The 130,142-nt window shown below is 44.7% G+C and overlaps 3 protein-coding genes across 10 annotated transcripts; all 3 read left to right on the top strand.

The window, feature by feature from the left end:
* Positions 1-244: 244 nt before the first annotated feature.
* Positions 245-44,997, top strand: TTC12 (tetratricopeptide repeat domain 12). Of its 8 annotated transcripts, none has more exons than XM_083588590.1 (22): positions 245-499; positions 1,996-2,080; positions 8,168-8,319; positions 9,611-9,644; positions 10,550-10,627; positions 11,994-12,115; positions 15,768-15,827; positions 25,202-25,273; positions 25,841-25,901; positions 26,143-26,331; positions 26,574-26,643; positions 27,894-27,982; positions 28,995-29,163; positions 32,213-32,305; positions 33,015-33,078; positions 33,994-34,128; positions 35,787-35,891; positions 36,773-36,841; positions 37,629-37,730; positions 39,829-39,928; positions 42,185-42,410; positions 44,823-44,997. In XM_083588590.1, the coding sequence occupies exons 2-22, from the start codon at positions 2,020-2,022 to the stop codon at positions 44,896-44,898; spliced, it is 2,127 nt and encodes a 708-aa protein (XP_083444716.1). In that variant the 5' UTR covers positions 245-499; positions 1,996-2,019; the 3' UTR covers positions 44,899-44,997. The 8 variants fall into 8 exon arrangements, with proteins under 8 accessions (XP_083444716.1, XP_083444721.1, XP_083444719.1 ...); XM_083588592.1 differs by having other exon boundaries at positions 363-488; XM_083588591.1 differs by having other exon boundaries at positions 393-571.
* A 37-nt stretch (positions 44,998-45,034) lies between these two features.
* Positions 45,035-77,752, top strand: LOC310750662 (uromodulin-like). Its single transcript, XM_083589140.1, has 5 exons — positions 45,035-45,116; positions 62,560-62,784; positions 65,240-65,396; positions 73,155-73,275; positions 76,263-77,752. The coding sequence occupies exons 2-5, from the start codon at positions 62,612-62,614 to the stop codon at positions 76,412-76,414; spliced, it is 603 nt and encodes a 200-aa protein (XP_083445266.1). The 5' UTR covers positions 45,035-45,116; positions 62,560-62,611; the 3' UTR covers positions 76,415-77,752.
* Positions 77,753-79,181: 1,429 nt separating this feature from the next.
* On the top strand, positions 79,182-94,405 carry ANKK1 (ankyrin repeat and kinase domain containing 1). The gene is made up of 8 exons (XM_083587231.1): positions 79,182-79,540; positions 85,419-85,713; positions 86,610-86,761; positions 87,593-87,642; positions 89,065-89,220; positions 90,034-90,152; positions 90,744-90,792; positions 92,026-94,405. The coding sequence occupies exons 1-8, from the start codon at positions 79,197-79,199 to the stop codon at positions 93,312-93,314; spliced, it is 2,454 nt and encodes an 817-aa protein (XP_083443357.1). The 5' UTR covers positions 79,182-79,196; the 3' UTR covers positions 93,315-94,405.
* The last annotated feature ends 35,737 nt before the right edge of the window (positions 94,406-130,142 follow it).

Consider the following 130,142-nt stretch of genomic DNA (forward strand, 5'->3'; position numbering starts at 1 on the left):
TGCTGCCAGCGTTTTCAGCTGTACATAATTATTTCCCATATATTCAATAAACGTTTTCCAATCTTTCTATGTCAGTGTTTCCTATTACAGGGACTACACGGAAGCTTAAAACCTCCTTGCTTGGCTATAAACTTCTATAGGTGAAATGCCGTCCGACGTTGTGGACGTTCTACTAGCAGTCTCAGCTGCAAGAGCGTGAGCCTTAGGAGGAGAACGTGAGCAACCCGTGTTTAGACGTCACAGCGCTGAGGTACAAACAGGCGGGAGAGACTTGTCTCCGCCCACAGGCGCGCGGCTCTTCCCTCGCCTCCTCTGAGGCGCCAATGACTTCTCCTTTTCCCTTGGGCTCTTTTGCATAGCCACGCCCCTCCGCTCTCGGGGCTGCGCGCTGGGCCGCCATCTTGGACTCCTCGGCGGGGGCAGCGCGGTTACCACGGAGACCGCCGGGACGCGGCGCGGCCTGTGAAGGAACCCAAAGCCCGACTCAAGTCCGTCCCTGGTATTTGCTCCTAATTTCAAGACTTTCATCACTTTTCCTAACCGAAAATAGTAATTCCCGAGTCCTCCCCAAGTATTCTGGGGAAATAGGGACTTGACTTCGGTCCATCTAGCTCAGTATGGTCCGCACTGACTGGCAGCGGCTCTCCAGGATTTCAAGGCAGCTCTAAGGGGAGATGTCGGAGCCTGTCCTCAGATCTGTGTACAGGATTTTTGACGGGGGGGGGAGGTGGTTGGGCAAAAAGTTTTTGAGCTTTTTTTGTGGGTGGGTGGGGAGAGATCGCACCAAAAATTGAGTTTTTGGGGAGATCCCAGATCATGAACATTTTCTTTTAAATGTAAAGAAAAATAAAAATAAACCCAGTGGTCAGTCATCTGTTTGAGGGGCAGGCTTTTGTTAGGGGGGGGCAGAACCTCAGTTTCAAGATTTATACACAATTTATACACTGTGTGTGTGTATATAGTCAGTGCTTATTTTCTGGGGGGACGCAGGGGTACGCATACTCCCTAAACATTTTGTGAATCTTTGTACTTTTGTCCATTTACTGTATTTATCTTTCCCGATTTGAACTATAAAATGCTGATTTTCTTAAGTCAAAATGAGAGTACCCCTAAACATTTTTATAGGAAAAAAGCACTGTATATAGTAATTTATACACTATGGAGTGTGTGGCCAGAATCCGGCTGGTGCAGCTTAAGCTCCCACCACCCTAGTGGAAGTATGGATATATATAAAAAAACTTTCCCTGTTGCTCTTCTGCTTGCCATGCAGCAAGCAGGTAAAAGCAACAGATGCCAACAACAGAGGGGGGGTCCCACCTGTTCTGCCCCCACAAGCGCAGGTTTATTTAGTGATAGCAAGTCTGTGTATTAGTATTAGGTAGAAGGAATAACCATGCTAACCCCTTTAAGAAAAAATAGTGCTCCCCCTTTTAGATATCTCCCACCTCCCAGTTTGTCTGCAGCAATGGGAAAGGCAAGGCCCTAGAAAGTGACTTCTTCTTTCTCATCCTTGGCACTGCCTTGTAAATAGCATCTCTCCCCCCCCCCTTCCCTGAAACTACACCCATTCTTGGATGCTCTCCGCAGCTTCTTTGTCTTCTTCCCTCCAGCTGCTCCTACTGTTCCAGCTTTGCCCTGGATTGGCTTTGGAACACCAGAAATTAGACTCCCCCATCCACCCCTTTTTTGCAATGCTAAAAGAGTTTCTTCTACAAGGGCCTTTAGTAGACCGGTTTTACACTATTGGGACATACCGGTACATAGTTTTGTTAGATAGTAATACTGAGGATTAGTGAGCTCTAGCCCTGCCTCAGAAGTGTCCCAGTAAAAGCCTTGGTAGTAAATTTGCTTTGCATGTCTGCAGCATAGGCAGAACTCAAATTACTGTTAGCCATTTCTAATGAACCCATGAAACAACCACAAGGTGGCAAGCTTTAGACATTATGAAATAGTTTGAGATGTTTTATAATTTTTCCTCTTCTTCTTTTCATACAGATTGTTTCAGTATTTGGGATCAAGATGTCTAAAGAGCAGGAAGAACAGGATTTGCAGAAATTCCTTAGAGATGTGGATGAAGTTAGTAAGTCAACCATAAGTTTGTTTGAACAGTACCTTGCATGAGCTGAGCAGGTCCCAGCCAGTCAGCAGCACCTGATTTTTCACTACAGCATCCTTTGGTGCAATTATAGGGAGGTTCTCCTTCTTTCCTAGAGAAGTACCCCGCTCAGCTAAAGCAGGAGAAATTACTGCTGAGCCAATTTTTCTTGAGCTCCACAGTAAACATACTTACACTGCCTTTTTAAACAACCCCCAAGTGTTTGAGAGTGGTTTGACCCTCTTAACTTCGCCTTTCAGCTTCCTTTTTACCAATCCCCTCATTTTGGGGAAGTTGCCTCTTTTGAAATCAAATGTGATTGTGTTTGATTTTCTTGGCAATTGGCCCTGTGCATGTGGTTGCTTTACCTTTCTTTCTGTGAAACAATAATAAATGGCCCATTAGTGTTCTACACCTGAGGCAGCTGATGGCAAGAAGAAATGACTTTTACTACACAGGGATTTCAACCTGGATTTTATAAGAGGAATACAGGAAGCTGCCTTGTATCAGGTCTGACTGCCCATCTAAGTCCAACATTCTCTACTCTGACTCTCCAGTGCCTCAGAAAGAAAGAATTCCCATTAACTAACTGATTATTTAGATCGGAGTTGCCAGAGATTGAGCCTGGGTCATTGTGCAGGCAATACGTGTTCTCTAGCATTCTGCTGTGATCCTTTCTTAAACTCAGTATTTTATCCTCTTTGCTGTACTGACTGATTTGCTGAATTACACCTACAATGAAATGAAGCGTTTATACCACACCTTTCATCTGTGGTACAGCACACAGAGTTCTCAGTGGGTCTCTATGCTGGGACTGACCAGCCCCAGAATTGCTTAACTTTGATGAGGTTGCTGCTACATGTGCTTTCAGATCATGCCCTGAGTAATGAATCCAGTGCCACCTTTTAGAATAACATCTGTCAGGAAATGAAAATTCTGTGTCACTTAACGGGCTAACATTGTTGGTCCCTTTGAAATTAGTCACCTGTGATGAAGCTGCAGCTCCTCTTGACCACTGGACAGCACCAGAACCATCAGCTTGCATGGATTTTAAAATCAAGAGTTGTAAAACACTTTATTTAGACAACACTTTTCCAGCCATTATCTGACCATTCAAGTAGTACCGTATTTTTCGCCCTAGAGGACACACCGTCCCATAAGGCGCACCTAGTTTTTTGGGGGGAAATAAAGGGGAAAAAAATTATTTCCAGGCGCGGGGCTGGGGCAGGGGAGGCCCGAGCTTCCCCTGACCCCAGCCCCCAAACAGGCAGCTCTCTGCAAGCCGTGGGAGCCCAGCGCTGGCTCCCGCTGCTTGCTGAGAGGTCCGCGAAGCCTGGACGCGCTGAGCTCAGCGCGCGCAGGCTTCGGCATGCAGGCAACTCTCCGCAAGCAGCGGGAGCGCTCCCGCTGCTTGCAGAGAGGTCCGCGAAGCCTGGAGAGCGAGAGGGGGTCGGTGCCCACCGACCGCTCTCGCTCTCCAGGCTTCAGCGAAAGCCTGCATTCGCCCCATAGGACGCACACACATTTCCCCTTCATTTTTGGAGGTTGAAAAAGTGCGTCCTATAGGGCGAAAAATACGGTATGTTGCCACTTGCCCTGAACACCTTCCTAAAAGAATTAAGAAGCATAGGAAAGACATCTTGAAAGCACCAAGATAGTGAAAGAAGCGGATGATTTATTACAACAACTCTTTCTAGTAATAGTGTTCAGAGATGCAAATATTTGATCACCAGACTACACAGCATTACAGCTATATCTGACAAGTTCTGCTGTCGGTAATCCTTTGATTTACTTGTTCTCTGTGTTGCAGAAATTGCCTTAAAAATTTATGCTAGCAACTGCTCTCATGACAATCAATAATTTAAAAGCCTCCTAGTTTGGCTTTTTTTTTTTTAATGCTTATGAGACTATGAGCTTGACAGCTCATTCCATACAATAATTTTGGTAACTCTTTGTAAACATTTTATTTACACAGTTTCAAAATCTTTTTGAGTTAGATAATATGAACCCTGAGATTTGGAAAAAGAGCACAGAGCCTTATAGAAATATGCATAGCAAATAGTATTTGGTGACAAGCAATGCGGTACGACAATAAATAACCCACCTTCCCGCATGGAAGGGGAAGGATGACTAATGCAAAACACTCCTACCCTCATTTGAAAAACTGTGTATCAGTATTATAAAAATGAGATTCTTTGAATGTTATTTATATCCTGTCTCAGTTGCTAAAATGCTGTTCACTTTGGCTAGCCTTTGCTTTATTGTACCTAGCACACTATCACATAAAATCTTTAGCTCTGTGATACAAAAACTGCCCTATTCTGCTTCTTCTTTTCTTCCTCTTTTCCTTGTCTTGTCCTAAGGGAACTACTACTTAATACAGGTTTTATATTTCCAAAAGAAATGTTTTTCTCCCCAGTTTTTCCCCATGGTGGTATCAGTATCGAAAAATCTGAAGCCTTATCAGAGTGACACATCTGTAATCTAATTAATTTTCTGCTCCAGCTTCTCCCCACACACTTTTAAACAAAATGAGGGAGAAGATAAAGGTACAAATACAGTGATTATGCCACCATTTTGTAATGAAAAGATTACTGAAAGCTGTTCAAGGATATAATATGGAAATAAAAAACCTATATTCATCATTTATGTAGCCCACTAGTATATAGTGATTCTCACATAACTTTCCACTCCAAACATCAGACTGAAATATATTTACAATTTCATAAACTGCTACACATGGATGGTTCACTGGGTGACTTTGTTAAGATTCAAATACGTATTATTTTAAGAAATGACTTTGTAAAAGCAGAAAGGAGTTGTCAGTCATTGTGATGTATTTATTGTTCTAATATTGTTTAACCCGTATCTAATCAGCTTCAAATTTTGTCTGAATGTTTCTTTGCTGTTTCATGCAGCATAAGCTAAATTGTTAAAAATTGCCAATCCCATAATTTGCTGTACAATTCTCTATAAGTCCTAGGTATTTGATTTATTTCCCAGTGCTTTGGAGAAACAATTCTAGTTGTTACAATCATATACAGTGGTACCTCGGGTTAAGTACTTAATTTGTTCCGGAGGTCCGTTCTTAACCTGAAACGGTTCTTAACCTGAAGCACCACTTTAGCTAATGGGGCCTCCTGCTGCCGCCGCAGAACGATTTCTGTTCTCATCCTGAAACAAAGTTCTTAACCTGAGGTACTATTTCTGGGTTAGCGGAGTCTGTAATCTGAAGCGTATGTAACCTGAAGCGTATGTAACCCGAGGTACCACTGTAAAAGAGGAGAATCGCCTTATCCTTTGTCATCTGTCCTTTACTGTATGACTGCATCCTGTGCACTCCCATGGCTGGTTTGTAAAGCTGTGTACACACCATGTTAGCCCCAGTCCACATCTATCCTGTACTTTTTTTGAGGTACTATGCATTTTCATCCTTTTCTCCCCAAATCAACTCCAATGTTTCAATTTGAAACTTAAGCCACGTGAAGACATCCATACCCCCTCTCTGCCCACTGGTGTGGACAGACAGCAGGTGACATGGAATCACATGTACACATCGTACTGATGTGTACAATGATGTGTAAATGTGATTTACACAGCAGGGAATAAATGGCCTTGCTGCATTTTAAGCCAGTAATGCACAGCCTGTGCTGGAAAGAAAACTTTAGGGAAGCCTTTTCCAACCAGGTGTCCTTCAGATGTTTTGAATGCCAACTTCCATCAGCCCCGCGTCATAAGGTAAAGCTGGGCAAGGGCTGATGGGAACTGTAGTCTAAAGCATCTGAAAGGCAGCAGGCTGAGGAAGACTGCCTTAGTATCAGCATAGAGTTTAGAATTTATTGCTTCTTGAATTTCTTTCCTGAATTTCTTTGTTTGTAGTGCGGCATCTTTTAATTTCCTCTGCTGTCTGCTTTACTTGCAAGGTACAGACAAGGGGTTGTACAGGTCATCTGAGAAGATGGGAAGATGATGTTTGTTCTTTGTTTTGGTTTTGCTTTCTGCAGTATCCCCAACTCATCTCGCCTCTACCCCCTCAGTGAATTAGAACTGGCTTTCCAATTCATGACTTGGAGAAATCTCAATTATTGCTTGGATCATCCATTTTCATATAAACATGAGTGTAACAAAGCCAGAACTTCAAGGAGAGCAGGCATCCAGAACAGCCAATCTGTTCTGCAGAGATAAAATGCTGACTTCAGAATTAAATCTTGGCCTAGTTGCACTGCTTTGCAAAAACATTTCTCTTTTTATATCTTTCTCAGTGTTTTGAAAGTGGTGTACATCATGCCAGCTTCTGAGAAAGCCCCCAAATTAAATCTGAGCTGAGCAATTTGTTCAGCATTGAGTCTACATCAAAATGTTACTTTGCCAGAGGGCAGCACCTGGTTTGCATATTTACAGTATTTATTTATTTTTTAAAAAAACATTGTTTGCATATTTGAGTCGTAGGAAGTTAACATAAAATATTCCTTTCTTGAGCATGTTGACTACCACTCTATGCAAGTGATGGGTGAGTATCACTTGACTTCTAAGTTCTTGAAAGTTAAAAATAAATGACAGAGAAATAAATATTTCTAAGGGTCTTTTTAAAACAAACAAACAAAAAACCCAATATTACAGTTTTCCTTTTGCCATTCCAATTTAAAACACATCTGTGCAACCATGAGGGATAGAAGATTTGTTTTCCTACAAATATCAGATTTGTAGGATTCTAGCTAGAACATCACATTTACAACAAAAATCATATTATATGATTAACAAATCAGCGTGGCCTTTATAATCTATAAAACAATATTAACAGCACTAACAAAATAGCAACTAGAAGCTAAGTACTGTTAAGTTCATCCACATGTTCTCCATGTCCCCAAATACTATGGTCTTTGTTCATTAAAATACACATAAAATAAACATAATGCCCACTGTTAAGCCAGCTCATCCAGATACTGTACTGGCTGGGGTCCTTGGGTAGTGGGCCATTGTGGAGATGATGGGGTTCTTGGGCCTACCACTAATGGTAAGGTGGATGCTGACTCTGGGTAGCCTGCCCCGTGGCCCCTTTGATGAGGAAGTTTTAAGCTTAGTTATTATTAATCTCAGGGTTGTGGGCTTGAGCACCATTTGGGCACAAGATTCCTACATTGCAGAGGGTTGGACTCGATGACCCATGTGGTCCCTTCCAGCTCTATGACTCTATGATTCTGTATGTTGCTCTGGATAATCAGGAAGTCCCTTCCCCCTTGAGGATGTCAGAGACAAACCTGTCCCTCTAGAGTACTGAGTTGTGGCTGCCCTTGGTGTAGAAGCCGACCAAGATGTCCAGCAGTGCCTGCATGCTCATGATGCTCTTGCTGGGTGGTGGCCCATCCACCAGCAGGTGCTCCAGCTTCTGCCACACCTTGATGGCAGCAGAGGAGGCTGCTGCTGAGGGCAGGCAAATTTCTATTTGGCTTAGCTTTTCTCTGGTTGGTGTGGTTTGTTATGCTCTTATACTTTGTATTACCCTGTGGCTTTTATTGATTTGTTTGTTGTCCTCCTTATTTGTCCTTTACTTGCTCGTTGCCCTGGAAGCCGTGTGCAGAAGCAGTGGGATGTAAATTTCTGAAGCCTATTACTCAGGGCAGGAGTGAACTCCTTATTTGTCTGACAGCTTTTCTATTCCACACTTACCGTATTTTTCGCCCTATAGGACACACTTTTCCCCCTCCAAAAATGAAGGGGAAATGTGTGTGCGTGTCTTCCCGCTGTCCCTGGACCTTGTCTGCAGGCGGGCGGCGGGGAGAAGAGCGCTTCTCCCCGCTGCCTGCCCCACAAGCTCTGGGGACAGCTGGGAGGCGCAGCACGTCTTCCCGCTGTCCCCGGACCTGTTCTGCAGGCGGGCGGTGGGGAGAAGAGCGCTTCTCCCCGCTGCCTGCCCCGCAAGCTCCGGGGACAGCCGGCCCCACAAGCGCCTGGGGGGGAAATAATTCCCCCCCCCTTTATTTCCCCCCAAAAAAACTTGGTGCGTCCTATGGGCCAGTGCGTCCTATGGGGCGAAAAATACGGTAATTGTTTCGTTTTTCTTCCCGTTTCCAGCCAACCTGATTCAAGGCCTGAATTCCACAGACCCTTCTATCCAGGAGAAAGCCATTGCAGACACAGAGAAAAGATTAAACTCCACTGCTGTCAAATGTGAGGATAAGCAGAAGCCCACAGTGGACAGAACATGCATCAATACACGAGCCCCGGTAAAGCTACGCTAATCCCCGTACCCTGATGGTACACGGGACTTTGAACAATTACATATTGTACTTTTAAGCTATTATATAGCAAACCAGGTGAGACTTCTGTTTACAGGATGCCACTTTTGCCTTTTGTCGAGTTTCTTTTCTTGGAAGAACTATTTAAGGTTTCTCTGTATGCTGCTAATTGCTGTATCATTTCCCAACGTTGCTTAAATGTACATAATATTAAAACAAAATGCCACTGTTATCTGAGAACAGTGTGTGTCAATATTAGGAGAAATAATATCCCTTTTATAGCCCTTTCCTGCTGTTTCCTTGCTTTGATTGTTTGTCTCTGAATATTGTGTTTGCCCATTCTCATTGACAGTTCAGACTGTACTTGGGTGTAGCTGACTGAGGCCTGCATCCACGTTGGCAGCACAGTTAGATGTTAGTAGATTGGCCTATGCCACTTCTGACTGCAATTGAGGGCTGCCATTTTTTACCTTAAAAAAACCCTTCAAGTTGAAAATAGCATTCTAGCCCAGCCTTCTTCTTCTTGTGCTAATTTTCTAAGGGTTTTTTTTTAATGGCATTCCCTAATTTGTAGCCTGCAGTGCAACAGACCATTCTGCCATTTTTGGGACCCTGTAATATCACCCTATTTTGCAATCTAAAGACAGTCTGACCATTCTATCACTATGGGAATCTGTCATCTCATTCCACCCCATTGTTCTGCATGTTTAGATACAGACGGACTAACTTCCTCAATCAGCTGTAGCAAAATTAAACTGGCTCCAATTATGAAACTCACATACTTTTTTATTCCGGGCTAGTAGAAGCTTGACAACCCCCCCCCCCCTGCAAAAAATAAATAAATCACTGAAAGCAGGGGTTTTCCTCAAACTGGGACGTTAATTATGAAATGTACAACAGCATGCCATTATTGCTGTTTTAAAGTGTCAGTCCACAATGGCAATTTACCCTATTGAAGTGTCTGCAAAATCCTTCTCCAAATTGATTTTAGTTTCCTAAGCCCCGAATTACTGGGTGGGAGGGAGTTTGTTTTGTTTCCTTCCCGTGGCTTTTAATGCTCCTGACGGAATTAATTTTGACAGCTGTTGAAAATGTTCTTCTTTTTGAGGTTATTATAGGTTATTATTATTTTTTAAGTGGCTTTGAAAAATGAGCCTCATTTTCTTTTCATGCAGCAGGTACCATTAAACCCCCCCCCACAGCCAAGCAGTATGTTGCAGCATGCTCTTTTTTCCTCCGAACTTGCAACTAACTTTTTGCTTTGATGCACCTCTTTTAGGATTTGCCAGATCAGCAGGAAACAATGAATCCAGGTAAGCGGCTCAATACGTTGCTCCAGTGTATTTTAAACTGGGAGTACTACAGGAATCTCTGTGATATGCAGGTTAAACAAAGGATGCATACATGTATTGTAAGCAAACTCTAGCCCAGGTTCTACATTTGCCCATGTATGGGTGGGTCTTGAAAGAAAGCCATATCCCAAGAGAGTCCTCTGCTGTTTTCATTTGTGGGGACGCATGGAATGAAAAGGAACAGATCCTGTTTCACAGATTGGCTGCCCATCTATTGTCAACCTATAGACCGGCTACCCCATCAAATACATACACCTCTGTGAGGACGGAGTGTCATGGTAGTAGCAATTCTGATGTTCTTTGTCAGAGCCCTACGATTAATTGCACATGAGTTAAGGGGTGGGCAGTGTTGACATGTCCTCAGACTCTTTCCCCTTTGCCTTGATTGGCTCCTTGTTCCCTGTATCTAGTTGAGGGACTGGAATGGCAGTTATCTCTACTAATCCTGAGACATCTTATACCATTAAAGCCACTTTTTCTTTTAAATTCCCAAGTCAGAACTGGTTTCATTCATCTACATAACAAGCCCAGATGGCTTGCATCTTCAGTGTGTGAAGAAGTGCTTTTCAGTATCTTTTAATCACTTCATTATCCAGAAACTAGAAAGACCCTGTCGCCTAGAAATGTGGGTTTTTTCAAATGTAGGGATTAAAATCACTATCGGCGCTATGGGTCCCTGTTTAAATGGAAGCTTATTACCCCTGTTCTGATTTGATGTCACATTAATGAAACAGCCTTTTTCAATTTCCATTTCACATCTCAGATATGGCTTTGCTCTTCAATTTTACCTTCATCTTTCCCCTTTCCAAAGCGATCAAGCTCTTTTTGTTTGATTGAACTTGCATCTCCACTTTCTTGGCTTTTAGAGAGTTTCATGGCCGTTTTAGAAAAGGATGCCAAAGAGCGAGCAAGGAAAAGGAAGCACAATGAAGCCTTAGCAAACGGTAACAGTTTGGTTTTGACATGTCAGGGGAAGGGGTGGGAGCTGTCTAGAAAGAAACCTTGGTTTTAACCCAAGTGATGAAGCTGTTCTGTTTTATTTATTATTTATTTTACAGATTTATAAACCACTGTGCCAAAGCTATTGAAGTGCTGCTGAAGAAATACAACCTGTGCCGTTAATAATGATTGTGCAACCCGTACAGCACATAGGCGACAATTATTCACACAATTAATATTCTTGTTCACCATTTATCAGATTTGTGAGAATAAGACAACTACTTACAAAATCCCCTGAAAACTTATAAGCTATGTAAAATAAAGTGAACTTGCAGTATCAGATTTTACTAAGTTCTTACAACTTCTTGACTCAATTTTTATTTTTTCTTGCTTCTTAGGTAAGTTCAAGAAGAAGGTAGGTAAATGACAGGGCCAATTGGGGTTGGCTGATAGTCCACTCCCTGAGCACAGTTTTCTGGGCTTCCTCAGTAGTCTTAAGCTATTCAGTTCTTTATGCTTAAGCCAAGAAATTGTTTCTATAACTACATTTAGCACTAATAGACACATTAATGGCTCAAAACTACTGAGGACGAAATAGCAGCTCTTCAACTTTATGGATTGCTAGGGCGAAACGGGGATAGAACGCTGGCACCCTGTCTTTCATCTGCACTTCACAGCTACCGGGAACATAGGTGAACTTACCTACCTTTTTCTTGAACTTACCCAAAAAACAAAAATTGAGTCAAGAAGTTGTAAGAACTTAGTAAAATCTGATACTGCAAGTTCACTTTATTTTAGATAGCTTATAAGTTTTCATGGCATTTTATAAGTAGTTGTCTTATTCTCACAAATCTGATAAATGGTGAAAAACTGTTTTTGAACAAGAATATTAATTTTGTGAATAATTGTCGCCTATGTGCTGTACGGGTTGCACAAAGCTATTGAAGTAGCATACCATGAGATAAAATAGAAAAGATAATAAAAACCAGTGCTACAGTTGTACACATAAGATTTCATGAAATGTCTGGGTCACACCTCAGGCTACAGAAGGAGGGTCCTGCCGCCACAGATTCTGTGAACAGCACTGATAAGGCATAGTCAAAGAATAATTGATCATTTGACTGCTCATGTATCTTCAAGTATAGTTTACGGTGGTCAAATATTTAATAACATCAGGTTATTACAGCTCAGCAACATCAACGGGACTTGATGAAAGTTTTAACCGGATATGAGAATCTTGCAACTCAAGTCCTAGTTGTTTATTGTGAATCAGGATGTTGGTTCATACCCCCCACCGCACCCACTTTCCAACCAGCATTCTGGGTTTTACCTAACAAAGGCTTTTTATGCATCCGGTTATCATTTCCACAGCACTGAAAGAAAAAGGGAACGATGCTTTCAGCAAAGGGGACTATGCACTGGCTATTCAGAAGTACACTGAAGGCCTCAAGAAGCAAAAGGATATGCAGGTTCTGTACACCAATAGAGCACAGGTCAGTGTGGGGCAAGAACAACAAATGATGACCACTTTATCCCTACAACAGGTAGTTGATTTGGTGATCTAATCTCAGTCTGAATATAACCAGTCTAAAGATAAAGCCATAGATTCATGGTTGCAATTGAAACAGACCACCTGGAGTGCTCTAGTCCATGGGGTCACGAAGAGTCGGACACGACTAAGCAACAACAGTTTATTGGTAAACGATGCTTTATCTGGAAAATAATATTTTCACATTGGAAGATATGAACTTGGAAGGAAAACATGGCAATGTTATTCTAGTCATTTGTAACATTGGGTCACCAACTCCTTCCAGATATCCTGCATTAGAAATGCATTCATTTTCTTAATGCATTGCATGATTCCCAGGACTGTATGGCCTTGGCTTAGTATTGCCCTTCTAGTACCCACCTATCCGCCAACGCATTGCCTGCTTCTCTCATGAGAATTGCACAGCTGAGTATCAGTGATGCACGTTTTCAGGCAAATTTTGACTTTGGGAATTGGCATAGGGACATTTTCCATTTCCATCACAACATTTTCTGGTGCCCCACAGAGTTATTCTAAATTAGCATCTTTATTTAGCAAACAGTGCTAACCACTAAACTTTCAGGCTTGCCAAATATTGTATTTGCGATTTCAAATGACGTCCAATCATGTGCAGTAGTCGGAAGCATCTTCTTATACAATCTGGGACCTGGATATTCGAAGGGTTTCCTCTGCTTATGTGAAACCATCCCAATGCCCTTTAAAAATGTGTTGGGGGCTTATTGGTTGTTTTTATTTTGATTATGTATTTTGTGGTTTTATATTCTGATTTTATTCTGGGAAATGACCTGAGACCTGTGGGTATAGGGCAGTATATAAATTCAATAAATTAATGATGATGATGATGATAATAATAATAATAATATCATCCAAGGCTGCCATTTCAGGTCCCCCACCCCATGCCCTGCAAAAAAGAAATCAGACTCTCTGGGCTTGTGCCAGAGATAGGGCCTTCTCCATCCTGGCACTAAGATTTTGGAATTCCCTCCCCAGGGATATCCAACAAGCCACCTCTTTGTCTATTTTTACATGGACTTTAAAAACATCATTGTCCCTAAATATTTTTTTTATATGCTTGTTTGTTAATGGTTACTTTCTTTTTATGCTGTGCTGCTTTATTAATTGTGAGGTTTTGTTGCTTTTATTATTTTAATTGTAAATTGTCATTCAGCAAATCTGTTCTTAAAAGGTGGGATATGCATATGTAAAGTAAAGAAATCAATAAATTGTGCTAGTTCTTATGGATACATAAGAAGGATGCATATATAAGAGGCATGACAGGTTCAAAAGAAAAGTATAGATTGGTGGGATTACCGGTAGTATAGCACAGTGGGTTTTAAAAAGGGGTGGTATTCAGCTAAGTTTTGAATACACTGTTGTTTACATTAGTCTGTCTCGAGAGATAATGGAGCGCACCTCTGGGGGTGAAGTCAAACCACTGTGTTAGCAACACCAACATGACCTCCCTGGAGTGCAAGCCTAGGCAGTGTGTCTTCTTCTTTCTTCTTCTTCTTCTTCTTCTTCTTCTTCTTCTTCTTCTTCTTCTTCTTCTTCTTCTGCGATCACTCGTAGTCGAGTAAGATTGTCTTCCATAAACACGATTTTAACAATGAGTCTGAGAGTGACTGTGGAGGCCAGTTGTGTGTATGGAGGTCCTGGTCTACCCAGATGACAAGGCCCTCATCTTGGCCTCGCTGATGTGGTCCAAAGGGGAAAAAAGAGCAATACGTTTGGCACCAGCTTGACTGCAGGAGTTGACAGAAGGAGGCGTACAAGGCACCATGCATCTGTCTTGGGAGATTCCACTCCAGATTTGTGTAGAGTTTACTTCTTAGCCTTTTCTTCTCCCAAAGATCTCCCGTAGCATAGCAGTGGTTTAGGATCAGTGTTTCCTTCTCCTACCTTCCCAGGTTAATGAGCCCCATCTGCCCCTTTCTTCCCTCTGCACACAATAGGCAGTAGCTGCCTTTTTAACAGTTTGACCTACTATTAGTTTCATCTGCTCAGTCTGCCAGAGTCTGTCTTCGTATGCAGGGGAAGTCCCTAACTAACCAAGGGTTTGAGACCCATCAGCTACCCTCACCTGGTTGACCAGTCGAAGTCGTATCCCAGAGTGTGGCCTCTGTTATATGCTGACAGCTTCTAGGTGCCACAGGTGATAGCTGAGTGCAGGATGGAGACCAAAGGTAAAACTCAAAGTGTTTGTCCTATTTCCAACCAATACCCCTTTGGAAGCACAAATAATTCAGCTAAATGTGCATTACAGTTGCTCCTTTGAAATGTAGCCAGACCTTCAGCACCTTCTAATGAGAACATAGGCATAGTCTTTGTGGGCCTTTCTAGCGTCTAAGCATGTTCAAAATGAGCTATAAGCAGCTCTGTGCAATTCTTGCGTCACCTTTCACATTCCTTATAATAGGATTTGATGTGCTTCATTTCTTGCCATGTTCTCAAGAATGAATATTAATAGGATATCTAGGAGAAAATACGGTCGAAAGTTACTGGCAGAATATTGCAGACTCTGCTCTTTGACAAAGCTCATTCAATTCCACTTATCCTGCATTCTGCTCTATTAAAGGGGATGCAACTCAGGCATGCTACATGGCTACTGCTGACATCCTGAAAGATGCTAAAAAATGAAGCCAAATTCTCTGGTACAAAAGTGGTGTAAGACAGTGTGCATCTGTGGCTCCTTGGGGGCTCTTAAAATATCAGAGTCCTTAGATATTTTTGTGTGTATATGTGTGTGTGTGTGTGTTCCGGAGTATCCATTAGCAGGTGAACCAAGCTTTCCTGGTCCCAACATGTCATAGGGTTGGGGAGCTGACAGGCTTTACACACTGGAAAGCATGGGGTGTGTCGGGGCAAGTTGCTTCCCTTCCCTTGGGGTATATCCTGGTCACCAGGTTGTCCACTACAGTGCCTAACTGGCAGCATAAAAACTCCAGGACACATTATTTGAAAGCTCGCAAAGTGCCGCTGCTCATCCTTCATAAAGAACTCTATGCACTTCACATCATGAGTGGAACTCTCCAGATCTGTACTGTCATTTTGTCAAGCATTTTAAGAGGCTATTACATCATGTGGTTGGTCACGAACTCTTAGATTCATCTCTCACAGGACAGCCAACTGATGCAAAACACATCTGTAATATTGTAGTTTTGACCTGCAGCTTTTTGAAGAGTCAGATTCCTCTGATTTAGGACCTTAACTCTTAAATGCCTTTGTAGGAGGAACAGCTTCTGTTCTAATTAATGGTGCTTTTGACAATAATTGAAACAGGACTGTAATTCATTGCCTTAAACCCAGAGGCATAGAGGACCCTTTCTGATCATGGGTTCAATGCTTTTTGACCTCTCCCTGTTTTCTCTGGTTTAATTTAATTGAAGACTCTGTGAAGGTGTGCCTGGGAGAGTAAGGAGCATCTCTCAAGGGTTACTTTTTGTAGCCTTTCCAGAGTGTGTGCAGGTTTTATCACTTTAATTGAGTTTAATTAATTAGCTGAGATCAGTTGAAGGAAAGACTCACAAAAATGACCTGGCCTTTAGTTAGCAACTGTACTTCAACTTATAGTCCTCTGTTGATCCATTTTGTTTCAGGCCTACATCAAGTTGCAAGACTATGAAAAAGCTATCAGTGACTGTGACTGGGCTTTAAGGGTAAGAGACCCCCTACATTTCTCAGCTGGCCACTGCTGAAGAGGGAAAGTGTTGGGTACATTCAGCCTAGTGATGTGTGAATGAGACAGTACAGGTGATGGAGGGACTGGGTAGATCCATCTTCCAAGCTATTAAATACAAACCAACCATTAAAAGAAAAAAGCACCCCAAGGAAAGTTTAGGCAGCCAGATGAGCCACTTTTCATGGCACAGGGAGGTAGTAGGTATTCTATTTTTTTTTTATAATATATTTATTGAAGTTTTCAAATAAAGCATATATTAGATAAGCACAACTTATCATTGTCCATTTAACATCTCTCAATTGTTACATGGGACTCCCCCACACCTCCCGCATACACTTACATCATTATTAAATTAATTTCAAACAAATTATCATTTAACTCATCTTAATTAATAATCTTAATTTGGTTTGACATATAATTCAGCCTTAAATCTAATTTAATGGTAGACAATTGTCTGCACTGGCATCCAATTCAACACTCAGCCAAATTACAATATTTTTGTAAATAAATCTTAAATTTCCTCCAGTCTTCTTCCATCCTTTCTTCTCCCTGGTCTCGAATTCTGCCGGTCATCTCGGCTAATTGCATATAGTCCATCAGTTGCATCTGCCATTCTTCCACAGTGGGTAGCTCCTGAGTTTTCCAATTCTTGGCAATTAATATTCTTGCTGCTGTTGTTGCGTACAAAAAGAATGTTCTGTCCTTTTTTAACACACTCTGGCCGACAATACCCAGGAGAAAGGCCTCTGGTTTCTTAGTAAAGGTGTATTTAAACACCTTTTTTAATTCATTATATATCTTCTCCCAAAAGGCCTTCACTCTAGGGCAGGTCCACCAGAGGTGAAAAAATGTTCCTTCATTTTCCTTACATTTCCAACATTTGCTATCAGACGAATGGTATATTTTAGCCAGTTTAACAGGGGTCATGTACCATCTATACATCATTTTCATCACATTTTCCTTCAACGCATTACATGCAGTGAAGTTCAGCCCAGAGGTCCACAACCTTTCCCAATCTTCAAACATAATATTATACCCAATATCCTGCGCCCATTTTATCATTGTTGATTTTACCATTTCGTCATGTGTGTTCCATTTCAGCAGCAAGTTATACATTCTTGAAAGTACCTTAGTCTTAGGTTCTAACAGTTCAGTTTCTAACTTTGACTTTTCCACTTGGAATCCTAACTTTTTGTCATTTTTAAACACTTCTTTAATCTGAGCATAGTGTAACCAGTCTCGCACTTTGTCTCTCATCTTTTCTAAACTCTGCAATTTCCAGTTGTCACCATCCTTTTCTATTATCTCCCAATATTTTGGCCAGTTGGCCTCCATATTGGCTCTTTTCCGAGCCTTAGCCTCCAGGGGTGACAGCCACCTCGGAGTTTTATTCTCCAGTAAGCCTTTATATTTTGTCCAGACATTAAAAACTGATTTTCTGACAATATGGTTCTTGAAGGCCTTATTTATCTTAGCTTTATCATACCATAAATATGCATGCCATCCAAACGCATTATTAAAACCTTCCAAATCCAAGACATCCGTATCTTCAAGAAGTAACCAATCTTTTAACCAGCAGAAAGCTGCAGCTTCATAATACAACTTTAAATCTGGCAGGGCAAAGCCCCCTCTTTCTTTCGCATCTGTTAATATTTTAAATTTGATTCTGGGCTTTTTGCCCTGCCAGACAAATTTAGAAATATCTTTCTGCCACTTCCGGAAACACTCTGTCTTGTCTACAATCTGCAGTGTCTGAAACAAAAATAACATTTTTGGCAATACATTCATCTTGATGGCAGCTATTCGGCCTAACAAAGAAAGTTTTAGTCTTGACCAACTATCCAAGTCTCTCTTAATCTCTGACCAACATTTTTCATAATTATCTTTAAATAAACTCAGATTTTTTGCTGTTATGTTTACCCCTAGGTATTTAACTTTTTTAACCACATTTAGTTCTGTCTCTTTCTGAAGCTGTTCCAACTCAATATCTGTCACGTTTTTCCCCAAAACTTTAGTTTTTTGCTTATTTAACTTAAATCCTGCCACTCGACCAAAGTTTTGAATCAGTTGTAGTACTCTTTTCAAACTAGACTCCGGCTCCTGTAATGTCAAAACTAGGTCATCTGCAAAAGCTTTAAGTTTATATTGTTTCGCTCCGACCTGAATCCCTTCCACCAACCGGTCCCCCCTAATCATATTCAGGAGCACTTCCAGAACCGAAATAAACAGTAATGGGGAAATCGGGCAGCCTTGTCGTGTACCTTTTTCAATTTTAAACTCTTCTGTAACCACATTGTTAACTATCAGTTTAGCCTTTTGTTCTGAATATATTGCCTCAATCCCGTTCTCAAACCCCCGTCCCACTCCCATTTCTTTTAAATTCCCCTTCATAAATTTCCAAGATATGTTGTCAAAGGCTTTCTCCGCGTCTATAAAAATTAAAACTGCTTTAGTGTTTATGTTTGTTTGTAAAAGTTCCAATATGTCTATGATGTTCCTTGTGTTAGTAAACATATGTCTGCCCGGGAGAAAGCCTGCCTGGTCTTTATGGATTATCTCACTTAAAACTTTCTTAAATCTTCGTGCCAAAACATCTGCAAATATTTTGTAATCCACATTTAAAAGGGAGATGGGACGGTAATTCTTGAGTTGTGTCTTTTCAGTTTCTGACTTTGGAATCAATGTGATAAATGCTTCTTTCCACGATTCAGGCGCCTTCTTCCCCTCCATTATTTCATTACTGACCTCCAACAAAGGTTGTATCAAATAATCCTTCAATGTCTTATAGTAGTTAGAGGTCAGTCCATCTGGCCCTGGTGATTTGCCCTGTTTCAGACTCAGGATGGCCTGTTCAATCTCTTGTCGTGTTATTTTGCCATTTAAAATTGTTCTATTTTCTTCTGACAGCTTTGCTAATCCATTTCTCTCCAAAAATTGTGTAATCTCTATTTCATCTTGTGGCCCTTGAGTATATAACTTTTTAAAATACCTCTGGAAGCACTTTCTAATCTCTCCCGGGTTCTGAATGTTCCTTCCTTCAACCTCTAAGTTTGTTACTGTATTTAATCTTTGTCTCCTTTTCAACTGCCAAGCTAGCAGTTTCCCACATTTATTTGCCGATTCAAAAGTTTTTTGTTTCATTGTTTTAATCTTCCATTCTATTTCCTGATTTATCAGCTTGGAATATTGCGCCTGATAAAGTTTAATTTCTCTCAGAATCGGTTGGGACTTCGGGTTAGATCTTAACTTCTTCTCCAACTCTTTGATACTTTCCAGAATTTTATCTTTCTTTTCGTTTTGCAGTCTTTTCTTTAAGGAATTCTGTTGAATCAAGAACCCTCTCATCACAGCTTTACTTGCATCCCAGATAGTTCTTTTTTCCACCGTAGTGTTCAAATTAATCTCAAAATAATCCTTTAAGGTTTTTTGGGCCTTCTTTACAATTCTTTGGTCTCTAAACAGGCCATCATTCATCTTCCATCTAAAGGAGCCGATTGGGATCAATGTCATATCCATTCTCAAGGCGTTATGGTCGGAGCATGTTTTGGGGCAGATTTCCACCTTCCTCACCTTAGGTGCCAGACTTCTAGTTATCCATATTTGGTCGATTCGTGTCCAAGTCAGTTGAGCTTCAGAAAAGAATGTTCCTTCTCTTCCCAGGGGGTTTCTAACTCTCCAGATGTCAACCCAGTCCATATTGTCAGTCATTTCAAAAAAGGTCTTAGGTAGTCTTCCCTCTTTAGTAATGTTCTGGTTCTGTGACTTATCCATATTTGTTGATACGACCCCGTTCATGTCCCCCATCATGATGACGTTGTTGTAATCCAGATAATCCAGCATGGTCTCGTGCAACTTCTTATAAAAATCCGATTTTCCTTCATTTGGAGCATAAATTCCTAATATCAAAATTTTTTCTCCTTGATACTGTACTTCTATTGCGAGGATTCTTCCACTTTCATCTTTAAAGAGAAATTTTGGTGAAAGGCTCTCTTTTGCATAGATCACTACACCTCTCTTTTTAACTGTATCCGATGATATAAATTCTTGACCAAGCCTTTTATTTATTAACACCTTTCTATGGAGCCTAATCACATGTGTTTCTTGTAAGCATATAATGTCCAATCGTTCCTTTTTTAAAATATGAAAAATTTTAGACCTTTTTTCGGGACTGTTACAGCCATTTATGTTCCAGCTCAAAAGCTGCAGAGACATCCTGGATAGGTCTGGTTATTCTTTCTGGGGTGGTACCTTGTTCTCCGGTCCTTGAGGATCCGAGGGGGCGGGCTCCTCTGGAAGTTCTGGCGCTGGCAATCCAAGTCCTTTGTGGAGGTCTTCTCCGTGTGCTCCCAAAAACTTGTCTCTATCTTCCACTGTTTTGATTTTGATCTTTCTCCCTCTGTAGGTAAAGGATAATCCTTGTGGAAACTCCCACCTGAAGATAATTGCGTTGCTTCTCAACAGTCTTGCCAATTCCGTGTAGTTAGATCTAAGGTCCAGCAACTGCTTAGGAATGTCCTTGTAGATTTCAATTCTCTTGCCCAAAATGTCTAGTGACTTTTCGTAGTGCAGGCCCAAAATCTTGTCCCTTTCCTCCTTTGATCTCAGTGTTATCAAACAATCTCTGGGCTTCTCTGTCCTTCTGACTCTGCCAAGCCTGAAAGCAGATACAATTTTAAAGTCTTTTTCCTCTAACTTCCAAAACTTGGCAAATTCCTTAGTTAGAAATTCAATAAAATTATCTTCTTCCACCTCTGGTATTGACCGTATCCTCAAGTTGGTCTCCCTGTTTCGCAGTTCTGTCATCAAAAAGTAAATCTGATGTTCTCCAACTTGTTTGCTGAGTGGTCTTACTTCTTTCTCAAGTTCTTCCAATCTTTGACTAGTATCTTCAGCCAGTTTACGATTTTCACCTACAGCCTCCTTTAATTCTCCAATAGACTGGGCATTCTGTGCAACTTGTCCAGTCAGCTTATTCAAGCTTTCTGTGTTCTGTTCAATTTTAGCTGTATGCAAATCAGCCTTCTTGTCCAGAGCCTCCAGTTTCTCCAAAATTTTCTCCAAGACAGAGCTACTTGTCCCTGAAGCCATATCTCCCAGGTGCAGCTCCTCTGTCTCACCCTCCCCTGCCTGTATTAGGGAGGCCGCCTCTATGTCTGGAGGCAAAGTGGAAGGCAAGGCCGGCACAGAAGATCTACGCTGTGAGGCTGCAGATAAAGTTAGAGTTGTTTGTTTAGTCCTTCCTCTTCTCCTTGCGCCACTCATTCCAAAGTTATCTGTAATCCAAGGTCAATCCAAGTTGTTCCCATGAGAAAGCAGAGTCCCAGATACAATAGTCAAACAGAGGCCGGGAAAGGGAAAGTAAAACAAAGTCACTGCTGTAAGTCCAAAATCCTCTAGAGGGAGCTTAATACGTCTTCAGGGAAAAGATCAAATCCAAGTTAAACTTATAAATTATCCATGTCCATCGCCTCCACAATGTATTATTTTTAGCAGAGTAAAACTTAAAGCAAAACAGTGTTTCTTACAGTGCCTTGACTGCAACAGTTTCAAAGTATCCAGTTCCAACTCAGAATGTTTCAAAACCTGAATTCAATGTATCCAAAGTTGCAAACTGGTGCTCATCCAGGCAGCTCCAGCACCAGAGATTCTTATTTATTTTATAATCCACTGGTGCCACAGAAGAAGGATATCAATGCACCCCAAATATGACCAGCAAAAGTCAATAGCTCAAAGTCTTTCACTCAGAAAACTGCTTTAACAGGGTGCCAGCATTTAGTTAACGCATAACTTTTTGTCTCCACTCCTCCTGCTCTTTGCTTAAAGTTCAGTATAGCGGGAGATGGGCTTCCTGCTTATCCTCACTCCGTTTTCAGCCAGATTTCAACTTTTTTAAAAAAGTTTTAAAAGTTTCATAAAGTTCTCAAAAAGTTTCAGAAAGTTGACAAAAGTTTCAGAAAGTTTTCAATGTCCAAATTTACTCACGGATTGTAGTTTCCAAAGTTCAGAAAAGTTGCAGGAAGAAAGGACAGCGCTGACCGGCAACAGCAACGCGGCTTCACTTCGCTGTTTGCGCAACGACCCACAGCGCCGCTACCCCCTCCGCGATCCGGAGCCCCTTACGGGGTCCCTTCAGCGTTTTGGGGGCTGCTTCTGGCGCCCGCCGGGTCCCGAGACCACAGGCTTCTGCCACCTGTGGTTTTCCTGAATGGGTCTCCGCTTCGCCGTAGCGGACGACCCGTTTACAGCGGAGCTCCCTTCTCCTTACTCGGAGAAGGCAGCCATTACCGGTCGCGCCGCCTCCGGAAGTCGGTAGTAGGTATTCTAGAGCATCATGAGAAAACTGTCATGCTTTTCCAAACCACTATGCTTCACGACCCTGTGTTGCCATGAACCTCTCTCTTGCTTTGTGATGGCACTTGCAGATGATAGTCAGGCCAGGTAGATGAAGATCCTCACTTGGATCAAGGGGTCCTTGCTGTTAGGCAACCCAATCACTCTCTCAAACCATATTTCTGGTAGTAAAATGGCTATCATGACTAGGCTACTAGTCTTGAATATATTACCTCCCTTACTGGTTGCTGGCTATCACAAATGGGGAGAGTGCCATTACTCTCATATCTTACTGGTGGGCTTCCCAGAGGTATTTGGATGACCTCTGAGAACAGGATTCTAGACTAGATGCACCATCTAGTCCAGTAGAGTTCTTATGTTCACGAGCCTGTTCCATATAATGGAAATCTCAGGAGGTCAAAATGTGTTAAAGATTCCAAAATTATTTGCAATTAAAGAAAGGTGTTGCATTGGTTATGATTACTGGATTAAAATTAAGTCCTATGCTTCCTTAAGAGACACTGAGTTGTCTTCCTGGACACAGTTTCTGACTTTTCATTAAAAACCTAAATGAGATGCTAGATGTCCCAGAGCAGAGAAGTTTTAACATTTATATCTCTCCTTTATGGAACAAATCTCCCAATTTCTCATTTGTTTAAATTCAAATATTTAATTAAAGACTGATGTAATTCATGATAAATTAATTATCTTGTGACACTTTTTAAAAAGATACATGTAAAACTTGAAGATTAATATTCTTGTTCAGTTCCCCGAGCATATGTGACATTGACATATTCACTTGACACCCGGAACAAGGAAGAGCTGAACGATGATGCATTTTAAGTGATTTTTTTAAAATCCTGATTTCCATTAAGCAGTGCACTGCTGACAAAGCTCAATTGTGTCACCTCAGATATATTAAGGTATTCATGAGTTTGTGGCATTCACTTAAGGCAGAAGAGACCAGCTGATCCGCTGCCATTTGAAATCTGATTTTCTTGGTTCTTTAAAAAGCCCACAAAACTTATACTGGAGTACAGGAAGTCAGAATACTGTTCCAGCTAGCTCAGTATTGTCTACACTGTCATTTGCTTTCGGGGTTTCAGGCAGCGGGTGTTCCCAGCCCTCCCTAGAGATGGAACCGCAGACCTTCTGCATGCAAAACAGATGCTGTTCTGTGAGCTGGGGCTCTTTCCTCCAATCAGCAAGGGCCTGTTTCCACTCTCATCAGTATTTATGCAGTTACCCTGTGAGATTCACTCAGCCATAGGCTCCTGTATGACCACCTGGAGTGATTCCTCAGGCATTTTTGCTCCTTGGCCTGCCAAGGTGGCACCCTGTGTTTTGCCTGGAGGATCCCTATGCTAGGGTTCCATAGAATGTCTTACAGCTTGTCCCTCCACAGAGCTGGAAGAAGAGTTATGCCAGGGTGACTCTTTCCTGGATTGCCTGGGAAATGCACTCCAGCTGCTACTTCCCATGTAGTCAGCTTGCTTATTAGTTGCAGATTAAAGTGCTCTTCCAAGAGGTCCTCTATGTTGTATGTGGGTGGGAGTGATGTTGCTGTTTTTGGCTGAGAATCTGCAGTTTCACAGCTGTAGGGTTAATCTGGTTGTGCATTTCCCCAACTCAGTTCCTTTCTCTTTGTCCTTTCTCGATGAATAATTTCTGTTTATTTTGTCAGGGTTCCAAGGGTATAGCCCTACATCCTGATCTGACTAGGATTTTTTATCTCCCGCCAGTCTTTACTGGCTTTTGACATTCTGTGTTTGGGGCTGTTCACTCCCCAAAGCCAGAAGGCACATTAATGCCACTTCTTGCAGCCCTGCCTGTCAGTGGATGTTGAGTGAATGTTGTCCTTGGCTGTGATCCTGTAAGTACCTGCAGCCAAAAGCTCCTTTGTCTTCCAATGTTGGTGTTGCTGTCCCAGTCATTTGCCTTTAAGATGAGAAGAAAGACTAATGTCCACTTAGGATTTGAAGCCTTGAAAGCTTTCTGAAAGATTGTTTTTCCTGCCACTTGTAATATCATAAGTGATGTTGATTTAGCGGGGTGAGGGTGGAAGCACTAGACAGCAGGCCAGCAAAGGTGCAGCAAAACAGCTGCTTTCCCCAAAAGTCTGGTGAGTATCTGTCAGTATAAGCGATGACCACATTTCAGTATAATTTCCTGCCAGGGTGGCTGAACAGCGTTTTAGATGTCCTGATAGCAGACACCTTTAAGAATTAGATCAATCTATTTGATTTCACTTCTTGGGCCCCAAGAGAAGCATCACTGCCTTCTAATTACAACATACCTGCTGCACAGGTTCACCGTTCTGTGCTCAGGGCTTGAAAAAGAAACACGACAACACACCATTACCAGCTCTTCAACTGTCAGTCCATGGTTTCCCAAACTTGGGTCTCCTGCTCTCTTTGGACTACAACTCCCATCATCCCTAGTTAGCAGGACCAGTGGTCAGAGATGATGGGAATTGTAGTTCAAAAACTGTTGGAGACCCACGTTTGGGAAACCCTGTTTCAGTCAATCTGGAGACATTTTCAAGTGGCTAGAATGTGGTTTCTTAAAAACTTTGTTGTTTTGAATCATGCCAAAGTCCAGGCTCCTTAGCATCCTGCAGTGGCATTCCATCTAAGGGTGGTAGGCAGTTGGTTAGCATGGCATTTCCCTATGAGTCTGGGAAAAGCTGGAACTCAAGGGCAAAGCACATACCTTGCATAGATGAGGTCCCAGGTTCAATCCCTAACAGCATCACAATATAGGGCTAAGAATGTCCCTTGCCTGAAACCCTACCAGTCAGTGTGGCTGGGTGGGCCAATAGTCTGACATGGTATAAGGCAGCTTCCTGTGTCCCTGGACTTTGTCCTGGCTCGGTGGGACACTTTGTTATAAGATAGTACTCTAAAGGTACGGAACAACTGTCAGTTTGTAGTAGTTGACTGTTGCCGTTATTGTGTAGTGCCAGGTCAATAGTGGAGACCGATAGCTGAAGGCTTGACTGAATAATTCTGTTCAATACAGTGTGATGAAAAATGCATCAAAGCTCTCTTCCACATGGGGAAAGCATATTTGGCCCAGAAGCAGTACAGTAAGGTAAGACCTGTTGACTTTTAGGCATTCATATCTGTTCTATTCCAGTTTAAACATTCATTTAGACAGTTATCCAGAATTCTCTCGGTTTTCACACGGCTGACTTCTGTTTGTTCTTACATGCTTATATGTTTTTAGAAAGAAAGGCGAGCGCCAAAAAGAAGGTATGCTAAGCAGCCTGGTCCTGATGAAATCATGTTCAAAATGTGTAGGTTTGCTGCTTTTGCAGTTAACTTGCTGACGAAAATGTTGCAAAGCTTTTTTATGGGTTTTATTTTAAATCACTGGCTGCCTCTATTCTAAGGGAGGAAAAGCAAAGGAGTTGATCCATGTCTGGGTTGGAGATACCCAGGAGAAAAAGTAGAATTTCCTTTCTAGTGCCTGTCTACAGGAATGTTTGATAATGAATAGTTTCAGAGCAGGCATGGAGGGGGAAATGTAACCCTTTGTTGCCCTTCTTTAAATTTAACCTATTTCCTCTGAAGTCAGTATTTGCATTGGGAGAAAATCCCCCATTGATGGATCTCCTGTAATTGTCCCTCCTGTAAAATCTTGACCTTTTTCTTTCAGTCCAGAGAATGCTACCTGAAGATTTTAGACATTGATCCTGGAAAAGAGAAGCTGTGCAAAGGTAAGGAGTATAAAGAGCCTTTCACTTTCCTGCTGCTGCCATCCTGCTGTCGACTTTAAACTAGCTTCCTGTATTTTGAAACACGATGTTTGTACTTCTGGCTTGCTGCTACTTAAGCACCAGGACCCGACACTTAATTGGAACACCGTGCTTTACGCTCACTGAATTCCGTTCCATTAGTTTTTGCTATAGGTTATGTGTCCTGTTTAGGTCTACATCCCCCCCCCCTTTGGACTTTCAGACTACATACACCAAGTAGACCTGGAGGAGAAAAGGCAGCACGAGGAGGAGAGGGCCATGGAGGAGCTTGAATCTGGAAAACACACAGCTGTGTCAGTGAAGGAGTTGCTCCAGAAGCTCCGCATCCCTGATGAGAACATTCTGTACTATGCGGATGGAATTAGGCTTTTGACTGCATTGATGCAAGACTGTGAGTACCCCCAGGATGTGCATATAAGTAGCAGGCCTCATGTTTGAGAAGTGCTCAGCACTTGTGACCTGAAATGCTGCTTACTGAAAGCCTCGAAGAAGACTGTTTTGAGTGGTTTGTGCTATGCTGCTTGCTGCTCCCTCTGTCAGCCCTGACTTTAGTGAACTTGTTTCTTATCTCTAGGTATTGGGTGAGCATGTCATGATACTTCTCTGACATGATTATCTTTGAATTTGTTACAGGCACTGAGCAAGCCTTATTTAGGACAAACAATGGCTTCAGTATCATCAATGACAACGCAGTCGTACAACGGTAAGGTCTCTCAGGTGAAGAGAACAGAAGGGTGTTACAGGCCAGAGCAATAGCAAGTCTATTTCCAAGAAACACAATCGCCCGTATGAAATTCAGATGGGCTGATCAGCCGATAATGTGGCAGCCAGTTGCAAAGTTTTACTGACTTCTAGGTGACCCTTTGCACACACAAAAAAATCTGCTCTTTTGGATGTGTAAAGGAAAATTGACTTTGGTGCATCCTCCATGCTCCTTCTGAAGGCTTAGTCTTTTTAATTTGTCAAGCCTGAGGGTAAGTGTAGGTTAGGAAAGCATAACATAAAAGGGTATCAGATCTAGGAGTTCTAAAGCACCACATTCACCCAAGGCGGAAGACCTCCACTAGTTTCAGCCAAAGGCAGTGTACGCTTTGCTGATTTTCACCAGGAAGGGAGTTCAGGCCCCCTTTGCTCTAACTGCTGGAACTTTTTCTCAGTATCTCTTTAATGTTTTTAGAATCAAAGCAGAGGATCTTCCTGCAGGATTTATGAGCTCCTTGCTTCATATTGTTTCATTTTTGCAATGTGCTAAGTTGTACTTCTTGAAAAGCAATAACTCTGGTGACTTTAAGTGCTACTCTCAGCTGCCTAAATCTGATGCCTGGAGGAGATCAAAGACATTTGTTCACTGCTGATTTCTTTTTAATTCTTTTGGAAAACAGAACAAAGAGAGATCCAGGGGAGCTGTAAGTGGAATGAGTGAATGCGAGCAAAAGCCGTCTGTGCAAAATGTAATAGTAACTTGAATGGTGTCTTGAAGTCCACAGTGATTCAGTCCATTAGGATGGGAAGAATCTTTTAATGGCCTTCTGGGAGAAAACAGGAGGCCTCTTGTAAGGCACCTGGAGAAATGTTAAAGCTTAGAACTGAGGTATAAGAACATAGGAGCTGCCTTATATTGAGACAGACCATCAGTTTTTGCTTTCTAAGTAGACAGATAAAATCCTGCACTCTCTGCTAGTGTGGCCCTGAGTCGCATTTTGGGGGGAACAATTTTTTTGCCAGCAGAACATTGCTGTGTAAAAAAATACATGGCCTGGCTGGGCACCATCCAGCCTGAGAAAGCACCTTTCGTGATTCAAAAGCCTGCACCAATGTTTTAAACCCCAGTTTGTCCAAACAAAAGGCTGTGCCTCACTTGCTTCATGTTTCCTTATTCTGTGGGACCAACACATCTCCTGGGACCTGCCCCTCTCCTCTCCTTGATGTTTAATGAACCGGTTTATTTTCCAGGGTTTTCCACACGAAGACAAAATCCCCTGATGAAGTGGAGCTGTTTATTTCCATTCTCCTTCTGTGGCAAGCAGCCTGCAAAGACAATGGTAATCAACAACAATTATTGTTAATGTATTGTGAATACGGCTTTGACTCTGCTTGGAAGCATTGTTTTCAGTGATTCACTCCTGCGAGTGCTCATCTTTCCAAGATCCTGCAACAAAGATTTGCAGGTCAAATGTAATTACGGCAAGTACAGCATTAGCAGTGAGCCTCTGGACTTCCCACTAACAACTCCCTAAGGCCCTTCACAAAGCTTCTGCCCATTAAACTTTTTATATTCAACCTACTTCTGGGAACTCCCACCTTGGCCTCCACTTTGCTTGTGCTTGGACCTCAGGAGCACTTTCTTAGCTATTAATAACTAATAGTCCTTTGCAGTTAATAATGGCAGTGGTGTAGCAAGATTACCCCAGGGGAGAGGTTTTGCATCATCTTATTGTCTTTTGTGTCCATGTGGCTCTGAAAATCCTTGACTTAAGTTATGTGTCAGTGCCAGATTGAAATGGTTAGACATGGCTCAGTCTCACATTTGTGTTAGACAAAGGAGTCCAGCTAGCGCCAAGCTTTCTCTGAAGGCATGTTCTCAGAAATGAGATGGTTGTAGGATACAGCCAGAGGGACCAGAGGTTTCTTTCTTTAGGGAATGGACTTTCAAAAAGATGGTGGAGAGAAATAAGCTAGACAAGTTTCTGGAGCATGAAGTTGTTCAAATTAAGCCTTAAGCTGCACTTCTTGTGTCCTCCAGTGATGCTTGAAAGGTAGGACTAAAAGAGACATGTGAATTGCTTCTCATGTATGAATGAGATATATAATTTGCCCTTTAGAAATGGCACGAGGGAGGAGAGAGGGAGGGAAAGGGAGTAATGGAGAGTGCAGACAGAACACTCTTCCTTTTACATTACTCCTACAGACATATCCCTCAAGCAGATGACAGAGCAGTGCTCACATAGCTGAGTGATTTTGGAACAGAGACAAAATTGCTGACAAAAGACTTTCAGAGCACCTGGTGGAGCAAGCTGAAATTTTCTTGTTTTTCTTTCTTGTTTTCTTTTCCAGAGGAGAACCAGCGCCTGCTTCTCACTCATCCTGATGTCAACCTGCAACTTCCTTCTCTGTTGCTCTCTGAGGTGCCCGAAATCCAAGAAGAGTGCTTAGCCCTGCTTTCTCTCTATGCAGAAACAGAGAATGGGAGGATCCTGTTGGTCCGACACCTGGACACAACTAGGTATTGCATTTTAACCTGGCTTGCTTAAGCAGTCCCAGTCCTTCTGCAGAAACAAGGAAGAGCAGGAAAAATTGTCGGGGCTGAAACAGTCATGTTGGGGCTCAGTCTCTGAAGCTGAGATCACGAGCAATATAAGTGTAATGGTTCTAGGGGTTGCTCGTGCGTAAGTTGCCGCCACTCCTGGCTAGGTTACCTGGTTGAACCCTTTCTGGCTGGACAGCCTCTAGCTCCGTGGCTGTCTCAGTCGCTGGCAGAATCCGTCAGTGGGCGTTTCTTGAACTTCTTCCAGCAAAGAAGTTCTTTGACACCAAGTCTCCTCCTACTCTCCCTGCACGGAAGTCTTCTGCACAGGAAGGGTGTGGGCAGCGGAGTACCTGTACTCTCTCCGCTGGTCTCCGGCAAGGAGTCTTGGAGCCTCCTCTCCGATTCCCCCATCTGCCCCCCTTCTCCACTGGTGTTACGCTGATTTCCTTCCCCAGCAGATGGGCTGCCTCTCTCCCTACTGGGACCCTCTCCGGCATCCCTCTGGAGCCTTCCCTCCGCCTCTAGCTCCGATGGCAGTTCCCTGACAATAAGCATCCTACGTATTTTCAGTCCAAGTGTTAGCTTCTCAGACTGCTTGAAATGGGACCTTGGTTTTTAAAGTTCGAGGAGCATTCCTTCAGCATCTTTTGCCTTTGGACTGGGAATTGGGCTTGTCTTCATTGAGTCTGACTTGACTTCCTTTTTTCCAGTTTCTGAAGAATCTTGCATTTGGCCTTGGGGCTTGCACTTCACTTTCCAGTGTTTTGTCAAGCAGCCACTTACTGAGGGGTGGGGAACAATTTTCAGATTGAGGGCTACATTCCCTCATGGGCAGCCTTCAGGGGCCACATGTTAGGGGTGCTTGAGGCAAAAGTGGGCAGAATAATAGGTGCGACAGAAGGGTACATTCTAGCCACACAAGCACCAGAATTGCCTGCCTGCCTCCTTGTATCTCTCTCACCCCTCTCTCCATCCAGGCAAGCAAGAGACATAGTCACAGTTAAGCACTTGAAGAGGGGGACATATTCTCTAAGAGTTCCAAGGGCCAAACAGAGAGGCCCGGAGGGCTGGATTTGGCCCCTGGGCATGAGGCTCCCCACCCCTGTTCTCATCCAATCGTACACACCAAGGCTGTCCCTTTGGGTGGAAAGCAGGAAAAGGAATGGGGGTAGGGAGATTCTTCTTCCTCCTCCTTCAGCAGTAGCTCCTTCCTGCTGGGCACCAGAGCTCAGAAGTGGCAAAGCACTTATAGACAAGCTGAAGCAAAATGGCTGCTCCTTAATTTCTTTGGGGAAACGCACGTCAATCTCCCTGGGTCTCCCCACCCACAGTAATAAGTTTGCTGGTAATAAGGAAAATTCCCTCCAAGAAAAACACAGTCTCTGGGGTAAATGACATCTTAGTGGTGTAATTAAAAGCAAAATACTTCACTGTTTTGCATTGTTTGTAAGCCTAGCCAGGAATTAAAAGGCAGCTCAGTGTGTTGAAGAAGTCCCACCTGGTATCATGGTAAAAGGCTGTGCTCTTGCCTGCTTGGAAAGTGTGGTTTAAGCTTGTCTAGCTTTTCCATAGCCCTACATGGCGGATGGAGCAGCAATTTGCAAAGGTTAGCAGAAGGTGAGGTGTAGATGTATTTGCAGCCGTTCAGGACTCAAAGCTATTCTTCTGGGGTTGAGGGTGATGGAGCCACCAAGACAGCATCAGACTGAATTCCTATCTATTCTCTCCCAGCTCTACCATAGCTGCTGTATTCTCTGGGTGTGCCACGTTGCAGCTATGGCAGATGTCAGGACCAGGGAGAGAATGAGCTGCAGCTGCTTTCTCTCTTGCTGCTTCTTCAAGAGATTTAAAAGTCTATCCAGTGTGTCTGAGAGCATTGCTCTCATTAGGACTATAATACACAGGACAGAGATGACATTTTGTGCTAACAACCTGATTGTTAAGCCAGTGCATGAAATGCTAGGAGTGAAGGAAAACACTTTTTTTAACCTGATGCTACTTAACTGATGCTACTCAGATAGTCAAGCGCAAGTGACATAAAATTCTTACTTTTGCAAAATGTGGCAAACCTCATATTGAAGCACATTTTTGCAGTTAAGATACCAGACATATCACTACAATTGCTTATATAAGCATGTGTTTCCAACTGCAATCAGGACAGATTTTAGTTATTGACTTGATCTTGGAGAAAAAGATCCACTTGCATTCCTCTTGTTTTTCATTTGGACCTTGCATCAATATTTTTTTAGTTTTAAGCTTGTGTTAGTCGATTTGGAAATTGGAATCAATAACTTCTAGGATTATAGTGCCACTGTGCAGCATTAAAAATGTGTGCAAAAGGGATAATCCGCTTCGATTTGCGGTTTTTAACTTGGACAATCCCCCCAGTTGAAGAATGACATAAGTTTAAATACATCATTTTGAAATCACAGAGGAACAAAAGACATTTCTAACACTTGTACCAACATTTTATAACATGAAGTTCCAACACTGAGGCAAATACATTTTTTAAAAAATAGAATTTCTATTCATAATGCAGCTATATTTTGGTGAGTCAGACTCCTTTGTCCACTTCTGTAGAAAAGACCCAACACTTCACTGACCGTTTACTGTTCCAGATGACATAATTTGCCTGTCTACGCCAATGAATTGCTTGTCTCACCCACCCACTCTAGCTATTTCATGTGATTTTCTTAGCGTGAAAGAAGGTGCATCAGAGATACTTGGATTGATAGTTTTCATTGGGAGAGTGATTGCTTTGAGTATAGCTTGGGTTTGTTTCCTTTCAGTGATAAGAACTCACTAAAACTTAGTCCTGTTCTCCCTCCTTCCCTCCTCACCTCTCTCTCTGTCTCTCTCTCTCTCTCTCTCCCTCTCCCTCTCTTGTTAGGTGCCTAGTACAAATAAAAATTCAAGGTGACTTGGAATGCAAATCCAAAGTTTAAGCAGCCCAATTGGGATTCTACCCTGCTTGCTTACCTCTGCTATCTCGCTGACCCAAGACATGTTTGGCTTTGTTTTTCAGGTGGCTACACATCTTTATGTCCTTCATCAAGGTTTTTGACAGCAGAGCTAGATGTGCCTTGAAATTGCTGACCAGCTTAGTCCCAGAGGAGAAGTAAGCTGCCCTTCTTAGATTCCTTCCTCATCCAGAACTAGCTTTGGGAGTTTACTGAATACTGACATTCATGACTAAACTGTAGACTGCTTTAACAAGGCAGGGCTTGCACCCTATGTCTGAGAAGACGTAGGTGGCAACCACTAAGATGCAAATCTCTAAAGAGTCATCTTGACTGGAATAGTTTTATGGAGGTTTGCTTGTTCAGAGGCAATGTATTGCTGCCTGCCAATTGTTGGGGAGCAACAATGAGGGAAGGCCCTGGACTTCAAGCCCTGCTTGTGGCCTTCCTGGAGGTATCTGGCTGGTTGTTGGGAGAAGCAGAATGTTGGAATACACGAGCCCACCTGGGTCTGGCACTGGTATGCTGTCTCTGACAATGGAGATTCCATAGGGCCATCATGAGTAGCATCCATTGAAGGCCTTCTTCTCCATGAGTTTGTCTGTTTCTCTTTCAAGGCCATCTCAGTTAGTGTTCATCACCATATCTTGTCTTAGTGAATTATGACACTGAGTCAGAGGTTTGGGCATCTGTTTGGAAAGGCTTGGCAGGCTTAATATGTCCCTCCAGTCATCTGTGGAAGAACAAGAGCCCCGGCATCTGGTTGGCCACTGTAAGAACAGGATGCCAGACTAGATGAGCCATTGGCCTGATCCAGCAGGCTTTTGTGTTCTTAAGGTCTAAAGATCAGTCTCACTTTGTTACCAGGTTCAAAATTCAGTGCCGTATCAAACTCTCCACAGAGGCTTTGCCACTATTCATAGAATTACTGGTAAGAAAACCTCTCTCTCTTGCTGAATTTTGCTGCAAAGCATTGTTTTTGTCCATTTTGTATGCTGCAGCTTTGTTTCATTTCAAATTTCTGCAGGGATTATTTACAGCTAAAGCTGAAATGCTTAACATAGATCTGGAAGATGATAGGCAGGATGAAAAGTTGGAAATAATTAGAGGCTGAATAAGGAAAAAGAAAAAACAAATGGGTAGCTTGGATGTTTCCTGAAGCCCTTTTTGAATTTCCAGATTTGTCAGAGGGATTGTGAAGGTGGCAGGTGGGCATGATGAGTTTGGGTCTTGAGTAAGCTAGGCAGTTGCTTTTCTTTTGCCATACCCTTGTGCCTAACTCTGGTGCACTGAGACAGGAATCACCATGGAGTCTGACTCTCTGGATCCATGAAAAGGGATCCTGAATCTGTTTTTAAGTACTTTTACAAATACTAAATCATGGTAAGACAATTCAGATAGAAGTTTAGGTTCCCAAGGTGCTTCTGTCCCTCATCAGTGCTTCATCCATTTTTGTCCTCAGCAATGGGGAAAGAGTTTGTTCATGGCTAGTGTTGCACACTGGGATTCAGCTGTTTTAAGCAGCAGCCCTGGAAATCCCTCCATTGCTTCTGGAGTTGAGCGACAAGGACATGGCATGAGGTCCTCATAACAGCTTGATGAAGCCATTTCCATTAAAAAGAAAATTACACTGTTGGATTGTTTTCTGCTGATCTCAGGACTGCCCCCATAGAGATTTGGCATTTCCTCAGGAATGTTCATTTCCAAATACTGTAATGATAGAATGAAGGATTATTTTTCAGTAGAGAGGGAATCTTCTAAAATTTCTAGTCTGGTTGTGGAGTATTATGGGTGGATATACAAGAAAATTCACATTGTCCCAACCTGTTTTCACTCGTTTCAAAAGAGTTCTGCTGAGACACTGAACGAACTGGGCCTCGCCCATTGCATTGCCATCATGGGAGACATGTGCTCAGACGTGGTCATCCGAATGCAGATGACTGAAAGCCCAGATTGCTGGCAGGCCTGTTTGAGCTTTCTGGTGAGTAGGTGTGACCTGGCAGCATGCTCTCCATTGCATTGGCTGGGTTTGCCCCCTCCCATCTTGTATGGGCTGGGGTTGCTTCCTTCTCCTATTCCTACCTTTGCTTCTCCTATTGTGCTGCCCTATTTTCAATATTTAATTCTTGCTTCTTAAATAAAACACAAAAGTTAATACTGAATGCAAAATTGAGCTGCTAAGACATATCCCACCCAATAATAATCAAACCCAAATGTTGATGCAATCACAGTTACAAAGCTTCAGAGTCATTTTTTTAAATGTGGCTTTTTGAAATGACCCTATAGAGCAAACATTTTCATCAGGGGACTAGTCCACTGTCCCTCAGACCTTGTAGGGGGCCGGACTATATTTTGAAAAATATAAATACCCTGCAAGCCGGTCCCGCAGCTGCCTCCGGACCTGGAGGAGGAATGCACTCTGCACACGCTCAGGAGCGCGTCTAGGTGGCACCCGCTCACCGGCGTTGTTGATGAGTAGCAGCCACCCCATTGGCCCGTCCCCGCGGAGCTCCCAGGCGGTGTACACCACGCACTGTGGCCCATCATCCGAGGCCAGGTCAGCAGGCAGGCCGCGCATGCGGAGCACCAGACAGGGGGTGTGCAGCTCACCCACCAGCTGCTCCAACGCAGCCGCCGAGCGTGCCACCAGCAGCAGTGCCAAGCCGGGTGTCAGGCGTGGGGCCAGCAGGTGCGCCAAGCTCTGCCTGAAGCCCCGCGATGCACCCATCATGATGCCCATGGCACAGCCCAGTCCCGCTGCCAGCCTGCTGGCCTCTCCGTCCATGGCCGTGCTGGGTTTACTTCAGTGCACGGATGACGAGGCTTTGGATTGGCTGTAGGAACTTCCTGCGGCCAATCCGAAGCCGCGCCAGCGTCGCTGCCTGCCCAGAAGCCGTGCCAGCATCATGGAACTCAGTCCCCACATGGCAAGGCGTCCACAGCACGCGGGGGACTGACCAAGTGGGTGGCAGGGTCCGCAGGCCAGATTTACGAGCCAGGGGGGCCGCATCTGGCCCCCGGGCCTTAGTTTGCTGACCCTTGCTATAGAGCATTAACTTAAGTCACTTTTGCTTTAGCCATACTCTCCCAAAGCATTAACCATTTCAGAAAATAAACTTCATTCCTCACAAGTAGAAGTTTGGAATCTCACCTTTGGAATGGGGTGGGGAGAGAGTCAACTTAGAAAGGAAGCCCAACCAGAAATCTTCCTTTCCTGTTGCAGTGGAAAGATGACCTCCTTTAACAACCTGTCACTGTTTTAATAGCATCATACTGTCTTATCTGGATCTACGACGGTGTTATGGTCTCATGTAACTAACTACCTGAAGTTGCCTCATACTGAGTCCAGACCATTGATGCAAATAGTCCATTAATGCTTGTGTAGTAATTGGCAAGGGCTCTCCTTTTCATCCTTTCATCTGGAGATGCCAGGAACTGAACCCAGGACCTCTTAAGTAAAAACATGTGCTTTGCCTGCCCCAAGGAGTGGTCAGATTCAATGAGTGACCAAAAGGGGAGTGCATAGTCCCTGGAGCAGGAAATATGAGGAAGCTATGAGCCCCAGACACTGAGATTTCCACATACCTCAACAGTTTTTGTGAAATCCTAGTGTGCTTATTTTGTCTTCTCCCTGTGAAGGATGAGTGCTGGAACAAAGGCAAGGCCACCAGATACCCAGAGTGTCTCTATGCACTGCTTGGCCTGATGATGAACCTCTCTTTGGAACCCAATTTGCTCCTTCAGGTAAAGTGTTGGGCTCTCTCACCTATCCTTTAGTTGATTTGTTGGTTTCCCAAAGTGGAATTGAATTTAATACCTTTTGTGAGCCTTCCCACCTCTACTACTGTAGCTGTGAAGTTGTGTGTAGTCTTTTACTTTCCCAGAATGTGCCCCTATACCCACCCACCCCCAATTCCTAAGGACAGGTGCACCAGCCAGTGACCTCTTTTTTTTTTTGTCACGGATACACCCAGGAACTTCATCTAAATTCTGGAGAGGCTGCACCTCTATAACTTGCCAAAATCAGGCTTTTGGCTCTTGCAATTGCACATGAGTCCACTGTAATTGTTATTTAAAATTATACAACTGCATCATCCATGTACATGACACTTGAGAAAAAAGGAGAGGGCAGCATAAGTTGGGATGAGACATAGGGTTGTATCTAAAGTAGTATAGTACGGAGTTAAAAGTCACTGAGCTGTTTGCTTGTTTCACTGTTCAATGTTTTGGGCCAGTGGAACGCTGTTGCCAAGAGAATATATGAGCAGGTTGCTGGTAATTTGGTTACACAATAGGTGGCATATTATGCTGTTCAATGAATTTCCTCCGGTGCAGCTGTTGCATTCTTCTGTTGTGTTACATTAAAACTCACTGGTCTGCTAGTACATAAGTCCTTGCACTTAGCTGACGGAGAATGTTGGATGCAGTCTGTAGTGACAAGCTTTGTCACTGAGAAGGGATCTGAATCAAAAACTGTCCAGTCCACGTATAAATTTACTGCCCTGTGACTTAGAGCACTGTTATATGTCATACCTCAGAGGGGCCTTCCTGCTAATCCAGTAATTAGGAGCAGTAATTAAGCTTCTGTTCTCAGCTGACATTCTCACCTTATTGGTTCTTTTCAGGATCTTGCCATAGAGATTTCTGGGAAATGCATGTCCCTCTTTGACTGTAAAGAGGGAAGAATTGTGACAGTAAGTGGTACTTGAGTTGAAGGAAAGTGGTAGAATTAATATTAAATGAATGTGTTTTGTTGCTCTCACAGTGCTGTGATGTAAATTTGTTTTCTTATTGAGGTTTAATTATATATATGTATATTATGTATTATATAATGTTGTACTGGCTTTGGTTTTAACAAAGAGAGGGCTATAAATTGCCTACATAATGCTCTTATGTCTATTCTTATCGTCTCTTGAGGAAGCATGCAGATTGGGACTGGGATGTTGCCAGAAGCAGAAAAAGGTTTGGGGGCAAAGGCAGTGGGAAGGAAAGAAGCAGGGGCTAGCTTGGAATGCCCACAGGCTGCCTGCAGAGGATTATGGCTCAGAAATGAAGTAGCAGTATGTAACTGGTGAATCCTCCTCCTTCTTGGGAGTCACTTCTCTTTGCTCCCAACCATGATGCCTTTGCCATTCCACTCTGGCTTTAACTAAGGATTTTAGCTTGGGAACTGAAGCACAAATAAACATAGGAGTTGTCCTCCTATAGCCTGAGCTATGCTTTGTCTCAGATTAATACCAAAACGAAGAGCCACAGTTTGTCAGGCATGATGAGCTTCCTTTCCAGATAATAAATGTTTAGTATTGGCTTGCTGTTTTATTTTCTGCCTTGACGGTATCTATCCAGCAATATATAAAAGTAAAAGGTCCAGTCAGCTCTAGCAAAGGACCATGACATGAACAAATATGATAGCTTGTTTTTTGAAAGAAGAGAAATCAACTTCTCTCTCTTACCGCCACCTCCAAATTTCTTCTCCTTAAGCGAGCAGTTGGGCTTTTAAGTCACATCCTGCCAATAAGTCCAGAGGCACAGGAAGAGGCGATAAAAGATGGCGTGGTGAGGAAAATGATCAGATTTCTCAAGGTAATTCGCCAGTTTCAGGTTTCTATAACATCTAGAAAGTCAGTGTTTTCATGGCAGTGCCCTGTACAATGAAAGTATAGTTGAACCTGGGCTATAGGAGCATAGGAAGCTGCCTTTATACAGAGTCATATGATATCTACACTGACTGACAGTGGCTGCCCAGGATTTCAGCCAGAGCTCTCTCCCATCCTTACCTAGAGATGCTGGGGATGGAATCTAGGACCAGGGGTGAAACTCGGCTTTATTTCACCTGGGTCAGACCCAGTTTGGCACTCCCCCATGTGTATTTGTGGACACACACACACAAACACAGGCTGGGAGCCTCAATGGCACCCCTCTGGAGGCTTCAGCCAGGGCAAAAAATTGGCTAGCCCCCCCCCCACCGCCTCCTAGTTATGGTTCTGCCTGGGACCTTCTGCATGCAAAGGAGCTGCAGCCCTTCCCCTGCCTTATACTAAATCCGAAGCAAAAAGCACTGGGTGCAAAATGGACCCTCTGGTTATACAGAAACTAGGGTTGCTTATTATAGGCGTCTCTCTTCTTTCTTTCCTGAAAATGTTCACACTTGAAGTTATATGGAATCAGAACATTGATGCATCTAGCCTGGTACTCATTGCCATAGCTGTCAACTTTTCCCTTTTCTTGCGAGGAATCCTATTTGGAATAAGGGAATTTCCCTTAAAAAAAGGGAAACATTGGCGGCTATGCTCATTGCTGTTTTTGCTGTAATGGAGCAGATTAATAATAATAATATAATAATAATAATAATAATAATAATAATAATAATAATAATAATGATAATAATTTATTTATACCCAGCATTAGCCCAGCATTTGCCAGTTCTGAATTGGTAGTGTTTTCCCAAAGTCTATCTTGCCACCTGCTGCATGAGATGCAAAGCATGTGCTCTACCACTGAGCTATAGGCCCAACCTTTCCTTAGTATATATACACCTTAGAAATAATTTATGGGATTGCCCAACTACCTGCACTACTATTCAGGTCCTCCCCCTGCTGCCCCTTCCTCCAGTGTGGCAGTGTTCTTTCCAATAATGTTTATAGTATTTTTGCCACCCTCTTCTGCTGAAAAAGAAGAACATAAGATAGCTGCTGTCCTCAGCCTTATAATCTAAAAGAAGGAGTTAATAGAAGGAAGGTGCCCTGAATACATCTTAGTCCTTTAAAACTAGGGGAGAGGCAGCAGTGCACCCACCTACAATGATACTCTCACTGCTTTCCGCTTCCTCCCCCAGGAATCCCGGAAGTTGTAGTTTAGTGAGGAGGTTGAGATACCTCACCTCTTAATGTAACTATTATGCCTGGATGGAGTCACAGCAGATAAAGGATGCTTGGAAACTGCATGAGATTCATAGCATTGCTGTGCCTCACTCCCAGCATATCCAGTCTGCAACCATTTGAAGAATTCTAGGCATTCCTTTGGCATCTTAGCATGGCAGCAATGAGGTCAGTGCTCACTTTTGCCACCATTCCATCTTCACCCATGCAGGCTACTGCATGCATAATATAATGAATAGAATATAATGAATAAGTATAAGATAATGAAAAGCAAAATTTAGCAGGAGCAGAGAGGAAGGAAAATAATTTACAGAGTGTTGGATGACTCCGTGGCCTTAGCTCTTCACCTCTAAATAATGTTTCGGCCCAGAGAAAATGGTCCGGGTACCTATGAAAGCTGAAAAAAGAGACCTTTTATACGTTCTGTTTAGTGTGCAGTGAAGCCATCCCTTGGATGGATTTATTCCCTTATCAGCAATTCATGTATGGAAATGAACCATAAGAAGCATCATTAGAACTGCATATTCTTGGGAGCGCCCATATTCCTGTTAGAGGTCACAGACTGTTGTAGTGTTAGAGCTTGAATCTGATTATGAGGCATTGTCTGGGCATAATTAGGAGCTAATATATTTAAAGATGGAAGAAAATTATTACTCTCAGAATGCCTAAATACCCCATGATTTGCTGCCTTGTCATAAAGCACCCATAAACTTTCTGGAACTGAGGGCCTTGTCGTATATTTCCGAACCCCAGAGTGCATAACTAGACATTTAATGGATGCCTCTTTTTTTACTCCAATCCAGGCAGATGGGCAGATCACACATGGCTATGCAATGAAAATCCTGGCTGTTTGTGCCAAAAGTAGCCAAGAGGCACAGGAAGAGATAGTGAAGCTGGATAAAAGTAAGTGCTGGCTGCTAAGAGTTGATCTGGGGCAAGGACCACAGACAGGGATCTCTGCTGTCTACAGGATGAAGCAGGACCGTTAATCCTATCTTACACCCTGCAGAATCCAAATACATTTAACAAACAGGGTAGCCTTCACCGCTGCATAATACGGCCTCCAGTCATTCTTAAAGTGCAGCCTGTTGTGCCTGTTTTCTATGGAGAAAATAGGTTTGTGTGCAGAACAGTAAACCACCATCTTGGAAGAGGAAACAGTATCTTGCACTCGTTTAAAGGGAACAGTTTAAGGAGCAGAAAAGAGGGACTCTATACTGTAAGCAGAGTTGTTGGTTTTGGGGGGAGGAGGGGAAATCTATATTACAAGGCAAACTCAAGCTTCATTGTGAGCCTCACTCTTAATCCGAATGTGGAGACCAGCTGGGGGGGCACGTTTGTAGAGTAGAGATTAACTGTTCCCCACCAGCAGATTCTCCCTTAAAAAATCTCCCTTCCTCCCGCATCAATTTTGACATAGTTCCCCACCACCACCACCAAAAGCTGGAAGCAATTGAGCTGGGGAAGAAGGGTGGGGAGAGAAATGGCTCAGAAGAGGGGAGATTGCTTTGGAAAACGCACGACTTTGGAAGAGTTATGCAACCTCCTCCGTTCTCTTCTTTGGGTGCTCCCTTTTCATCACCTTGGCAAATGTGAGTTGCTGCAAACACTTTGCTGAGGGGACACATAGCAAATAAAGTAACTTGTTCTGCCCTTAGGAGGATTTTATTGACCCTGATAGGGTCAAGGAGAGGAGCCCGCCCACCTCCCCAGTTCTAGCCTGCCTAGGGCCTGTAATGCATTTGGGCCTCTAATGAGAAGCTGAGTTTTGGAGATTTTTTAAACAATAGACGAGTGACAGTTTGATGCAGATACAGAGACATCACCTTGCCAACAAAGATCCGTATAGTTAAAGCTATGGTTTTCCCAGTAGTGATGTATGGAAGTGAGAGCTGGACCATAAAGAAGGCTGATCGCCGAAGAATTGATGCTTTTGAATTGTGGTGCTGGCGGAGACTCCTGAGAGTCCCATGGACTGCAAGAAGATCAAACCTATCCATTCTGAAGGAAATCAGCCCTGAGTGCTCACTGGAAGGACAGATCCTGAAGCTGTGACTCCAATACTTTGGCCACCTCATGAGAAGAGAAGACTCCCTGGAAAAGACCCTGATGTTGGGAAAGATGGAGGGCACAAGGAGAAGGGGACGACAGAGGACGAGATGGTTGGACAGTGTTGTCGAAAATACCAGCATGAGTTTGATCAAACTGCGGGAGGCAGTGGAAGACAGGAGTGCCTGGCGTGCTCTGGTCCATGGGGTCACGAAGAGTCGTACACGACTAAACAACAACAACAACACCTTGGTGCAGGACACCCTTTCTTAGGGCCACTTCTGAAAGCACAGTTCTGAAATTATTCCTGAGCAACAACTTTGAGCTTTTTAACTTAGAGCTCATTTCAGTTCTCTTCCCCACCCCCAAATCAAGTTGTTGCATACCTTGGAAACCTGCTCTGGGAAAGCACCGATGCCTACAGCTGACTGCTCAGACAGTCATTAGAAGTCTGCGTAATAATCTCCACCTAATTGCAAGGTAATATTGGGACCCTGCCTTGGAACAGGTTGACTTTTAGATCATTAGCATGTAACTCCTGCAAGCCAGCTTCCACATGCGTGGTGTTTCTTGAAAGAGGAGAGCAGTGTCTCTGTTACAATGGGAACTGTGGAATATGGATGAAGATGTCTCTCAAAGAAGTGTGAAATCCTTGGATCTATCTGGTTCTTTCCCCACCCATAAGCATGCACCTTGAAGGAAGCTCTCCCACCTTCCTAGCTTGTGGAAAGTCACACCAGACCCCTCTCGGCACAGAACCGCCCTTTGCTGCTTCAAAACCTTTTCAGCCCACCTCTCTGGCACCCTGACACTAAATTGCTTTCCGTCCAGGCCCTGTAGGTCAGTTTGCAAACTAGCAGCAAGGGATGTGGGTGGAGCAGCAAGTAGCAGGTTGACTCTTTTCAATTTATTAAAAGATTTGACATGAGTTTAATCTGCATTTTCTTCTCCCCACTCCTTGTCCACAGAGCAGCCGTGATGCTGCTAGTTCTTCCTTTCCAAAGAACCATGAAGGTGTTTGGCGTTGAGGGGACAGAGTCTTTGGTTACATCCCTTACTCTTTTGCTGATGTTTGACACCGTTTCTCTTTGGCTCCACACAACCTTGCAGAATGTAAGATACTGCTGAAGTTTCTGCGCTCAGAGAATGAGGTGTTGGCAGGAAATGCTGCTTTCTGCCTTGGGAGATGCTTTGAGGTGCCCGGAGCAGCCACTAATTTGCTCGACGTGGATATTGTGCGGATTTTATTGAAAGTCGCTGGCAGGAATGCTCAGAGGACGTCTGCGCAAGAGAACGCAGCCATTGCTTTAGGAAAGCTCTGCACAGCTGATGCCAGGCAAGAATCCACAGATGTGGGCTCACTGAGGATTGCCCTTGTTCTGTTGGTTTTATTTATTTGTTTATTTGGCATATTTATGTCCTGCTGAACTACTAAGTGAAGTTCTCAAGGCAGCTTCCAATATATTTAAAATACAGAAATATGCTAAACGTATGAATGTAATCACAAAAGGTGAATATTAGGTTTCCCTTGCCCCAGAAATAGCTGCCAAGCCCCTGACAGGTAAGTCTCTCCTTCCCTCCCTCATTGCCTCCCACAATCCCTGGCTCTGGAGACAGATGCAAGGCATGCTGGGGGAATAAAGGCTAGACCTCTGAGAAGCTCATTTTTTATGGCTTTCTGGTCTCGTTCTGCATTTGTTTGTGCTAATATTTATTGGCAGCCACCCTTGGAACTGATGTTATTTGGCAGATTATGAACAAATATTGTAAATCAGCACACATCCAGCCACTTTGGTGGGCTTTATACAAACAGCTGTAGTGGTCAAGGCATCAAGCGGTGAATGATTTTTGTGTGAGAGAGATGATTGCTTGACTGTTCTGACACATCACAGCCAAGAAGTGAGATCAGGGTTTTCCATTATAATATCATCTTTTGTTACCTTCTGGAATCCTTTTGACATGTGGAGTGGGCCAGGAAGTGCTGAGTTCTGAGTGCACATCATGTGGCTTTACTGTGCAGGGAGCATTTGCAGGAGATGTTGACTTCAGAATAGCTTCACCAACATCTTGGCTGTTAATCCAGACTTGCCCTTTGTAACATGTTAAAAAAAAGCATCCATGGGCTTGCAAAACAGATTTCTGTGTACATAACACATTTTAGCAGTCTTGGGAAGCTTGAGTGGCTGGATCTTATCAGACTTGATATTCCCAGCTTGAAAGACACCAGGCTTATCCCCAGGCCAACAGCATTGGGCAGAATGTCTAAGGCTGCAGTCCTATGCACACTTACTTGAGCCCAGCGAGACTTGCATCTAAATAAAGGTTAATTTGATTGGGGCTGCAAGCCTCTTTGGCTGTGATCAAACTGGCTTGTGGGACTGGAAATGAGGGGAACTGCTGGATTATCCTTCTATTCCTATAAGAGAAACCCATGCACAGCCAGAGGGGATTCTTCTTTCCCAGTTGCCGGAGCCCCTGGAGCCTGCCCCTGCCTGTGAAGGGCTTTGCACAAGAGAACCTGCCCTGCCCAAAGAGAATTTGAGCATTTCTCAAAACCGACCATGAAAATAATCAAAAGGCCTCCATATGCTGCATAAGCTCCTTCAGTACCTGTGCTTTAAGCCTGGTCATTCTCGATGTGGTGAGGTCAGCCTGAATTTGTTCTGATATTGGCTCTCCCTTTCCCCAGGCCAGAGACTTAATGGGCAATACAGTCCTCGAGCCTAATTGCACCTTTCTGAAGCAGGACAGGTTTTGCCAGTTGCAGATGGGGTGCTTGTGTGTATGTGTCTCATGCATACAGTTTGTGCAAGAGGAAAGCAACGATCTGCGGTGAAAGCGGGAATGTGCTGCAATGTTAACACACCCTCGTGCAATAGTTCTCAAGAGTGTGGAGTGCTTTGATTTAGAACACATTAAAGTACTTCTTCACTCAGTGGAATGGAACTTGCTCCTTCCCACAGGAGGCAGTGATGGCTAATTACTTGGGTGACTTTAAAAGAGGATTAGACAAATTCATGGTTCCTACCCAAATTTCTGTGCTCTGCCTCCATGGTCAGAGGCAAAATCCTTGGGAATTGCAATTGCCAGATACCACAGGAAGGGAGATTGCTCTTCTGCTTGGGTCTCGCTTGCATGTTTTCCATAGGCATCTGGGTGGCTACTGTGAGAACAGGATGCTGGATTAGATGGGTCCTCTTTGGCCTGATCCAGCAGACTCTTCTTAAGTTATTAGGGCGTTGTGTGAGAGAGATCTGGTGCCAGCCAATCCAGCTCCCCTGCTCCCCAGTATGCCAACAACAACTAAACTCTGTTGTGTCAGGAGGAGCAGAAATTTACAAATAATAAGCTTTTTTATACGCTGGGAAATCTATTGAAGAAGGCATGCAGGTTCCCTTTCAAGTTGCTTTCTACCCACTTGAAAACATTGGCAGCATGGAGATAAATTCAACAGTGTAAATAAGTTTTGATGGATCTAATAATGGAATGCTGAATGGTTTAGTTTATGTAAAATATGCAGGGATTTATGTTACACAAAATGAACCATGGAAAGGAAAGAGAGGAAGTCATTGATATTTTAAGGTTGTTAAAATGAATACTCTAAATTGTAAAACAGAAAATTTAATAAAAATTAGAGAGAGAGAGAGCTGCTGTCTACGACTCTGATAAGTGAGAGACACATAACTTCATCTTTTGCCCTGACAATTGCATTTGACTTAATCTTCCTCTTTTGCTTTGCAACTTCTAGGCACACTAGTCGGCTGCGGGAGCTGAACGGAATGGCGGTCCTCAACACCTCTTTGAAGCACATGCAGGGATTTTAAAGGCTTCTGTAAATGTTCCAGAGCATGTTTACAAAGTCTGCCATAGCTCTGGTCAGGGCTGCACTTTGTTTTTGTAATAAAGAGAATTAATTGGAACAAGGCTACTGTTTGGTGATTCATGGAGGGGGAGATAAAAGTATTGGAAGGATAACTGAGTTAATACAAAGCCTGAGGCCATGCCTGGATGAAAGAGGCTTTTTCCTCCTTTCCAAAAAGAGGTAACCTTTCCATGAGCAAATTTCTTGGTATGATAGAAGTTGCACCGTTTCAAGAGGGCTCTGAAATAGCCGCTGGTTTCCTTTTTGCAGAAGCCACTTGTCAAGTGTTAATCAGCTATCTTAGGTGTCGATTTTCATGCCCAGATAGGTAGAGAGCATGAAAAAAGAAAATGAGTAAATCTGTTCCTTTTTAAGGTGAGGGTGATGTAAATGTCCTCGACAGACATTGACAATAGAAGGTTATTAGCAAAAATGGGCAGTTGTCAGTCTTAAAGAATCAAAGAGGACATTTGAGGCAGAGCTGTGTGGAGGGTAAATTGGACCCTTTGCAGCAGCAGCAGCAGCAGCAGCAGCAGCAGCTTAGCACATACCTCCTGTTTGTGAAAGACCAAGCAACACACTGCACACAAAAATCTATTGCAAGGTCAGATGTGGACCTGGCCCCCAGACTGGCTTATTTAGCTTCAGTACTTTTTTGCTGCTTAATCAGGTTGCAGTAATATAATCAAAATGGGCAGCCAGCCTATGAAGAGGAGAAAAGAAACAGAAAAGTAAAGGGCAATCTTATTTGATTTCAGATTGGCTCTTCTCTTCTCCCTCCTTGACACTTTTAGATGGCTATTATGCCAAAAGCAGCAGATGTAAAATTAGATATCATTATGTCCTCTTGGGAGCAGCTGATGAGTGTATTAATCTTCCCCACTTCAGAGGAAGGTGCTGTTTGGAGTGAGTTGGGCTTTCTTCCAAGCCAGATATGATGGCTGGCTGGAAGGGGCTGCTGCTCATTTGACACTGAACACCAGCACAACGGTGTTGGTCTCTTTGGGTTGTGGGCCCTGGTGGATACTGGTTTAATCACCTTCACTGGGTGGTCACTCTATTCTGCACATTTTAATTGAATAGGTCTCAGGTTGTACTTTTGCATTCTGTTGCTATTCTTTACAACATTTTCCTGTATGCTCATGTATATCGAAACCTTTCTTTTGAAGATAACCCTTCATGCATCTGATGGAGCAGAATCTAGTCCATGAAACTATAAGCCAAAACAAAGTTTTTTATCTTTAATGTATCACAAGACTGGATGATTATTATTGTTATTATTAGTGTCATTTTTTTGATTAAAAAATGCACACAAACATCTCTGGTTCTGCCGATGTGGGCAAACCCACCCCATATAGGTGGCCCATGCCGGCAGTGCCGTTCTAAACTAAAAAAAAAATTTGCTCCCCACCCCAAAGTTAAACACTTCTGCTAAAAAAAAATGCAACAACTTTTCTGTCTGAATTTTCACTGTTTGAAATATAGCAACCCGAACCACATATGAATCAGAAGACTCTTCTCTCCATTGACTCAGTCTCTTCAAGGGATAGCTAAAACATGCTTATATGTTTTTATAGTGTCACAGGATGGCTTTGTTTTAGTTCAGGGGTGTCCAACAGGTCGATCGCGATCCACTGGTAGATCCCCGCGAGGTTTTGTTAGATCGCAGTTGATCTCTGGCTCCCTTTCCTTAGTGTGGCTAAAACGGACTCCTGTCACACCCCCTCGCCCTGCCCTCCATTGTTGTATGATCTCTGGAAGGGAAGACGGAGCTTTCTCTGTGCTGCTGTTTTGATCCATAGTGATCTTTTTGTGAGTGACTGTACGCCTTCGCCCCTTGCCTTTAACCCCCCCAAAAAAGCATAACCCTCCAAAAACGATGCTTTTCTCCTCCTTAAAAAAAGCTCAATGACTTTGAGCTGAACCCCCCCCCCTCCCCAAGGAGTTGGCCACCACTGTTATAGTTAATCCATTGAAGAGTGTCAGGAGCTTCTGAAGAAGGAGCCTCATAACATGTTATCTTCAGTACATCTTTGAGGTCTTCTTTGATTCCCTTTTTCCCCTTCCAGGCACTGGCCAGACCCCCAGGACTTCTTTGCTTCAGCAGAGCTGCTGTTTCAGACTATGCCTTGGCCCTCTTGGGCAGCAGAGTTGGCCCTTTCCCCCTCAAAGTCACATTTTACCTTCTCCTGTAGAAGATTACAACATTGATTCTGGAGCTTTGACACATTCTTTATACAATGCAGGTATTATTTCATGTTTGCAAAGCTCCATACTGGATCCTTCTGCACCCATGTCAAGTGATGGATCCAGAGTTCTCCTGTTCTTTTTTCTGCCCCTTTGATTGTGAACAGGCTCTTCTGTAACCACTAGATGGCAAACTGGTTACTCATTAAATTCTTCCACTAAGACACATATGCAAACTATTTCAAGAGTTGCTTGGACAATATCCATTGCAGTTGCTGATCACAGCAGATGGCTGACATCCATTGTGCTGTTAGGATTATGTTTAGATGTACTAAATCAGAAGTGTGCATTGGTGTTACTGTGAGTGCTGAGGTCTAAGCTTGACACTAACCCCCTGGGATTGGCTTCCTAGAATTAAAGAAATCCAGCACGACTTAAACGGAAAAGATGTAAAATCGCTTTCCAACTTTTTACTGGGCAGTTGCGGATTCTAAATTCGGAGCTGCTTAATCAAGAAGGTGCTAAGCATTCACAGCCTCCTTTTGGAATCATGCAAAAGTCTTTAATGAGGCTAAGTTTGGAGCCAGCCTCCTTTGAATTTAGTGCAGAAGCTGATTTTTTCAGCGCTAGGATTCAGGCTTAAAGCTTGTGATATAATAGTAAGAACAGAGACTATTTTTCTGTTGCCTGAGTTGACCGTGGCTGGTATGAAGAGAAAGCTTTTGAAAAGAGCGTTTCTTGTTGCTTTGTAGCCTCACACAACCTGCCTATAATAACTTAATAAATAATAACAGTAATAATAATAATAATAATAATAATAATAATAATAATAATAATAATTTTACAGGTTAAGAAGTAGTCCTTGGGCTCGTTCTTCATCCCATAGATACTATTTACTGCAGAAAGCAAAAGCAACAGTAATGGTAGCAGGGAGATCTGTGGGACTAGAAAAAGGATTCTGAAGAGCACCAGCCCCGCCAGCAATAACAAGATCCCAGGGGAGAAGACTTTTTATAAATGCCTGCAGTCTCCCCAGTACTTTCAACAGCTGCTGGGTCTGAAAGTTCCAGGCGCTGGGAGCTGTTGATGGCACCTTCCCAAATCTACAGAAAGTTCTGCTGAACTGGGGGAGGCACCATCTTTCAGGAGAGCTACGTGATAGCCTAGTTTGGCACCATCAGGAGCACCTTGCTGTTCGCAAGGACAGTTCTTTCATTGTGAGGGCAAATAACATCTGTTAATATATCTGATTTTGCTGTTATGATATAGACACAGGAAAAGAGAGAGAAGCTCTGTCTCTCGCACAGTGGCAGAGCTTTGTTTTTTTCTAAAACACCCCCCCGCCTCGTTATCTTGTTGCCTTTATTTTATTTTTGAAATAATTTTTATTAGATTTTACAAGTGTAAAATACCGAATACATATTCATATTTAGAGATCCTTCTGAATCTCCAGACTTCCCACCCCTCACATCCTATTGTCGACATTTTCAACTGCATATTATTTCATCCATATTTTATATCTCTACATATTGTCCATAGTATTTGTTACATTACAAGTATTATTAGAATCCTGCTAATGTTTTCATTTGCTTACAGAGGTCTCCTAAATAAATTATAAATCTTTCCAATTCTTTCTTGAAGTTTTTGTCTTCTTGGTTCCTGAGCCTTCCTGTCAGTTTTGCCATTTTGACGTACTCCAACAGCTGAATTTGCCATTCTTCTCTGGTAAGGACTTTATCTTCTTTACATCTCTGGGCTAGTAGCATCCGTGCAGCAGTTGTAGCATACATGAAAAGTCTTTTCTGCTTCTTTGGGATCTTGGTACCTACAATTCCTAATAAGAAAGCTTCTGGTTTCTTTTTAAAAGTTATTTTAAGCACATTTTTTCTCAAATATTTTCATACTGCCTTTCTGAAAACCATCAAAGGGGGGTCCATCATGTAAGAATAAAAATAAATAACAAAACAACTACAGTTGCACGCTCTCCTAACACTGTATTTACAGTTCCTACTAGAGTATCCCATTCCCCACTTTTTCCACGTTGAACCAGACTCTTCTTTGACTTGTTCACACATTACAGTGAATGCAGGTACAAGCTGTCCACACATGCACAAGTGTTTGTGTGTATGAGTGTACACGTGTTAATTTGTAAGCTCATCTACACAGACTGTACACCTGTTGCACATTACATGTGTGTAACTACAAGTGTACAGATCACCCATGAGTGTACGCAGATTGTACACTCGTTGAATGTAGCCTGTCTCAGACAGTCCATACAATTTAGTGTTTTAACTGGATGGGCACTTGGGATTTTTTAACTGCAGTGGTTCCACTCCAAATGACCTGTCTAATATTTACAGAAATATAACCACAGTTGAGCTCCTTGTGACAGAAACCAGCTTGTGAAGAAAATGCTATGGCAGCTCTTACATGGGGTAGCTATTCCTGTGGCCCTCCAAATGTTGCCGCACTACAAAACCCATAATCCCCCTGCCCATTCGCCATGCTGATGGGAGTGGCAGTCCAGCAAATTTGGAAGGGTCCTAACCTAAAGTGTCAACTCCATGTAAAAGGTAAAGGGCCCCTGGACGCTTAAGTCCAGTCAAAGGCAACTATGGGGTTGCGGTGCTCATCTCGCTTTCAGGCCGAGGAATCCAGCATTTGTCCACAGACAGCTTTTCTGGGTCATGTGGCCAGCAAGACTAAACCGCTTTTGGAGCCACAGAACACCATGACGGAAGCCAGAGTGCACGGAAATGCCGTTTATTTTCCCATTGCAGTGGTACCTATTTATCTACTTGCACTGGTGTGCTTTTGAACTGCTAGGTTGGCAGGAGCTGGGACAGAGCAACGGGAGCTCACCCCTTCACTGGGATTCGAACCGCCGACCTTCTGATCAGCAAGCCCAAGAGGCTCAGTGGTTTAGACCACAGCGCCACCCGCGTCCATGTACCAACTCCATGTAGGCTGTCCTGCTTGGTAATAAATACTGACACATCCTTTTAAATGATGCTTCTTCCTTTCCACCCAGTATGGGATTTGAATAGGCTTTTCTACATAATACAGAAGCTGTAGGTCGCAGGGCTAAATGCATTTGTTTCCATCCACCCTTGTCTTGGGTGGCAATGAGGTTATGATGACTTCATTCAACGAGATCTGTTTCATGTCTTTATAACAAAGGCAGGCACAGCTGGCTTAGCCATAGATCTTTCAAAATTATGTGTGCGGTTCACAGCCAAGGTTAACTGTAATGCTTCTAATCGAGTCTTAAACTGCTCAGGGAACTGGAGACAGCCTTGCCACTGCCTGCTTATGAGTAACAAAACATAGAAGAAATGTTTCTTCCAAGAAATTGCTTGTAGGGACCAGGACAGGCACCAAAAATGCTATCCTGGTATGAATTCACAACAAAGGACCTGAATCTTGCCCAGACCAAGGAAAACTGACAGACCTGTGCTGTTTTAGGGCCAGACTGCTGTTGGTTACAAATCTCTGCCTTTTAAGTTCCAGAGTCCTTCCTGCCCATATTTAATTGTGTCTCAAAGACCTGAAAGTTTCAGCTCATTTTTCACTGGTCTATATTTCATGACCTGTCCCTGGGATTTTTTGGTTTGCACTGAAGTGGGTGGGGCATGGTATGCTACTGATTTCATTAACTGCATTTTGTATTTGTTGCTGCTTTATGGCTTTTTACTAGAAAGGTTAAAAAAAGAAAACATTTCAAGTTAATCAATTTTACACCTGCCTGGTATAAGGCAAGGCCTTCTCGTGAAGATCGAAAAGTTACACTTTCTTTGCCCTGTGTGGAGAACCAGTTTTCTGATGCAGCACAAACAATCTGACAGCCTGGCTTCAAAATGTTGCAAAGTAGGGTTGCCATAGTTCAAGAGGTAAAAATCCGGACACGAAAAGTCATTAAGGTTTTTTTGGAGCCCAGATCGCCCAAGCCAGAGCTGAACCAGATGGGTTCATGAAGAGTCGGACATGACGAAACGACTAAACAACAACAACAACAACAACCCTTTCAAAATGTGTCCTTGCCAAAGTAGCACACAAAATATAATAATAATATATAATAAAAACCAGTTAGAGCAATGAAAACAAAATAGCAATGTAATCACTTCATTTCAAGCTATCCATCCAACTAAGAGATCTAAATCTGCCAATAAAAAACTGGGGGAAAAATAATTTCAGAATTCACAAGTACTGAAAAACATGCTGCAATATTATTATTATTATTATTATTATTATTATTATTATTATTATTATTATTATTGAAATGTGTCATTTGACCACTCCATGTCACTTGACTACATTCCATGTAGTAACAGAAGAATTAGGCCTAGCCACCAACCACAGATCAACATAATATTTGCTCAGACTGGAAAGTCAATTACAGTGGTACCTCGCAAGACGAAATTAATTCGTTCTGCGAGTTTTTTCGTCTTGCGAATTTTTCGTCTTGCGAAGCACGGATTCCCTGGGTATTAACAGTTTTAAGAAAAAGGAAACAAACTCGCAAGATGTTTTCGTCTTGCGAAGCAAGCCCATAGGGAAATTTGTCTTGCGAAGCAACTCAAAAAACGAAAAACTCTTTCGTCTTGCGAGTTTTTCGTTTTACGAGGCATTCGTCTTGCGAGGTACCACTGTACATTGTGGGTGGGAGTTGCCGCACTGACATTGTGCTTTGGAGAGCACCCAACCACCCTATAAGCAAGGTCATTTTTTAAAAAAAGTTTATCAAGGGAGGGAGGGGCAGGAGACCTGGCACTCAGGCACGCTGACCCACCCCCTAACAATGCCCCTGTTTGTAAACCAGGCTTTGCCAAAGAGAACTACATTTCATAAAGCCGTCTTCTTAGCCAACTCTCTCTGTGTCATCTAAGCCAACCGAAATCTCAAAGCAGAGAGGAATAAATCGAGCACACACAGCCTTGGTTTGTGTCATCGCTTCCACCTCTTTTCTTAATCAGTACCTTCCAATTGGCTGGACTTCTCTCCCTCGCCCTTTTGCAATTGGCTGCTGTCTGGCCTAAAGACTTTTTTATAAAGTATGTAATTCAAGACTGCTCACCTGTAAAACGGGGTTTGCAAATGCTTCATTGCAAATGTGCCGCAGCATCTTCTGCCCATGGTGTGAGCAAGGTCCCTTCCAGTGCTTCAAGGGCTCCTGTGTTCAGTTTGAAGCAGAAAGATGGACTCCAGCTTCCCCACTTCCTTGCTGGTGGTGGCAGGGCTACTGAGACTGGCTGGTGAGTAAGAGTGGTGGAGAAATGTGTTTTAATATGAACCTTCAAAATTTGCAACATCTCCAAATTTGCCAATGCACTTCTGCAACCAAGGAATGCATACGGAAATGTGTAGGTTAGCGAAAGATGCACATGAAATGGTATACATTAGAAGAAATTACAAAAATGTTTCTCATTAGGGGAAACATTGCTTGCAAATGCGTATACTAGGTAAAAATACATACCGAAATGTGCATGTTAGTGGACTTGCAGAAAAACAAGTGCAGATTTTAAAGCAGTTTTCTTGTTAAAAGTTACAAACTAGTGCAGAAATGGGGAGAACTGCACTCAACATTGGAAAAAAGAAACAGAGAAACTGAAATGAACATACTTGTCCATGCCTCACTTCTTCTTTCTCTGTAGGCTTATTTCAGCTACATAACTGTCACAACTCAGCGCTTGAATTTGCTATTATTATATACAATATGATATTCATCCATTCAGCCATCTGTGGAGCGTTCATTTGCCTTATGTGTTTGCTATTAGCAGATGCAGTGCTAATTTTCTCCAACAGTTTTCTGCCCTCTTGACTTGAACTCCTGATCTTGATCTTCACTGTAGCATGTTCTCTGTGTCCCACAGGGTGAGACAGCTAGCGGATTTGCTGATCTCAGAAGTCACCGCTTGAACACTGTTTACATTTTTTGCAAAGTGCACATATTCCACTTGTCCCTGCTAATGGCACACACCTGGATTTCTGGGAGCACAAATGTGAAGCCTTGGCAAAATGCACTGATGCGCTTTTTCGCGCGGCAGACTTTAACCTCCTAATCATGAGGCTCAATGAAGACCTTGGGGATGTCCAACAGCTGCTACAGTAGCAGATGTGTGATACGGGGGGAAAAGAGAGGTGGTTAAAAAGATGGTCCAGAAATTTAAAATAATGCTTGATTTTGATTTGGAGATCTCAGGGGGATAGGTATCACTTTATGTGTGGTTTGTTTCGGACTTGGCTGATGAAACAAAGCAGCTGTAAGCCAACTTTATGTTCCCACTTAAACCAGACTTACAGCCACTTTGGGCCTCTGACATTGTGCAGAGAAATCTCTTCAACAGGAGCATTGACATTTATGAGGATTTACTGGGGTAGTTTTTATCAAGATCAATTTTGGGTGAAGGAACCTGTCATTCAGTTGTGTGCTACTACTGGGAAAATACTACTGGGATTGTTGTGATGATCGTTTAGGGCCCTGCCAATTGGAGAGTTTTATTAACAAGACTCAGTTTGGCACCAGTTGCTTACATAAGAATATGTTAGATTCATTGGGTGTGGGTAGGTTCATCAATGGCTGTTTTAACATAGCCATTCATTCCAGCTGCCTCTGTTTACCCGCAATCTATGTTTTCTGGTCCCTGCCTCTGGTGAACCACAGCCTGAGCTTTCTCCCCAGTTTTTCCTTTAGGGGATGCCTTGTTAAAAATGTGAGCTACATTTACTAGGTTTGGCAATCTTCAGAGGTTGGAACATAACCTGCCACACACACTTACACACCAGGATCTCTAAACATTTAATCTTAGAGTGAGTGACAAATGGATACATCATTTTTATTTATTTAAAGTATTTCAGCTTTAATTTATAATATTGCATAATCCAACAATACAATACAATACAATACAATACAATACAATACAATACAATACAATACAATGAAGTCATGCGATTCATATAAATATCAGTTGTATGTTCCATTGGTCCAATCATGTGAAGAATAAAAATAATGCACCTATTGTGATATACATATGTTATGTATAGGTGCGTAAGAAAATGAGACAAAATGGATAACAACAAAGACAATGATGGATGCATCTTCTCTCATGCACATCCATGCACAGGAATGTGCATGAACACTAAAGCCTTTGCGGGTTGCCATTTGTTATCCAGTCAATCAGGTTCTGGGTCCTGGAGGGAAGAGGGGAGGGTGCTGATGGTCTGTCCAAGTGGGACAGGAGCAGCTGGGTGATCCGAAAGAAGGCAGGGGAGCAGAGCCATTATTACAGATGATAGAGGTTTAAAAACTGCTTTTTCTTTGCCCCCGACTGATTATAGCAAACAAATGCAACAAACTGCTTTAGCACACTGTGCTTCTTCTTTTAAACAAATTTAGTTGGTGGGATTGCAGCTCGCACCTTCTCCTGGAGTTTCTTTGAAATGTAAAGGCAAGCAGGGAGGGCTGGAGATAAGTTGCTTGGACTCAGGAGCAAGTCTGAGCCTGGTGGCCTGGGATTGGCCCTCAAGAGTCAGGTGATCGGATGCCCAGGCAGGCTGATGCTGCAGCCTAGATGGCACTCTCCAAGCACAGGGTTTGGTGTTTCCTGGTTTGCAGAGAAGGAACAAAGGAATGGTGTCACGGGAGCACAACCACAGATGACATTGGCTCTGAGGCTCCTCTGGGTGCCTTACAAGAAGTGTAAATTCAGCCTGGAAGTCAGAGACTGTGTTTGTTTGTTGGTTTGTTTAGAACATGTATAAACAGCTTGGTCAAAAAGTTCTCCAAGCCGAATTGGGGGCAAAACACAGCTAAAATTCACTGTCCATTTGCATCCACCATGTATATGGATACTCTGATCTACACACCAGCAATTAAAAAGTAGAATATAAATATTCAATATTAAAACTGCACTGCGCTAAAGGCAACTAAATCATCCTGAAATTTCAGCCCTCCCTAGTTGCCTTTACATTTCAAAGAAACTCCAGGAGAAGGTGCAAGCTGCAATCCCACCAGTTTAATCTGTTTTGAAGAAGAAGTGCAGCAGAGGATAGAGGTTTAAAAACTGTTTTTTCTTTGCCCCCAACTAATTATAATAAACAAATGCAACAAACTGCTTTAACACACTACCTTTTTCTTCTTCTTTTGGTATGATTTTTAGGTGCCTCCAAGAGTGAACTTTGGTCCAGTCCCTCTGCAGACAGAAGCTTTCTTGGTGACGGCCTGGTGACAGCCAAGATTTCAAGGACTGAAGATGACACAGAAAAGGTGATACTTCAGTTTGACAGTTTGACATCAGACCTGGCTACTCAGGATGTTTCTCATTTTCATGAAGTCAGTGGAACGGAGGTGGAAGCAACCTCAGAAGCTGGAGGCCAGACACTTCCTGTTCTTGCTAGAAAGCCTGCAAGCCCCAAACAGTTCTTGGATGGAGCCGTTTTGGATCCCCAAAGCAAAGCTCCTGTCACCAGCCAGTCCTTGTTTACCACAGACATGCCAAAGTCAAAAGCAACATCCTTCAGTCCCCTGCTGGAACGGCTGGTAACACCCCTTTCTAGGGAAGAAGGAAAAGTGGAGGCAACATCTCCGGAGCTCAGCATGACTCTGAAGCAGCCTGCCTCCACCCCCAGCAAGGCAGTAGCGATGGGTGTGATTGCAACTCTGCTGCCTGATTCAGAGCCCTCAGGAAGTGCCGGGCAGAGGGTAGAGTTGTCTATCAACCCTTCTATAGTGGCAGCCACTACCTTTGCTTTCACTGAGAACAGAACAGACACTGAAGGATACCCTGCAGAAACCATGCAGACCCCTGCCAAGAAAGGGATGGATAAATTGTTAACATTGATCCCCAAAGCCAGCCACCAATGGACCCAAGCTGAGCGTCAACAAACCCAGTTGGACATGAGAACTTCAGTTGTTGGCAGCACTCCGGGTCTCCTGGAGCAGACACAGAGTCAATCCCTTAAGGAGAGCTCCACAGTTCTCTTCCATCAGCCTTTTTCAGAAAAGAAAATGACAATCATTCCCAGGACAGAGTTGACGCAGCCTTCATCCTCGGCTTCCTCTCCATATAGAGAGATGGTGTTGGAAGATGAACCCATTGAGTTTAGAACGGCCGAAAACCCTGCACGTCTAACTGCTTCTCAAAGTAACACCCTCTCTTCCTCATCGTTGTTGACTCCAAACACACTCTCTTCAGAATCCCCACCACACTCTGCCAGGCCAAGGAACACCACCCAAAGTGTTCTGCCCAAACTTCTCTTTGTGCCCCAGTTTTCCTTATTCAGTAAATCAGGGACATCTGATGAATCAGAGGAGCATCTTCAAGACGGCTTAATTTTGCACCACGAGACTGATAATCAGACAGCCACCCAGACTTCCCATGTCAGGCTTTCTCAAACTGTTGGTGAGCCAAGAAGAACACAGGCTGCCCCTAGTCTGCAAGAAACTACTCTTGAGGGCTGGCCAAAGTTATCTCTCCCACTCCACTCCACTGCACAACCACCGGACATTCCTTTCCTGGTTGATGACAAGCCACAGGTAAGCATGCATGGCATGCCTCAGCTAGCCCATCCAACATCAGCTCATTCTGGACCTACAATGTCAAGCATGGGTATCTCTTCCACTGTTGCATCGCCATCAGACACTGTGTCTGCCCCTGTTGGTTACATTATGCAAGGCACATCCAAATGTCAACTGCCCAACAAGTTTTCGACAGTCCATGGAGAGCAACCATCTCCCAGTGCTCTTGTTCCATCTCTTAGTGAGTCAGAATCATTGGATACATCTGCTCTCACCAAGCCAGAGACTCATGGCACCCATGATGGGCAAAAGAGACCTGTTTCACTTGTTTCTCCTTCTTCTGCTGAACATGAGTCAGAACCATCAACTGTGGCTTCAGCTTCTGCCTTTCCACATGCTGGATTTAGCACATCAGCTGTGGCAGATTCTTCCCAATCTGAGCCCAGGCAGTCAGTGTTGCCAACTCTTGTACCCAGTGAATCACAGAGAACAGCGTCAGGCACATCTGTGCCATTCCAAGCTCAGCAGCGACTGCTAGGCAACTTTGCTTCTACTCATACTAGAGCAACAGCCTCAGGGTCACTTGTTCCTTTTCGTGTTGAACCAAATGTGTCAGGTACATCTGCTGCTGCCCTGAATGTCCCAGGCACCACTTTCCTTGGCCATAGCTCTCAAAAACTGTCACCAGACACGTCTGTCTCTTTTTACACTAAGGCACCCTCCCTGCCTGCCCAATCATTGCAACCACAGAGCATCCATCCTCATGCTAGTGGTGAGCTGCAAATGGGTATCTCAGGCACGAATGTGCCATCACATGCCAAGCCGCAAATGCCTGCCTCTTTTATTGATGAATCCCATCTTTCGGTCACATCTGCCCGTGTTGAGCTAGTGACAAATGAGGCATCCTTGGAACAAGGATTGCCGATCTCTGTTGATGCCAAACCACAGAAAGCAGAGTCTAATGCCTCTTCTCCCACCAAGTCGCAATTGCTAGTGGTGTCTGCCCATGCCCCCATAGAACATGGGTTCTTGGATGCCTTGGGGAAATTGCGGGGCCTACCCCAAAATGAGAGTTACCCACCAAAAACACATTCCTCTACCCCAGCCCAGCACCCTTCACTTGAAATGCCCTTCCTTGGCTATCTCAAGTCAAGACTATCCAATGCCTCTGCCTTTGTCCATGCTTCATCCCTGTTACCAGAAGCACCAACCTCTACAGGTGCTGAAACCCAGATGCCAAGTAGACTCACATTTGTCCATCCTGATTTGCAACTTCAAGCTGCACCTGGTCTTCCCACGACTCCTCACACTGCTGAGAAAGTGAGTGAAGGAAAACACTCTCCACAAACCAGCCTTCCAACACCTCAGTCTGACACTCGAGGGACAACTGTGCAGGATGTTTCTATCCCTGTCTCCTCAAGAAGTCCTCCTAGTTCAGATGGTCCAGCCTCTCCTATCAGCCACCAAACCAAAATAACCATTCCCCTTGCACTGGCTCACAAGGTGGAGGAAAACATCACCAGCCTGAGGACAACACCAATGCTGGTGGTGGCTGGTGCTCAAGATCTCATGCAAAGCTCCTTGGGGTTCTTTCAACACCTCAGTCGTCCAGATATTGGAAGTCTTGACTCTTTTGCCTCTAGTGGCATCCTGGGAATGTCCCCCTCCCTTCAGTATTTGTCCCACTTGGTCCAGAATGCTGAAAACATGGTGTGCCTACAGCCTATGCGAAACACCACCCCAACTTTGGGAGAACCAATTGCTAGTGGGCAGGAAATGCTGGTTCTGACTTTTGCCCTTGGCTTCTCCCATCCAGGGGTTTCGAGTCTGATACAAATGAGTCCATCCAGTGTCATTCTGGTTAAACCTGTGTTTGTCTTCTTACCACCAGAGGCACCTAAAGGTCATGTGCCACTTCCTACTGAGGAAGAAGTGGGCCATGATGCTAGTCTTTCATTCACCAACAAGGCTGCACTAGCTTTGGTTACTCCTGGTAGTATCCAGGAGCGATTGGTGGGAATTGGTCCTCTTGTGTCCACCCTTAGACACTCCTCAAGGGCAAACACCCATTCTCCTAATTTGTTGGATCATCTAGTCATTTCTGGGCCAGCCTCCAGTGCTTCCCCAAAGCATACAGGAGTCAGTCTGGTGAGATCCAACACTTCAACAGCCAATCCATTCCTCTATGGGTTGAGGGATCGTAGCACTAGGACAAAGCATGGGCTGACCACAGAGCACAATGAAGACTTTCAGTTGTCTGCTGGAAGGCTGGAAGAGGACAATCCAGTTTCGTTATCTGCTGGAGTGCTTGTGAAGAACCATATCTCAGCTGCTCCACCAGTAATGGTGCCAATCCAGCAACAACCCAAAGCATTATCACTCACAACTGAACTGTTGAGCACCCTTGACAAGCCTTCCTCTCGGTCCTCCTTGACAGAACCCTCTGCCTCTCAGATGCCAACAAGCTCCCTTCAGGCTGCAAGTAACCCCCCACTGCTGAGCTCAACAGTAATGCTTCATGCTGAAGAGCATCCATATGGTTCAGTGAGCCCCATTACCCACATCAGTAAGAACTCTGAAGAGTCCTTGAGTGCATCTTCAGCTAGGAACACGAAACTGCCATTAGAAGTGGGACAACATCTTGCACCTTCAAGCTTAGCATCACGCGGCTCCTTAATCAATGAACACTTTGGAAAGGCTCCTTCTAAAGTTCATTATGTACCCAACGCGGTGTCAACTTTTCCAACGTCCTCAAGTGGAAAAGAGCACAAAGAAGCTGCAGCCTTAAATAACCCCTATGCAGAAGCATTTCTCGTGGCAAATGAAACATCTTCCTATCATACGAACACTACCTTCCCCAAGCCTTCTGATTCCCATCACATCCCATCCAAGGCCCCCAGGACAGATGAGAGCCTGGAGACACCATCTTTGTCTTCTCTGTTCTCAGCAGATGCTCTGATGCAAATGACTCTGCCTGGAAAACATCCTGAGGACATCCTGAATCATCAGACACATTCTAGACCATCTGCCGATGTTCCTTCCCAGGTAACAACACATTCCTATTCTGCCAAATTGGTTACGGAATACAATCCAACCACTGTAACGCTCAGGGGAAGGGCCTCTCTTGCAAGTGCAGCAGAACAGCTGGAACCAATGCTGAGTGCTGTAGAAACCAAGACTTTGACAGATATTGAAACTTACAAGCAAACCAAAGCAACTAGCTTGATGTCAACCATGCCTGGCACAGATTCTGGGCATTCATCTGCTTCACTGGTTGCCACAGATTTCAGATTAACCTCCTCCTCCCCAGTATCATCATCATCAACAACATCATCACCATCGTCATCATCATACTATGCTGCAGGATCTACAGATCATCAAAAGGTTCATAAGTCACCTCTGCACTCCGTCCATTCATTTGCACCAAATTCTACTCTTAAAGATGTGACTCCTTCACTTGTGGGTGAAGAAGCACTGATTTTGGAAACACTGCAGACCGACTCCTACAGGCTACAGCCTAGTGTAGGTGGAACAACTGAAATGGTAGCTTCCTCACCATCAGCAAGCAAGGGCAGGTTTCTTAAACACAGGAGAAACAAGAATGCTGGGACTGGAGATCAGTTCCTGGTTGCATCTCACTTGCAACCTCAGCCAGCAAGTTTAGAAGCTGACCACCCCGAAAGGCCCAGGTTGGCAGGTGATGAACAGGGGCAGGAGGAGGAGGCTGCTTCTTCCTTGCCAATCTCCTCAGTGTTTTCTACAGCTCTTAATGCACCAGCATTTCTAATGACCACATTATTTCCCAGGATTGCTGCTGATGGACTTGTTGGTAGTCTTCTAAACCAGGCATCCCATTTGCAAAGTCTTCCACCGGGCATCTCTGAGATATTCCTAAATCCTGAAGCTCAAGTCCAACCCACCCTGGGGAGCCTTTCAGATACACCTGGTATGAAGGCTGGTGGAGACTTCTCTGCAGATGCTACCAGCACCAGTAGAGGATTTAATTCATACACCTCTGAAGAGCAAGTTCCCATCACAAGTGACTCTATTGGAGGAGGAGGAAGAGAAGACTCAGTAGCTGATTTGCCACCATGGGACCCCAATTCGACTCTGTCAGATTGGACAGCACACCACCAGAGAGTGATGCGCTCAGATGATGTTTTCATGGATGGGTAACTATTTGGAGCTGGGGCTATTCGAAGCCTTCCCCTTCCTCCAAATATTTATGGACTGCAGCCATTGTAGTCCAGAACATTTAGTAGTCTGTGGGACTTGTAGTCTAGAACATTTAGAGGGCACCAAGTTGGGTAAGGATAGCCTCAAGTGAGAGGCAGTCATTTCAATGCTGAGATCAATGTAGGACATGCAAAATTAAGATTATTCATGAATTGGGACAGCTTTCTGTTAAATGAGATGTTTGGTGCTTAAGATCAGGAACTGAGGTCTTGCTTTGGGTGGCCTCACTTGTGGAAGCAAGGTGAGAGGTGTCTGGGCAGGGGGCCTTGCTTAGCTAATACTGCCTCTGGACAAGGGTGAGAGGCATCTACAAGCTCCCTTCAGATATCATTAGCTGCAAATAACCCCCCATTGCTCCAGTCAGGGTTTAAAACCATTCTACACAGGGTCTAAACCACTGAGCCTCTTGGGCTTGCTAATCAGAAGGTCAGTTGTTTGAATCCCTGCGATGGAGTGAGCTCCTGTTGCTCTGTCCCAGCTCCTGCCAACCTAGCAGTTCGAAAGCACACCAGTGCAAGTAGATAAATAGGTACCGCTGTGGCGGGAAGGTAAATGGCATTTCCGTGCACTCTGGCTTCTGTCACGGTGTTCCATTGAGGCAGAAGCGGTTTAGTTATGCTGGCCACATGTCCCAGAAAGCTGTCTGTGAACAAACGCTGGCTCCCTCGGCCTAAAAGCGAGATGAGCGTCACAACCCCATAGTCGCCTTTGACTGGATGTAACCATCCAGGGGTCCTTTACCTTTTTTTACCTTACTTTTTATAATAGTTCAAATGGTGGATCTTCAACTGCCAGGACTGCAGTTTATTTCATTTTCACAATATATTGATGGCTTTTCTGCTTCATTCCTGAGACCTCCCCACACCTGAAATGGCCGTAATAGCAGAATTTTACAAGTGGCAACTGCAACAAAATGTGGCAGTGTGTCCTCCTCACCCATTAACAGAATGCCTCTGTTCACAGTGCTAGACAGCCATGTCCTCGGGGTTATTTCATTCCATCCTCACTTGATTTTCTATTTTCTTTTCCATCTCCAACATTCCTCGGCTATTGAGCACATTCGCTTCTCATTAGCCCCCACCCACCCACCGTGCTTCCTTAGATTATTTTTTATTTAAGATTATTGTTTTTGCTCTTTTTATTTATTTATTCATTTTGCAAAGCAGATGTTGTAATACTGAGCTACGCTCTTTCCCCAGATATTTCCTCCCCCCCCTTCATATGCAAATAACCTGCTTTTTTATTATTATTAACAGCCTAACCAAAGAGTGGTAACTAACAATGTTCTGCCGCCGTTTTCAGTTTACAAAAGCAGAGTGTTGATGCAGTTGGGCTGTGGAGGCGTATTCACTTTTGCAATTCTTTTTGGTGGTTTTTTTTGTCCTTTTGAAATTCAGCAGGGAGATTGAATATCTGTGGTTGCTCATAATAAATTAGGGCATCTTTCAGTGCCTCATGGAAAGACCAGCAGATTTATTGTTCTATCAACTTTCATGGACTAACATCCCCTTTATCAGATGCAGGAAGGATTGTTGTTACTTCGGAGGCATATATGTATTATATAGTGAGATGTTAAAGGAAAACAATTGGGCTTTGGAAGGGATATTTGTAGTTTAGCCTCCATTTGGGGGGATAATCCCCACCTCCTTCCCCACTCGCACTCCCTCTCTCTTTCTCTCCACTCAGCTTTGCGGTTGTGTCTGACGATGCCTGTGGCTCTGGCAACTACACTGCGGAGATGAGCCTACAGGCTGTAGCCATGGGCAAGACTCCATCTCTCCCTAACAATTTCCTGGCCCAGATCATTCTGCAGGACAACAGAAGCCACCTGACTCTGAGCGTCAAGTCGTGCTGCGTTACACCCACCTCCAGGCCTGTGGGTTCAGAGGCTGCCTGCTGTCTTTTCCCCAGGTCAGGTGGGGAAGCAACTTGAGGCTGAAGGATGCTTGGTGTGAGGCGGGAAATGGATGCTCCAGAACCTACCTTTGTCTGGGGCGTCAGGGACTATAGAAAGGGATGCTGTTTGTCGTCTTGGTGGTGGTGGGGAGTGCATGGATTTGGCCTTAGATATTCAGGATGTAATTGACAGCCATATAGGGATGCGGGTGGTGCTGTGGTCTAAACCACTGAGCCTCTTGAGCTTGCCGGTCAGAAGGTTGGAGGTTCGAATCCCCGCGACGGGTGAGCTCTGTCCCAGCATCTTCCAACTTAGCAGTTCGAAAGCACACCAGTGCAAGTATATAAATAGGTACTGCTGTGGTGGGAAGGTAAACAACGTTTCCATGTGCTCTGGTTTCTGTCACTGTGTTCCGTTGTGCCAGAAGCGGTTTAGTCATGCTGGCCACATGACCCGGAAAGCTGTCTGTGGACAAACGCTGGCTCCCTTGGCCTGAAAGTAAGATGAGCACCACAACCCCATAGTCGCCTTTGACTGGACTGAACTGTCCAGGGGCCCTTTACCTTTACCTTTACCTGGGCAGCCATATCTGAGTTCAAGAGGGCATTGCTCCCATGTCAAATTGGTTAGAGGCCCAGGAGGAGGAGTTTTCACTTTTCCCCGTTTTTGCTTGGCCTGGCCTGATGGTTGCACCAACAAGACCAAGAACACATTAGAAAAGCTCTGCAAGATCAGAAAGCAAATGAAAAGACTCCTTAAACCCAGTTTCATGTTTCTGACAGTGGCCAGACAGCTGCTTCTGGGAAAAGGGAACAAGATGCACTTTCATTTATTTATTTGTTACGTTTATGAGACGCCGCATAAAATTAAATCCCGTGAGAGTTGTACAAGATTAAATATATAAATGAATGAAACATCTTCATAATTATTGGTTGCACTTATTAGTTGCTTTTCTAAAACCAAAAACAAAAGGACTCCCCTGTCTCCCTGCGCTGTTTTGAAGGTTCCCCAGGCACACATATCCCTAGCCAGTTCAGGGGACACACAGGACAGGCTGGGAATGCCCTGTTACACTAATGGAAGTCCTTGCATGGTTTTCAGCTAGGAGGACTTGTTAATGTAGTTGAATCTGGTCCAGGGATATTATAGTGAACAGCAAGAGTAGGAAAATTGGGGGTGTGGTCAAAAGTTGCAGAATGGATCAACCGTGCAATCCAGAAGTAAGTCCTATTGAATTTAGTGGGTCTTACTCCCAGGTAAGAGGGGTTGGGCTTGCAACATTAGGCTGTTATCTACATCCTTTGGTGCAACAGCCGTGAAATCCCCAGCCTCTTCCAACAGCTGATTTGTCTGCTCCAACCCTAACAGCTTATTCAGAACCTGTGCCAACTGTTAGCAGGAAACTCCCCCACACACAATCCATAGGTGGCAAATGGTCATTTTGGCTGTTCGCCTGTATCTTTGTGCCAGATGCAAATCCATTTGCCCTTGGCCTCGACTACAAGAGGACAAATTCATTAATTCATGGTGACTTTCCTTCACTGTCATTATCCGTACGTGAAGGCTTAGGGGTGGCTTGCCAGCAGGAAGGATCGCTTCTGCCATGTTGTCAGCCGAAAGAGGATCAAGGGAATCATAGAGAACCCACACAACATCTGGATGAGTCAGCTTAGCAAAATCACCTTGACTTTTTTTTTTAAAAGGAGGGATTTCTCCAGCCCTGGGCAAACACTCTATTCCATAATGCAATAAGACCCCATTGGCAGTGACCCCATTGACTGCTGAAAGAGCATGGCTGTTCAGATCCGGCCAGGTGCCACATCAGCAAATTGTAGGAATATCACAAGTTACAAACTCAGAACCAACCATCTATGTAATCCAGACAGCTGTCAAAGGTATAAGGTAAAGGTAAAGGGACCCCTGACCATTAGGTCCAGTCGTGGCCGACTCTGGGGTTGCTCGCTTTATTGGCCGAGGGAGCCGGCGTACAGCTTCCGGGTCATGTGGCCAGCATGACTAAGCCGCTTCTGGTGAACCAGAGCAGCGCACGGAAACGCCGTTTGCCTTCCCGCTGGAGTGGTACCTATTTATCTACTGGCACTTTGAGGTGATTTTGAACTGCTAGGTTGGCAGGAGCAGGGACCAAGGAATGGGAGCTGACCCTGTCGCGGGGATTCGAACCACTGACCTTCTGATCGGCAAGTCCTAGGCTCCACCTGCGAATATGGGGTTTTCATTCCTCAGCTAATAACAGATAGTGAGAGGTTTGTAATCCGAAAATATATCTCATTCTCCCACCACCACCTTTAAATTCAGCAGCATCTGGGCCCATCACAGCATGTCCAGAGTTTGAATTCCTTGTTCCTTGTTCAGTTAAGGATTCTCAACAGTTTGTGAATTTCCAGTTTGCTGATTTGGTGCATATTGAGCCGCTATGCAGGTGATTCTCTCTCTCTCTCTCTCAACTAGATCACTGAGGGAATGCGCACATATTCAAGTGCTCCAGAACAGCAAATCCCAAACAGCCAACTTCACCATCCAACTTTTTCAGATGGTGAGCCACACTGTGGCTTATCTGCACTGTGAACTCAGTGTCTGCCTGAGTGACGATGCTGGATGTGAACAGGTGAGCTCCGTTAGAAGACAGAGGACCAAAGGGTGCCGCTAGAGGTGTAAGGGTAGAAAATACCTTTCAAGGGTATTTTCAAGGGTAGAAAATACACCTTACACCTTTCAAGAGGTGTAAGGGTAGAAAATAGATGCACTGTGTAATTTACCCCTCTTTTAGTTTGTTGGCAAGGATGCAAGCTAAGGCATCTATCTGAGCTGAGCTGCCTTAGTAGCAGCTCAGGTTTAGCAAATATTCTCTAAGCAGCTGATGTCTACGCAGTTGTTATGCTACCTAGCAGCCGAGTTTTAGCAATGATCGTTTTAAACAATTAAGAAAAAAGAAAGTGCTGAGATTCTGTAAGCAGGTATGTGAGCGTGAAGAAGCTAACCTACTGTACAAAGGTAACATTTGCATTTTCTGCTTCACTCACTTCCGGCCCCCTCCCCCGCACTGACATGTGACCCTGGGGAGGTTGCCCAGAAAAGAACAGGGTACCTCTGAGCATATCCAGAATGCCTCTCCTTCCAAAAGTGTCCGTAGGTGTCAGAGACTGCCTCTAGGTCCCGGCTCACAAAGGACCAACGCTAGCCGGTAGAACGGTATAAAGTCTTTATTGAAGTATAGTTTCCATTTCCAAATCTTAGCGTGCGTCTCTACGTCTATTCCCTAGATCGGCGAAGTCCCATCTGAATCTCCGCCTCCTGTACACCAGTTCAAGACCCTAGCCTTGCTCCACCTTTTGCGTCTCTCCTTTCGCCTCTGGGTCCTACCACCCCCCGGGGTTCCTTCCTTCCTGGATGCCTCGGATGCGGACCCTTCGGATTCCTCCCCCTCCCTTCGGCGGGCTTTAGGACCTGGCTCCCTTTCCGGGCTGCTCATTGCGCCTCCCTCTGTTACATTTGAACTTGGCGCGCGCGCGCTGTCTCCGACCCTCCTCTCTACCGTTTCCTCGCTCTCCGACGCAGGCGTGGCTGCTGCCGGAGAGCTGCCTGTCGCTGGTGCCTGGAACTCCTCCCCCCTGCTGCTCTCTGGTGGCGTAGCTGGTCCGGATCTCCAGCTGCTGCTCTCTGAATCCCCTCTGGTCCCTCCTTCCTGAGGTGCCCCTCTTGGCAACCCCCCAGCTCTGCCCACGGGAGCCCCTTTCTGTGAATCCTCCGATTCGCTGGAGAGACTTAGGGACCTTGGTCGGCTATCGTCGCTAACTTCTCCCTCCGATTCCTCTCCATCCGTCCCTTCTGCTCCTGAACCCCTGACATCCATCCCCCCCTCGAAGCCCCCCCTTCCCCCCTCCCCTCCTTCCGGTGTGGGTTCTGGGTGCTCCGTCGTGGCGGGGGTGAGTGCCGGATACAGTTCTTCCCCCGTGTCGTACATCACATCGGGCAGGTCTGGCTCTTCCTCCGTGCGCTCGTCGACGTCGATCTCCTCTGCTTCCATCTCCCTGCCTTCGTGTTCAAATCCCACGTCCTCCCCCAACACGTCCATGTCCATCTCTCCCCCGTTCCCCTCTGAGGGTGATGCCTGCCAGGGACCCCCCAGCCACTTCCTGCGCCACTGCTCCTCTGGTTGAGTATCCCACCAATAGGAGCGGTCTGAGGCAGAACCCGAGGTTGAACCCTCCGGAGAGCGTATGTGTGGTGCCGTCTCCTCGTCCGAGTCGAACCCCAGGAACGTGCTGCCTGAAAGTGTGGGTGTGAAGAGCCAGTCGTCGAAATACTCGGCTGGCATGGGCCTGTGTGGGAAAATGGCATGGAACTCTTCCTTGAGAAGAGGCTCGTCCAAGGCATAGCCCGGCACCCAACTGTTGGCGCTGGCCGGGGTATCCTCTCTGGCAAGAAGGTATTCTACTCCCTCTTCCCCCCATCTCGAGTCTAAAATCTCTGTGGCTTCGTTGATGCGCTCCCCTCTTGGCGACCCCCCTTCCCTGGGTCCTTCTCTGGGCGGATCTGGTGCTGTGCCTGGCTCCTGAAATCTATGCGGTGCTTTGTAGGGCGTGAGCACCGATCTATGGAACACCGGATGCATTCTGGAACCCTCCGGAAGCGCTAACCGGAAGGCCACTGGATTGACCTGTGCCTGGACTTGGTAAGGCCCTAGCTGCTTATGCCCTAGCTTCTTCTTGGCCAACGATTTGGTCGGCACTGCTTGCGCTGCTAACCAGACCCAGTCTCCCACCTGTATGTCTTCCCCTACTCTCCTGTGTCTGTCAGCCTGCAGTTTGTATGCGTGCTTGGCCAGTTCCAACTGCCTCCTAAGCTGTTCGTGGACTTCCTGCAACTCTGACGCTAAGTCTTCCGCTGCCTGCGGCTCCCCCTCCCCCACTCTCTCTAAACCTGGGAAGGTTCTGGGATGCCTCCCGTTGTTGGCGAAGAACGGCGTCACCCCCGTCGACACGTGCTTCGTATTGTTGTAAGCGAACTCTGCGAGGGGCAGGTAGTCCACCCACGTGTTAGGCTGCTGATTGGCGTAGCATCTCAGGTACTGCTGCATGATGGCGTTGACCCTCTCCGCTTGTCCGTTGGTCTGCGGGTGTCTCGCCGACGCTAGATTGATCTTGACGTTCAGGATGCCCATCAACTTTTGCCAGAAGTTCGAGATGAACTGCCGCCCCCGGTCGGATAGAATAGATCGTGGCAGACCGTGGACCTTAAACACGTGGTCTATGAACAGCCTGGCGGTCTGTTCTGCCGTGGGCACCTTCGCACACGGGATGAAGTGTGCCATCTTGGTAAACATGTCCACCACCACAAGCACTGCCGTCTTTCCCCTCGAACTGGGCAGATCCGTGACAAAGTCCAGGGCCACCCGTTCCCACGGCTCAGACGGCGTCTGCAACGGTTCCAGCAATCCCGCCGGCGGTTTGTGCACTGACTTGGCTCTTTGGCAGGTGTCGCATCTCGAGACGTAATCCGCTACTTCCCCCCGCATCTTGGGCCACCAAAAGTCTCTGGTCACTAGTTCTACAGTCTTTTCTCTGCCAAAGTGCCCGGCAGTGGGGGCGTCGTGTAGCTGCTGCAGCACCCTCGCGCGGAGGTCATTCCCCGGCACGTAGAGTGCTCCCTTGCGGATGAGCAACCCGTCTCTGATCTGGAACTCGTCGTCCTTCACCGTGCCCTTGTGCACCTCCTCCATCTTGGCTTGCGCGAAGGGGTCCTCCTGCAACGCTCGACGTACGGCGTCCAGATCCACGGTCGCCGAAGCGCAAGCCCACGCTTCCGGTGCGAAAATGTGCTTGGCTGCCGACGGTGCCTCCTCCTCGAGGTATTGCGGCTTTCTGGACAAGGCATCCGCCATGATGTTGTTGTCACCCGGGATGTACTCTATCTTGAAGTCGAAGTCCGCGAAGAACTCTGCCCATCTAATGTGCCTCTGATTCAGGAACCTCGCCGTGCGCCAGTACTCTAGATTCTTGTGGTCCGTGCGGACCTGCACTGTGTGTCTGGCTCCGATAAGGAAGTGCCGCCACGCCTTGAACGCTGCATGGATGGCTAGCAACTCCCTGTCCCAGATGGTGTAATTCTGCTCCGACTTGCTGAGCTTCCTTGAGTAGAAGGCGCACGGCCTCCAGTCCCCCTGCTGGTCTTGTTGCAACAGTACAGCTCCCACGGCTCTGTCTGAGGCGTCTGTCTCCACCCTCATTGGTCTGCTGGGATTCACATGCAGCAGCTGCTCCTCGGACGCGAAGAGACGCTTGAGTTTCTGAAAGGACTGCTCCGCTTCCTCCGTCCAGAGAAACTTCTTCTTCTTGGAGCTGAGCGTGTCGGTGATGGCCGCCGTTTGCATAGCGAACCCCTTGATGAACTTGCGATAAAAGTTGGCAAAGCCGACAAACCGCTGGACTTCCTTCCGATTGCGCGGGCTTTTCCAGTCCAATACTGAGCGAACCTTGGCGCTGTCCATGGCGAGCCCCTTGTCCGACAGTTTATAGCCCAGGAAATCCACCTCCGTCACGTCGAACTGGCACTTCTCCAGCTTGGCGTACAGCCTGTGCTCCTTTAGTCTCTGCAGAACTTCCCTGACATCCCTCTCGTGCGCCTCTCGCGACTCAGAAAATATCAGGATGTCGTCCAGGAAGCATACGCACTTCTTGTAAAGGAGTCCCGCCAACACGTGATGCATAAAGGCTTGAAAACAGTGAGAGCCATTTTGTAATCCGAAGGGCATAACTCTGTATTCGTAGGTGCCCAGTGGTGTGAACATGGCCGTCTTCCACTCGTCGCCCTCCCGCACACGAATCAGGTTGTACGCGCCTCGCAGATCCAACTTGGTGAAAACGCGTCCTTTCCTTACCGTCGCGAGCAGGTCGTCTATTTTGGGCATGGGGAAGGACGAGGGCTTGGTTTTCGAGTTCAAAATTCGAAAGTCCACTACAAGCCTCTTCTGGGGCGTGTCTCGCTTCTTCACAAAGAATACTGGGCTGCCCCCTACAGCTTTCGACTCCCGGATGAACCCGCGCTTCAAATTGTGGTCTATGAACTCCCTAAGTTCCTGCAGTTCATCCTCAGACATGGAATACAGTTTCCCTGTTGGCAGCGTCGCCCCCGGCAGGAGATCAATCTTGCAGTCATAGGGTCTGTGGGGGGGTAGCTTGTCCGCTTCCTTCTCGCAGAACACCTCCAAAAATTCAGAATACTTGAGAGGTACTGCTTGCAGCGTGCCCAAATGTAACTGTGGGTCATCCTCCTCCCCTTCTGGTCTAGGCAGAATGCAGTGTTCCGCACAGTAGGAGGAGCCAAAAGTCAGTTGGCGTTGGTACCATGCCAATGCTGGGCTGTGCCTGTGTAGCCAACTCATTCCCAGAACTACTGGCGTGTCCGACAATTGGGTGACGTTGAAGCTGATTATTTCTCGGTGATTCCCAATTTGCATCACCATAGGTGGTGTCTGCTGTACCACCTGCCCCCCTAGCAGTTCCCTGCCATCCACTGTGACAACGTTCAGGGGCAGTGTGGCTGGCAGTAGCGCTATGTTGTGTTGTTGAAGGAATTCCAGTGCGATAAAGTCCGCATTACTGCCAGAGTCAATCGTAATCGGCACTTCTAAAGTGAGACCACTGGGCAGCTGGAGCGATGCGGTGAGCTGCACCACTGGTTTGGGCGGGAGGGGATCCGTGGGCTTCAAAATCTCTGGGGACTTCTTTACTGACTCGCCTGGCTGGCCCCCAGTGCTTCTGTTTCCAGCCAGACTCCTTCGTTTCCCTGCTGTGGTTCACTTTGCTGAGTTGCTCCCATTACTGTCATTGAAGCTGCAGTGTGCTTGTGGAGCCTCTGGGGACACTCTTTCGCCATGTGCTTAGGACTTTCACAGATGTAACACTTCCTGTTCCCTCTAGGCTGCTTTGTTTTGACTGCTCCCGGTGTTAAGGCTCTGGTGGCTGATTGAGCTCTAGCACCGCCGATCTCCATTGGCTCCTCCCCCCCTGCTTGCGGAGGCGTTGATTGCGCACGCGCGACATCCCTGGGCAAGAGGGAGGGCGCTCTGGCTGGTGTGCGTCCCCAACGCCCTTCTTCTCTGTCCCATGGGCGGTCCTCCAGCCTCACCCCCACTGCGAGCGATCTGTCCACCACTTCCTGGGTGCTTTTGGGTCTCTCCCCCCGCGCTATCTCATCCTTGATTTGGGGGTTCAATCCTTCCCAATAAAGATCTCTAACGGGGGGGGAATCCTTGTCCCACCCCAAGGCATTGACCAATGCAAAAAAGCGGGAGTGATACTGCCTCACGCTGGCTTTCCCTTGTCTCAGCCCAAATATGTCCTTACGGGCAATGTCAATGTCTATTTTCGATAGAAAGCAAGAATCCATCGCTTTAATGAATGCAGCTGAACTCTGGAGCGCTGGGTCCATATCTCTCCACAGATTGCGCAGACATGCTTTCGCGTCTCCATGCAAATGAGACAAGATAAACCCCACTTTTTCCTGCTCATCTCTAAACTCTTTTTCCAGCAGTTTCAGCGCAAACTGCACGTCTGCTCGGAAATTGGGGTACTGCTGTAAATTCCCATCGAAGTGAGATACAATGCTGCCTCCTCTCCTCCCCAACCCGATCCCCTCGGATCTGGACCCCGTTTGTGCCTGCTTAGTAAGCACGTCCAACCTGGCTTGGAGATCTCGGCATGCAGCAGCCGCTTCATCCTCTCTTTTCCTGGAGGCGAGTATCTCTGCGCTGAGCTGCGTTACCGCTTCTTGCAGGGAAGCAATTTGCTCTTCAGTAGACATGTCGCTTGACTCTTGTGAGCTCCCAAGGCACCAGTCCTCTTTCCTCCCTGCTTCGCTCCCCACACGCCGCTTGAGTCAAAGAGAACTGATGAAAACTTTGTGAGATGGGACTTACTGTCAGAGACTGCCTCTAGGTCCCGGCTCACAAAGGACCAACGCTAGCCGGTAGAACGGTATAAAGTCTTTATTGAAGTATAGTTTCCATTTCCAAATCTTAGCGTGCGTCTCTACGTCTATTCCCTAGATCGGCGAAGTCCCATCTGAATCTCCGCCTCCTGTACACCAGTTCAAGACCCTAGCCTTGCTCCACCTTTTGCGTCTCTCCTTTCGCCTCTGGGTCCTACCACCCCCCGGGGTTCCTTCCTTCCTGGATGCCTCGGATGCGGACCCTTCGGATTCCTCCCCCTCCCTTCGGCGGGCTTTAGGACCTGGCTCCCTTTCCGGGCTGCTCATTGCGCCTCCCTCTGTTACATTTGAACTTGGCGCGCGCGCGCTGTCTCCGACCCTCCTCTCTACCGTTTCCTCGCTCTCCGACGCAGGCGTGGCTGCTGCCGGAGAGCTGCCTGTCGCTGGTGCCTGGAACTCCTCCCCCCTGCTGCTCTCTGGTGGCGTAGCTGGTCCGGATCTCCAGCTGCTGCTCTCTGAATCCCCTCTGGTCCCTCCTTCCTGAGGTGCCCCTCTTGGCAACCCCCCAGCTCTGCCCACGGGAGCCCCTTTCTGTGAATCCTCCGATTCGCTGGAGAGACTTAGGGACCTTGGTCGGCTATCGTCGCTAACTTCTCCCTCCGATTCCTCTCCATCCGTCCCTTCTGCTCCTGAACCCCTGACAGTAGGATTTGGGGAACAAAGGGAAGACACTTTTAGACATGACATCCAAACCAAATTATCAGGCGGTAATTACCCCCCTGACTTATTTTCTTGCTTTATTTAATGTGTTATGTTTCTCCCCTTCCTCTCTTCTCCAGTTGCTGTTCTGTAACCAACTCCTGCCGCAGACTGCCATTCTAGAAACCAAAAAATCTTTGGATAAAAATAAAGCCTTTTGCTGGACCTTGCATCTCTGCAGAGGAGAATTTAGGGGAGCATGACCAGTTTGGTCACCCAGGGTGTGGACTCTTGGGGGCATAGGAGCGAATTCTTAGGAGTCGTGGGGGCTTCAGCCCCCCCACAATAAAATATTTGAGGGGGCCGGGTCCCCACAAAGATAATGGACATTCCCATTCAAATAGTGTGTCTGTGCACTACGTCATGTGATCAACTATGTGCGGCAGGGCTTACCTGGACCCCTACAATATTTTATTCAGGGCTGCAGGGGAAGCCACAACTATTATTTAGAACGTAGCTTGAGAGGCGGGGGGTGCTGAATTATGGCATTGCACAGGGCACTGCTGAAATATGAGGCCCCAAGGTCCCCTACTGCACTCTGAGCCTTAATGGGGTTCTTTCCCCTTTCCAATTTGTGTGGGTGTTTTAATGTTGTGCTTTCAAGGGATAAATAATGTGATAATAATAAACTGAGCTGCAGCCTCCACATTAAATAATCCTTCCATTTCCTTCCCAGAGCTGCTTAAGTACCCTTTCCAAGTCAAGCAGCAGGGACAGTTACCAAACCCGCCACAACATAATCTCCTTCGGACCGGTTCCAAAGACCCAGGTAGAGTTTACACCTGGACCAGTTACAGGTGTGTGTGTGTGTGTGTGTGTGTGGCCTGTGTTCTTCATTCTTCCCCTTGCCTCAAGGTTTCCAGGTAGCAACTAGAGAGTTGCACAAGTCTAGCAGCTAGAGCCTTCTGCTGCCAAGGTGTTTTGGACCACAACTTCCATCACAGCCCTAGTCAGCACATCCCTTTGCTGCTGGGACATATCATAGAATTACAGAGTTGGAAGGGACATGAGGATCATTTAGTCCAACCCTCTGCAATGCAGGAATCTTTAGCCCAACGTGGGGCTTGAACCCACAAGCCTGAGATTGTGAGTCTTATGCTCTACTGGCTGAGCTATCCAACTGGTGGTCTGATGGGAGTTGCAGTCCAACATACCTGGTGAGCATCAAGTTGAGGAAGGCTGAATATGCTCCTGCCAACCTAGCAGTTCGAAAGCACGTCAAAGTGCAAGTAGATAAATAGGTACCACTCCGGCGGGAAGGTAAACGGTGTTTCCGTGCGCTGCTCTGGTTCACCAGAAGTGGCTTAGTCATGCTGGCCACATGACCCAGAAGCTGTGCACCGGCTCCCTCGGCCAATAAATTGAGATGAGTGCCGCAACCCCAGAGTCGGTCATGACTGGACCTAATGGTCAGGGGTCCCTTTACCTTTACCTTATACCTGGTGAGCACCAAGTTGAGGAAGGCTGAATTTGCTCCTTGGATCTGGGTAACGGATTTAAGTCTAACGTCTGCCATGAGTTTGGTGGATAACTTTGGGCAAATAATTCTCCCACAGTTGCCTACCTGTGAAACTCTTGCAGGATTGCTGGGATGTGCAGAGAGATGTGCAATGCATTCTTGAAGCAGGAGAGAGAAAAGACATTCCCTATAAATGATAAATATGAGCAGTATACTAGCTGCTGGCTTTTCCTAGGGTTGCAACAAGGTCATCAGAAAAGGAGTGCTTGAAGGGACATCATCACAGGTTGAGAAGCGGGGATTAAAATTAGGTTTGCTAATCCCCTCACCTTTGCACCCCTGCTGTGGGCGAAAGCAAAGGACAGACAGGCTTAGGCTGGGTTCTTTTGTTCCAGCTCCACATTTTTTATGGCTTGATCCCATGCATATTTCAGCAAAAGTGAGCCCTGCAGGATTCGAGTTCTACTATCTTAGGGATGAGGGGCCGCGGGTGGCGCTGTGGGTTAAACCACAGAGCATAGGACCTGCCGATCAAAAGGTCGGCGGTTCGAATCCCTGCGGCGGGGTGAGCTCCCGTCGTTCGGTCCCAGCTCCTGCCCACCTAGCAGTTTGAAAGCACCCCTAAGTGCAAGTAGATAAATAGGGACCGCTTTCTAGCGGGTAAACGGCGTTTTCGTGTGCTGCACTGGTGCTGGCTCGCCAGATGCAGCTTAGTCACGCTGGCCACGTGACCTGGAAGTGTCTTCGGACAGTGCCAGCTCCCAGCCTCTTGAGCGAGATGAGCGCACAACCCTAGAGTCAGACACGACTGGCCCTGACGGGCAGGGGTACCTTTACCTTTACCTATCTTAGGGATGATGGGTCTGATTTCTAAGCATGACCTTCTCTTCTGCCAGCATTCAAGGATTGACATGCACACAAATGAGTGAACGTTGGGGGGGGGAGGACATGCATTCACAAACACATGCACACTAACCCCACACACTCAGGGGTGGCTGGTGCCCATTAGGAGTGGTGGGGTAGAGAGCAATGCTCTTGATCCCTCTTGATCCTTTTCTGCTGCAGAATATTTTTTACATGCCACCACAATTTCTGAGTGGCAAGCTCAGGGTTTGGTTTCCTTGGAATGAAGGTCAGCAGAGAATATGGTGTCTCTGGGATACAGTCGTACCTCGGAAGTTGAACGGAATCCATTCCAGAAGTCCGTTCGACTTCCAAAATGTTCGGAAATCAAGGCGCGGCTTCCGATTGGCTGCAGGAAGCTCCTGCAGCCAACTGGAAGCTGTGGAAGCCACGTTGGACGCTCGGCTTCCAAAAGAACATTCGCAAACCAGAACACTCACTTCTGGTTTTGCGGTGTTTGGGAGCACAAACATTCGAGTCGCAAGGCGTTCGTCAACCAAGGTACGACTGTACAGTGGTACCTCGGGTTAAGAACTTAATTCGTTCTGGAGGTCCGTTCTTAACCTGAAACTGTTCTTAACCTGAAGCACCACTTTAGCTAATGGGGCCTTCCACTGCCGCCACACTATCGGTGTGCGATTTCTGTTCTCATCCTGAAACAAAGTTCTTAACCCGAGGTACTATTTCTGGGTTAGCAGAGTCTTTAACCTGAAGTGTCTGTAACCTGAAGCATCTGTAACCCGAGGTACCACTGTATATGGTTTTATTTACACATGTATGCCACCTGAGCATAGGATGGAGGTGATCACAGCAGCAACACCCCAACAGATCTTGCTTGCCCCCAGGTTCCCAGGGGAGCCCCTGCACAGAGCAAAACATGCCTCAGTGTCTCCATCTTACACTCACCAACTCTATTGTTTCCCTATGTTGCAGCTCAGTGAGGGCGGTGGGGGAAAGCCAGCCCATTAGGCTGGAGAGCACCATTGCTGTTGCAGCTCTTGCAACATCTTTGAGATGCTGATGAGGGCAAAATGGCCATTACCTTAACACAGGGACTGATTGGGCAGGTTCTGCAGCCTCTTCAACTAGATTCTAACTCTTACTGGATGTAGGACTGCAGGCCTGGAAGGGATTCAAGGATATCATCCAGGCTGACCCCACAAAACCCATAACAGCATCTGTCTCCTCAGGCTGGCCAAGTGTTCAGGATTTCAGCTTCTCCATCACATGGGCTCCTGGATTGCCACTGCCAGTCCTGCATCTTGGGTTGGACATTTGCACAGTGCCGGTGGCACTTTGTTCTCACCTGCGGGGAATTTTAAATTTACATGTCTGCAATACGGGGGACACCTAGGAAAGAATTACTACCACGTTGCAACATTGGCCAATCCCACCCAACTCTCGTTCCATTTATCTTTCCAGGATCTGACATGACCATGATGCTCCCTGCTCTTCTAGGCTTATCGACCGGCATTGTTGTCTTAACGTCTGTCGTCGTACTTCTCTGGTTGTATCGGAAGCGCCAAATCAAAATGGCAGCAGCCTTGGAGCCCCAAAGAATGGAAGCTCCTTGAAGCCCTCAGTGCTAGCTGCTGCCAGTAGCTATGCCATGATTCGATGCTGCTGCCGCTGCCGCCAGTGTAAATTGGGAACACACTGCTGCTTGCTTTTTAAGTCTCTGCTTCTCTCTCTCCCTTCCTTCTTCATGAGAGAACCTAAGAACTGCAGAGGTGTCACTGGAGTGGGCGGCACATTCTGAAAGAGAGAAAAGGCTTGGCTTGAAAAGGTTTTGATGGGCTAATGGACCCCATGTGAGTTGTGTCTCCACCTTGGAGACTGGAAGTTCAGAAGCCAAGGTTGAGAAGAAAGAGGGGCCCTTCTTTAGAGCCTAGTTGGCAGCATTGATCCTAAATAATTTGGGAGTAGAAATTCCCAAGAGTTGACAGGGGTCAGGAATCTTCCTCCTGAAAGGAGATTGTTGGGTTTCACGGTTATTATCTCCTGGGATTTAACTGCCGTATCCCTGTTTTTTCCATGCTCTACTGTGTTAGCAATATTTGCTGCAGCATTACAACTACTGGCTTAACGTTCAGACGATACTGGTCAGGCACCTTGGCTTGCATTCATGTGGAAGGAATTTGTCCAAGTCAAGAAAGAGGTCACAGATCTGAAGGGAGGGGGAGGGAAATGAAAGGATAAGCAAACAGGTCCTTTGCGATCCATGGAAGTTAGAAGAGCTGAACCGAGACTTCTCCCTGGATAGTTCCCTGTTTATCAGCAGCGGTGCTGTCTAGACAGGACTAGGGGGGCAGCAGTAGTCCAGGGCTGGTGGGTCCCCCAACTGCAGCTGGGCTGACGTGCCTAATTTTAAAGGAAGTAAAGTATTGCATATTGACCGGGGGCAGGCGTAAGACCACTCAGGTTCAGAGTTTAAAGTTTCTTAACTGCACCTCTGCTGTTTATTCTTTAGAAATCCTTTAGCTGCTGGAAAAAAATGACTCGTGGGTTCCTTGCATCTCTCCCACTACCCTGCCTTCCCAGTCATTTGCTTTCTGAATGTGATTAATCATAGTGCCTTGATAGCTTGTGCATCAGTTTTTAGGGTTCCTTTGTCCTTCACCTCATCCACCTAGCCAGGCTGCTTAATCTGTTGACATAGAGAAAACTATGATTCCCAACTGATTTGGAGATTAGTGCTCCTTTGGCACTGACATCACAATGCCTGTTGATTCATTTTTCAGTTTGGTATTCTGCGCTCTAACATCATTTTGGGCTTTTTCTCTGCCTCGAAGGAAAAGGTGTATGATATTGTGAAGTGGGATTTGGGGCCAAGTTTGGGCAGATGATTACTTCAAGCTGAAGTTCTAGTCACTAGACTTGACTGACTTGATTCATAGAACCTGCTTTCTGTACTAGACCCTGGAAGCATGTGAAATAATAAAGGATGCCTCTGAGCTTGTGCACAGTTCTCTTCCTTGCCGACAAAAACTTTTTAAACTTACCTACAACTGGGGGTGGGGAGGAATTTTCAGGACAACAAAATCCAGATGTTGAAATTTGGCAGCTCTCAGTTCTGCAATTCAGCTTTGTGTCTGATAGATCATAGAGAGAGAGAGAGAGAGAGAGAGAGAGAGAGAGAGAGAGGGAGGGAGAGGGAGAGGAAGTGTGCAATTAAGTGAAATTAATTCCCTTTCTCACTGCTGGTCAGATTATGAAGCAACTTGAGCCACTGACCAGCAGGACTCATAAAAGTTTAATTACTTGTTGGGATGTTTCTGCAGGGTTGAGCTGTTTGGGATGGGTTGGGGATTTTCCCTTCTTATGTAACTTCATAAACCACACCACACCATTCCTGAGTGAAGGAGTTAAGCAGGAGACATTTGAGAATCAGGTGTGCCATGTGATCACCCTGGGACTTCCCAGACACTGCACACTAGTGGTGACATAGTGTTTGTGGAGTTTCTGCCTAACATCCCTACCAATGCTCCCTCAGGCAAGGTTTCCTCCTGAGAAAATGTGCACCGGATGATCATACCCTTTTGCATATATGGAACACGTTACCACCCAGCTCTTCTACAAAGCAGGCAAACACAAGGCATCAAAATCAGTAACATCGCTATTGAAGCACGCCTAACAACACATACAGTGTATTCATTTGTTTATTTAAAAACTTACAGTGTCAACAGAACGAAAGAGTCAGAGACCGACTGAAATAGGATAAATGCAGAAAGAGCAGCCCCCTGCCCCACACTTGACATTTTATATTTATATTCATCCATCTCCATCAGGTTACACTCAGATATATTCCTCATTAGGAGAGACAACCTCTTAAACTCCTCGTGCCCTGAAACTAGAATAAACTTGTTTCAGGATTTGATTTCACTTCTTCAACCCTATTTGACCCCCCAAAAGGCAACGCGTCGGCCATTATACTCCAACAAATCTAAACCATGGTTTGATCAGGAATGCCTCGCTATGAAGTGCTCTTTGTTGGGAAATACATCTCCATCAAAGCACAGTACAGGAATAAATAAATGGGAACAGATCTCTGCCCCAAGAAACATACAATTTAATTTTTGACTGTGAGGAGTAGAACAGACAGGGTGAGAGAAGGATGGGTAAGAGCTTCTTTCAATGGCCTTGAGCACTTGTGGGTCTTCAGATGGGCCAAAATAGCTCACTTGAAGGCAGAAAAATCTCCCCACACAGACAGGATTATCACACTGGAGAGGCCTCTTTGTGTGTACTGTATATCTCTCTCTCCTCCTTGCTGTCTTACTTGTATTAGAGCTGGTCTGTTTCGCAGGGCGCTGCTGTCTGCTGCAAGCTGTGGATCTTGTGACTTCATTAAGAGTCATGCCAAACAAATGCAATCAACACACACAGCTTTCTCTGCCCGCCCTTGGCAAGCCAGAACCAGGAAGTCAGTCCTCCCTGGGCTTTCCTTGTCTCATCAGATGCAGAGGAACAAGAGGCGGAGGCAGCTCTCTAGAGGAAGGCTCCTCCTCGCTTGTTCTTCTGGAAATGGACCGGCATTCGGGCAGCTTAACCATGTTCACAAAGGAAGATTTTGAGGACGATTGGCTCAAGGTGGCCAGTGGGGTTTTTGGTGAGGTCTTCCGAGTGAGGCACAAGCGATGGAGAACCACCTTTGCAGTGAAGTGCTCCTCTCGCCTTCCCCAGGACTCCAGACCTGACAGGTAATCTGCTTGGCTGTGCTAGGTGCTTTCTTTGGAGAGGGTTGCCTTGGCAGATTTCTGTTTGAAAGGCTCTTTGGATGTGCTTAGCTCACAACTTGGCACTAGACTGTTCATCGCACTTGGCCAAAGCAACGAAAACAGCATTCAGTGGGAGGCGAGTTGAGACTGGCCTGGTTTGCTTCAGGCCCACCTTGTCAAGTGCCTGAAGCTAATTCTCTTGGCAGCCTTCAACGTGTGTTGAGCTGCACCAACTGGTCAGGCAAGTTATCGAGCAGAATGTGAAGCCAGCTGAGAAGCAATATAAAAAACTGTTGCATTGCGCCCAGGCAAAACAAGACTAGATACTGCAATGGTTGCCTGTTCTGGTATGGAACTTCCAAACCAACCATCTGTCTTTAAAATATCCATTATGTAGATGGGCTCTGTCATTCCCTGCTAAATTTACCCCAAAGTTTCCCTGTAACCCTTGTAATTAAGATTCTTCATTTTGGTGGTGGTGGTGGGGAAACCAGTCATGAAGCGCATCAACTTTTAAAAGGCATTTGAACACCCCTCACTCTTTGTGACCCTTTGCACTTCTGAAACCATTACTCAGTCGTACTTTAGCCAGAGATTTTCTGCCCTCTTCTTTCTCCACTCTTGATCCATGGTATACTCTATAGCAGGGTTTCCCAAACTTGGTTCTCCAATGGCTTTTGGACTACAATTCCCATCATCCCTGACCACTAGTTCTTCTGGCTAGGGATGATAGGAGTTGTAGTCCAAAAACAGCTGGAGACCCAAAGTTTGAAAAACTCTGCCCTATAGGAAAACAAACCTTAAAGGCTAAAAAATTTAATGACACAGGTTTTGTGAATAATGGTCCACTCCAGCAAGTACTTGGAGTGTTATTCTGAGGCAGGCATCCACAAACTCGTCCCTCCAGATGTTTTGGGACTACAACTCCCATCATCCCTCGCTAACAGGACCAGTGGTCAGGAATGATGGGAACTGTAGTCCCAAAACATCTGGAGGGCCGAGTCTGGGGGTGCCTGTTCTGAGGGCTCATCATACTTCCATTTGGTCTGTGACTTCTAGGTGGTCCAAGAGGTTTTTCTTTTTCCCTGCTGCTTTCCTTGGGAAAACCCACTGTTTGCTGATGAATTGGAACAAACATCAGCCTGGTTTTCTGTGGATTTTTCTGATTCAGAAGCAAACAGTGGGTTTTCCCAGGGAAAGCAGCAGGGAAACAGAGTCCATGCTTTGAAATCACAGAACAAGCGGAAGTGTGGTTGAGCCCTGAGTTGCAGCCATGTATATACAGTGGTACCTCGGGTTACATATGCTTCAGGTTACATATGCTTCAGGTTACAGACTCCGCTAACCCAGAAATAGTGCTTCAGGTTAAGAACTTTGCTTCAGGATGAGAACAGAAATTGTGCTCCAGCAGCGCGGCGGCAGCAGGAGGCCCCATTAGCTAAAGTGGTGCTTCAGGTTAAGAACAGTTTCAGGTTAATTACGGACCTCCAGAACGAATTAAGTACTTAACCCAAGGTACCACTGTATGATTGGAGGAACTATAAGCACTGAGGTCAGAAGGAAATGAAATGCAGCTGAACCACGCACAGCCAGAGGTGCAGTACTGCCTCAGACTGCCTCAAGGCTCTCTGATGTCACAGAGGGGCTTGCAAGCCCACGGGCAAGCAGGTAGTGAACTTGCTTGTAGGAGTACCACTGCTATTGACGTGGTGAACACAATGCATATTGGTCAGGTTCTTAGTACAGTCCAGGTGTTCTCTCTGTGATGATGACTAAGTTGTGATGCACTGTTCACACACTTCTAAGTCATCTTGATGCTATGCTCAAGAAGGGCTGGACATTGATTGCATGTGTAATTCCAAACTGGGAATGGAGTTTTCCCAGAATTTCAATGTTGGGTTTATCTGCACAGAATTTCAATCATTTCCATTATGCCAGTTATTTTTTTATTGGTCTTTAAATACCTCGGCTTTATTTTCCAGTCAACAGGGTCATGGGGAGCCCATCAGATACATGCAAAGCAAAAAGCGTCCCAAAGTGCCAAAATTCTGACGTGCTTTTTCCATACCAATCACATACCCTCAGCCCTTGAAGTGTTTAAAGCTAAACCCCTAGCACAGTTATTATATGGGTCTCAGATTTGGACAGGCACTCACCTTGGATCTACAGAAGCTGTTCAATCTAAGTTCCTAAGGCATTTTTTCCCCTGTTCCATCCTGTGTTCCAAAAGCTTCATTGCACTTAGATGCTAACCTCCCCTCTGTTGAATTACAGATATGGTGCAGGACATTTAATTATTGGCTTCGCCTAAATTTATTTATTTTTTAAAAATAATATTTATTACTTTTAGAACCTTACAAGAAAAAAAGAAGAGGAAAAAAGACAAAAATAAAAAACAAAAGAGAGAAAAAAAGAAACAATACAATACAATACAATATATAAACAATACAAAACACAACCTTAACACATTAAACTAAACAAAACAAAACAACAATTTAAAAACATACATCATACCATTTCAATACTCTATCTTTCATTCCCTTGTTTCATCGACCTCCTCTCACCTCCCTTTTTGTATTCCACTTCTGTTAATTGTTTCAGCAATTCCTTTCCATCTTTCTCTATTTTTTATCATATAAATATCTTAACATATTTTTAACCTTATTTTCCATTAATGCTAAAGTACTTTTATGCTTAACTCCTTATCACATTTCTACTAAAGCCATAAAATTTCATTCCAACATTTTTCTAACACTCATTAATTTTACAGTATTTCTATATATAAACTTTAAACTTTTCCAATCTTTTCCCACCATCTCTTCTCCCTGGTCTCGGATTCTGCCAGTCATTTCCGTCAAATCCATATAGTTCATCAACCTGGAGATCTTCTGTCCGAGGCTCTTAACTCTTTTCCAAGTCCCTTCTGCAGATCTTCTTCATATTCTTTGATGCTGAAGAGCAGATCTCGGGGAGACTCCGGCCTAACAATGCTTTTATTCCTTCTCGACAGATCAGCCAGCTCTCCATAGTTAAAACTAAGGTCCATATAATATTTCAGGACATGTTTCAAAATTCCTCCAAATCCCAAGGCCCCCACAACTCCAATCACCTCCTGACCCAAATCCAGGTCCCAACAGTCAATAAATCCCTGCATGAAGGGATCTATCCAACTTTCCTTCTCCAGTCCAAGCAGGGCTCCAATCCTCAAAGGTTGACTTTTTCTATATTCAATCATAAAAGGCCTCAACTTATAGTCCTCAATTTGTCTCTGTAAGGCTGGTGCTCCCACTTGTATTATTTTAGGTTCAACAACAACAACTTTCTCCTTCGTCTTCTCCCCAATTTGTCCTGTCGAAGTAGATTCCTGTGTCAAATCCTGAATAATTTCTGTATTGATGTTCACTTTTTGTCCCAAATTAATCACTTTTTGTCCCAAGTTATCAATTTTAGTAGTCATAACATCCGTCTTCTTGTGGAGCTGTTCCAGCGAATAGCTTATCTTACATAGTACAGTCACTAAAGCTTCTTCTGTCGACATTCTTAAATGGTCCAAGGTCAATCCCTGATTCTCACAATTTCTTATCTTGCAGCTGGAGATTCCCCAGCTCCACACTTGTAACAGTTTCAAAAGCTCCCTCTAGAGGGAAACAGTCTCCACTTGTATCAATCCTTTCAAGCACAGTTTAAGCAATAAAATTGGTTTCAATTTTCAGTTACTTTTCCTCCTTTTTAAACGCAGAAGAGGACAATGGAAACAATATATTTCTCTTATTTAGCCAGCTGTCAACATACGTTCTGTTCACAGTCAATGAACTCTCCCAAGACGTCAATCTTACTGGCAGCCCGTTTCCAGGTTCAGAGCGGTGGTAATTTAATTTTCATCACTCTCTCCTGCAGGCTTACTAGGTCCAAAATTTCCCCCCTCTTCCCCTGCTTCCAAGGGGGGTTTAATAATTTTAACCGATGGAAATTTACTCCTTTACAAAAGACTTTCCGAGACTTTAGCTTGCAGCGTCTTTGCTTCAATCTATTTACAAAAGAGGAAGGCGGACTTCCTGTTTGAAACCTTCCCGTTTCGATGCCAAATTACGATGTTTAAAGATCCAATTTTCCGTTCTACTCACGGGTAGTTGTTTAAAGTCCAATTGTCCACAGGAAAAAGTCAGCGCTCTCCGGCAACAGCAATGCGGCTTCACTCCGTGAAAGAAGCAGTCAATTTGAAGCACTGCGCCACTCACCCCACGTCGCTCTGGATCCCCGAAACCGGGTTTCCCTGCGAGTAGGGGAGGCGCTAAAGGTGCCAGCTGAATCCCACGTCCACAGGCTTCTCCCGCCTGTGGTTTTTGGTGGGTCTCCGCCTTCGCCGCAGCGGCCAGACCCTGATTTCCACGGAGCGGATTCCTCCCGATCAGAGGAATTCTGCCATTGCCGGAGGCGCTAACCTGGAAGTCGGCTTTGCCTAAATTTAAACCTCACTGGTCTACTACCCTTAGCATCGCAAGATTGTCATGAGAGCGCTTGGACTAAAATTGTCAGCCAAAACCTTTACTTTTCTGGTTTATCTTATCTATAGAATTTCAATCATTTCCATCTCACTCATTGAGCTAGATGAGATGCCTGTTATTTTTTTTTTATTGGTCCTTCTAAAAATATGAACAATTCTCATATATTCATTTTTTACATATACTATTTTACTCCAGGTTTCCAGGTTACCAGTGCATAAGCATATACATGCAACAATGCATATAACTGTATAAAATTATAAAATAATGCTGCAGAACTGTAGTATAGCATGGGACCCGACTATAGATAGATAGATAGATAGATAGATAGATAGATATAGATATAGATATAGATATAGATATAGATATAGATATAGATGATATAGATATAGATAGATAGATATAATATGACTTTTGTGTGAATAGTTTTGTATATAATTAGGATTATTATTATTTTTTTTAAAAAAATCCTGACACAAGAAGAGCCTGCTGAATCACGCCAATGACTAATGGCCCATCTCATCCAACACCCTATTCTTCCTATCACCACCTCTTGTGGGAGCGATTTCTAACTGTGTGACCAAGTCCTTTCTTTTGTCTGTTCTGAGCCTTCCAACGTTCAGTTTCATTGGATGTCTCCAATGTGGTGTAGTGTGGTGTAGTGTTAAGAGCGGTAGACTCGTAATCTGGTGAACCGGGTTCGTGTCTCCGCTCCTCCACATGCAGCTGCTGGGTGACCTTGGGCTAGTCACACTTCTCTGAAGTCTCTCAGCCCCACTCACCTCACAGAGTGTTTGTTGTGGGGGAGGAAGGGAAAGGAGATTGTTAGCCGCTTTGAGACTCCTTAGGGTAGTGATAAAGCGGGATATCAAATCCAAACTCTTCTTCTTCTTCTTCTCCAAGTCCTAATATTATGAGAGAGGAAGAAAAATGTTCCACTCCTGAGTGGCTTGGACTTAAGTAGGCACTTGATGCCAGAGGTGATCCAATGAAGGCAAAGCCACAAAATTTAATGTGTGCATCTATTTAAACTGGATTCTTCCTCAGTTTCTAATCCAGACTACACAAATCATTCATTGAAATGCTCACCGTGGCACTTTCACTATCACCATCCTGTCTAAGCTTCATCGCTTGGTACCATCTCAGCCAATCTTTTGCACTGACCTGCATCTACCACTGAAGTTAAAGTACACTAATGTGTTGTGCTGTTGTTGTAAAACTGAAACAACAGAGCTTGACAACATGGATCCGACCCAGCAGGCTCACCTTGTGTCTTTCACTGTTTTGAGACCACCTTGTGTCTTTCACTGTTTTGAGACCAAAACTTAGCAGTAACGCTCCACATTACCCCCCTGTAGAACCAGCACAAAGCATCTCGTTGAAGAGGCAGCCAAGATAGAGAAAATCAAGTTCCAGCACATTGTGTCCATCTATGGTATCTGTTACAGCCCTTTGGGGATTGTGATGGAATATATGGCCAATGGGTCCCTGGAGAAGATTCTCCCCACCCACCAAATGTCTTGGCAACTCAAGTTCCGGATCATCCATGAGACAAGCTTGGCTGTGAACTTCTTGCACAGTCTGAAGCCTCCTTTGCTTCACCTGGACCTAAAGCCAGGAAACATCCTACTGGATGCCAACATGCATGTGAAGGTGAGGTCAAACTGGGGAGCAGGATTCAGGTAAAGGTAAAAGGTAAAGGACCCCTGGACAGTTAAGTCCAGTCAAAGGTGACTATGGGGTGTGGCGCTCATCTTGCTTCAGGCCGAGAGAGCTGGCATTTGTCCACAGCATGGCCAGCATGACTAAACTGCTTCTGGCGCAACGGTACACAATGACAAGTGCCAAAGTGCACAGAAATGCCATTTACCTTCCCGCCACAGCGGTACCTATTTATCTAGTTGCACTGGCGTGCTTTTGAACTGCTAGGTTGGCAGAAGCTGGGACAGAGCAATGGGAGCTCACCCTGTCACAGGGATTCGAACTGCTGACCTTCTGATCGGCAAGCCCAAAAGGCTCAGTGGTTTAGACCACAGTGCCACCTGTGTCCCTGGGGAGCAGGATGTGTGTGTGTGTGTGTGTGTGTGTGTGATAGCTCAGTACTGCATGTATGGTGCAGCTTTGCTTGTAGAAAGTCGCAGGTTCTGTCTCTAACATATCCAGTTACAAGTTTCAAGGATGGGAAAGATCAGGGCTGATGCCAACGGTTGGCGTGATTGGGCACCTACTGAGGGCCCAGATCCTGGAACGCAGTCCAATGACAAGAGCCCCCAGGACCTGCTCCTCCTCTTATTCACTGCAGCGCTGCTTATTTATCTGCCTCTTGTTCTGGCCAGAGGATGTTGAAAAATTAAAACATCTGTGAATTTGTGGTTTTTGGCTCCAGTTATAATTAAAGTAAATTTTATATAACATCCATCTACCCACACCAACAAACTCTCACACAAATACAAAAAGGAGTCCATGCCCAGAAATAAGGAGACAAATGAAGTTACACCAGTGGTAGGCATGGAAGTGAAAAATGTACTTTTATTTCACCTTGACTTCAGATTTCAGATTTTGGACTCTGCAAGTGGATGGAGGAATCAAGCCTAATGGAATACATTGAGAGGTCAGCCCAGAGGGGTAGTTTGAGCTATATCCCTCCTGAGGTACTTCTGCAGAGCGCCAGTCCACCAGGAACTAAATTTGATGTCTACAGGTGAGGACCAACCTGCTGTCCCTTTGAGTTGCTGGCTATCCATTCTCTGGTGGAGTTGACTTACCTTCTGACCACTCTTGAGTCTTGCTTGCCACTTCTCAGCTTGCAGTCTGCGCCCAACCCAATCATTAGGTAGAATGAGGCGGATGCTTAAGGTAACAGATGCTGAGGCACTTGGAGCAGGAAAAGTTAAGTGTGTGTCCAAGTGCCCCCCTCCCAAGCTAGCTTAATGCCAGGGCCGGCCTGCTCATGAGGTGGGATGAGGCTGCTGCCTCGGGTGGCAGAAGTGCAAAAGGCAATGCACCTGTGGGCACTCTGCCACCAGCGGAGAACCAATGCTGGCAGCAGTGTTGGCTTCTGATGAGATCTTGTAAGATCTCCTCAGATTTCGGTGAGATCTCATTGGAGCCCACCGCCACTTAATGGGTGCCACCACACAACCCAGGTAAGGGAGATGGTGGCTTGGTGGCATGGCAGTACAGTGGCATGGCACATTTCTGTTTCATTTCAGGCAGCAAAATGGGATATGCCACCTCTGCCTACTACATTCAGGTATGATGGGATAGTTCTCCTCATTACCTGTGTTGAAGTAACAACATCCAACTGCAGTTTTGTTGGTTTCCATACATGGAAAGGGGGAAGGAGCCATTTTGTCTTTTCTTTCAGGCCGCAAAATACCTTTGGGCCCACCCTGTTGCTCCACGTGACCATATTTCATAGTTTTCAAATCCCTGTTTTGTTTAAGCTCCATGTGTAACTATTTCCTCCTAATAATGCTTTGTGTTTTTGTTTGTATTTGTTTCATCTTAATTTCTTTCTTTCTTCTTCAAGCTTTGGGATTGTCATCTGGGAAATTCTCACCCAGAAGAAGCCATATTCAGGTAATTCTGATGGGGTGAGGAGATGGAAATCACCTATTCTCCCAGGGTTCTCCTTTGCAGAATGCAGGTGAGGGATTGGAACAGAAGTTTCAGTACAGGCTTCCAAGAACTCCTTTTGGTACAGTGATGGCAAACCTGTGACCCCTTCCACATGTCTTGTCCAGCCATGATGGACAATGGTCAAGCATGATGAGAGCTGGAGTCCCAACAGCATCACGATGGCCACAGGTTTCTCACCCATGTAAGAACAGTTACATATCCAGAGAACACTTCTTCATAACCCTATGAGCATCACTCCATCAGAGTGAATTGCGAATGTGTTGTTAATGAAGGAAATGCCTTTATTCTTATTTATTTAGAACAAGTGGGAAAGTGCCTAGGGTTGCTCAAGAATTCTAAGAACCCCCCCCCCCCAAATCAGTGCAGTTTAGAAAGCTTCAGCCTGCCATCTTGATTCAAAATGGCATCTAATTTTATCCAAGCGTAGGTGAAAACCCGTTCCTTGATCTCAGGAACCCAAAATTTGATTATATCTTAAGAGCTGTTGAAATGCATAGAGAACAAACAACTTTCCAAAACATCTAGTAAATGCCTGGCTTTTTTTTTTAATCTGCTGAAATTTATATTGCTCTTGGTTTGTTTATTTTAAGCAGTCTATGTTTTTTAAATAACATTTGCGCTGCTTCCATATAAACCGTCTAGCTGCTTCTTTTGAAATCTATTGTGTTTTTATGACAGGGAAGCCGCCCCGTGTGAGCTATGCCTAAAAAGGCAGTCTTTCCATACATTAACAAAAATTAAAAACAACGAACTATCTGTTCCATCCCACCCACCCCCAACCCCAGATTTAAAGCCTCCTTTTCAGCTTGGGAAAAGCAAACTCCCAAAGTGAGTAACAGCCAAATAAAGAGAATTTGCACAAAGGGAAATTAAAATGAAAACCATAAAAACAGCAGGAAGAAAACCGCAGCAAAGAAGCAGATGTAAAATGAAGTTAACACTTATAAACAGTGGGATAAAATCCTTTTGAATCAACCCAGCTTAAGCACCACTCTGTAAAGCCAGTTTCAGATGTCTTAGTGGGAGGGCAGGGGAATCTTGACTGGCTCAAGCTGAGGGATTCAACTTGATCTTTCCAGAGAGGATGTCTCTGAAGTGGACTACCACCGGAGAGGAGGCCTTTTTTGCCACTCACCACAAGAGATGGACATATCTGCCCGTTTGGGTTTCTCTCAGTTTCTCATTTTTGCCAGTATTAAATCCAATGTGTCACAATGTCACATCAGCTGGTGATTATTATTTTTTTAAGTCCTCACAAAAACCTGTCAGCAATTTAGTGCTCATTTCTCCTAACATACACCCACAGTTTTCCCACGGAGGAAAAATATGTGACAGAAGGTGGTCCTTTTTCGTTTTCAACAGGGGTCAAGACAATGGCTGTCATCGTCACTGTGGCAACAGGCCAGCGCCCCTCCATGGAGCCCATCCGTGATGACTGGCCAGCGGAATGCCAGCAGATGGTTGACTTGATGAAGAGATGTTGGGACCAAGAGCCCCAGAGGAGGCCAAGCTTCACAGGTCTGGTAGCTGAAAGGATTCCTCCTGAGAGCTATTCCACATATGGGATCCCAGCTGGGCTTTTGACCTCATCCAGAGATTGCAGACCTTTGATCCATACGGGCCAAGGATAGGCAACCTGTGGGGATTGATCAGATGATACTGGGCTACAGCAACTCCCATCATTCCTTGCCATTTGTCATGCTGGCTGTTGGGGCTGCTGGGAATTGGAGTCCAAAATGATCTAGAGGACCACAGGGATTTCAATCCTTGAACTGAGAAGAGGTGTTCTATGGTCTCAGGATGGAATGCCTCTTGCAGTAGAGAATGCTACTTCTTAGATCAGGGCTGGGGAACCTGTGGACCTCCAGATGTAGCTGGACTTCAACTTTCATCATCCCCAGCCATCGGCTTTGCTGGCTTCTGGGGCTGCTAAGAGTTGGAGTCCAACAATATACAAAGGGCTACATGCTCCTCATCCCTGATCTAGTCAGATGATGCCCAGTCTGAGAGGCAGCTCCTCCTCAGGGTCTCAGGCAATGGTCTTTCCCATTACATCCTACCTGAGATCCTTTACATCTTGATGCCAGAGCTTGAACCTGAGACTTTCTGCATGAAAAGCAGGTTTTCTGCCATTAGCAACATCCTATAAGTGCTGCTGCCACAGAGAAGGCCCCATCTATCATATCTCTGGAACATGGACCACAGCCTCCCCAGAACACGTAGGATCTGGTCTCCACAACTAATTAGCATTTCATCATTCTTCAGCTGCATGGGAAATGGAACTGCAAGTCCTTCAAATGAGCTCATTCCCAATCTTTTCCACTTCCTTAGATGTTGTGGTGGAGACAGACATGCTATTGTCCCTAACCCAATGCCCTGTGGTGGACCTGGAAAATGAGCGCTTCTCCAGGAAGATGTCGGTGAAGCCTCCTTTCTCTAGAAGAGAACAGGTAAGGGGAAAGCTGTCCTGCTACCTTGGTCATTTTAGGCAGAGCATTTGCCCTAAATAGGAAGGGAATTCTCCGTGTGTTGCATCTTAAGAAGGTTACAGAAGTAGGATCTGAAATGATGCAAAACATCTCAAGGTCAGTTGTGGGACTTGCTGTTCTGATGGGCTCTGCATATTTGTAGTTCTCCAGTAGACACGATTCCTAAATAGATAGATATAGATAGATAGCTGATAGCTGATAGTTGATAGTTGATAGTTGATAGTTGATAGTTGATAGTTGATAGATGATAGATAGATGATAGATAGATAGATAGATGATAGATAGATAGATAGATAGATAGATAGATGATAGATAGATAGATGATAGATAGATAGATTTTTCTTTATTTTCAAAAAGGCCATAAAAGGTGAACAAAGAAATGAATGCATTTGTGTAACAAGTGTGTAGCACAGAAAGTGAAAATGAATATAAAACACAGCACAATCCAGTAAAGAGGCCTTTAAAAAGAGATATCATGACAGAAAAGCACATGGCTCGTGTTATTACATTGCTAACTGTCTCCATGCTTTTTCACATGTCTTCAATACACAGAGAAAGGGTACAAATGGATCCGGTCCCTTACAGAAAGCACACAACAGTGGTGAGTATCTGCTTTTGTAGGATCTAAAACACATTTTGGAGTTCTGCAAAGTCCTACTGCTCAACATGTTCTGTTCCAAGCCGGATAAGGGAATCTGACCTTAGTGCATTGCAATGAATCTGGAGACAGCCTTTGCCCATCATTCCCCACTGCCCTGTTCTGGGTCTTGAGAGGTGTGGTGGCTAGCAGCAACTTCCAAGTCATTTTGAGAGTTCTCGGTCTGAATGGAGGTTGGAAGTTAGGCTTACAAACAGGAATCAATTGGATCAGTTAAAGAAATTATCTCAATGACCTGTTAGTAACTAGAATGTAAGTAGCTGAAAACCTACTGAAACGCAATGAGACAATGATATAAGAACCAGTTGGGACTTGAGCAAATCAAGTCCTAATCAATGGGTGTTTGTGTGTAATTCCAGCATCAATTTGGGGTCAGGCAGAAAACCACAGTTCACAAACCTATTCAGGGGTGAAAGTTCAGACTGGTGACCCATATGGAAAGGGGATAGAAGTGGTGACAGGGGGTAAGCTCAAAGTGAGCAGGCAGAATGCATTGCTCCTTGTTGCAACCTGCAGTAGAATTCTGATGGGAACAGGAAATAAGCTTGGTGTAAGATATGAAGGTAAACATTACCATCAGTTGTACTGGAGATGTGGGTCACAACGCACAATTTGGACGACTTCACAAACTGACTGGATATGTGGGAGTAGCTGTGTTTCTAATGAAAATGACCAAGGCAAGGACTTCTTATTGCTGACCAATCCAGTAGGAGAGCTCTGTCTGCTTGAGAATGTCGAGAATGGCACAAGCAAATATTTACAGATCCTAGAATGCAAAATTAGCACCATATATGACAGAGATGGATCATGCCGTATATCAGAGCCAGCGTGGTACATTAATTAATTAGAGTGTTGAACCTGGGAGACCAGGATTCAAATCCCCACTCTGCCATGAAACTCAAGCTTGGGTGAACTTGCGCCAGTCACCATCTTTTCGGCCTATCTCAATGGGTTGTTGTGAGGAAAAAATGGGGAGAGGAAGAACCATCTATGAAATTTTGAGCTCCCTGGAAGAAAAGTGGGGTATAAATTAATAAAATTAATAAATAGCTTGGCCACAGCAGTTGACAGTAGTACTTCATAGATGGCATTGGGCCACATTTCAGCAGAACCAAAGCGCCTGATCTCAGCAGATCTCATTGGTTATGTTCTCAGCCCCTTTTAATTTTGTTTCAGCTGAGGATGAGAAGGATCAATCCCACTGTTTCCCTCAGAATGAGGTTGAAAGCTTGGAAGCTCTGATAACATCAGAAGAAGTGAGCAAGAGCCACGAAGACACCCTTCACCTCATGGTTGCTTCAGGAAACCTGGAGAAGGTGAAATTCCTCTTGAGGCAGGGAGCTGATGTCAACAAGAGGATAGCCTGTGGCTACACACCCCTCATCCTGGCCGTCCAAAAGAGGTCTCTGGAGACCATCTTGCTCCTTATCCAACATGGTGCAGATGTCAACATGGCTGATGAGGACAACTGGTCACCTCTCCATTTTGTGGCTCAGAACGGAGACGACAGGATTGCACGTCTCCTACTCGATCACAAGGCCAACGTTGATACCCGAGAACTTGATGGGTGGACGCCCCTTCACTTGGCCTCTCAGAACAACTTTGAGAATGTGGTGCGGGTTCTCCTCTCACGCCAGGCTGATCCCAATGCTCAGGAGAATGAGGGACGGACTGCCTTGCACCTGGCAGCTTGTTATGGGCACATCAAGCTCGTTAAAATGCTGGCCAGCCAAGGTGCAGACTTGGAAAGGAAGCAGAAAAACCTCCGGACCCCTCTTCACCTCGCTGTGGAGAAAGGCAAATTTAGGGTGGTCCAATACCTTCTGAAGAACGGCGTTGAAGTCAACAGCCTGGACCAGAATCACTACAGCGCTCTGCATATGGCTGTAGCAAAAGGGAAATACCTTATCTGTGAGAAGCTGATAAAATATGGAGCCATTGTGGACCTGAGGACAGACAAAGGATGGACGCCTTTGCACCTGGCTTCCATCGAAGGCTACGTGGACATCATCCACCTCCTGGTGGACAACCATGGTAAAGTGAATGCCAGAGGAAGCCTGGACTGGACTCCCCTCCACTTGGCAGCACGTTACAGTGAGGCGGCTGCAATTTCTGAGTTGCTAAGAAGTGGAGCGGACCCCAATGCAGCTGAGAATTTGGGCTGGACTCCACTCCACCTGTCAGTACAGCGGGGGGCTTTTCTCAGCATCCTCAACCTCCTTGAGCACAAGGCAGATGTCAACATCAGGAACAAGGTGGGTTGGACGCCCACTCACCTTGCGGTGCTCAAAGACAACGTGGCCATTGTAAAGACTTTGCTGGATGCTGGGGCACTGCTGGAGCTGGAGGACAATGCAGGGTGCACGCCACTCCAACTTGCCATCAGGAATGAAAAGCAAAACATTGTGGATTTGTTGCAAGGCATGGAGTCCTCAAAAACCAGCCCAAGGAGCCAGGAGGGATGAAGGGAAGGCACCAAGAAAACATCCAAACAAATCCGAGGTGGAACTGGATTGACCTCAGAGTTTGGGAGAGGGTCAGTACCAGCATGAGGAATTCAAGTGGGCAATAATTTCTCTGCTTCTGTGGGTGTTGCCTCATAGGACACGCTTGAGTTTGTGCCATTGTCCTATTAGGCACTTTCAGGAAAGTTGGTTTGAGATGTGGCAAAAAAAAAATGAGTCAATTTCATGGGAAAGATATAAGTGGTATCTAACTCCTCTTAAATGTTCACATCTGTCAGGCAGCTCAAAGTGCTGAAGAAGATGGATCATATTCAACCAACTTCTACTAAGGGTAGACTCGCTGAAATTAATGAACCTAAATTAAACAGACCTATAAATTTCAGTGGGTCTGCTGAGAGTAAGGCTAGAATTGGTACAAGCTAATAGAAAGAGTTGGAAACGAAAGGTTCACACAGACTTCCACTTGCCCACTGCTTTCTCCCAGGAAAACCTGATCTCTACAGCTGAAAGGAGCAAACATCAACTGGGGTTTCTGTGGATTGGTGTTTGTTCCGATTCAGCAGTAAAGAGTGAGTTTTCCTGGGGAAAGCAGTGGGACAAATGAAAAACTGCTTGGATCCCTGTTCTCTAGGCACAGGGCAAGCATAAGCATGGATGACCCCTAACAGTGAAATCTTGGAAATGGAGTCACCCAACTGTAATTCTGTTTACGATCATGAACAGTCTCCTGCCAGATGTGTGGGTGCTGCAGATGATAAAAATAATGTACTACTTTTGAGAATGCTCTCTTCACACGCATTATTTCAAGGATTTGCATAATGGCAGTAAGTCATTGTTATCCCCATCTTGCAGAGGAACAGACGTCTCTGCTTTACCCGGAGTCAGTTCATTGCTCCCACTAGCCCAGCACTGTACAGACTGAAGATCAATGGCTCTCCAAAGTGGGATTTAATTGGCTCCAGTATGCAGCCAGGAAGATTATGTGCGACAGAAATTTAATTGTAGGTGCGTTTTTTTGGTGAAGTTAGGCAATATGAAGTTTAATAGGGAGTTTGCTTGCTAACTTAAATAAAATAGAAAATGAAGACAAATAGTTTCCTTTCAGTCTCACTATCTTTATTAACTTGTTCAGCCCAAGGACCAAAGCTGGGGAGGGGGGAATGTGCCAGTGGTGGGAGGGGCAAGAAGTGGGCAGAGAGACGGAAAAGTGGGTGGAGTAATGGAAAGGACTTTTACCTTTGCACAGCAGGCTGTAGTCCAGCCACACAAAATTCAGAGGTTTCTAGAAGCACAGACTCACTTGAAGCTGTCCATTCAGACAAGCAAGGGTCATCACCGCAGTACCAGGAAACATTTCTACCAAAGAAGGTGCCAAGCATGATCAATAAGACGGGTGGCTTGGAAAGCAAGGGTATGGCCTAGGGGGAATTCCAAGGGCCAGACAGAAATCTAGAGGGCCGAATTCTACACACCCCACACTCTTGAGACCTGGGGTTACCCTCTTCAGCTTGATACAAATAGTATACAGTGGAACCTTGGTTGTCAAATGCAATCTGTTCCAGAAGACGTTTGACTTCCAAAACGTTCAACAATCAAGGTGCAATTGCCAGTCAGCAAAATCCATTGAAAAAATGGAGAAACACGCCTCAGACACCATTCAACTTCTGAGGGGCGTTCGAAAATGGAAACATTCACTTCTGGGTTGTCAGCGTTCAAAAGCTGAAACGTTTGACTTTCAAAAAATTTGACAAATGAGATTCCACTGTACCTTGGATCCCAAATACCTTGCAACTCACACATTTTGGCTCCTGAATGCCGTTCCAGTTTGCGAACATTCTTTGGAAGCCGAACATCCGACGTTGAGTTCAGGAAGCTCCTGCAGCCAATTGGAAGTCATACCTTGGTTGTCAAACGTTTTTGGAAGTCTAATGGAATGGATTCCATTTGACAACCATGGTATAACTGTATTACATTTTAACTCTGAAATTATTTGCAAAGACCTCCCCCATTTCTTTTATGATTGCTTTCTCATTTCCTTTCCTTCTTTGCCATCTTTCTTTCTTTATTGTGATTCCTATCTATTTCCATTTCCCTCTTCTTTTCTGTCATTTCCTCCTCCTTCCCCTCCTGTTTTCTTCCTTTTCTCAGTTAAAAGAAATTCTGGGGAGGGATGTATATTTTTTGGGTGGGGGGGGGAAGGTTATGCCACCTGCTTGGGCAGTAAGCTGGAGGATATGAAACTCAGAGTAAGCTCTGCTCCAATGGCTCACAACCGTTTCTGGCTCCACTATCTGAAATCCTTTAAATTCGGGACACCTCAGATTGAGTCTGGGACCATCTACATGTGAAGAAAGTTATTCACCACAGGGTATAGCTTGGAGACGTCTGAAACTGAGAGGCAATGGAATGTTCCTTGCTTTCCCCTCTTCTCCTCTAGCATGGGCATGAGAAGGCAATCAGAAGTTTTCACATCCATTGTCAAATAATCATAGTTTCTAGTGTTTACCAAGGTTTGTTGGTGCAAGGCAGGGTCGTTATACATTTGATAAGTCAATAAGCTGCTTTTCAAGAGAAAACCCTTCAGAAAGTGGCATAAAAATATCAAAAGTAAATAATCGTTAAAACAATGCAAAACAAAAAACTAAAACTTTTTATACACCCCAAATTCACAGGAAAAAGCAGGCTGGGGTAACAACAACCAGCCTAGCATAAAGCTAAACATAATATAAACAGTTCAAATAATTGCACCATCGTTGCTTAAATAATCAATAAATAAATGGAAGATGACAGGCAGCAGAATGAAGATAAGCTTTCAAAGTCTGTTGGAAAATACCAGTGGAAAAAGTTTGCCCAATATAATTGGAATTGAATTTATCAAATGTGAAGAGCTACCCTGTTCCGTTTGCTCAGCAATCTGAGCACCTAAGCAGAGGCTCTGCTGCAGATCATTAAAGTCTTCTTTGGCAATCACTCACAGCCGAGTAAGATTCTCTTCCATAAACACGGTTTTAACCATGAGTCCGTAAGGGACTGTGGAGGCCAATTCTGGACCCACACAGATTCCACAGTGGGGACATTGGTTTCTGGGCAGGAGTTGATCATGGTGTGGATTTGCCAAGCATGCCTTCCTCTTAGCATGTTTCTTCCTTGTGTCCAGAGTTCGAGTGTCTTCAAAGCCCATGACACATTTGGTAAAAACTGTTCTCCAACTGGAGCGCTCGCAGGCCAGTGTTTCTCAGTTGTCAGTGTTTATTGTGCATTTTTTTAGATTTCCCTTGAGACATTCTTTAATCCTCTTTTGTTGACCACCAGCGTTACACTTTCCATTTTTAAGTTCGGAATAGAGTAGTTGCTTTGTATTGTATTAAACACAGCTGGAAATTGGTTTGCTTCAGTAAACCATAGGTAGCATGCTAGCCACAAGTTATCCAGGTTTGGAAACAAGAAACTGTGGTTAGTTGAAAACAGATACGAACCCTTCCAGTCTGCAATTCAGGGAGATGGGAGGGGAAAGCACATGAAGCTCATGCATGGAAGGCTAAACTATGTTACAGCTCAACGTTACAGGAGAACACAGCCAGCAGTTTGTCAAGGGCTAACTACAACTTTATGGCAGAGACAAGTTTTGAACCAGTCAAAGACTTCCTGATTCAGGGTTTGTTCACAACATCTAGAGAGTACCACACTGGGAACCCCGATGCAGACATTATTGAGATAGATGAACCAGCCTTCAGATTGGTTGTACAATCCTTTTCCCCCCTGGTGATGATATGGATCACTGTCTTGCCCAGCATGGCATGACTGTGATTCACAGCTTCCACATCCCAATTTCAACTGGGGAGGAAAGAGTGAGCCTTTCCTCTAATTGTCTTAATTTTCAAACCCAAACTGCTCCAACACTCCTGCTAGGCCTTAAGCTGTTTTGATGATGGTTAAGCTGTCAAAATCAAAATATTAAGCGACGATTTAATTGCCGATACATAGCCCACTCCCGGTGTGACTTGTGTGTGTGTATCTGCTGGGGGTATGAATTTTAAGAGTATTACTCTCAAACCTTCCCCTTCCTTGTTAAGCTTCTGCAAGCAAGCAAATGTACATTTTTTAAAACCTGCAAGCTGTGCCTCAGATTTAGCCCACAGCTCAATCTGCTGCGATCAGTCCTCTTTCCTTGAGGGGTCTGCATTTCCCACTGGGTGGGGAAATTTGCAGTGCTTTTCTTCCTCTTTAATCTCATTGGAACAGAACTCAGAAACTCAGAAAAGCGGATTAGGATAATTTTCATGTTTTGGCTACAATGGAGGGCTCCAGCACTGATCCATCAGAGTTCCCTAAGGCATGCTTAGTTGGGAACAAGCACCGTTGAACCTAGCAAATGTGTGTAGAATTAAGCAGCTTGGATGAAGTTTGTTGTGCGGAAATGCTACAGCTGCTTTTTGGAATGGGGAAGGAGGACTGGACAGTAGCTGGGCGAGATGGATAAGCTAGGCAAGGCATTCATGAAGGAGAAGACTTTTGCTGGCTATTAGTCAAGATGGCTCTATGGGACTTCCACTAGCAGAAGAAGTCTACCATTGAATACCAATTGCTGGGCTGGGGGCAACAACAGGAGACAGCTCTCATCTACGTGCCCCTCTTGTGGGCCTCTCAGAATCATTTGCTGAGCTCCTCTGATGTTCTTAAGTATCATACGAGGACTTAAGTCTGCCTTCTCCTTGTCAGAAAGGGTGCATTGCCAGCTACAGCCTGGCATTCTTAAGCAAGAGAAGACTGTGTGACTCCTGTTGAAGTTGGGGTGCTACTCAGCTTACAGAAAGGGGTTTGCATAGGGTAAAAACTTAGAGCAAAGGACCTCCAGTTCCCCAGACTAACCATGTACATTTGATGTCGCAGAGGAGGGTAACCAAGATGATCAAGGGTCTGGAAACTAAGCCTTACGATAAATGTTTGAAGGAGCTGGGTATGTTTACCCTGGAAAATATGGGTACATACTGAGAGGATCAATTAAAAAGCAACTGTACCAAAAGGAATTATTGTGAAAATAAGAAATATTGGTGGGGGAGGCGATATCATCCTCGCTCAGGGCACCACATTACCAAAGTCCACCCCTGCCCCTTTGAGACTCCCCCGCAGCTTTGCAGTTTCCAGAAGTGTTCTGAAGCAGTGGTCTTCAACTGGTCCAGACCCAAGGCTCACCTCTGACCCACTTCCATGTGATTTATGCTGTAATGCTAATGAGGCACATTAGTAATCCTAAATTGGCAATTCCCAGGGCAATATATACCTACTGTTGCCTGAAGATTACTACTAGAAAAACAACAACAACCCAGTTATTTTTACAGTTGTTCTTAGCCAAAAGGCTTAGAAGCTATTAAGAATCATTAGTACTTTTTATTAGGTTAGCTGAGCCGCTGTGCAGCTGAGCTAACCAATGCAGTGGACACTTCTGCATTCTAGTCCCTAGCAGAGCAGTTCTGGATGAAGTCTAGAAAGCCAGAGAAACAGACTCAAAAGTGAACAGAGGGTCCCTGCTCCATAAAGAGCTCCCTTAGCCCTCTATCTTCGAGAGAGAGAGAGAGAGAGAGAGAGAGAGAGAGAGAGGGTTCCTGCCTTTCTCCAGCTACTCATGGAAACTGAAGAAACGAGTGTGTCATCAGAAGAATGTGTTTTCGCCCAGAGAAACTGTATTCAACTGTATTCTTTGGTTTGGTGAGCCTTAGCTGGAATCCAAGACAGCAGCAATGGCTTTGCTGAGACTCACCATGGCCTTCTAACCCAATGTCGGGATCCTGACCCACTGGTTGAAGACCTGTGCTCTAAGGCACCCAGCAAGTTGGCCAGGTACCAACCTTGTCGGTGGGAACTGCTGTGTCTTTGGAGACTCCCATTGCCTTATGGGTTCTTAGGGGTTTTGAAAAAACAGCCAAATGTCTCATGTTCTCACTTTTGCTTTCAAGATAACAAGAGCCTTGTCAAGTTCTGGAAGTATTAACCCAGCTGCCGAGGAGTTTTGCTCTAATCCGCTTCTTACATTCCTTAATTCTCCGATTTGCTGGAATTACCAGTCTTTAATACGGTGCGCAATCATGACTGCATTGTAAGCAGAGCACAGGTGAAGTCTTGCCTCTTTACTGATTGGGAGATCGGATATATACCGTAACGTTAACATACTTTTCAAATATAAGTGTCCCCCCCCTGCCCCGGGGTGAGGGACATTTTCTTGTAGAAAATGCAGATTTGAGAAATGGTGCTTTTTAAATATATAGTATTTCTTTCTGTTAAAGTTCAGCACAATGGCTCCATGATATATTTAAAGCAGCAGCATGCCATTTTGAATGGTCATGGCTTCCCCCAAAGAACCATGGGAACAGTAGTTTATGAAGGGTGGTGACAGGTGAGAGATCCCTCTTCCTGGGAAACTCTGGGAATTGTAGCTCTGTCAGGAGAAAGGGGGTTTCCTAACAACTCTCAGCACACTAAACACTAAAGGCCATCTCTGGCAGAATCATAGTATTGGAAGAGACCACGAGGGTCATCTAGTCCAACCCCCTGCAATGCAGGAATCTTTTGCCCAACATGGGGCTCGAAGCCACGACTTTAAGAGTCTCATGCTCTACCGACTCAGCTGGCTATATGAAAATCCTTTAATTATCCTAGTCCCGAGCTACACACCAGAACCAGCACTTTGAATTTTGCCTGGTAGTTAAATGACAGCCATCACTCCCTGTTAGAATTCCTGCTCCATGGTTGCAGTCATGGGATTTTTGTCTATCACATGACGGTGTATGTTTTGACACCACAAAGTGGGAAGTGACGGAGACAGGATGTTTGTGTTACTGTGTTCCATGAAGTGGGACTATTGTCCTTTGTTCTTTTTCTCTTTGCTGTCTGATGCTAGAGAGAGAGGGAGCCATGTTGCAGTGCTCCGTGTGTGTTTATATGTAAATAAAGTAGATTAGCCAAAATGCTGAGTTGCTGAGGTCTGTTATGCAAGCTGCAAAAACTCTGCGGATCCCTAAGTGTGCCGATGTCTGTTGGCATCGGTTGCTGTGATGTTCAGGCTGAAGAAAGCTTATGAAGCTCCCGAACGAATGACCAGGAGGGAGAGAACATGCCAGTCGGGCATATGTCTCTGCCAGGGTCCTACTTGAGAGTAGGATGAGCTCCTGACATTCTCATGGGTCCTGGCCACTATGTCCCATTGGTAGAAATGGAACGGGACTTAGTTATATGAGTAACTGATGCCCACCTGTTTTCAAACTTGTCAAGCCCATGTTCGTTTTTTCCTTTCTTTTCTCTCTCCAAAGTAAATCTCACTTTGCTAACAAGCCTTATTGCTGGTATGAGATGGTAGCCTTCACATCCAATTCTAGCCATATTTGCTTGGAAGGAAGTACCACTGCATTCATGCACTTGCGCCCGTGTGAGAGTCTATCAGATGGCAACCTTGGTCACAAATAACATTTTTTCCAGTTTTGTGTTCTCGAGGGCTGCTGAGCATTAAAGCCCTGCTAAGTCACACTGAAATCCTTCTGCAGCCTCACAGCCAGGGTGTATCCAGGATAATACGGAACCATGTTTAATGAAAGTCACACAGCATTTTGTTAGATCACGGCCTCCAAAGCTATGACCAGAGGTTGGAGAAGGGGTGGGGGGTCACCACAAAGCAACAGCGGTGGGTGGTGAAAAAAAACTTTTAGTTTTCAATCCAGGAGTCATGCTGCAAGTTGTCCTTCAGTGCTGGAAGCATGGATAAATATTGCACTTCAAGAAGTAATGGAGGTCTTTAATTAACAGGGAGATGAAATGCCAGGTCAAAGTGACTTTTGCTGCTACTTGACATCTGAGCGCTGGCAGCAGATTCCTTTGATGGGTGATGCTCAGGAAGATGTGATGGTCTGAGTGGATTAAAGAGAGAGACGGAGGCCACTTGTCCAAACTGGAAAAAGGGCAGAGTGCTTTCTGCTTTTTTAAAATAGCAGTTAGAAATTAAGCTCGTCAAAAGGGCTGCATTCCCCTTAAAAGCACAATTATATTCTCAGAGATTTGCCTGCTTATGTCTTGCCAAGGTCAAAGGGGGCACAGTCTCCTCTGGAGCTTTTTCACACAGCTTTCTGCGGGGAAATATGGGGAGACCTTGAAAGCTTTTGGTTTCACGCGGCTGAGTCCAGTTCCTATCCTCAAACACCTGAAATGATACAAGCTTGTTGAAAACAAGAGAAAAGAGGACGAAAGCTTCAACCCCCCCCAAACCAAAAAACCCCAGTCCTTTGGAAATCTTTGCTTAAAAAAAAATCTTAAGAAAACATAAGTTACTGTTAAGAACATATTCTTCTTCTTCTTTTTTACAATGCTCTTTGTTGGTTTCATTAGATATTACAAATATTCCATTCATCTTCAAAACAACATAAAATACAGAAAGTAAAGAGAAAAAAAATCATGAAAAGTCACCCATACTTAATAAAGATGTTCAACACCTTATATCTTCGGAGCCTTAAATCATGGTTAAATAATCTTCTATTTTTTGAAAGTGACTTCCATCTACCTCACTGCAGGTCCCCCCCCCTTTTTACTGCGTCCTTTATCGCCTTCACAATCATCAATATTGTATAAAATACATTATCCATCACTCATGTAATTTGTGAAAATCAGTCAAATCCCAAGATTTTAATTGGGAACATTGTTTTCTTTAAATGCCCTCTGTAACATTCCCACTCCTTTATAAACTTTTGGTTTGTTTGATTCCTGATTTTTTCTGTCATTTTTGCAAGTTCCAAACAGTCAAACAGTTTAATCTGCCATTCCTCTTTCATTGGAATTTTCTTTTCCTTCTGTTAAGAGCAGATTATTTCTTCCTCTTGGCTGGACTTTGCTTAGGTTGAGTATGGAGTTTTGATTAGATTCAACTGATCCCAGGATTTACAGCACACCAAGAGTCGGAGGCCTCCAACTTATGGCACGCTACAACTGTATCGCCATCCCAGACTCATCGTAATAAACAAAAATCTGCCCTTATTCCCTTATGGGGGACACAAGAGCCCTTATAGAGTCCTTTGTAGGTTCTCCATCAGTCAGAGAAAATAACAGAGGCCAACCAGAGAATATTGAGAAGCAAAGCAGCTCGTAAGCCTGATCTTTATTGAATGTTGCAACAGGGTGTTCCCCTCACACGCAGGAAAGGAGGAGGACCTCAAACCAAGGGTGTGCCCGCCCTTATATAGACATTTTTAATTGCCCACCTTGGAGTCCAAGACCACCCCCAGATACATCATACCTACATCACAGAAAGGGCAGTCTGCAACAGAAATCTGAGTGCATTGTTTATCTCCTGTCTGGCATGTTACCTGTTAATGGTCACTTGGTTGGATTACCTGGGGAGCCTGGCCAGTCTTTTGTAATGATAAATACTTAGTTCCTGAACCAGGTTACAGGCTCACCCTGTTCATTCACAGACATACCCTTAAGATAGGATTTGTGAACAAAAAGACAATGGGGAGGCTTTTCCATTTTCCTTCGACTTTGCAGAGAAATATTTGAGATCAATTTGGGAGGGACAAAATGGTTTTTATATATAAAACCTAAATTTTATTTTATTTCACCATTGTTATGGAATTCCTTCCCACAAGTTGCAGTGGTAGCCATTGGCTAAGATGGCTACAAAATGGGATTAGGCAAATTCATGGAGAGAGCTGAAGAGGTCTATCAATAGCTGTTAGCCCTCATGATGTCTAAATTATCTCACTCTCCCTACAGTAAAGGTAAAGGGCCCCCTGACCATTAGGTCCAGTTGTGGCTGACTCTGGGGTTGCAGCGCTCATCTAGCTTTATTGGCCGAGGGAGCCGGTATACAGCTTCTGGGTCATGTGGCCAGCATGACTAAGCCGCTTCTGGTGAACCAGAGCAGTGCACGGAAACGCCGTTTACCTTCCCGCCGGAGCGGTACCTATTTACCTACTTGCACTTTGACGTGCTTTTGAACTGCTAGGTTGGCATGAGCAGGAACCGAGCAATGGGAGCTCACCCCATCACGGGGATTTGAACGGCCAACCTTCTGATCGGCAAGTCCTAGGCTCTGTGGTTTAACCCACAGCGCCAATAAAAAAGAAATTCCTTCCAGTAGCACCTTAGAGACCAACTAAGTTTGTTATTGGTATCTGAAGAAGTGTGCATGCACACGAAAGCTCATAAATTTTTCTTTTATTTTGTTTCGACTGCGGCAGACCAACACGGATACCTACCTGTAACTAGACCTACAGAGGAAGTCTGTCTCTGAAAGGCCAGTTGCTGGGGATCAACACCAAGGTGGGCCAATTGCCTATGAGTCCTGTTTGTGGACTTTGCAGAGCCAAACCACTGTGAGAAACAATATTCTGCTCCATCTTGGCTCTTTTTATGTTCTTGTATTCTGAAGGAGATCCGCTTTATCCAGCCAGGCTTTTGTTAACACCAAGAGCACACCCACCACACAGCCCTGCTGGTGGGAAGCTTTGTCCCCCAGCCAAACTGGCAGGTTGCTTCCTTCACAACAGCAACACTTGTTTGACGAATGTTCAAAACCCGAACACTTTACTCCTTGGCAATGAAAATGTTCCGTGACATTAAGAGAGAATATTATGAAAATGATATACAGGTGGTACATGACCCCAGTCAAGCTTGCAAAAATATATCATTTGCCCGATAATAAATGTTGGAAATGTAAAGAAACTGAAGGTACATTCTTTCACCTTTGGTGGACGTGCCCAAAAATTAAGGCTTTCTGGGAAATGATCTATAATGAAATGAAAAAGGTATTTAAATATACCTTCCTGAAGAAACCAGAGGCCTTCCTTCTGGGCATTGTCGGCCAATTGGTGCCAAAGAAGGACAGAGCTTTTTTTATGTATGCTACAACAGCAGCAAGAATACTTATTGCAAAGTATTGGAAGACACAAGATCTACCCACTTTGGAAGAATGGCAGATGAAGGTGATGGACTATATGGGATTGGCAGAAATGACTTGCAGAATCCGAGACCAGGGAGAAGAGTCGGTGGAAGAAGATTGGAAGAAATTTAAAGACTATCTACATAAATATTGTAAAATTAATGAATGTTAGAATGATGTTGGATAGAAATTAAGTGGTTTCCAGCTGTAATGCTTTAAGAGAATATGAAAAAAGGGTTATAAATAGGTAAAAACATAATTAAAATGATGTTGGATTGGAAATAAGTGGTATTAGCAACAAAGTTAATAAGAATACGCAAAAATGAATTGATAATGGATGAAAATACAGAGCTATAAAATGTTAAGATATAGAGTTAAGATAAATGAAAGAGGGAAAGGATTTGCTGATTTGAATATTTAAATGGGAATACAAGAAGGGGAGGTGTGAGGAGGTCAAAGAAACAAGCAAATGAGTTTTAAGTTATGAAAAATGGAATTGTTTTTAATTTTTCTTATTTTTTCTGTGTTTTTATATGTTGTATTTTTATTTTTATTTTTTCTTTTATTATGTGTTCTTGCATATTTGTTTTTGTAAAACTTCAATAAATATTTCTTTAAAAAAAGAAGAAGAAAATGTTCCGTGACAGCAGAGCAAGTCAGCAAAAGATTAGTTACCGTTTATTGATGTTGTTTACCAACTAACACCAGCTTTCCGGAATGCTGGTGGAAGAAGAACTCTGAGGCAGATTTGAACATGAATATGAATAGCTAAGAAAGAAGATAAAGACAGAAAATGGTTGCATTAGCAACTTCTGCCTCCTACCCCACTCTCCTCTTTACAAAAAGTGATAGATCGTTCCCCAGTTTTTCTTTGTCCTTCATGACCCTCCAGCCAACCATAATCAGGCAACCTCCTGCAGTTCTACAATTTATCACACACTTTCCTCTTTCACACACGACTGTGACTGTCCCAGAGATAAAGAGAGCCAGGACTGCAGAGAACTGTAAAACAATGACTTCTTTATTGAGGAAGATTTTCCGGAGCAGCCCATTTAATCAGGCATCAAGAGCTGTTTGCTTTTCTGTCAGCTTCTGCATTTTCTTTTATTTCCGTGGTTCCTGCGTTTGCAAAAGCTTATTCTTAGCTAGAGCACAGACTGGCCTGGCTGACGTAAAAAGGGATACAGCTCCTATCTGTGCAGACTCTGCTTCTGAAAAACGTTTCTCTGTGTGATGGGGAGGGGGACAAGGGAGCTGAAAAGAAGTCAGCAGCAAGGATACGCTCCCATCGCTGTTCAAATTCCAACATTGCAAAAAGTGCTATTCTTTCCAGTGTTTTGTCCTGAAGATAGGGATGGATTTGTGGTTCCACCCCATTTCTCATTTTTTTCAGTCTTCTATTCAGTTCTCCACATTTCCGCATCAGTTTGCAAAGTCACCCCTCCCCAAAGAAATTTGTGGAAATTCACCGGCATTTTAGTGCACTCCTAACCTAAACACATACTGTATGTATACTTTTTGCCAAATAGAATGCACTTTTGCTTGTTATGTTCACTAATCATTAATGCACATGTCTTTAAATGTAGGCTTTCCCCTAAAATGTGCACTTTTTTGCACAGTATTTGGTTTGCAGAACCACATCACCACATTCAGATTAGTGCGCGTTTCAGAGGCTAGTTTCATTTCGGTTGATATATTGTTTCAGGAAGGGCCAGTTAGATAGGATGTACCCCTTTACCCTGACCTTTGGCACCTGAGATACATATTCTTCTTTTTTTTTTTTAGATGACCCTTTTAAATTTTATTTATAGTTTTCATTATTACCATTTCCAAAGTCACACTCACGTTCAAATATACATTTCCACTGTTAATATATTTCTTTTAATAAAAAACATTCCCTTCTTTCCCTTTCCTGGTTCCTTGAATTTTCCCACCATTTCTGCATATTCTTATATATCCATGAGATGCATATTCTTAGGACCCATCTGTTCTTTGTGACTGCATTTTTTCATTGTAAGTTTTAATTTTTTCGTATATAATTTTTATTAAATTTTCTGTTTTACAGTTTAAAACACTCATTTTTACATCCTTAAAATATCAATGACTTCCCTTCTTCTCTTTCCATGGTTCATTTTACATATCATAAGTCCCTGCATATTTTACATAAACAATACCATTCAGTATTCCATTATTACATTCATCGCAACTCATTTACACTGTTCTATTTATCTTAATGCTGCCAGCGTTTTCAGCTGTACACAGTTATTTCCCATATATTCATGTCAATGTTTTCCAATCTTTTCTAAACGTATGTGCCTCTTGTCTCTTATTCTATATGTTAAGTCTGCGAGCTGCGCATATTCTGTCAACTTAAGTTACCATTCTTCTTTGGTTGGGACTTCACTCGTTTTGGGGGTATCAAAACATGGGCTGCAGCAGTGGCATACATAAATAACCTTTTTTAACACCTGGAAATTTCAGTCTGAATTATCCCCAACGAAAAGGACTCTTGGGTAAAGTACTTCAAAACATTTTTTTCAATTCATTATGGATCATTTCCCACTACTGTACTCTTTTACCCTTTTGTAAGTCCACCACATGTGAATTCATTGTAAGCTTTTAAATGGTTCAAACTCTTGTGCTTGAATCCTGCCTGTAGGTTTCTCCCTGCCATCGGTTTGGGTTTTGTGACCAGCAGGCTGCTCTTATGCAGGTGAAAGGCAGGTAATAAATTAAGACAACAACAACAGTAAAAGAGTATGTGAACTGAACTGAATTTCTTCCCCAATCTCTGCTTGTAGAGTCCAGTAAGAAAAATTCAGTGGTTTCCCAGCCAAGATGGTTGCAAACTCCTGCAAAATTCATGAGAAACTAGCTGAAAGGGATTCTCTGTGCAGGCCAGGAACAGTGAGCAACCTTTTGTCTGCCTGTTGTTGTTGTTGTTATAATTATTATATTAAATTTAAAACTTCTAAAACTCATTACTGTCACAGGAATAGGGTGGGTCCGGAAAACACTCAAGTGTCAAAAACCAGAGTAAAAATTGAGGGTCTCTCTGTCTCTCCCCCTTTCCCTTTAGGGGCAGATTACTCTTGCCAGGTTTAAAGATATTATTAGCCCAGGTGCTGCCTGTTGCTTGCAGATTGCTTGCGCAGGAGGTTCCCCTGCACTCATTTTAATCTATTTATTTAGCTATGTACTGCTTAATTGCACAAATATCCCTAAGCAGTTTACATGAAATTGCACGGAATATCCATTTGAAAACTGCAACTGAAAACAGACTTTAAAAACAAGTAGGGATAATAAGACCACCATAATATAGATAAAACCAACAGGTTTGGTTTTTTTAAATGCACATAATAAAATTACATGCTTATTTAGACATGCCTAAGTGGGGCGGGGGAGTGTTTAGGGAGCATTGAAAACTGTATAATGAATGTGACCATAATAATAGGCAGGGAGCTCCAGTGTACTAAGAGATCTATTTCTTCACAAGTGTGGTTAGAGCATGGTGCTGATAACGTCAAGGTTACAGGTTCGATCCCCGTATGGGACAGCTGCATAGTCCTCATTGCAGGGGGTTGGACTATGTATTTATGTATTTATGTATTTATGTTTTTATTGCATTTATACCCCATCTTATTTCCAAGAAGCTCAGTGTTGTGTACATGGTTTTCTCCGCTGCTCATTTAATTCCCACAACAACCCTGGGAGGAAGGTTAGGCTGAGAGGCAGTGACTGGCCCAAGGTCACCCAGGCAGAATCATGGCCAAGGGATTTTGACCCTGGGCTACCCATGTCCTGGTCCGACACTTTAACTACACTAGATCTGTCCAGTGTATCCAAATAGCATGATGGGCTCTTTATGCTATTTCCCCTTCACTTCCATCCCTATCACTTTCAAGGGAGTGCAGTGTGCATTCTTCAGGTCCCAGAGCAGCTTTGAAGCTCCCTAATTTGCCATTTATGAATTTAGGAAAGGCAAGTACAAAGAACCAGAGGCTCCGGTCAGCGTCCCTTCTCTTCTGTGTTCTAGCACGAAGGGCTGCCTCCTAAGTACTTTCCCTCTCTCCCATTTTGCCTTCTCTTTTCATCTCTTCCCTCTGATGTAAAATATTCATGATTAGCTTGAAACAGCTGAAATGTGTGGTGGAGAATAACAAGCACAAGGAGGCTCCAAAACAGATTTCTGTGGTTATAGAATCATAGAACGGGAAGGGACCGCAAGGGCCATCAAGTCCAACCCCCTGCAATGCAGAAATCTCAACTAAAGCATCTATAACAGATGGCCATTGAACCTCTGCTTAAAAGCCTCCAATGAAGAAGAGCCCATAACCTCCTGAGGGAGACCATTCCACTGTTGAACAGCTCTTACAGTCAGAAAGTTCTTCCTGATGTTCAGTCGGAATCTCTGACTATTCTTCTTGAGATAGACGAACCAAACAGGCAACCAGTTTCCCCAACCACATTTGCCTGAACACGATGGTGGCAGAGGGCCGCCTCAGCCCAGTATACCTGAAGGAGCATCTCCACCCCCATCATTCTGCCTGGACACTGAGGTCCAGCTCCGAGGGCCTTCTGGCGGTTCCCTCACTGTGAGGTTACAGGGAACCAGGCAGAGGTCCTTCTCAGCAGTGGTGCCTGCCCTGTGGGATGCCCTCCCATCCAATGTCAAGGAAATAAACAACTATCTGAATTTTAGAAGACATCTGAAGGCAACCCTGTTTAGGGAAGATTTTAATGTTTGATGTTTTATCATGTTTTAATACTCTGTTGGGAGCCGCCCAGAGCGGCTGGGGAGGCCTGGCCAGATTTGGGGAGGGGAGTATAAATCATAAAAAGGGACGCAGGTTGCGCTGTGGGTTAGACCACAGAGCCTAGGACTTGCTGATCAGAAGGTCGGTGGTTCGCATCCCCATGACAGGGTGAGCTCCTGTTGCTCGGTCCCTGCTCCTGCCAACCTTGCAGTTCAAGAGCACATCAAAGTGCAAGTAGATAAATAGGTACCGTTCCGGCAGGAAGGTAAACAGCATTTCTGTGCACTGCTCTGGTTCGCCAGAAGTGGCTTAGTCATGCTGTCCACATGACCTGGAAGCTGTACGCCAGCTCCCTCGGCCAATAAAGGGAGATGAGCGCCGCAACCCCAGAGTCGGCCACGACTAGACCTAATAGTCAGGGGTCCCTTTACCTTATAAATATTAAGTTGTTGTTGTTGTTGTTATTGCTAAGGTCCCCTAGAGACCTTAGGGAATTCAAGATAAAGGGGAGTCCAGATAAAAAACACTGGAAGAACCCAACTGACTGGTCAGATTAAAGGCCAATTTAGTCCATCATCCTGTTCTCACAGTGGCCAACCAGATTCCTCTTCTGGGAAGCCCACAAGCAGGACTCAAGGGCAGCAACATAATATCCACTTGTAATTCCTAGCAAATGGTGCTCAGATGCATACTGCCTTAACAGTGGAGGTAGAACATAGTCATTGTGGCTGGTGGCCATTGATAGCTTTCTTTTCCACAAATTTGTCTGATGCCTTTTTAAAGCCATTCAAGTTGGTGGCCATCACTGCTTCTTGTGGGAGCAGATTCCATAGTCCAACTATGCACTGTGTGAAGTACTTTATTTTAAATTGTCTTGAACCTTCCCATATTGAGTATTATTGGGTTGTCCCAGTGGGTTCTGGTACCATCTCTGAGTCTATCAAGGCTTTGCATATGGTGGCTGAACCATTTTCGGTCCCCACACCCCTTGGCATTGCAAGTGTGTGTGTGTCTAAAATTATCACTACTGGGGTGGGGGAATTTGTAAAGGGCTGGCAGAAAACAGAGCAAGCTTTTAGAACCCCAGCTCTGTCCCTTGATGTCGACATGACACCCTGGCATGCATCTGTGCACTTGCATGGTGTCTGTTTCGTCCTGGGATAGGTGCAAAGCCATCACCTCACACTTCTCTGTCTGACCTTCAAGGGTAAAGAAGGCCATATGCTTCCATTCAGCACAACGGCCCCAAATCACACCCCTCAAACTGGAGATTAGGCACTCCTGGGTTAAATGATCTAAGGCACAAACTCTCCCTTGAGGAGCCACTGCCAATCAGGGTAGACAATATTGGTATCAATGGATCAATGGGCTGATTTGGTTTCTCTGTGATTTAAAGCTGTTTCCCTGCCCTTGTTGCTTGCCTTATTTCAAAGCTGGCTCTCCACACCTCACCCATTTCTTACAGCGGCAGGAGAGACTCTTTCCATTTCTCTAGCTAGCAAAGTTTTTCTTAATTGAAAAATAAGCACTTAATTATCACCATATTTTCCTGATTAAAGAGCAAATCTGTGCTGTTGGTGAGCAAATTTTAATCTCTCTCTGCTTTTGATTCATTTCCCCCCCTCCTCCCTCTCCCGAAGCACTTTCTGAGGTTGAAAAATGAAGGGTATTCATTAAATGAATGGTAGTTCATTAGAGCTGCTCGTTAATTACATGATTCATAAAATTGCCTGTGTTAACTACGATGCATGCCTTGCAGCCTAGTGGAGCGGCATCAAACATCTGTGTCTCAGGTTTGAAATGGGGAAAGTGACACCCATCCAGAGACCAAAACTGCCTTGAACAATCTTCCCCGCCTTCAATTCAAGAAGGCTGATCACTGCAGAATTGATGCTTTTGAATTATGGTGCTGGAGGAGACTCTTGAGAGTCCCATGGACTGCAAGAACATCAAACCTATCCATTCTGTAGGAAATCAGCCCTGAGTGCTCACTGGAAGGACAGATTGTGAAGCTGAGGCTCCAGTACTTTGGCCACCTCATGAGAAGAGAAGACTCCCTGGAAAAGACCCTGAAGTTGGGAAAGATTGAGGGCACAAGGAGAAGGGGACGACAGAGGACGAGATGGTTGGACAGTGTTCTCGAAACTACAAACATGAGTCTGACCAAACTGCAGGAGGCAGTGGAAGACAGGAGTGCCTGGCGTGCTCTGGTCCATGGGGTCGCGAAGAGTCGGACACGACTAAACAACTAAACGACAACAGGTGGCAGTCAAGTGGGAAAGGCTAGTGATGGGGCTGGCAATGTGGGGAAGGCTGGCAATGGTGGCAGTCAAGTGGGAAAGGCTGGCAATGGGGGACTCCAGGTGTTGTTGGACTCCAACTCCCATCAGCTCCAGCCAGCCTGGCTAATATTTAGGGATAATGGAAACTGTAGTCTAGTAACGTTTGGAGGACCGCAGGTTCCTCACCGCTGCTTCATGCCTTCTTTGTGCACTTCCCAGTGGCTTTGGGTTTTCTGCTCTTGGATGCAGGAAGCTGTAGGACAGGGATGGGAAACCTCTGTCTCTCTAGGTGTTGCTGGACCTCAGCTCCCATCAGGCCTGATCACTGGCCATGCTGGCTGGGGCTGATGAAAGGTGGAGTTCAAAAACACCTGGAGGGCCACAGAGGTCTCCATCTCTGCTCTTAGAGGAGACATTCCATGCTCTACGGAGGAAATGACTTTTCTAAGTAGAGACACTATTCTTGCATGCAGTGGAGAATGCTACTTCTTAGATCAGGGACAGAGAAACATGTGGTCCTCCAGATGTTGCTAGACTCCAAGTCTCATCATACCTGGCTATTTGCCATGCTGGCTGGGGCTGAAGGGAGTTGGAGTCCAATAGAATCTGTAGTCTTTGCTGTAGAAGATGGTTCATGGAGTGGGCAAAGTGAACAGAGATCAGTTTTAATCCCTCTCTCCTAAAGCTAGAAGCCAATGAGGACCATCCAATGAATGTTGGAAGATTCCACATATACAAAAGAAAGGACTTCTTCCCATAGCACATAGTTAAACTGTAAAATGCGCTATCACATGTTGTAGTGATGGCCATAAACTTGGAGGGCTTTAAAATGCTGGAGGGCACCAGTATGGAGAAGAGATGTCCTTCTGGTGGCCTTCCAAGAGGCATCTGGTCAGCCACTGTGGAAGCAGGATGCTGGCTTCGCTAGGCATTTGGCCTGATTCAACAGGGTTCTGATGTTCTGAGGACCATGACAAAAATGCCATTTCCCCATGGTTTAAAATGTGCTTCCAATCTCCTGTCTGCTGCTTTTGGAAGTGGTCCTGGCTATGTGATGCAGGGTTGCATTTGGCGTTTCAGCTGATGAGGATGTTTGCCTCACACCGAGAAGCTTAGGACACAGAGAACTCATTGAAGTTTCATGGTGCATTGCAGTAGCTGGGCCCAGCTGCCTTGCAGATGGTGCTCACCACTCTGGAGCTGGATGTTCTTTCTGCAACTTGGTTAATAAGTCTGTTTTGTGCCCCCTGTGGGCACTGATTTACAGGGAATCTCTTTGATGGGGCTTGGGGTTTCTTAATTTTCCCCAACCCCTTTTTTAGCAACTTGATTTTGGGCACCTTCTGCTTTAAGAAACATTCCAAGTCACTAACACAGTTTTAAAGTATTGATTAATTGGAAATTCGACGAGTGGAACCTCAAGGTTTACAAATTTTCTATCTCCAGTTTCCATATGTTTGGGACTAATTATAGAAAATAAATCTCTCTACTATGTGCTGTTTGCAAGCTTTCTAAAGGCATCTGTTGGAAACTGCTGGAGATAGAGCCCTAGGTTGGACCATCTATGTATTTCTGAGAACTTTGCACTGTAACTAAAAACAACAACAACAACCCCCTTTTTAAAGTGTGCAGTTCAAAATAAGAAGTGTGGATGAGACAAGCATTTGTTTGAATAGACCTGTGTGCTGGACAGGAGAACTCACTGAGGTCTTCCGTTGCCAGCAAAAATGTGGCAAAATTGCCTTTTCATGGTGTTAAAGTGCTTTTTCACAGAGTAGCATCTTCAAGTCTTGACAATGGACAGCAATAATACACAGCTAGACTCTGGACTATTGAACAACTTGCAGTCTGTTTTCAAATGCTCTTAAGACTTAACAATACCTTATGTAAGCAACACAGTCACATAGCATAAACATTTTGGAGGGTTGGGGGTTGGGGAGGGAATCAAACCTGCCAGATTTGCCCTGGCTTGGCTGTGTTATGATGGAAAGGTAGAGGTCATTGTCAAGGCCATGGTAATAGTACTGCCAAGCTCACATTTCTTGGCTCTGAAGAAGGGAGAGTGAAGACAAACCTAGCCAATGGGTAAGCTTATACTTCCTCTCTTTTTGAGAAGTGTCATCTCCTCCTGGCAGTGTTGCAGAGAGAACTTTAAAGTATAATGAAAATAAAACAATAATTGGTTTGTTTGTTTAAAAAAATATGGTATAGAAACATAGAATCATAGAATTGCCATTTGGAAATGACCCCAAGGTTCATCTAGTCCATCCCTCTGCAATGCAGATAAAGAAGCTATGACACATGGCTATCAAACCTCTGCTTTAAAAACCTGAAATGAAGGAGTGCCCACAACTTTCCAAAGGAGACCATTCCAGTGTTCTTCCTAATGTTTGACCAGAAGCTACTTTCTTGCAGTTTCATGGAATCATGGAAGAGTTGGCAGGGACCACAGTGATCATCTTGTCCAGCCCCCTGAAAATGCAGGAATCTTTTGCCCCATGTGGGGGTCAAATCCAAGATCCTGAGATTAAGAGTCTTATGCTCTACCAAACAAGCTATCTGTTGTCCTACCCTCCGGAGCAGCAGAAAACAAGCTTGCTCCATCTTCCACGGGACAGCCCTTCAGGTATTTCAAGATGCCTCTCATTTCCCTCTCTCAGTCTTCTCTTCTCCAGGATAAACATACCCAACTCTCTGAACCCTTCCTTGTAAGGCTTGGTTTTCAGACCCTTGATAGTCTTGGTCACCCTTTTCTGCACACGTTCCAACTTGTTGATATTGAGCCCAATATTCAACGGTTGTGCCCGGAAGTGGACACAGTACTCCAGGTGGCGGCTAACCAAGGCAAATCAAGTAGGACCCTTACTTCCCTTGATCCCTTGATACGGCACCCATGGAGAAACTTGCCTATAAAATTAGATCTATACATAAAACCACAGAAACTAACGACGCTTTTGCTACTTGTCACTGTTTTGCACCATGTGCAAATACATTGGTATGTGCTGTAACTCAATTAGGGTCAATTTTAGAAGGATGATCTCAGCTGAAATTTGGCATCTTCCAGTAAAAATATGCAGAATGGGAATTTGTCGAACTGATCTCATCTTATGCTTTTTTAATCTTTAATCCTTTTATCATTGCCATTATACACTTAATGTTATTGTGTTTATAAACTGCACAATAAAGAATAATTAAAAATAAATGATCCTCATAACAAACACACCAGGTTTGTTTGGGGTTTTTTTGCCATCTCTGCACTCAGCGCTGCAAAATTGAGACATAGAGGCAATTAGCTTCTTTTCCAATTTGAATGAAATTTATTTAGAATAAATTGAATTAAATGGAAGTTCTTCTCAGTTTACTCAGCTCAAACTGAACAGACCTCCAGCACAAATCAATTCTCCCAACACCCCCTTCTTGGGAGCTGTGAATGCAAGCCTTATGCAGACAAATAGTGAGGTGCTACCCCTTGATTTGTTGCAATAATTAAAAAGCTGTTTCTATTGCGGTAGACTCTGCAGTTCTGCATTAAAAGGAACAAAACCCAGACTGTTCCCACAAATGAAAACACCCCCAAAACAAGTCCACTGGACTTTTCCGTCTTCTGGCGGGTTGGATAATTTAATTAAAGTGCTGTCAAAAATAGTTATCCTTTGCATTGGGGGGAAAAATTCTTGCAAATAAATAATAAAAAACCCCAACCCAAAGCTGTAAAATGTTTGTAGTATTATTTGTGAGCAGAGCTTTTTGCTTGGCAAAGGATTCTGTGGCTGAAATATGAGACAGACATCATTCAGAAGGCTGGCCCGGGTAGATTTGTCAGCGGTGAAATGTTTGCTTTGCTGACCTTGGAGATTTGCCGAGTAGCAAAACAACAATTTCTTAATGTTCACTGGGTGCACAATGCTTTCAGCACAGTGGTGAGCCCGCCTCTTCTCTGCTTCCCCATTTGTGATGGGGGCAATTGTCAGCTGTGTTGCAATTTGGAGCATGAAACAGAATTGAAAAAGGATTCAGAGTAGTCTTTTCCAACATGGTGCCCTCCAGTTGAAATCCTGGAGAGTCCAAACGCCTGTGTGGTGTAGTGGTTAAGAGCAGTAGACTTGTAATCTGTGGAATCGGGTTCGCATCTCCGCTCCACCACATGCAGCTGCTGGGTGACTTTGGGCCAGTCACACTTCTCTGAAGTCTCTCAGCCCCACTCACCTCACAGAGTGTTTGTTGTGGGGGAGGAAGGGAAAGGAGAATGTTAGCCACTTTGAGACTCCTTCGGGTAGTACCTCAGGTTACATACGCTTCAGGTTACAGACACTTCAGGTTACAGACTCCGCTAACCCAGAAATAGTACCTTGGGTTAAGAACTTTGCTTCAGGATGAGAACAGAAATCGTGCTCCAGCGGCATGGCAGCAGCAGGAGGCCCCATTAGCTAAAGTGGTGCTTCAGGTAAAGAACAGTTTCAGGTTAAGAACGGACCTCCAGAACGAATTAAGTGCTTAACCTGAGGTACTACTGTAGTGGTTAAGAGCGGTGGACTCATAATCTGATGAACTGGGTTCGCGTCTCTGCTCCTCCACATGCAGCTGCTGGGTGACCTTGGGCCAGTCACACTTCTCTGAAGTCTCTCAGCCTCACTCACCTCACAGAGTGTTTGTTGTGGGGGAGGAAAGGAAAGGAGAATGTTAGCCACTTTGAGACTCCTTTGGGTAGTGATAAAGCGGGATATCAAATCCAAACTCCTCCTCCTCCTTTTGGTGTAGACAGTATAGAGCTAGGTGGACCAATGGTCTGGCTCAGGATAAGGCAAACTTCCTTTTATACTTCTCCAGCCAGGGGAGGGAAAAACTAAACGTCCCATGGAGAGGCATTTCCATAACAACAGCAGGGGGCTTGACCATGCTGCCATTTTTTATATTTTGGAAAAATTGTGCAACATTTTCTTTTTAATGTATTGTTGACACTGACCAGCTGTGGCTCTCCAAGACTACAGGTGCAGGACATTCCCAGTCCTACCTGAAAATGCAAGAGACTGAAGCTCTGAACTTCTACCTGCAAAACAGGTGCTAAACTATACTGAGCTGTGGTCCTTTTCAGACCAGATCCTTCCTCTTTCTCCAGTTTGAGAAATCCTGTCACTGAAATGCCGGACCTAGAGGTTCAGAAGATGCTGGCTAAATCCCTTCAGTGACAGAATCTGTCATTTGCACAATAAGAGGTGGGTTTTTTATGTCTACCATTTCCCCATCTTTTTGCATGGGGGTCTCTCACTCCTTCAGTGTTTGGTTGATGGGAGTCCATCCTCTGTTCTGTAAAAGGTTCTTATGCAAATATCTGCAAGAAAAGGAAGGAAGGAAGGAAGGTACTGCCCTCCCCTGTCTGTCGGATTTCTATGGATGATGCTTTTTCTGCACAGCAGTTAGTGTTTGTGAACATTCCATGACATCACAGAAATGCAACAAATAGCAATGAGTGGGGTCAAAGCTTAGGCAATATGGGAGCCATTTTATTTTTATAAAAAAAGTTAGCAGTCCATATATTTAAATTATGAGCCAGAGTAGAAAATTCTTTTCCCAACAGGAGATTTCTTTAATGTCAGACATTCAAGGGTTTAACTTACCGTATTTTTCACCCTATAGGACGCACTTTTTCCCCTCCAAAAATGAAGGGGAAATGTGTGTGCGTCCTATGGGGCGAATGCAGGCTTTCACTGAAGCCTGGAGAGTGAGAGGGGAGAGCCCCAGCGCCAGCCCCACAAGGTCGGGGGACAGAGGGAGGCGGAACGCCGCCATCCCGCTGTCTCCCGAAGTGGTTTGGAGGCTGACGGCGGGGAGACCCCACCGCCAGCCCTGCAAGCTCCGGGGACAGTGGGGAGCCGCAGCGCGTCTCCCCGCTGTCCCTGGACCTGGTCTGAAGGCGGGCGGCGGGGAGAAGAGCGCTTCTCCCCGCTGCCTGCCCCGCAAGCTCCGGGGACAGCTGGGAGGTGCAGCGCGTCTTCCCGCTGTCCCCGGACCTGGTCTGAAGGCGGGCTGTGGGGAGAAGAGCGCTTCTCCCCGCTGCCGGCACCACAAGCGCCTGGGGGGGAAATAATTTTTTCCCCCTTTATTTCCCCCCCAAAAAACTTGATGCGTCCTATGGGCCGGTGCGTCCTATGGGGCGAAAAATACGGTATATCCTTCCTTTGCTTTTCTTTTTTTAAGAGTTTTGTTTATTTACTTATTTATTTGGCCTTTCATTTACAGCCTTCATTTTTCCTGTGTTTAATATTAATATTTAATATTAGGATAGCTTCAAGCTGAGAAGTATTGAGTCTATGCTTTTTCAATAATGCATTGCTTTATTTCCAAATCTCTATTTTTTCTAACAGACCACAAATATGATTTTATAATGATTGCATTGTACACCACTATGATATTTACCATTATAAATACATTTTTTTAAAAACCCACCACACAGTCTGGCCATCAATCACATCCTTAGGAACAGAACTGGCCGATTACACACATCTGGCCAGACAAACTGTTTTGCAAGCATTCTGTGCCAAGGAGCTTTGTCAGTTGAGATGGAAGGATCTGCCAGTATCGTTTCTCTGATTTTTCATTCTTCCAGTCTTACAATTTAGTTTTCCACATTTTGCAGCTTCTCTTCTTCTTCTTTTGCTTCACGCTCATGAAAATTCACCAGCTTTTTAGGGCAAATTTGTCCTAATCAAAGCATTTTATGTGGATTTGTGACAAACATACATTTTTGCAAGTAATTTCCATTGACACTTCATTTTTTGTATGCATTTTCACTTCTATCTTCATTTTTATGAACACTTTTCCTTAATATATGCATTTTTGGAAACATTGGTTAGAGAACCGTATCGCAAAATTTTGGATAAATGTGAATTTTGAAGGATGGCTGTATTTTAGTTCTACTCTGAGTAGAATTTAGCTGGCAACAACCCCAAAAGACCATTACTTTTCTGAGGTTGATTTGTTGTATGAGGGCAACACAGCCCTCTAACTTTATTTGTGCAAAGCTACATTGATAATACAGTGGTACCTCTGGTTACATACTTAATTCGTTCTGGAGGTCCTTTCTTAACCTGAAACTATTCTTAACCTGAAGCACCACTTTAGCTAATGGGGCCTCCCGCTGCTGCCGTGCTGCCGGCATGCAATTTCTGTTCTCATCCTGAGGTAAAGTTCTTAACACAAGGTACTATTTCTGGGTTAGTGGAGTCTGTAACCTGAAGCGCATGTAACCCGAAGCGTATTTAACCCGAGGTACTACTGTATCTGCTTGAATTCCACCCCCCCACCTAAAGAAATGTTTTGTGATATGGCTAGTTCCCCATAACTGTCAGAAGTTACAAAAAGCAGCTTTTCCCACTTTCCACATGAGATGAGTTTACTATTTTCAGATAGGTTAGCAAATATTTCATTAGTTTGTGCTTATGTCTTTTAAATTTGCAAGTGTTTTCCTTATTTGAAGCTCCATTCAGAACTGCTTAACTGCTTCCCTTGAATCTGAGTCAAGGCAGTGGTGAACCTTGGAGTCTCAAATTTCAGTGGCACCTTGTGGGGTGCAAAAATTCGGCACCCCTTTGCATCTTGCGCTCCATTCTAAACAATAATCACAGCATCTCCTACGGAGCCCCTGAGGCTCCTTGCCCAGTGTGACCGAACCGGTCATCATCCCCTAAATCTGCCTCTGGTCAAGGGGATTGGCAGATGATAGCTAGCAGCCATCCCTGCTCCCCAAGCAATCATCCCTAGCAAGCAAAATGCTACAGAATCCTTGAGAGAGAACATCATTTTGCAGAGCCAAAACGTCTTCTTGCCTTTGAAAAGACCCAGGGCAGAGTTGAGAATCTTATCGCTTAATAATTAAACATCACTTAGCAGTCAGGTCGCTTTGCTAACAGCAGTGCTGTGAAAGGGTGCACAGCTTTCCCCATGAACTTTAGAAGGTTTTATTGCCTCTGGAACTCCCCTGGGGCCAATTCTGATTTTCTTCCATCACACTTTTGAGAGCATCGATTCCCTCCCCAACACCCCTTTTTATAATCCAGCCACAGAGGAGAACGCTCGTTTTATCGGGTAGCCAGCAATGTATGTGATACGCAGCAATTGTTTTCTTGCCTCTCCAGAGGGTTACACACTCCCTCCCCGGTACAATTAAAAGAAGCTGCTTGCAATCAAAGGAATAAAAACAAAAAAGCAATTGATTTTAATTCAATGAACTGACATGTTTTGTTCTACGCCTCAGCTCCTTTTGTTTCCGGGTCCAGCGGTTTTCAAAGTTGATTTTGAAGAAGTGCAATGAGCTCACCCAATATTTGTAGAGAGAGACATGTATGAATTGTCTTTTGTTTTCTTTCAAGCAGAATTATACTGAACAACTGCTTCTGGAGTGGTGGAGGATAGTTTGATACACCCATACATTACTTGTTTTCTTTTCCCTGTCTTGTTTAGTTTTTAAATAATCATGGTTCCCTACCAAGGAAGGATATATCTGTTTTGGTTCTGTCAGTTTCTTATTTTTCCAATCTTAAATTCGCCAGCATTTTTGCGCAAATTGCCCTTGTTATAAGAATTTTAAGGTCTCAAATATAGAATAAATATTCATAAGTGCACACATACCTAAATATATGACCCATGTGTCTGAAATAGTATGGGAGAGCAATCCTGAAGCCATTTTGACTCTCCCAATGACCTCAAATATTCCTCTGCAGTAAAGGAGGCAAATGGGGAAAGCCTTCACATTGTCTTTATGCTTGCAAATCCTGTCTTAAAGGCATATTTGTGTATGAATAGGGTGGCGCTGTGGGTTGAACCACAGAGCCTAGGACTTGCCGATCAGAAGGTCGGCGGTTCGAATCCTCGCGACGGGGTGAGCTCCTGTTGCTCAGTCCCTGCTCCTGCCAACCTAGCAGTTCGAAAGCACGTCAAAGTGCAAGTAGATAAATAGGTACGGCTCTGGCGGGAAGGTAAACAGCGTTTCCATGTGCTGCTCTGGTTCGCCAGAAGCGGCTTAGGCATACTGGCCACATGACGGAAGCTGTACGCCGGCTCCCTCGGCCAATAAAGCGAGATGAGCGCCACAACCCCAGAGTCGGTCAGGGGTCCCTTTACCTTTACCTTTAGGGTGAGCCTGTGACCTGGTTTCAGGAACTAAAGTATTAACCATCACAAAAGAATGGCCAGACTGCCCAGGTAATGCAATCAGTGCCCATTATCAGGTATCCTGGCAGGCAAGATTTCTGTTGTAGACCGCCTTCTGTGATGTATGTATGATGTTTTAGGGGGGTGTTCTTGGGCTACAGGGTGGGCAGTTTCAAAAGTCTATATAAGGGCTTGCACACCATTGTTCAGGGCTCTGCTTCCTCCTGCATGTGGTGAGTGGGGACCCTGTTGCAACAATTTATTTCATTTAATAAAGATCAGACTTACTAGCCGCTTTGCTTCTCAATATACTCTGGTTGGCCTCTGTTTTCTCCTACTGATAGGGAATCCATTTAAGGACTCTATGCGGGCTCCAGAATACACCATAAGAGAAAGGGAGCATTTTTTCTTATAACACCCCTAATAAACACATTTTTGTATGCAGCTCTCACAAACGTACACATTTTTGCAAGTAGTTAGGAGACCTCTGCAATTCCCAGAGTTCCCTGGGAAGAGCGACTGCATGTTAAACCACTCTGGGAATTGTGAAGTGAACAGGGGTCTCCTAACAATCCTCAGCACCCTTAACAAACTATAGTATCTGTCAGGGAACTGCCATCGGAGCCAGAGGCGGAGGGAAGGCTCCAGAGGGATGCCGGAGAGGGTCCCAGTAGGGAGAGAGGCAGCCCATCTGCTGGGGAAGGAAATCAGCGTAACACCAGTGCGGAAGGGGGGCAGATGGGGGAATCGGAGAGGAGGCTCCAGGACTCCTTGCCGGAGACCAGCGGGGAGAGCACGGGTACTCCGCTGCCCACACCCTCCCTGCGCAGAAGACTTCCGCGCAGGGAGAGTAGGAGGAGACTTGGCGTCAAAGAACTTCTGTGCTGGAAGAAGTTCAAGAAACGCCCACTGACGGATTCTGCCAGCGACTGAGACAGCCACGAAGAGAGAGGCTGTCCAGACAGAAAGGGTTCAACCAGGTAACCTAGCCAGGAGTGGCGGCAACTTACGCACGAGCAACCCCTAGAACCATTACAGTACCCAGGATTCTTTGCAGGAAAAGCCACGACTGTTTTAAGTGGTATTGTGCTACTTTAAATGCATGCTGTTGAAGTGGCCTTAGATCTTAGCCAGTAAACAACTTCAGTTTTGGATGCTCCATTTCCACATGGTGTCTTAAATCTTGGATCAATGCCTGAACTCCCAGCTGAAGTTGGCCATCAGTTTTGAAGGTACCCATGTTTGGATTTGACCTGGCTGCATAGAGTTTGGCACTGAAAGGCAGGAAGCAAAGTATCTGAATGCCAACTGTGTTGTTCATGTATAGTTCCTACTCTCATTCTCTACCCCTGTTTCTCATGTTTTTGAAATAGACAATGCCTGCCTCTTGAGAAGGTTAGGGCATAATGATCTCTCACTGTGGGCTGCCCTTAGATAAATCTCTTTGTCTGCTGAATTGAACATCAAGGATGAACTAGACCTCTCCAAGTGGTACACAGGCTTCAGCAAATGGTTTCTTTTTGGCTCTGTGATTAGACGAACAATCAACAAGAAGCTCAGAGCATCCCAGCGGCTCAACTGCTGACACAATCTTGCATTAAATTTTGGGCTATCCACTGATTGGTTTGAGTATTTATCTGAGAAGCACTGATCTCCTTGGAGTCAATATCTGAGAGGCAGCAGGAACTGCTGGGCTTGTCCTTTCAGTTAAACAGTGAGAGATTGTGAGAGTGAGAGAAATGTGCTTTAGTGTTGGGTGTTACAGTGGTGCCTCGCAAGACGAAAAGAATCTGTTCTGCGAGTCTCTTCGTCTAGCGGTTTTTTCGTCTTGCGAAGCAAGCCCATTGACGGATTAGCGGATTAGCACTATTAGCGCTATTAGCGGCTTTTAGCGGCTTTTAGCGGCTTATCGGCTTAGCGGATAAGTGGATACGCGGCTTAGCGGCTTAGAAAAGGGGGGGGGGAAGGAAAAAAAAAAACCCGCAGGAACTCGCAAGACATTTTCGTCTTGCGAAGCAAGCCCATAGGAAATTCGTTTTGCGAAGCACCTCCAAAACGGAAAACTCTTTCATCTAGCGAGTTTTCCGTCTTGCGAGGCATTTGTCTTGCGGGGCACCACTGTACTGTGAAAACCCCAGCTTTTCCAGTTATCAGCTGCATATTACAGATGTAGGTTGTGTCATGGAAGTGCAAATCACTCGCAAGACATTATCTCATCCAGGTACCCTTTCTTTTGATATGGATGTCTCCAAATCCAAGTTATGTGGGGAAACAGAGAGCAAGGAAAAATGAGTGCGTGCATTAAAGCTCAGTAAAGGTAAAGGTAAAGGGACCCCTGACCATTAGGTCCAGTCGTGACCGACTCTGGGGTTGCGGCACACATCTTGCTTTATTGGCCGAGGGAGCCGGCGTACAGCTTCCGGGTCATGTGGCCAGCATGACTAAGCTACTTCTGGCGAACCAGAGCAGTGCACGGAAATGCCGTTTACCTTCCTGCTGGAACGGTACCTATTTATCTACTTGCACTTTGATGTGCTTTCGAACTGCTAGATTGGCAGGAGTTGGGACCAAGCAACGGGAACTCACCCTGTCATGGGGATTCGAACCGCCAACCTTCTGATCGGCAAGTCCTAGGCTCTGTGGTTTAACCCACAGCAGTATTGGCCTACATATATATGCACATACATGCTTGATTCATTCAAGGTCTGGGAAAAGGAACCCCTTTCAGTCCAAGGGCCATGTTTCCTTCTGAGAGAAAAGTGAGTGAAACAAGCAATGGAAATTTTACCACTGAACAGTAGGATGTGAAGTAAGGCTGGGTGTATGTGTGTGGCAGACAGAGAAGCTTGGAGGACTGCGTTTGACTCCCAGGTCCAAGATGAAGCAGATGAAGTCACAAACCCTCCAAGTGTCCCTATTTTCCAGGGTCGTCCCTGATTTAGAGAAGGTGTCCCGGTTTCTGATTTGAACCCAGAATGTCCCACTTTTCCTTAGGATGTCCCTGTTTTCATTGGAGAAATGTTGGAGGGTATGGAGCTATCTGAACCTCATGCTGTCGCAAGGAAATCCTGTATAGGGAAGGAGTTTTTTTAAAAAAAAGTTTCATGTTTTATTGTGTTTTTATATGCTGGAACCTGCCCAGAGTGGCTGGGGCAACCCAGCAAGATGTATGGGGTATAAATAGTAAAAATATCATTATGGAATGGGACGTCCCCATTTTCATTGGAGAAATGCTGGAGGGTATGAGTCATACAAAAGGCTAGCGAAAACATTGCTATTGGTGATGGTCAAGCCTGGGCCCCATTTCCCCGCTGGAATGACACATTTGATGGATGTCCAACATCTGATGAGCAGTTTATTATAATGCAAAATGCTATTGAACGGGATTGTGTTGATGCCAGTTGCAGTTTGGACTTAGTGTTGCTGTTTTTATCATGGCTGTTTTGTTTTATTCTGCTTTGTACTGCTGCTTATACTGTATGCTGTGTTGTAAGCCACCCTGTGCTCTGATCTGGAGGCAACTGATAAAACATGTGAACCAATTTTAAAAGGTGCAACCATACAAATGTATTCATCATTTAGGTTGTAATTCTAACTCATAGGATTTACTTCTAAGTAGGCATGGTTAGGATTTGACTGTTGCTCACTGCCCTCTGTGAGTCTTACTTTTGCAAGTTTCCATGTGAATGTAACTTACACCTTCAATGAGCATCATTTTGCATCTTAAGTGTGTTTAGACCATGGGTAGGCAACTAAGGCCTGGGGGCCGGATCTGGCCCAACTGCCTTCTAAATCCGGCCCACGGATGGGCCAGGAATCAGTGTGTTTTTACATGAGTAGAATGTGTGCTTTTATTTAAAATGCATCTCTGGGTTATTTGTGGGGCATAGGAATTCGTTCATTATTTTTTTCCAAAATATAGTCTGGCCCCCCACAAGGTCAGAGGGACAGTGGACCGGCTCCCTGCTGAAAAAGTTTGCTGATCCTTGGTTTAGACACTACACGGCATCGCTGTAATTCCTGGATTAATGTTGAATGTTGCAAGGGCTGATCTACAACATTTTTTGCACAGAATCCAAATGGGGAGCCCACGATTTCTTGTGACATTCTGTCAGAGAAATTTACACTTTAAAATGGTCACAATAAAAGATTGTGCCCATTTTAAGCTCTAAATATCTGGTCTAAAACAGGCTCCATCTTTTCCACTGATAGTTTTGCTGTCGAATTAAGGGATTATTATTTTTTATATTAAAAAAACAACCCTGGGTAAGAAGTGAGTGTGGCAGGAGGGAAATGAGCACGCATTTGATAGTCTTTTGTATCTTCTGCTGCTTTGAGTCAAGTAGCTTTGGCTAAGAACTGATGAAGGCTCAGTAGCACACCCACGAATTTAGATCCCCCATTCTGTGAAGGAGGAAAATTCAAGCTGTCAGGGCACTCTGACACTGGAGACAATTTGCATGCTAAACATACTGTATTTTTAGCAGCAGCTAGATTTCTCAGAATTTAACAAACCTGAAGACTTAATTATGGACTTTGGGCTTCTCAGGGCATCTGAAGCGTAGTTCTCGCATTGTTGCAACTCATTCTTCTGCCTACATTTTGCTCACTTTATTTAAACAGCGCTCTGGAGCTGGCAAGATGATTGTTTTGTTCACCGCAGAACAACACAGAAAGCACAAAGACCTTGACTTGTAGCTGCAGAACTTGTGTTTTAGTATATGAGACTGGCTTTATCCTGCATTTTTCAACTCTATGCTGTTCTGCTCACGCAAGGAAAGTGCAGGCCTTGTATTGCCGCACCTCTGTAAGGGTATTGTAGAGCTGGAAAAGGGCAACCAAAACCAAAATGATCTAGAGCTGCAGCCCAAGATAGGAAAAGAGGTAGTAAGGGAACACCTAAGGTAAAGGTAAAGGGACCCCTGGCCGTTAGGTCCAGTCGTGACCGACTCTGGGGTTGCGGCGCTCATCTCGCTTTATTGGTGTACAGCTTCCGAGTCATGTAGCCAGCATGACTAAGCCACTTCTGGTGAACCAGAGCAGCACACAGAAAAGCTGTTTACCTTCCTGCCAGAGTGGTACCTATTTATCTACTTGCACTTTGACATGCTTTCGAACTGCTAGGTTGGCAGGAGCAGGGACCGAGCAATGGGAGCTCACCCCGTCGTGGGGATTCGAACAGCCGACCTTCTGATTAGCAAGTCCTAGCCTCTGTAGTTTAACCCACAGCGCCACCCGCGTCCCAAGGGAACAAATAGCTACTTTAAATGAATTCAGATTTCCAAGACCTGATGATCTGCATCCAAGGGTACTAAAGGAGCTTGCGGATGTATTTTCAGAGCCTTTGTCTATTATCTTTGAGAGTTCTTGGAGAACAGGTGAGGTCCCTAGAGACTGGAGGCAGGCAAATGTTTTCCCCATCTTCAAAAAAGGGGGAAAGCAAGACCCAGGTAACTAACGACCGGTGAGCTTGACATCAATACCAGGGAAGTTCCTAGAACAGATACTTCATCCAATCATTTTGGAGCATGTGAAGAAAGGACATTAGGTTAAAGAAGAGATGAGACAGAGGTGGGGAAAACAATGCATTATGTTGAGAAAGGGAAGAAAGTTTTTCTGTCTCTCTTGTAAAACCACTACAATTCTGGGACATCCAATAAAGAAGAAAGTTGGGAGATTCAGGACAAAAGAAAATACATTTTCACATAGCAGAAAGTTAAATAGTGGAATTTGCTCCTACAAGAGAAAGTGATGAGCACTGACTTGGAGGTTTTCCAATATATATTTGAATTTCTCCACCACACAGGCTATATTTGCTCTATAGTCAGTTGGGGAGGGTGTTGTGGGGAGCAAGGAACACCAAGTTGGAACCCCAGGCAAGAAGAAATTCCAGAAATTTCCTCAATCACATTTGTGATTCTTGTCAGATCAGGACGACTAAAATTACGAACAAGCACTTGAAACACAGGCAGATAAAGGCAGACTGATGAGTCTATATTCATGCGCATAGAGAGGACAGGGCATGCTTGCCTTTGCTCAGCTCTTTAATAAAGCAAGAAGTCTGGGTTGAGATGCTGATCCATAAAATGGGCATCTAAATTGAGGCAGGAACTTCAGAAAGACAGCAGTTAATTTCCTCTTGAAGTTTCCTAGACCAAGGTGGAGAAGTTAGCTTTTTGTAGTCCTCTTGGCGGTATTATTAACTTAGGGGAAAGGGTCAAGGAGGACAGTGGAGATGAATACTCTAGTGCATGCATCCCCAAACTTGGCCCTCCAGCTATTTTGGGACTACAACTCCCATCATCCCTAGCTAACATGACCAGTGGTCAAGGATGATGGGAATTGTAGTCCCAAAACAGCTGGAGGGCCAAGTTTGGGGATGCCTGCTCTAGCCCCATATCCCTACTCCAACACCTTGCCATTCTCATCACCCTTCAGGAATTGAAGGGTGAATTTGTTTTGGGGGGTATCTCCCCTCATTTTAGTACCCTGGTCACTCAATTACAATTATGCATGCATACTAATAAGTTACTCTGAAAGCCAACTTACTCACACAGGGAGTTGTCTTATATCATTGGTCTGCCATTGTCTCCACTGACTGGAAGTGCCTCTCTGGGTTTACGGACAACATCCTAGACTTGGGTGAGGAGAGGTGGGAGAGAAAGTCATTCCATTTGCATTTGAATGGGAACATATCCTAGTCCCACTTCCTGAATCAATATGTGGACCAAAACACAACTAGCTTCGGAAATGCTCCCCGTTTTTTTAGGTGCAGTTCTCCAACAACAACAAAATGCATATGTTTGGGAAGATCGTGCACAAAATTGCATATAATGGTGAAAATACTGTACAAAAATGCATTGTATTATGGATGAGTAGCCACCTGCCTTCTGCCACCTGGGCTTTTGATTATTTCTTCGGAGCAAAACTGTTTGCACAATGGGCACAAGGCTAATCATCCCACAGTAAAGAAAAGGGCCACGGCAATTAGACTAGCTTTTGTAGAGTGCGAGCTTAACAGGATTACATGTAAGCACAAGATTAATTTCCTCTGTAAACACAGGAAGGCAGCAAATCCCTTCCTGATCAGGAAACTGGAAATACCAAACTTCTCAAGAGCACCCGTGTTTCCAACTGGACGACTGTTTGTGTCTTAATCCAACTGAATCGACTCAATCCTGCAAATCAATTCTCCACCCTCTTAATTAAAAGGCTCAAACACCTTAAATGTCAACCTACTTTGCACCGTTAAAATTAACAAGCGAGCGGCGATTTTCCCAGCTTCACTTGAGTGAGATCAAAACAGAGAAATGTCATTCAAGTGGATAAAATTCAGGTCATGGCATCAAATCTGTAAGGAAGAAGGCAGGAAATCTCAGTCACAGGGTTGTGGTAAGGTTGCCAGGTCAGGAGCCTCCCGTTCCCTGAGATTTCAAGGCCCAAATCTGAGACCTGGAGAGGCCCCTGGTGATGTCATGGAATGGGGTTTGGAGACGGAAGCTAATTGGGAGAGGGGAACAGAGGAAGGCAGATCCCCTTCCCAAGGGTCTATGCTATAATTTGCAGCAAGTTCCTGCCTGCCTGAAGCTTGCAAGCTGCATGCACAGTCTTCTTAATATATTGTTGCATGCCACCCCAATCTTTCAGGGAGTTCCAGCTGCTTACCCAGGGTTTGGTTTCTCCCCCCCCCCCAATGCTTTTTATTAAGATTTAAGAATACCAACACCAACCAACAAAAACATCGGAATCTCCTGTAACTTCCACTTTTGGGCTATCAAAACTCTAGCTGCTGTTGTTGCATACAGGTATAATCTTTGGTCTGTCTTCTTAATTATCTTCTCCCACCAAACTTAGCAAAAATTCTTCCGGCTTTTTTTGGAAAAGTATATTTAAACATCTTTTTTAACTCATTATAGATCGATTCCCAAAACTCTTTTATTTTGTTACATGACCACCACATGTGGTAAAAATCGTCGTCCTTTTCCTTGCATTTCCAACAAGTTTTGCTACTTGTCCTATACATTTTTGCCAGTTTGGTGGGAGTGAGATTCCAACGATAGACCATTTTCATAACATTCTCTTTTAAAGCAGAGCATGCAGTGAATTTTAGACTCTCATTCCAAAGTTTAGCCCATGCATCATAGACCCAGGGTTTGGTTTCCTCAGAATGAAGGACAGCGGAGACTATGATGTCTTCAGGATACATGGTTGATTTACACATATATACAACCTGAGCCTGCGATGGAGCGTCAGTACCTCAGGAAGGGCTTGCTTCTCCCATGGCCGCAATCTTGGATCCCAGCAGAAATCAGCCATGGCTCTGTCTCTCAGCTGTCCAGCCTGCCTCTTGCTTCTAGCTCACACACCTGTCCTTTGTGTTTCTAATTAACAGGCTGTTGAGGGAGGCGGGCCCCACTCATTTGTCTTATGGCACAGAGCCACTTCCTTTGTTCCCTTAATGTTCCATATTTAGGGAGCCATATTTAGGAAGAAACTTTGGTTATCCCAGCAATCAGATCCTTGTTGGATCCAGGAATTAGAAGGGACCTGTCACCTGGAGGGGGCCAGGGAAACCTGAAGACTTCAGGTCATACCTGGAGGTCTGGCATCCCTAGTTGTGGTTGATAATTCCTGACAGTTAACCTTTTTTCCTACCCTAGAGGTTCAAAGAGGTTCAAAGACTGTCTCAAGGCAAATCTTAAAAAATGTAGTATAAGCACCAACAACTGGGAAACACTGGCCTGCGAGAACTCCAATTGGAGAACAGCCTTTACCAAAGGTGTCATGGGTTTTGAAGACGCTCAAACTTAGGATCAAAGGGAGAAATGTGCTAAGAGGAAGGCACGCTTGGCAGACCCTCACCATGATCAACTCCCACCCAGAAACCTATGTCCCCACTGTGGAAGGATGTGTGGATCCAGAATTGGCCTCCACAGTCACTTACGGACTCACTTTTAAAACTGTGTTTATGGAAGACAATCTTATTCGGCCACGAGTGATCGCCAAAGAAGAAGAAGGATCCCTTCACTGAGGAGAGGGACTCAACTTGAGTCTAGTTAGTTTCAGTCCTGCTGTGAATTTAGTGTGTGAGAAAAGTGTGTTCCCCCTAAAGCTCCAGTGCGTTAACAGTGGACTTTGTGTAAAGTACACAGAGGTAATGAGAGCTCAACGTTCCCAAAACATGATCATCAACAATTGTTAGGCTTAAACCTCAAAGGCGCTGCCTTATTCACCAGATGCATTAGTGAATTAAATTCCAGAGAGATCCATTTCCACGCCATTTTATTATTAACCGACTGTATAACATTGGCAAAGGTCTTACAAAAGGTACTGTGAACTGAGTACAGCTAGCAGTTACAGGGGTGGCAAAGGGTCTGTCAATTCAATGTGATGGCTGTGGGCGACAGTGACAGCTTCCTGATGGTGAACCACAAATACCTTGATGGTGACGTGGAAATATTTAGTCAGAAAAATGCCCCCCCCCCGCATCTTACCAGAGACCAACTACACATCCCCAGTGATCCCCAACAATTTTTTTATAACAAAGTTAGAAATCTAATTAAACCATTATTGGCGATGTCTGTTTAATTAGATTTCTAACATTTAAATGTTACTGCATGAAATGTTATATCCCCCCCCTTTAAAAATTTATAGAGGAGAGTATTGAAGAGGTCACAGCAAGATGTCAAAGCATGAGATGTGACGGGAGACCTAGAAACAAATG

Source organism: Podarcis filfolensis (genome assembly GCF_964270895.1).
Source record: "Podarcis filfolensis genome assembly, chromosome: 15".
Lineage (NCBI taxonomy): Eukaryota > Metazoa > Chordata > Lepidosauria > Squamata > Lacertidae > Podarcis > Podarcis filfolensis.

What these genes read in the sequence shown, in the direction of transcription:
- TTC12 (XM_083588590.1), top strand. Translation starts at nt 2,020, where the DNA reads ATGTCTAAAGAGCAGGAAGAACAGGATTTGCAGAAATTCCTTAGAGAT. An exon ending in AGCAGCCTGCAAAGACAATG is followed by an intron (nt 27,983 to 28,994) that starts GTAATCAACAAC and finishes TTTCTTTTCCAG; the next exon opens with AGGAGAACCAGCGCCTGCTT. An exon ending in AACCCAATTTGCTCCTTCAG is followed by an intron (nt 35,892 to 36,772) that starts GTAAAGTGTTGG and finishes GGTTCTTTTCAG; the next exon opens with GATCTTGCCATAGAGATTTC.
- LOC310750662 (XM_083589140.1), top strand. Translation starts at nt 62,612, where the DNA reads ATGAGCCTACAGGCTGTAGCCATGGGCAAGACTCCATCTCTCCCTAAC. An exon ending in GCCTGCTGTCTTTTCCCCAG is followed by an intron (nt 62,785 to 65,239) that starts GTCAGGTGGGGA and finishes TCTCTCAACTAG; the next exon opens with ATCACTGAGGGAATGCGCAC. An exon ending in TACACCTGGACCAGTTACAG is followed by an intron (nt 73,276 to 76,262) that starts GTGTGTGTGTGT and finishes TTATCTTTCCAG; the next exon opens with GATCTGACATGACCATGATG.
- ANKK1 (XM_083587231.1), top strand. Translation starts at nt 79,197, where the DNA reads ATGCCAAACAAATGCAATCAACACACACAGCTTTCTCTGCCCGCCCTT. An exon ending in ATGCCAACATGCATGTGAAG is followed by an intron (nt 85,714 to 86,609) that starts GTGAGGTCAAAC and finishes CCTTGACTTCAG; the next exon opens with ATTTCAGATTTTGGACTCTG. An exon ending in CTTTCTCTAGAAGAGAACAG is followed by an intron (nt 90,153 to 90,743) that starts GTAAGGGGAAAG and finishes TTCAATACACAG; the next exon opens with AGAAAGGGTACAAATGGATC.